Raw genomic sequence first — 144,179 nt, 5'->3', positions numbered from 1 at the left:
AGCATCCCCTCATCTTTTACCCCCACTTCCATCACTTCTGTAGCACCTGTACCCTGGAACATTAAGCTGCAAGTCCTGTCCCACCCATAGCCCAGGTTTGTGTGATGGCTATAACTAAGAATGTATCCAAAATGTTCCAATCAACCATGTTGAAGCACTGGCACTTAACAAATAATCTACACTTACTCTGTTGCTGTAACTCCATATTTTGCACTCTTGTTTATTTTCTCATTTGCACTACCTGCTGTACATGCATGCTATGCCGGGATAGTATGGAAAACAACGTTTTTCACTGCATACCCGTGCACATGACAATAGTAAATCAATGCTAACACAGGAAGGATATATTGGTCTTGGATTATACAAAGTGTGAATGCAACCAGGGTTCCAGGGGTTAAATTGAAAGGACAGATTACACAATATAGTTCTACATTTCTTGGAATATTGAAAGTTAATGTGTAATTTGATTGAAGTTTTTTAAGTATTATGGAGAACTGATAAGAGTATCTGCAGAATTACTAATTAGGGTGATATGGACTACTGTTAGGAGTGTTTAAAATGCTTTCATAAGCAGAAGGAGCCAAAATTCTCCTCTGAATTTAGCAATTAAAGGCCGTTAATTGTTAATCCTTTGTTAATTTGTAACCTGGCAGATTTACAAATCAGAGAAGGCAGGGAAAGGGTGGGTTTATGGAGTTGGGCCATAGATCAGCCAATGTTTTATTAAATGTCAGTACAGGTTTAAGGGGTTTTGTTGTCCATGTTCTCTTGTTCCTTCTGTGGAATCTGCCTCAGTATTCTTCTCCTGCCTCTTCTAAGGAAGTAGAGGCATTGATGAACATTTTTAGTGATTGCATCAATGTGCTGGGTCCAGGATAGATATTCTTGTCCAGGAAGTTGAAGTTGTAGATTTTCTCCACCACTGTCAATGTCCTGTCAGTGAATACAGTTTCATGGATCTCTGGCGTTCCGTTCTTGAAGTCAACAATCAATGCTTTCTGGCTGGAACACTGGAAAAAATACCGAAATAATTTTGTGAAGTCTAGGATCATTCTGGACTAACAAATTGAGATAGACCAATGTAGAGGTCACAGCTTCTCATTTCCCAGGTGCCAACCTGTCGACACACATACACTTTTCCCAAACAGAAAGCAAAAGTAGGATTTTTGTCATGCACCAATCTCCCTCTCTGCTTACCAGGCTAAAATCAGAGTGGAGACTCAACACTAGCAGTGAACAAACCTACTGACTTGTTTCTACACAGAAACTACCATGTAATTCATAGAGGAGAGAATAAAAAAGGAATCCTCTGTTTCATTTCCCATTGCATCAGATTGGGTGCAAAGAAAAAACTCCGCCTCTCTGCTTCATGTGGTTGTCATCATGGACAATCTAGGCAAGAGGTTGGGAGGGTGATGGGGTAGTGTACATCTTAATTGTTTGCAGTTTAACATTTCAACCATACTTCTGCTGGTAGCACTCTTCCCTCTGAATCAGAAGTTTGTGTGGTCAACACTAGAGTTTGAGGGAGTGCTTCAGCATTGGAGGTGTTGTCTTCCAACTGAGATGGCCCATCCTTCAGGCTGAGGTATGAGATCAAATTGTATTATTTGAGAAGGAAGATAGTTTTGACCAATTCAACCTACATCAACAAGATCTGAAGGTACCAGAAACACTCAGTAGGTCAGGCCGCATCCGTGGAGATAGAAACAGAACATTTTGGATCTTGGACTCTTCATCGGATTACCAGCATTTTCTGCTCTTATTTTAGATTTCCAGCATCTGCAGTTTTTTTTATTTTCATCAATAAAATCTGTTCAGCATCTCACTGGTATTTTTAGGACTTTGTTATGTGCAAGTTGGTTATCGCATTTTCTATCACTGTAGCAACTATGCACCACAACATGCTCCATTTTGCTGTAAAATACATCAGGTTTCCTGAAGTGGTAAAAGGTGCCAAAAGTTCTTGTTTTTCCAAAGGTCCCAGTACTCTGAATGAGGATTTATCATCAGTGAGTTAGCAGTGCTTTTCAAATTCTCAAAATCCAAGCAGTAATCAGCACCAATGGATCCTACTGTGGGAGCACCAGATTGAAGGGCTTCAACATGGCTTCTCAGAATCACTGTTTGAATATCCATTGAGGGAGTTTCCATTTATTCAGGAAATGTCCTAAGGGCAGAACAGTGTTGCAGTTACTAGATCTGCTGCCTCACAATACCAGTGACTAGGCTTCTCATTGTGTGCTATTACTGTGGTGTTAGTACGTTCTCCCAGTGACTATCTGGGCTTTTCCAGGTGCTCTGGTTTCTTCCCACATTACAATGAAGTTCGGGTTGGTTGGGTAATTGGCCGGCATAATTGTCCCTAGTGTGTAGGTGAGTGGTAGAATCTTGGGGGAGTTGATGAGAATGTGGGGAGAACAAAATGTGGGATTGCTGGGGGATTAGTGTAAATGGGTGGTTGGTGGTTGGCATGATTTCAGTGGGCTCAAGGGCCTGTTTATGTGCTGTATTTCTGACTCTGGAAACCAAATAACTTTACTGGTAATACCCAAACTGATCATTCTTAATTATTCTAGGTATTATCATAATTCTTGTGGTAGAATTGTTTTTGGTAATAATACATTTGGTTAATACGTTTGCTTCAACAATGACAATGCTTCTTTGACTAAGTTGCCTGTGAAAGATCTACAAGTAGCCATAGCACTTTCAACAATATGTTCAGTCACACCCTTCATGTTGTTACCAGAGCATGAAACAGTAAACCAAAAGGACAGGGCCCCTCGGTCCATGAAGTCTGTGCTGACCACAAACTCAAATTAAACTACTCCCCTTTGCGTGCACGCCATCCACATCCCATCATTCCCTTTATGTTCATGTCTGTCTTGATGCATCTTTAATGTCATTTTCATCTGCTTTCATCACTTTGCTTGGCAGCACATTCCAGGCACATGCTGGTGCACAAAGAAACGTGCCTCCTACATCGCTTTGAAACTTCCCACTTTAAAACTATGCCCTCAGTATTTGACACTTCCACCAAGGGAAAAATCTATGCTATCTATGCCTCTCGTAATTTTACATATTTTTATCAGGTTTCTCCAAAGAAAAGAATCCAAATGTATCCAATCTCTCCTTACTGCTAATATCCTCTAGTCCAGGCAACACCATGGTGAACTTCTACACACGCTTCAAAGCTACTGCATCCTTCCTATGGTGTGGTGATCAGAATGGCACAAAATACTCCAAATGGAGCCTCACCAAAGCTTTACACAGCTGCAACATGACTCCAGACTTTGATGGTCAATGCCCCCACCGCTGAAGACAAAAATGCAATACATCTTCTTAACCGCTCCATCTACTTGTGTTGCCACATTTGTTTGCAAATGTTTAGTTTGCCCTATGAAACTGCACCATCAGTTTCCCTCCCTTATCACCTTCTCAGGCATGAATGCTAGCAAAATCTCCTTTCAACTTCCTACTGAGCAGCACCCATAGCATATCCACCCTGGTAACTTGCTTGTTGGCTTTTCTGAAGCACTAACACAAGAGCCTCAATCTCTTTAGGTCAGCCATGTGCTGTGGTCTGAACACTTCTGCAACATTTATGATATCCCTTGCTCTGCTTGACATGCTCTCCTGCTGACCACCTCACTGGGCCTTCCATGTCGGCCTTCCTTACTGCCTTTTAAAATGACTGCTGCCTTGTAAACTTCTTCAGTATATCCGAGGCATAATAGAACTTTGATTCACCAGAATGTCAGCTTAACCTTCATTGGTTGTATGTTTCATTACCAGCCTGAACTTGTACATACTTGCAACATTCTCCTGTTTGGATTACCTCGCTCTTTCCAAATCCCTTGGCTTTCCTTCAAATTTCTTGTCACCATCACATCACCCAAGACAATCGCCTTACCAATGTCACCCTTGATTCCATGATTCACCCTCAGTAGCAATGTTACAAAATGTTGAGATTTAAAAAATCAAGTCTGCAATTTATCCCATCAGATAAAACATAAAAAGAAGTTTAATTTGACACTTTATTCACTTTCATATCTTCAGTATTAAAAAAGTTATGGCCATTTTCATACTCGGAAATTAGCATCTTGTTCCCTATTGCTTTTCCATTGACTTAACACAAAAGCTGTGATCGAGGACAGTCAAAAGCCCATAACTTTCTTAAAAATTAAGAGAACTGAAAGAAATTTTCAGTTATTATAGATTGAAGCATTCTGAAACAAATATGAAACAATCTTACTTGGATGACCTGAAATTAAAGCATATAATTAGTTAGTTACCTAATTGTAGCTAATTACAAAATTCAATTACTAGATCTAAACATCTATCCATTTCTTAAGAAAAGATTAACATTTTTAAATAGCCTGTGTCCAAATAACATTCACACAAGAATTCACAATATAACATAATTTTAAAATCTCATTGTCATGAATTTATAGGCCAAATGGAAGGAATTTAATGTTTAATTCCCGTAAATTAATGGGCATTTTAAACATCTTGCGAGTGGATTTTTGTGGAATGCGATCGATTGGAACGTTGCGGTGTGCGGTGAATTTGTACCCCATATCGGCAGGAAAAACACTGCCAGTTCGTATGGGGCCATAATCACATTTTCGCCAATGGAATTTTGATTAGTCATCCTAAGAAGCAAGTTTATATGTAAAATAAACGACTTACCTTATGTTTTGTCCCCTACGTGAGATCCGTCCCTTTGTCGGCGTTAGAAGTCGCTGTTTTATTTTACTCCAGCGATTAAATTGTCCCGCGCTTTTTTTAAAAAACTTCCGAGAACGCAAGTCGGAACAATTTTTCAGCATCAGCTAGCAGCCTGAGAAAGTATATCTCGGACAGGCAGGAGAAAACGGCATTTTAATCCCGCCCCCCCCCCCCCCAAAGGCGCCATAGTCGCGCACACGGCCAGTGGCAGAACTGCAGCGCCGCTGAAGGTAAGTATTGTAACATACCTACCCTCAGCAGCAAGTAACTCTTCATATTTAATTTTACTTCGGAGTCACGTGAGTGACTACGTGAAGAACCCGCTCAGTGCGCAGGCGCGGCATTACGCCAGCAGTGCAACAGCGGCTGCGGGAGCTAGGCACTCCCGCAACAGAGAAACGGACCGTCAGGTGAGTATCCTGAGGTCGGGTTTCTTTTACAGGGGAGCCCCTTTTTCTGCTTGTGTTTTACAGGCAGAGAAAAAGGCTCTGGAACAAAACTGTCCCCCGTTCGAGGAGGAACGTTTCCCGTCGGGGGGAAGGGGGGCAGCAACAGGCGGTAGGAGCGACCCGGTGTTCCTCTATTCCCCGACACCGTGCCGAGCCCAGCCCGATAGCGGGCTGGATGTATAGCCACCCGAAGAGGCATCCGGCAGGTGTTCCCGATTTGGGACGGGACGTCTCTCCACCCGCACGGGGGGAGAGAGAGCCGCCTGAGCCGCTGGAGCGGCTCTAGGTGCAGGTGCCTGCGAGACGCGCTGCTTGAGGGGCGCTCTCGCTTCTACAAGGCACAAAAGCTCCAGAAGAAGGCGGTAGGAACATTTTACCGGGCGTTCCGCTATCCCCACACCGCGCCGAAGCCAGTCCCGCTAGTGCCTGAGCTGCGGGCTGGATGTCTAGCCATCCGAAGAGGCATCCGGCCGGTGGCTTCCGACTTGTCGGAGGGGACGTCTCTCCACCCGCAGGGAGAGAGACAGCCGCCTGAGCCACTGGAGCGGCTCCTGGAGCAGGAGCTCCTGCGAGACACGCTACGTGAGGGGCAGTCTCGCTGGAGGGTTCAGGCATACCCTCCACAGTGCCTAGGCACTGCCCATCGCTTCCTCCTTAGTGTGGTTAGCTTTGGGGTGACCAGTGGCTGGGCTGGTCATGAAGAGGGGTCACTGGCTGAACAATATCGGGAGTATGCTTGAGGTACAGGATCAGGAAGAGCTGATGGGTGTGGCCGCTATGTGGCTCCACCACTAGCGAGATGGCTTTTCAGTCTCAACTGATGGCCAGCTTACTACCTGTCTTTTCCAAAAAACCTCTCCAAGACAGGTAGCCATGAGGCGTTGGTTTTATCACGCCTCCCCTAAATTGCATTTACTCAAAGTGCCCGCCATTATTGGGGGATACATTGAGCAGCGCATTTAACCTAAATATTTTAAAATGCATTTGGTACCCTGACGTCGGCTATCATGTCCACCTGCTCATTCCAGAAGGGCAGGGTAGTATGGCAAAACACCTGACCCTACTGTTCAACGGTATACCTCATAACTTCTGAAATGAACTCACAAACCTGCCCTCAATCTATGAAATTAACAGGACTATGAGAACGCCGACCTCATAAGCACAGATCCTGCTACCTGGCACTTACCAAACCAGTCCTAAAAAACTGGACGAAGTGTTCAAACTATTCGGCACAAGAGGGCAGAGTCTGGAATGAGCACCACACTAAACCAGACAGCAGTACCTCTACGTGTCCACCAGGGGCGTCTACCTCATGGTACTGGTGAAAGCTCGGGGCCTGCATGCCAAACCTGTAGCATTTTAGGCCACGGCCCAGAGCAGGCCCCAGGGGAAAATGTGCCACCCCCCAACAAACATCGTCCCTACAAGAACAAGGAACCAGAAACCGAAGAAAACAACAATGAAGACAGATAAGTATGGTTCCTACCATCACATAAAGGTTAAGGGTTGTACTAACAAGGGGTGGATGAATCACGCCTGGTTAGGAAGCTATCACTCTTGGTAGTTATATACCAAAAAATAAATACAAGGGGAATAGAATTAATATCTTGCCACCAATTCAGCAAGCACCCCAAGTGGTCTACCCTCCCACGATGGTGAATGTCGCACCATCGTTGATAAACCACTTGAGTATTTCACCAGGTATACCCATTCATGGGATTTGTAACTACTACCATGGATCCAAGGATACTTTATGGTAGACATCGACCTTGAAGATGCACACTATTCAGTACCTTCTCATATAAGTTTCGGATATACCGCAATTACCTGGATGGAGTAACCATGATGAGCGTTGCGGCATTTAAGTCAAAGTTATCCAGAATCAACTAGCCCTGACACTTAGAAACATTCCGTCATGGCATGTTTATATATTAACGACAAACTATCCTTGGATACAGCTTTAGCTGCATCGCTTCTCGGCCTTTTGGCTAAGATCAAGTGTAGTATCTGTTCTTATCAGTTTAATAATCTGATACGTCCCTTATCTAGGGACCATATATTAAATTGAATTTTGGAACAGGGAGATGGAATAGGGGCTTGCTCCGTCCACTCCACGCATCGACCCAGTATTGCAGTGCCTCTGGGAACGGTGCACAAAATATATATCCAGATATTTACGTTGACCATCCACAACGTTGTTATCTGGTATTCATTAAGACTATCAGTCATGGTGCATTAACCACCAATCAACTACGTGGCAAAGTAATTGGGATATAGCAGCATTACCAGCTACTGAACTTTGTACCTTTCCTATGAGCTGAGATACTAGTGTTCAAAACTATCTCTACCTGTAATATGGGGGCAAATGGATTAATCTGTAGTGTTATCATGGAATTTATCGGCAGGAAGGATTATGGTTGTACACTTCCACCTGTTTTGAGTAACATCTTATGTGTCCTGATGTGTTACTGACCTTGTAATACTTAATGCCAATATGAATTGACTTAAACATGTTATATATTAACTTACTTAATTCTAGTGAAGCATTTGCTCAGTAGTCCACCAAATTTGCATGTTCGTTTATAAGATAACAACATCAGTGGTGGCATATACCAAACCACTTGGGCGGAGAACATCGATATTAGGGGACAATTTATTAACAATTGGAAACCGTTTGTCGTCAAACATGTTTGACCATCAGTAACTCACCTATCAGGTGAGCTAAATACTGTAAACATACATTTAAACCAAAAATATTTGCTGAAATCACTAAGCAATATGGACACCAGATATCGATTCCTTATATCCAATTAAATCACCACGTACTAACTTACGTCACATGAAACCAATCTCAAGGCAGCGGCAATGGAGACATTCCCGCGTATTGAGGGGTGGGGGGAACCTAATCTCTATGTTTTCCTTTCCTTCTACCTCTTCAATAGGTACTACGGCTTCATCAGTCGGGTACTACGCAAATTACAGTGGACCAAGTCCACAAGCATGGTTCCCAGTGATCCTCGACATGGTCATTAAAAGAATTGCAGAATTGGGAAGACCATTGCTGTGCTTGGATCAGGAGCACTATCAACCTGATGACAGCATTCCGTCGCATATCCTAGGGAACATACCTGAGGAGCATCAAGAAATGGTACACTGTTTCCAAAACAGGAATTACACATTCAACTATAACAAAAAACTGTACTGGAGCTCCTGGCAGGTCTTCACCACAATGAAGGACATGTTCTGTTAGCCTACTCAACTTGGGTACCGCTCACTGGTGATCAGATACAGGAGAGGTATATCAATCCATTCCCCAGAAATAGGTACACCCAAATTGGGATGTCAGTGAAATCCTGACATACCTTAGGGGATGATCACCAGCCAGGTCACTCACCCTGGAACAGCCTACCCTGAAGATGGACATGCTGGTGGCCTTACATCAACACAAAGAGCCAGCTCTCCCATCTACTGCGATGGGACAACATGGTTATAACACCAGATAGTGTCACATGCCCATTCAAGGGTTGGCCAAACAGAACAGACCAGGAACATCAGGTCCAGTCATGAAATTCCGGGCATACCCACCTGAACCACGTTTTATGTGTCATGACCCACTTAGAGATCGACACAATAAGGAATACCGAGGGAGAGGAAAAAGCCTTATGGGTCAGCCACAGGAAACCTCATGGTCGGGTGACGAGCTAAACTATCTCTAGTGGCTCAAGCAGGTACTGGGAGTTGCTGGAGTAAATACTAACGTGTATAAAATCTTATTCCACCAGAACAGCTTCCACGTCAGTAACTAAGAGGATGGACGAGCCTATGGACCACATCCTGGCTACTGCAGGGTGGTCTAGGGAGTATACGTTCCAAACTTTTATAACAAACCACTGACAGAACCTGTATCGTTTGCAGAAAAAGAATCTGCAAAAAATATATAATTTAAGCCCGGGGGAGCAATTGGTCTTGTTGTTGTTAATAACACCATTATTGTTTTTACAAACAGATTCATGGTTGATTACGATAACATACTTCCTCCCTCGAATGACTTCGGCAGCGAGTGAAGTATGAACTGTTACACGGTTTGAAATCACAGAGCTTTGAAGTCTTCACGTAGTCACTCACGTGACTCCGAAGTAAAATAGTAAGATTAAACGAGAACTTACCAGTTTGAAGTTTGATCTGTATTTTATGAGGAGTTACGATGAGGGATTACGTGCCCTCCGCTCCCACCCTCATTATATGGATCAAACTAATAAATTGATGTCTCCTTATCTTTACTATGTTTACTTCAAATAACTGTGTCTATCTGTGATTCCACACCGCTGCTTGGAAGTATGCCGCGCCTGCGCACTGAGCGGGTTCTTCACGTAATCCCTCATCGTAACTCCTCATAAAATACAGATCAAACTTCAAACTGGTAAGTTCTCGTTTAATCTTACTATTTTACTCTACATCTAAGTTCCTTCCATTCTCCTGCGCTAATGTTTTTGTCTTTGCCTCCTCTACCCATCCTGCACATCCACTCTGTTATATATCTTCAATTCTGTTCTGCGGTCTCAAGATTTTAATTGCTGTTTCAGTTTATTCCAGGTCATTTCCTTGTTTCTCTGACAAATTTCTAGCATGCCTCCAAACAAATCACCATTGCCTACTCCAGAAACACTCCCACCCCAGCACCCACCGGACCCCTCAGTGGCATTCTTTCTCCTATTGTCCTGCTATGTTAATTTGGCAGCTCAATCGATCAAAGGTCTCCATAATTTGTGGCCTGACTGTCTTGTGTGAATATAGTCTACATATACTAGTTGTTAGTTTTTCTTATGCAGCCAAAGAACCTATTGATCTAGCTCACCCTGTCGGCAAAGCAAAAATGCTAACTAACTATAGGCCGTAATATGAGGATCTATTTTTATGATGGATCATGATGGACCTCATGAGATGGTACCCTGAGCAGACTGTCAAAGTTTGGTAAAATAGCTTATCGCCTACTCACCAACCTTGTTCCAAGACCTTGCTTGGTTGTAAGTGGGATGGGGATGACCCTATCAGGTCCTACCTCCATAGCTGGGAGACTCATTCCCAACCCATGCTGCCCTCAAGATGGTTGCTGGGCAGATGAGACAATTGTTTATCTCAGTCATACAGTGTGGAAACAGGCCTTTCAGCCCAACGTCCATGCCGACCAATATGCCCCATTTACACTAGTCCCACCAGCCTGTGTTTGGCCCATATCTCTCTAAACCTATCTCACCCATGTGCCTGTCATAATGTTTCTTAAACATTACAATAGTACCTGCTTCAACTACCTCCTCCGGCAGCTCGTTCCATACACCTACCACCCTATGTCATCCGGCTCTTGATTCCCCAACTCTAGGTAAAAAACTGCATTTACCCGATCTATTCCTCTCCTGATTTTATACACCTCCATAAGATCACTCGTCATCCTCCTGCGCTCCAAGGAAAAATGTCCTAGCTTGCTCAACCTCTCCCTATGGCTCAGGTCCTTGAGTCCTGTCAAAATCCTCAGAAATCTTCTCTGCACCCTTTCTGGCTTGACAACATCTTTCATAGAAACATAGAAACATAGAAAGTAGGTGCGAGAGTAGACCACCAGGTCCGTCGAGCCCGCACCGCCATTCGCTCATGGCTGAACACTAAACAGACACACTTACCCACAAACAGTAGACACAAGACACAGAACACAAGACACTACCCTCCCCTTCATACCGCTATCACCCCTCTCCACCCCAAGAACCGCGTGATCTCCTGGGGGAGGCAAAAAACCGGATAAAAACCCAGGTCCAATTCGGGAAAAAAAATCCGGGAAATTCCTCTCCGACCCCAATCCAGGCGATCGACACTTGTCCAGGAGATCACTCAGGTCTTACTATACTAACCATACCTAGGTCCATATCCCTGCCCTCTCCCCGTAGCCCCTTATCCCCTCGGCAGCTAAAAAACCATCTATTCTAGACTTAAATATATTTTTCGCATGGTGACCAACATTGAACATTACTCTAATTGTGGCCTCACCAATGTCTTATATAACTGTAACTTGACCTCCCAACTTCTATACTCAATACTCTGACTGATGAAGGCCAATGTGCCAAAAGTTGTTTTGACCACCCTATTTACCTATATTACTTTCAAGGAACTATGTACCTACACTCCTAGACCTCTCTGCTCTACAACACTCCCCAGAGTCCGACTATTCACACTGTCCTGCCCTTGTTAGATTTCCTAAAATGCAACACCACCCATTTATCTATATTGAATTTCATCAACCATTCCTCAGCTCACCTGCCCAATTAATCAAGATCCTGCTGCAATTTTTGACAAACATTTTCATTATCTACAATACCACTCATCTGCAAAGTTAAATCTCTTTGATTGAAACAGCATGGAAACAGGACTTTCGGCCCACTGAGTCTACGTTGATCATTGATCATACGTTCACACCAGTTCTGTTATCCCACTTTCGCATCCACTCCCAACACAACAGGGGAAATTTATACAGGCCAATTATCCTACCAACACTAGTCCCACCAGCCTGTGTTTGGCCCATATCTCTCTAAACCTATCTCACCCATGTGCCTGTTTTAGGGATGTGGGAAGAAACTGGAGCACCTGGGGAAACCCACGCAATCACTGGGAAAACGTGCAAACTCCTCACGGACAACATCCGAGTTCTTCCATCAACAGTACTCTGTATTTGTCAAGAAGGGCAGAAAGAAATGACCCTTGTTGAGGTTCATCCCATTAACTGCATGTCAAAGGACACTGATCTACTGTCATTCCTAGGGCCATGTATGGAGAGACATGTCAACTGTTCCTGGAAGATCATTAATCTGGTGAAAGTCAAGCTTCAGTGTTCCAGTGTAAGCAGATATCTGTCAGTGAATGCCAGTGACTGACACAATCCTATGTGCTGAGGGATACATTGAACTCAATGAAGTCTCAACAAAGACTATGTGGAAGCTAAGAATAACAATTAGTAAGCAGCCAGGAGAAAAGAGGCTCCCTCAGAAAGATAGGAAAATTATACCCACTTTGGAAGAAAGAAGAGGGACCTCAATATTCAAAATCAGCAGGTGTCCCTATGTATTCCAGATCTGTTCTTAAATGTACAGATTGTTCTAGGAACCGTAACTGTAGATATAATAAAGGCAGCTTGTTTACAAGGTGACTAAAATACAAGAATGGAGCTGGGAGAATATGAAAGCTCAGAACATTTTTACCATCAACAACCCTTTGCCTGATCGATCACTCTAGTGGCTCTGACAACTGTGGATTCATCCAATTTGAGCACAAAATGCTAGGGTAATCCAGTGTGCTAATGAGGGAATGTTGTACAATGGGGATAATACATCTTGTTTAAAGTTTTAAATCAAGTGTTTTTGCATTTGGATGAATGTAAAGATCTCATGAGTTTTTTCAACTAACTCGCAACCAATGTAACTACCTATCATTGAAGGACATTTAAAGTATTTCACAGCCAATAAAGTGTTTTTGTAGCTGTAAACACTGCTGTAATAGGCGAGACATATCAGCCGATTTGCACACAACAAGCTCCTGCAAATAGTAATGAGATAAACTACGAGATAATCTTTTCTGTGATGCTGGTTCTGGGGCAAACATTGGCCAAGGAATTGCTGAGAACCTCCGCGCTTTAGTTTAAATAGTGTCATGGGTTCTTTAATGCATGCTCTGTTTAATGTTCCATTTAAGCATTTAAAACTCATAATCTCCAAGTGTGCTGAAGTCCCTAAATCCTGTATAAGAGTGTCAGTCTGCGGTTTATGTTCAGGTCTCTAGTGCAACATGAACCCAAAGCATTTTTGACTCAGTTAAGAATGCTATTAGTGAGATAAGACTGAAAGTTAAAAATTAATTTGGTGTCTTCCACTCTGAATTTTTTTGTTGTAATGTTTCTGCTGAAGAAGGGTAAAATAAATTAATTGTAGAGATGTTGTTGCAGATACTTGTGTCATAAATCAAAAACCAAACTAGTAAGCATTTAAAGTTGCACAGGTCAACAAGCAGCCAGTATGGATTTATGAATGTCAAGTCATGCATGACAAATTTGAAACATATTTTTTGAAGTGACTGATTGTCTAGAAAAGAAAATATTGTGAGTGTACTATCCATAATTTAAGTTTACCAAAAAGGTTATGGTTAATAAGTATTCTTTGGTATGAATAAGGGTTAGAGGTGATGCACCCCGGGAATCAATGATGGGTATTTATTTATAGATGACATGGTTTAATGGCACATGCTGTGAACATACAGCAGGAAAACTGTGAAGGGATTGTAAAAGGCATCAGACAAATTAGATAGATGGACTAATGACTTGATGCAATTTAAAGCAGACATTAGTGAGGTCACATGTTTTGCAACATAAAATGAGGAATGGAAGGAGATTAAATAGAGATTCAATATGGATTAAAGAGTTGAGAGTGCGAGAAAGATCTAGGAGTTTCAAATAAATCATTCCTTGAAAGTAAAGACATAGGTAAAGTCATCAAAAGGGCAATTGCAATTCAGATTTTGCAAATAGGTTCACAGAATACAAGGGAAGGGATCATAATAAATTTGTACAATGTAATAGTGGTAGTACAGTTAGGATGCCTCACCTCTAAAAAAAACTATAACCTATATTCACTGGGGATGTGAAACTAGCTCTTTCAGAACCTGATAATGGTTTACAGATTCTGCTTGATTATCTCTACCAAAGAGTATCTCTCTCATTCCAAAGTATTTCACTAACAAAATGTAATCACTGTTATTGCAAACACAGTAAATAGATAATTTCATTTCATTTGATGGCATTAATTGACAAACACTCTTATCCAGGACACTGGCAAAATATCACGCACTTTTCAACAGCGCCAACAAATCTGCTGCAAGTGATTATACAGCTTGTTCAAAGGGACTGATTTAAAGAAATAAAGAGGGATAGAGTCAGGAAGATAGATGCTCAAAGACAGGGTTGGGGCAAGCGGGCCTCAGAACGGAGTATCAGAACTTGGGTCCTCTAAACTATCTTGCATTAAGCAACTAAAAGTGAAAGGTGGTGATCTAAATGGGATGGAGGCAACTTCAGAGATGAGATGCAAAGCTTTAGAGGAATTTAGACAATGGTGAGAATTTTGAAATTGAGGTACTGGCAAACATAGTAGTTACGAGGGTGTTGGAACTTGTAGTTAGCATGTGGCCTACAAATCTTTGGATGAGCTCAAGCTTGCATGGGAGGCAAGTCAGCATAGCATTGGAACAGTTGAATCTAAAGGAGGCAGGAGCTGAGCCAACTGATACTACACAGGTGGAAGAAGGAGCCTCGGTGATAAAAAAATGTTGTTTAAATACAATAGCCAGAATATGAAAGATCTAGTTTGGCCGCAGAATGCGGAGAATAATAGGAGCCCTTGACTATAGGAAGAATTGTGGTGGTGACATAAACCAACATGTTCTTTCAAATATTTTATTCGTACAATATTGGATGTTAGAAAAGTAAAGTGACAAATCGGAAGCTGTGGATAGATGAAAACAGTAGTGCGGGACTTTATGTATTGAAAATGTTGGGTGCTGGCCTGGGATCAATTGTCAGGTCATTGACCAAGCTTTGGGACACAAGGGCTGGTTCTGATCTAGGGCACGAGAACAAAACAGTAGAAGGAAAGTGAGTCAGAACTAAATATGAGAGGAATTTAGGCCAGATTGCTGGAATGGTGCTGAATGAAGAACTAAAGCCTTATATTTTCCCCTCTTCATCTGACAGCATCTAACATAGCTCCAGTCATCCAATTTGAAGCTCAATTTATTTTATAGCTACCATTCACCATTTTTGGGAACATTAACATGTTGCTTTGTGTTCTGCATAAAGAGGAAATGCAGTCTGGGCTGGAGAGACAAGGAAGAGGAAAATAACCAGGTCTGTTTCAGGAAAGAAGGAAGAAAACCTGGGACGGGGCCTGGCTATTGTGACATGAGAGAGGGACATAACTAGGGCTCAAGTGAAAGGCCACTTTATCCCCTACTCCCAATTCCTCTGTCTACACAGCATCTGTACCCAGGATGAGGTGTTCCAAACCAAGGCATTGGAGATGTCCTCATTCTTTAAGGAACGGGGTTCCCCTATTATTGATGAGGCTCTCACCAGGGTCTCCTCTATATCCCGCAGCTCCGCTTTCACTCCCCATCCCCCTACTCGTAACAAGGACAGAGTCCCCATTGTCCTCACCTTCCACCCTACCAGCCGTCACATACAACACATAATCCTAACATTTTTGCCACCTCCAACGGGATCCCACCATTAGCCATATCTTCCCATCTCCTCCCCTTTCTGCTTTCCGCAGAGCCCGTTCCCTCCGTAACTCCCTAGTCAATTTGTCCCTTCCCACCCAAACCACCCCCTCCCCTGGTACTTTCCCTTGCAACCGCAGGAAATGCTACACTTGTCGCTTTACCTCCCCCCTCTACTCCATCCAAGGACCTAAGCAGTCTTTCCAGGTGAGGCAGAGGTTCACCTGCACTTCCTCCAACCTCATCTACTGCATCCGCTGTTCCAGGTGTCAATTGCTCTACATTGGCGAGACCAAGCGCAGGCTTGGCGATCGTTTCGCCCAGCACCACCGCTCAGTTCGCAATAACCAACCTGATCTCCCGGTGGATCAGCATTTCAACTTCCCCTCCCATTCCGCTTCCGACCTTCCTGTTCTGGGCCTCCTCCATTGCCAGAGTGAGGCCCACCGCAAATTGGAGGAACAGCACCTCATATTTCGCTGAGGTAGTTTACACCCCAGCGGTATGACTTCTCCAATTTCAGGTAGTCCTTGCTTTCTCCCTCCTTCCCCTCCCCTTCCCATCTCTCCCACAAGCTTACTGTCTCCACCTCTTCCTTTCTTTTTCCCGCCCCCCCTCCCGACATCAGTCTGAAGAAGGATCTCGACCCAAAACATCGTCTATTCCTTCACTCCATAGATGCTGCCTCACCTGCTGTGTTTCTCCAGCTTTTTTGTCTACATGCCACGTGTAGTTTATGTAATTTATGGGCATCAAAATGTTAAAATAACAATAAAAGTTCAAAGATAATCTTATTGTTCAAAGGTGTTTCAAAGAGATTATATCAGTGCTTGGTTCAATGTACCTGTACTAACTTGATGACACTACAATGGTATAGACCCAATAACACTATGAATGTATTCATCAATAACACCATCAAGCTGTGATCAGACTAATAAACGGTCCTGTCATAAATTAAGATGGTAGTCCTGATCTCTATACCTACCTCACTGTGCCTCTTGCACTTTTTTTAACCTGCAGTTTCTCTGTAACTGATGCTATAACACTGTAACATTACATTCTGCACTCTGGTATTTTCTATTTGCACTACCAGTTGTACTTGTCAAAGGCTTGATTGTATTCATTATGGCAATGATCTGCCTGTAGGCCGTAAACAAAAAATTTCAATATCTCAGTACATGCAAAAATAACAAACCAATACCAAGATAAAGAAAACCGTGCACTGTTTTTATACTTCTTGTATATATTTTTTGTTAGTTTATTTTTAAAATAAAAAGCGTTCTTCTCCTTTGTCAGTGAGGTGTTAACCCACTCCTGAAGGAGCGATGCTGTGGTTGTTTTAAATGATCCTTCAGCTCTGGAGAGAGTGTGGCTTTCCCTGGATGTTCACACTTGGTCTCAGTATCTGATCGCCCCTCTTGAGGATATCTCACAAGCTGGGATGCCTGATCCCCTGGGGTGACTGTTAGTGGGATATCCAGTCACCACATAAATCCATGTCATGGCGCCACATATTACTGCCACACAGGATAAGGTAAAACAGAATAAACTTTCCTGATCTGCTCACGTAGATTCAATCGACATAATCACATGCAAGTTGAGGGGGTTTACTGGCCTGTGGGTCACTGGTCATTGTGGGTCGCTAGTCAGTGTGAATACTGGTCAGCATGGTTACTGGTCAGTATGGTCAGAGATCAGTGTGGCTCACTGGTCAGTGCAGATACTGGTCAGTGTGGGTTACTGGATGGTGTGGGTCAGCGGTCAATGTGGGTTACTGGTCATTGCAGTTACTGGTCGGTGTGGTTCACTGGTCGGTATGGGTCGCTGGTCGGTGTGGGTCACCGGTCGGTGTGGGTCGCTGTTCGATGTGGCTCATTGAAATCACTCCCATCGAATTGTTCTACTGCCCTTTGTTGCATTGACAAAGATTCATTCAGAGAAAATATTGCAGCTTCAAGATGCTGGTGTGAGGACAGGGGCAATAAACAGAACAGACATGTTCTGCTGACAAAAACAAGCCTATTTTACAATAAGCAGTTAAATGCAGAACAATATCTATTTATCTATGCTATTACTAAAACTCTCATCTTGTCCTATTCCGGTTTGCGTTGTTTTTAAATCTGCGCAAAAACGGTACCTTATATCGCTAGGATTTTTTCGCGACCTTACTCACCGTTCTCCTCTGCCCCAAGCGCACCAGGTTTTGTTTCGATCGGTGGAATATTACAAAAGTTATAAAGGTTTAAAAATCGTGAGATCAGCAGATTGTCAGTCACAGATCTCGCCTGTCAGTCACCATGAAGGTAACGCCCCTTCCGGCACCCACTTTCAATCACCGGGGCGAGGAGAATAAAGCCCCGGAGGCCGGGCTCGAGTCCAGATGTCGGGCGTGAGTCAGTCAGCCTGGAAGCCGTGAGTGGGAGTCGAGTCCAGCAGCCTTGAGTGTGTGAACTGTGAGTCCAGCAGCCGTGAGTGAGTGAACTGTGAGTCCAGAAGCCGTGAGTGAATGAACTGTGAGTCCAGAAGTCGTGAGTAAACTGTGTCTAGAAGCCTGAGTGAGTGAACTGTGAGTCCAGAAGCCGTGAGTGAGTGAAATGTGTCTCCAGAAGCCGTGTGAGTGAACTGTGAGTCCAGAAGCCGTTAGTGAGTGAACTGTGATTCCAGAAGCCGTGAGTGAGTGAACTGTAAGTCCAGAAGCCGTGAGTCAGTGAACTGTGAGTCCAGAAGCCGCGACTGAGTGAACTGTGAGTCCAGAAGCCGCGACTGAGTGAACTGTGAGCCCAGAAGCCGCGACTGAGTGAACTGTGATCCCAGAAGCCGCGACTGAGTGAACTGTGAGTCCAGAAGCCGTGACTGAGTGAACTGTGAGTCCAGAAGCCGCGAGTCAGTGAACTGTGAGTCCAAAGGCCGCGGGTCAGCGAACTGTGAGTCCAGAAGCGGGTCAGCGAACTGTGAGTCCAGAAGCCGCGGGTCAGCGAACTGTGAGTCCAGAAGCCGCGAGTCAGCGAACTGTGAGTCCAGAAGCCGCGAGTCAGCGAACTGTGAATCCAGGAGCCGCGAGTCAGCGAACTGTGAGTCCAGAAGCGCGAGTCAGCGAACTGTGAGTCCAGAAGCCGCGAGTCAGCGAACTGTGAGTCCAGAAGCCGCGAGTCAGCGAACTGTGAGTCCAGAGGCAGCGCGTCAGCGAACTGTGAGTCCAGAAGCCGCGAGTGAGCGAACAGTGAGTCAAGAAGCCGCGAGTGATCGAACCGTGAGTCCAGAAGCCGCGAGTGAGCGAACCGTGAGTCCAGAAGCCGCGAGTGAGCAAACTGTGAGTCCAGAAGCCGTGAGTCAGTGAATTGTGAGTCCAGAAGCCATGAGTCAGTGAACTGTGAGTCCAGAAGCCGCCCGGTGCGCGGAGGAGGCCCGGAGCGCGGAGCCTGCCCGATTGCTGCAAACTCTAGATCCTGGGGAAGTGAGGAGTGAGGGTGGGGGGATTGAGGGGGACGGGCTCTGGCGGAGGCTGGCGGGGCTCTCCACCACCGCCCACAACCCCCTCCCCTCGCATACCCCACCGCCCCAGCGGCAGGCCACGGCAGCGCAGGCCACGGCAGAGGTAGGCCACGGTAGCGCTCCCCCCTCCACCAGCCCCTGCCTGAAGTCGTCCCCCTCCCCCGGCTACATAACTCTCCCTCCGGCCCCCACCTGAAGCCTCCCCGTCCCCAGCTGCAGGACTAGGCCAAGAATCCATTTGGCCAACAATGCCCATACTAGCCCTCTGGAAACCAGTCCCTTCGGCCCACAACACCCATATTAGCCCTCGAGAAAGGCCCCCCCCCCCCACTGGCCACCGCCTGAAGCCATCCCCCCAATGGGACGTACCTGCGTGTTCTACGTCACAGATGACGCCTGCCTGCGGCTACTTTTGCGGAGCACCAGACCTAAAAGGCTTAAATACAACTTCAATGAACTCACCTGGATCAGGAAAACGGCAGAAGATGGTGCCGTTTCGGACAAGCTGCTTGAGCACCTCAAGGCTCTCACCCCGGACTTTAAAATTTCTCACGCTGGCTGTAAAACCCCCGACCCGACTGAGGAACACAGGTACTGTACCTGGAAAGCTCTGGATGACCTCCAGAGCCGACGGGCTGGATCTCCAAGGAACAATGAAGCTGGAGCTGCCGACTATGAGGGAACCCCCTTTCGTCACGTAGCTAGAGCTGCCGTCTGTGAAGGAATCCCCGTTCCAGCGCAGGTCCTCATAAACAGCAGGTACAGTAAGTACAGTACCTGGAAACAAAGGGGAAGCCTCCATTGTGTCCGGAAACATGGCCGACAGGCAGGACTTCAGGTCAGACTGAAGTACAGGGGACTTCAGCCCCCTCTCCCTACTATCTTACTGGCCAACGTACAGTCCCTTGAAAATAAAGTGGAGGACTTAAGGGTAAGACTGCTTTATCAAAGGGAGCTGAGGGAATGCTCTGTGTTCTGTTTTACAGAGACATGGCTCACATCCAGCTCCCCAGACTCAGCGGTCCAGCGTGAAGGGTTCTCCATCCACCGTATGGACTGTACACTGGCATCTGGGAAAGGAGGGGGCGTCTGCCTCATGGTCAACTCTGCGTGGTGCTCAGACGTGGAAGTCCTGTCCAACTCCTGCTCTCCACACCTCGAACATCTGACGGTGAAGTGCCGTCCCTTATACCGTCCGAGGGAATTCACCTCCATCATCCTGTCTACATCCCACCCCAGGCAGACGTCCGTCTGGCACTGGGGGAGCTGCACGCCGTGGTCAACAAACACCAGACGTCTTACCCCGAGGCATTTACCACCATTGCTGGGGACTTCAATAAAGCAAACATAAAGAATTCACTCCCTAACTTCCACCAACATATCTCCTGTTGTACCAGAGGACCAAACACCCTCGACCACTGCTACACCACCATCAAGAATGCCTATCGCTCTATCCCTCGCCCTCACTTCGGTAAATCCGCGGTGCTGCTGCAATTAAAGAGCGCACCCCCAGAGGTGAGGACAGTACAGAGCTGGTCGGGGGGGGGGGGGGGGGGGGGGGGGTAGAGGAACATCTACAGGACTGTTTGGAGTCTGTAGACTGGGCAATGTTCAAGGACTCGGCAACGGACTTGAACGAATGCGCCACAGTCGTAATACTTAAGGGCTTGGGGGTCTATGTAAGTAGCTGAAGTCAAGTATATAACTGGTAACATCACACCCACTGTGCACCGGTGGGGGAGGAATTAAATATCTGGAGTGATGTATGGGGGGCCAAATAAGTGGTTTCCTTTGTCTTGGACGATTCATAGCTTCTTGAGTGTTGTTGGAGCTTCACTCATCTGGGCAAGGGGACGGTATTCCATCACTTATACTTTATAGATGGTAGATGGAGTTTGGAGTCACTCGCTGCATGATACCCAGCCTCCGACCTGTGGCCAGAGTATTTACGTGGCTGGTCCAGCTACTGAGTAATCGTAACCACAGTGATGTTGACAGTGGAGATTCCAAAATGTTCATTCCCTTGTGCTTGCATCATTCCAGCATTACAAAGGACAAAGAGCATTTATTGTCACATACACCAATTCTGGTGCAGTGAAATTTGAGTTGCCATTTGCAGCACATCAATAAAAAATAAAACACAACATTAAAGAATTTAACATAAAACATCCCCCCACAAATGGTTCCCACTGTGAGGGAAGGCAGCAAAGTCAGTCCTCTCCCTCTATGTTCACCCCGTGGTCGGGGCCTATTTGAGGCCTCCGCAGTCGCCACAACGGCAGCCCAATATTACAGGCCCTCTCGCCGGATGATGGAGCTCCGACGTTGGGAAAACACTCTTCAGTGGCTTGGAATGTCTGGAACGGCCGCTTCTTCCCCGGAGACCGCGGCTCCCGAAGTCCACAGGCCGCGCTGGTCAGAGCTCCGACACTGGCGATCTCAGCGAGAGATCCCAGGCTCCGCGGTGTTGCAGCTGGACACTCCGCAGACCCCACAGCTCCGCGATGTTGGAGTCGGCGGTCTCAGCACTCCGGAGCTTACCACATGGCGACCCGGGTAAGGCATTGCCCGCTCTGCGATGGTGCTTCAGCGCTGTGCCGCCGCCGAAGCTGAAGCAGGAAACACCGCTCCAGTCCTGTTGGTAGGCCGCGAAGTGGGGGCGAAGATGCAGCTTGGAGAAAAGACGCATTTCCAACTGAGAAAAACAGTCCCCCCCCCCATCCCCCACATAAAAAAGATTAGACCTCCAAAACAAAACTTTTTAACATACTAAAATTTGTTTAGCACGCCCCACCACCCAGATGATCACCTTCGTGAAGGCCGGAGTGCAGCTGCCAAGAACCACAGCAGTCAGGAATCCATCAGGAATCCTGGTGACTGCGCAGGACTGGCAGCTTTCCGTAGACCTGGTGAAACAGCTGAAGTTCCCACAGCACGTTGCCACGACCACCCTGCGGCCAGATATCCTCCTGGTCTCAGAGGTGACCAAAAGGCAGCGGAGAAGGCCTCGAGATGGCTCTGGATCAGGAGAGAAGGTCCATGGGGAGGAGCGAATACCACCTGAACACAAGTCGTGATCTGATCAACCACGGCTGGGTCACCTGGGTGAGGGTGTCTGATGTTGAAAGACCTGAAACAGCCAATGACCCCAGGTTACATCACTGATGATGTGTTCAAGGGCATCTATCGATGTATTTGTATCAAACTGATCAAAATAACCAGGTCTGTTTCAGGAATGACGGTAGAAAGCCTGCGATGAGGCCATGGCTGTAGTGACAGTTTAGTTAAGTTTATTTTCACAAGTACCGAGGTACTATGAAAAGCTTTTTTGTTGCATGCTATCCAGTCAGCGGATAGACTAAACATGATTACAATCAAGTTGTCGACAGTGTACAGATATAGGATAAAAGGAATAACATTTAGTGGAAGATAAAGTCCAGTAAAGTCCGATTAAAGATAGTCCGAGGGTCTCCAATGATGTCGAGGTAGATCATGACCGCTCTCTAGTGATAAGATGGTTCAGTTGCCGGATAACAGCTGGGAAGAAACTGTCCCTGAATCTGGATGTATGTATTTTCACACTTCTGTACAATGTTGTCAGATAGATGAGGGGAGAAGAGGGAGTGACGGGGTGAGACTCATCTTTGATTATGCTGGTGTCTTTACCGAGGCAGTGAGATTTAGATGGAGTCAATGGAAGGGAGGCTGGTTTGCATGGATCTGGGCTGCGTCCACAATTCTCTGCAATTTCTTGCATTTTTGGATGGAGCTGTTCCCAAACCATGTTGTGATGCATCCCGATAAAATGCTTTCTACGACGCATCTGTAGAAGTTGGTGAGAATTGTTGGGAAAATGCCAAACATCTTATGACTTCTGAGGAAGTAGAGGGGTTGGTGCGCTTTTTTGACCATTGCTTCGATATGACTGGTCCAGTTCAAGTTGCTGGATATTTACTCCTAGGAACTTGACGCTTTCAACTATCTCTACATCGGTGCCATCAATGTATACTGGATATGTGCACTGCTTTGTTTCCTGAAGTCAATCATAATCCCCTTTGACATTGAAGGAAAGGTTGTTGTCTTGGCAACAGGTTATGAGATTCTCAATCTCCTTCCTGTACTGTCTCGTCATTATTTGATATCCGGCCCGCTACGATGGTATCGTCTGCAAATTTGTAAATTGGGTTGGATTTGTATTTGGGTGCACAATTGTGGGTGTATAAGAAGTAAAGGGGGATGAGAACGAATCCTTATTGGGCACCTGTGTTGAGAATTATTTGTTTACTCTGTCTATGCCTCTCATTATTTTATATACTTATATCTGTTCTCCCAACAATCTCAAACAGTCCAGAGAAAACAGTCTAAATCTGTCCTCTTCCTGTAGCTAATACCCTCTAATTCAGGCATGATTCTGGTAAATCCCCTCTGCGCCCTTTCCAAAGCCTCCACATCCATCCTGTAATGGGGTGACGAGAACTGCACACAATACTCCAAATGCCACCTGACCAAAGTCCAATAAAGCTGAAGAATGGGGGAAAACGAATCGTGTAGGAACTGCAGATGCTGATTTACACCGAAGATAGACATAAAATACTGGCGTAAAATCAGCAGGACAGGCAACATCTCTGGAGAAAAGGAATGAGTGACATTTTGGGTGAAGATGAAGACTTTTCTTCACTCTTCAGAAAGCGAATTGTTAGGCTTCAAGGCTTAACAATTGAAGACATGGCCACCAATGGTAGTGTGATTCAGCACAACCATGGTCAGCTTTGGAGATGCCTGGATATCTCGAAGGGCTCATTGGGCTGGAGGAGAATGCAGACTCATGATGGGGGTCAATCCATGGAGATGAACATTTTTTTGAAATGTTGTTTAGCCAGGAGTCACATTAGCCAACAGTTGGAGCGGGTTGCTGCAAGTAGACCCAGGGTGATGTAGATTAACTGGATTTCCAGGGTGCACCTGGACCTGCGGGCAGGACCGGCTGGGGCCTCCCCTTGAAGGCGCCAGCCACGAGCCGCGCGAGAGGACGGGCCGGGCTCTGATTGGCTGCTCGGTGCACCTGCAGCGGGGTGTCGTGTCGCTGATTGGCCAGCCCCCTTCGGAGGGCGGTGCCAATCCGCAAAGGCGATTGGCTGGTTAGCAATGACGTACAGTCTAGGGGCGGGGTTAAATGATGCTTCCGAGCTGCGATTGGCGTATCTGTTCTAACAGCTGATTGACTGCGCGGGGAGGGGGCGGTTGGATGGATGGCGTTACGATTGGTCAGCCCTCTCAGAGTGACGTATTGTGGAGGAAGCCGGCGGCTTGGATTGGCTGTGTGTCTGTGACTGACGGGTGGAGGGGCGGGATCGTTGGGCAGAGGCGGGCGGTGATTGGTGCAAACGGTTGCCCGGTCGAGGGCGGAGAGGGGGAGGGGGAGGGGGAGCGTGCTCGAGCCGCAGCTGCAGACGGCGCAGTCGCGGCTGCGAGTGGAATGGATGTAGTGGCGGGTTGGGAAACACTGCCTTCTCCCGGACACCGTCTCGCAGCCACAGGGGCAAGAAGCATTTGGTGCAGCACCGTGCAGGTAGGCGCAGAACGCGGGAAGCGGTCGGTTAGGGGGTGGGTGGGGACCGAGGTTTCCCTTTAAATCAGCGCCAGTTGTCACCCCCCTCCACCCCACCTCATCACATCCCTCCTCTCCCCACCACCTCCCCTCTGTCAGTCCCTGGACAGCGGCCAGACCACCGCTCGCGTCTCGCTCCCTTCAGCTGTCCTCTCGGCTTCGAGTTGCCTTCCGCTGCCGGGGGTAGGCCGCTGCCGCCGCTTCAAAGTGACCTCCAGCCGGCGAAGTTTCGCCAACTGCCCCACGATTGAAATGGGGCAGGCTTGGCCTGGCAGAGCTGTTCTCTTGCCTTGGCATCTAAACTGGATGCGTGTTCGCCCCTCGTCCACCGTTAATGCATACGGTGTAACTGGGCAGATCGCTCCTGGGATACATCTGGCGAGAGATAGTGTGTTTGGTGTGTTGGTAGTAGCTGCGTTTCAGCTGTGATTCGTGTCTAGTGCGGGATAGGACATTATCACTTGTTACTTGGCATGTTTGCTTGTATCTCCCATTGATATCAACGTGCTAAATAAGTCTAGTGACAACTGTGTTAGATAAGCAATAACTTGCAGCATAACTGACCCCTAAAGATTATTTGGTGAATTAATTATTGATCTATTTCTTTCTCTTTTTAAACGAACACTTGTGAAAATGTGAAACTTTTCAGAGTCTTGCGATCAGGGCAAGGTTTGTTTTGGAGACTACTGGAGACGGCTAAGATTAAATCAAGTATTGTATTGAGCTTTTGAAGCTCCGTAATTTCACTGGTTTACTACAATTTAACCACTTTGACCAATATGGAAAATGAAATTTATGGTAGATAGTTTGGTGTTGGTGGTATTGTGTGTAATTACAAGGTTATGTTAGAATGTCTTCCAAGGTAGTGAGGATTCTGTGGGGCTGCTTAAAGAGTTAATTCGTTTTTTAAAAAAAGATTATCAAAATCTGCCACTGCTGGAAAGATTATGGAAAAACTGGTATCTTTTTCCAATCTTTTGTGGATGTTTCAGCAGATTGTGTGGATCAACACATGAAAGATACCTGCTTATAGATGTTGACTGATCTGAAGTTTTCCTGAGTTTTTGAGCTTCATTTAATATTATTGATGAATCTGTTCTGTAGTCATGCCTACTATGCCTTCCGTTGTGCTGAAGCAAAGCAAGAATTTCATTGTCCTATCAGGGACACATGACAATAAACTCTCTTGAATCTTGAATGTGGTGCGGATGCCAGTGTAACGTTGGCTGCGTTTCTTTTTGGGGAGGGGTAGAAGAGCAAATGCTTTGTACAATTAAACTAAACTCAGTCTGATCAGCATTCTGATAAATATTAATTCAGAAGGGGTGAACTGATGAAACGATTTAAGTGGGTGTAACCTATTTTGAAACTTGCTCATATGACAACTGTCTCTGCAGTGGAATTTTGGCATTATGGAATTGTGCTCTAGTTTGGTGAATTTTGACTTGCATTTAGGTTACCCAGAGTAGCATTTGTGTAGATCAGAGTAAATGGTTGTGGTTTGGAGAGGAAGAAAAGACCAAGGCTTAAGAAAAGGCCAAAGTACTTTTGACTGTTGCAGCCCACCATAACCTTTTGCAAACAGCGATGTGATGGTGATTAAATAATCTGTTACCACTGTTGGATAGATTTTGGACGCAAGAGCAGCACTTCTGTTCTTGGTATAACTAGTGTGTGAGGATTTTTTTTTCAATCACCTGCTTGCCCAATTTGTGTCTGCATAATTGAATAAGCAGTCTTTGTGTAATCCCAAACCCATCAAGTTGAATGGTTAGCCCTTCCCTTTAGCTTTCACAGGCTTCACAGGCATGGAGTGGAGCTTGGCTATGTCAATGCTTGTGAAATGACTACAAGTGGAAGTTTTCTCATGAAATTGATGTGTATGTTCTGTTTGTCGGGCTTAATAATTACCAGTGTTTCATGTTAATCTTTGTTGTAGCTATGTGATAACAAATCAGTTAGGTTTCATTGTTGCTTTCCATTTATAGATGTTTGTTCCAATAGAAGTTTAGAATATTAGATATGGTATGTAAAATGTTGACACTGTCCTGTAGTACAGCTGTAAGGCATTTTTTTTAAACCAACACTGATCTCCATTTCTCGAGCCTTACAACCATCTGAGAATTCTGCATTCCTTCACTACATTGCCACCCCATACACTCGTGACATCCTTCCCTACTCCTTTCTTGGCCATGTTGTCAGCTGTCGCAAGCTTTCCATGTTTTACGATGCCCCTTAGAATCTAACTCTTAGACCAAACTTTGACCACCTGTTCAAATATCTGTATATTATGGCGGTGTCATTTTTTGTCTGGTTCTGTGAAGTGTATTGGGATGTTTGGTTAAAAGTACAAACCAGAACGTTTTCCTAGTTTCACAACTAAAAGAACCAAGTTCTACTTTTGTTATCTCCTTTTATTTTAGATTCTACATCATTGGGTGATAAATTCTTCATACCTATATCAATGAATCCCTTTTTAATTTTATTAAACTCCTAAACTTGGAAATAACAGCTTTATTTACGCAACCTGACCTCGTAACTTATCTCTTTGTCCTGATGCCAAAATGGCACATACTTTAGCTAAGTCTCTATTGAAGTCTTGGTTATGAGATAAGCTAATAGCCAATAGGTGCAGGAGTAGGCCATTCTGCCCTTCGAGCCATTCAGTGTGATCATGGCTGATCATCCCCAATCAGTACCCCATTCCTGCCTTCTCCCCATATCCCCGGACTCTGCTATCTTTAAGAGCCCTATCTAGTTCTCTCTTGAAAGTATCCAGAGAACCGGCCTCTTTTTAAAAAGCCCTTTTTAAAAATACAGCAGTTTTCTGTAATCTGGTATATCCAATGCTGTAATAAGCGCTCAGCAGATCAGGTTGCATAAATCTATGGTTTGAGTTGAAGTTTCAGGTGATGACATTGAATTCATAACTGGAAGGTGTTGACAAACAATAAGGGCAGAAAGTGGAGAGAGGAAAGAACAAAATCTGTAATAGAGTTGAGGGCAGCTGTGATTTAACATTAAAAGGGGAAGGTGAAGCAAACAAACGATGTGTGTATATATAACTGTTAACATCAGAGCCATTACCAGTCACTTCTGTTTGGAAAACCATGAATAGTAGTTATGAGCTGAGTTTTTATTTTGGAAGCCTCAATGAACTTTAGTCTTCTGCCTAACAAATGTTGTTGCTCGAGCTTCTGGTGCTTCTCTGGACCTTTGTGATTTGGAATGAAAATGAAACTAGTAGTGACCAGGAGCATATTTAAAGCTTGCAGACTAAATGCTAATCAGCTTTGCTATATGACAGTAGCCGATTTGTTTCGAGCAGAGTAAGAAGGCAGTCATAAAGTTGCTTTAGAAGATACGGCCATGCAAATGTGATGTTGTGGAGATAACAGCAGTATGCATTTTTAGATATGTATCACCAACTTAGCCAGCACCAGGAAGCATATGTGGGTGAAGATGGTCAGGGAGGTTCAGTAAACATGTGCTTTGAGGGCTACCATTATTTCCGACACCCCCCCCCCCCCCCCCCAATCCCCACCGCTTTTGGAAATTGGGGCTGATCTGCAGTCTTTGTTGGACAGTGAGAATTAGTAGGAACCTTTTGCTTCAATATACTGATACCTTTCTCCTCCCACATGCAAATGGTTTTCTATTAGAATTGCCACTGTTGGTATATTGTCATGGAAACTGGCCCTAATACAATTTCAAGGGAAAAAAACATAATGAAGGAATTAAGCCTTTTATCACTTCAATGTGTATATTTTTATTAAATTAAATCCAAGGCCTAATATATTGTACATTGGCAAAGATTTGAGCCTGTGCTCTCCACTTTACCCCAGTACAAAAAGTGGCCCTGGTTTTATCTCAGTAAGCCAGTGCAGTAAGATGCAGATAATGTGCCAAAGTAGGCAGTTCAGCGCATGATGATAATAATAGTATTTTTTGGTTGCATTTAATATTGTTTTATTTGTAGTTGTAGAATGTAGGCAGTTATCTCTCTGGAAGCTTGGGAGTTTGCGTTTTCCACTTTTGCTATCCAGAGCTCTAAGAATCTTGCTTGCATGCCTTAAAGTAAAATATAAAATGGATGTCAGGTGGAAGTTTTACTGCAGTGTCTTCCTTGGACCTTTTTCTCTTTCATGAGTGAGTCCTTAAGCTCCAGTGGTAGACTGTAAAGTGTTTATTATTTTGTTGCTGAAAGGGAATTTTCTTTCCCCTGAAGATAGCAGTTGTGTAGAACTGAGGGTGGGGTGACTACCAGTAGACTGCTGAATCTTGCCCGAATAACTATTTTCCATGGTGAGATTAGTCAACAACGTTCGAACAGAAACTCAGTCAGAGTCGTGCAATTTGGGGGTGTTGTGATTTCTTGGACTGTCAATGCTCATTCAATTCAAGCTTAGATCAAAGACCAAGGTGAATAGATTTTTGTAAGTAAAAATGGTGCAAAGAGTGTTGGGTAAACGAGTTCAAATAGCGGGGCAGACTTAATGGGCTGAAATACCTACTCCCATTTGCTTGTCTTGATATATTTGGTTATCATTGAACCCTGTTTAATTTATAACTTTAGGATCACCGTTGCACTGTTGTGTGTTTTACACGACAATATTTCACAATACATGAACTGCAATACATTAACACCATACAATACATTAACTGCATAGCTGGTGCGTTTCACTGACTTCTGTAAATAAATTGGCTAGATTAATGAAAGCAAGATGTGAAGGATGAACATCAGAGTTGTGTAGGATGAACATCAGAGTTGTGTCTGGTATGTTACCTCCACTAGCAAAGGTGGCTGGGATTTTCTTGGCAAGCATTGAGAGTGGACTGAAGAGCAGTTCATTCTGTCCTCTGGGTTGTTTATAGAGTTGCTTTCCCTATTCAAGCTCAATTGTATTTAAATTTAAGAATAGACTAAACTTAAAGCATGATGAAAACATTATTAAACATGGTAAAAAATATTAAAATTAAAAATAAGTTATGTAGTGATCTCGTGTGGCGCATGTATTTCTCGCATGCTCTACTGATGGTTTGAAAGTGAAGAAGTTGAATTGGTTGATGTCAAGGGTTTTTGCAAAATAAGGATTGAGACTCGTTCAGTTGGAGTGCAACAATGTGGCCGGTTGCAAGGAGATTTGATTACCACCTGGCAAGTTTACCAAGCGATTTCCAGTGTAAATTTAGGCATGGTCATTTTTTAATGGGAAAAAGTATAGTTTTGTAAAGAGGAAGTTCATGCAAACTTTAAAGTTTTTATTCTAGATTCTCGTACTAATGAGATTTCCTTTGATGTGCCAACAGAAGTTAAATTGTAACAACATGTTTAACTTCAGCCAATAGCAAGGCAGTGTGAAGTAGAACTATGTTCTCATCTGGGTTAGCAGAAGAAATGTTGGCATGTTTCTTGTGACTGAGTTGAGTGTGTGTTTGACATGGGTAATGTGTTGTTTACAGTAGACGTAATACAGATGCTGGAATTGTCTGAGAAACTAAAAGTCAGCATTGTTGGAATATCATTCCCCCACGCTAAAATGTCAGAATGCTATGGTTTGCGACATCTCTCAGAAAAGTTAAAAATGACAAGATTTATGACAATGCTCGTTTGTGAGATCATGCCGCACATATCTATGCTAAACGGAAGGCATTTGGCTTGCTAGCTCTTCAATTGGACTGTAAACCCATTGATCCCCATCCCATGTGTACCATTTCCTGGTCTTGAATGATTCCAGAGTTTTGGCCTCTAAGGAAGTAGTCCAGAGATTGCTTGTTTGAGGAGTGATCTTTTCTGGTTTCATACTGACCTCAAGAGTGATCTATGTGGAGTTTGTATGCTCTGCCTGTTAGTGAGATGATTTACTCCTGGTGGCAAGTAGTGTTCATTCATAGTTTAATTGGCTACTGTAACTTGCCCTTGGTGTAGGTAGTTAATGAAGAATTTGGGGGAGAGGCTTTGACAATACAAGAGAGAAAAGGTACGGTGTACATGATGCTTGATGGTCAGCCCAGATGCAATAGACTGAAGGGAGTTTTTCTGTGCTGGACAACACGAACTCTGGGTGCAATCCAGAACTTTTTCGTATTTGCAAATTCCTCAAGTTAATGCACAGAGCTAGTGTTTCACCTTCCACTCATACTCAGTGGTTCAAGCAGCATCCATGGAGGCAAAATATGTAACTTGATGTTTCTAGTTGAAATCCTGCATTGGGACTGGTGGGGAACAGGTAAGATTGCGTAGGTTCAAGGGTTGCAAGTTAGGGGTGGGACTAGATTCACCCGTGGTCGGGGCCTATTGAGGCCTCAGCAGTCACTGCAACGGCGGCCCGATGTTTCAAGCCCTCTCACCGGGATGATCAGAGCTCTGGCATTGGAATGGAAGAACACTCTCAGTGGCTTGGAGTTTCCGAATCATCCGCTTCCTACCCGAGACCGCGGCTTCCGAAGTCCACAGGCCGAGCTGGGTGGAGCTCCAACACTGGCGATCCTCGGTGAAAGATCCCAGGCCTCTGCGATGTTAAAGTCAGCGCCGCCTGCAGCGGGAAGCTGCGCAGACCACAGCTCTACAGTGTTAAAGTTGGCAAGCCCAACACTCCGGAGCTCCAACACGGCGATCACCCGCTCCGCGATGGTAATTCAGTGCTGCGCCGCCGCTGAAGCTCTGGCCGGTCTCTGGCAGGAAAGGCCGCACCAATCCAGATGGTAGGCCGCGAGGTGGGGGGGGGGGGCGGCGGCGAAGACGCGGCTCGGAGAATAGACGCTTCCTCGATCAGGTAGTGACTGGGAAAACGGTTTCCCCCTTTCCCCCCCTCCCCCGCATAAAAAGACTAAAAGGCCTCCAAAAACAAACTTTTAGACACTAAAAATAACAAAAAGGATGAAAGGACAGACAGCTGCTGGCGAGGCTGCCACACTCGATGGTGCCACCATTCGGAACAGTACGTGGTTTGTCAAAATCTTTCCTGTTGACTTCTGAGTTGCCCTGGTTGCAGGCAGCTTCAGCTATGATAGCTTTGTGCTCCTGCTGTTCATTTTGTAGGATTTTATCATCTTTAAAACTGTTATCATCATTGAAAACTTGAATCACCTGGGGCGGGTCAGTTGTGTGTGGCAAGCTTCGTGAGCAGGAGGTCTCCCAATGTTATTTTATTGTGGTTTTGTATTCACTTTTGATATAAATAAATTAAAGGCTGTTTTTTATATTAAAGCCTTTTTTTTTTTTTTTGCCCCAATTTTTAGTTGTTTATGCATTTTAATGGGAGAAAAATCTTTAAGCATGATGTTCCCAATGGGAGTACCTGGAGCAGGAAGGAAATTAGCAAGGCTTAAATTGTAGGCCTTTGATCAGTTGTGGCTTAAGGTTGGGTGCATCACAAACCAGGGAATAGGACTGGAACCTTCTTGTTTCACTGGTGTTGTTTTAGAAATTAATTACAGAAAGGTTCATTTCCACTGCCCCATCAACCTTTGGTTACCTTGTACCAAATCTGTAATGATTGAGATGCTGTTGTCATGTTCTCTGAATGTGTAGTTCAGTTTGTTTACCCTGAAAAACACCTTGGTCTGTATACACTATAACATTCTCTTTTCACTGAGCACAAAGGTAGTGCTCTGACAACTCATTGGCATGCCATTGAGTTGGAGTGCCATTCTAATAAATAGGAAAACTTGAACAGAGTAATTGTCCAAGTAAAGGATAACTATGTACTGCAGTTTTTGTGCCATCATTGTGCCAGCAATGTTGCATTGTGAATGATTGATATTGTATGTATGGGATAATTTGCATGCATTATAGAAATATACAGCATGGAAGTGTGCCCACCTCATGCATGCTAACCGTGACTGCTTCTGCACTAATCCCATTCACCTGCGTTGGGCCTGTATTCCTCTACCGTACTGTAGACTTTCTCCCCTTTTAAGTTCTTGGTTCTCCCTTGGGGTGACATTATCAATCTGACCTGGGTGTGGTGTGGAAACCTTGTGAGAAACATTGGTACTTTTCTTCCTTTAAAACAGTTCCCCCCCCCCCCCCCCCATTCTTTGTCTCTTGATTTTCTCCTCCAAATCAGCGCTGGTGCAGTTCCATTGGTACTGGCCATCCATTGTCACTTGTGAAATATCTATCTGAGAATCATGGATGCATACTGCACAGAAGTAGGCCCTTTGGCCCATTTCATCCATGCTATTATGACACCTATCAATGCCAACCCCATTTTCTTGCATTTGGTCCATTTCCCACCTTGTCTTTCACATCCAAGTACCTGTTCAAACACTTTGCAAGGAGGATAGCTGGATCCTTTTTGTTCTCTCTCTCTCTCTCGAGATTCTAGTTTCATATTTTGACTTCCACTGGGCATGTTTTGAAGGGTCACAGTACAGCCTGGTTCAGTACCCCCTCGGTTGTGGATGAATCAATAATGGGCTCGGCCCATATGTTCACAATTCATTTGCTCACTGAATAATGCTGGAAAGTAATCAGTGGCAGTCCACACTAGCCATTATAATGCTCCTGACATTTTTTTGAGGCTGGCTATTTGAACTATGGCATGAACCTGTAATTTTGCCACATGTTTAATGCTAGGAGGGAACATTACCACTCTTTGAATCTTTTCGATCAGGAGCGGTAAATACATGGAAGGAGAGGAACAACAGAATTGATTCTCCATAAATGTAATGGTTAATAGAACAATACTAACAGTATTGATTTAAGAAAAGGTGAGCAATGGAATCCGTTTGTAGGTGCTAGTAATTGAGTGTTGGTGGGAAAAGAGTGGGTTAAAGGAGCTGAGTGCATTCAGTGATTAAAAATATTCAGGGATATTCATAGCAGTGATATTTTTAGAAGAAGTGACTGCTTATAGTAAAGGAGTTGGTTTAAATTGCCTGATTGAAGCCACTAATTAATGTATAGTTTAAGCCTGTGGCTTTGGGTGGCTGATTTTTTTTGTGTGCGTGTGGTTCCTCATTTGTTTCCCTATTGATTGCCAAATATTGAATGAAGGAGAGAGCACTTATGCTTAATGTTGGGATTTTTAATATTTGCTTGCATTTGCTGTGAATGAAAGAATTGATCTATTAGAAAGATTTGGTCTATACTGTGGAGGTGAAGGTTCACACCAATGGAAAAGATGTTTGCACACAATTTGCTTTCAGGCAGCTTGCGTCTGATAGTGAAGCAGTCCCAACCCATCCACATCAAACTATAGAGGGCCAGCATCATTCCATATAGCTACTTTGTGCCCACTCTCCAAAGGCTGACGATACCATTCCTTGGCTGTGCAACTGTTATGCCAGAAAGCATGGAACTGCTCTTAGCCATGTTGCTCAGGAGACTCTGGGTTCATGCCATGATGTTTAAAATGTTTGTTGTTCTGTTCAAATATGGTGTTCTTGCTTCACCATGTTTTTTATTCTGAAAGATAGGTCATGCCTGACAGCTAATTTGAATGTTTTGCAAAGACAATGAATGCAATTGATATGGATTTGCAAAGGCACTTGTTAATATTCTGTTAAGAATATAGTTTAAACTTGAAGCTCTTGGAATTGAATGCAGTTTGATGTGGCTTGGTCAGGTGAAAGCGTAAGAGTAGGGTTAATGGGCTGGTACTCAAATGGCTTGATGGGACCAGTGGTGTATTTCAGGAATCTGGGATAGCAACTATTTATAAATGTCAAAGATAGGCACAAAGTGCTGGAGTAACTCAGGGAGTCAGGCAGCATCTCTGGAGAAAATGGATAGGTGATGTTTTGGGTCAGGTCAGAAGAAGGGCCCGACCGGAAACATTGCCTATCCATTTTCTTCAGAGATGCTGCGGGGTGGGAGATTGCAACCACGTGGTCAACCCTGTTTCAACGAATGCAATCAACCTGGCATGCACAAACAGAAGATCAAACGGAATAAAAGTTGTCTTACAACTTTAGGCTGTGCACGCCACACGCAAGAAGAAGAAGAAGTAAATGCTGCATGACCCCTTGAGTCATGCCAGTGGTTTGTCTATCTTTGGTGTAAACCAGCATCTGCAGTTTCAACTCAAGTCAAGTTTATTTGTCACATACACATTCGAGATGTGCAGTGAAATGAAAGTGGCAATGCTCGCGGCCTTTTGTGCAAAAGACAAACAACCAAACAAACTATAAACACAATCATAACACACATATTCTTTTACATAATAAATAATGGAAGGAAAAACGTTCAGTAGAGTTAGTCCCTGGTGAGATAGGCGTTTCCTTGTTATTATCTAAGACTTATCTAAGATTGACTAAGCCAACGTCGTGGAAATTAACGACTTAAGCATCTTTTGAAATTGGAAAAATCACCGGGCCTGGATGAAGTGGATCTTTGGTTGTCAAAAGAAACAAGGAGGGAACTGCACAGGCTTTGACTGGAGTCAAAGTGCGACAGGAGTTACATCAGTGGTAAAAGGGCATCGTCAAAAATATTTTATCCAGTTTAATAATTCACAGTTGCCCTTCGTAATTATAGAGATGACATTGTTTTATTTGTGAAAACATTGCACGGTAATCATCCCACTATGCATCACCTTGAATGCTAAAGGCCATAAAAGAACTCAAATTAAAGATGGGGCAAGTTATTACACAAACCCTGGACAAACAGATTAATCCATGGCAAAGCATGGTTCTGGAGTAGGTCAGACAAGATGTCCGTAGGGAATGGACAGGTGACGTTTTGGGTTAAGATCCTTCTTCAGACTGATTATAGGGGGTGGGGGGGTAAAAGCTGGAAAAGAGGTGGGGCTGTACAAAGTCTGGTAAGTGGTAGATGGAAAGGGTTTGCTTGGTAGATGGATGGACTAAAGCTAGAGATGAAAAGCCGACAAAGGGGGGTCTGGTAAGGAGTGAAGAGGAGTGAAATTTAAAGCCAGAGAGGAAAATGGTGGAAGGGAATTTGAGTGACTGGATATTGGGAGATATGTGGGGGTGGGGGGCAGGAAAGAGGGTTAAAATTGGAGAATATCAAATTCATACTGTTGGTTGTTGTAGATCAATCACTATTGCTGATTTGATCCATGTCTGGTTTTGCTATTGCTGACCCGATCTGTAATCCATGTTGGGACATCCATCTTGTGGAATGTGGGCAACCATGCTTTCTGTTTAAACTACAACTTTGAGCCTACAGCACCTGTGAAATGGTTCCTATATGTATTCTTATTAAAGTACTTATTATGAAGTTTAATTACTCAGTGTCAATAGTACTTTATTCAGTTCTAAGCTACCAAAATGCAATGGGATGCTGTTCCTCCACTTTGTGTGTGGCCTTGCTCCCACAATTGAGGACGCCAAGGGCAGGCTGATCGATGTGGGAAAGGGAATTAAAATGGTTAATCCAGTTTTAGCAAGTGATCGTGATAATACAGTACTTCTTGCATAATGATATGCTCAATGCATGTTATATCATAATAATCATAACCAAATTTGATTATTTTCGTCACCCATGTCTCATGCATTACTCCAATTTATTGACCATTTTGAGAGCCTAACTAAATGACTCCTCTCATTCTCCCTGTACACCCTCTTCCCCATTTGCCTCCCAACATCCAATTTTGCTCTCTGCCTGCTTCCGCCCTCTTCCAGAGACTACAATTTAACAGACCAAGAGGATGTAGCTTGGAACCATGGACAGTCCTACTACATAAAGCTAGTGGGTACAACTGAGATGGTTTGAGTGCCCATTGCTACCCCAACCCCTCCTTTCCCTGTTTATCCCTGGATTTTTGGTTTACTCTTGTTGAGGAACGCAGTGGTCTGAACAGCATTGAGTTACTAAAGCTGGGTCAGGGCGACTCTGCCTTTCATGTTGTCAGCTGGATAAATCTAATTTAAAAAAAGCATTCAATGGTTAATGAATAATCATATTGCGGTGAGGCCCAAGTTGGGGCAGGGCCCCGGTAATGTGAAACTTGTTTTCTGTGATGATATACCTCAGGCATGCTGTGATAGTAAAGATTACTTAGTGACTGTGTTGCACACTCCAATGGTGCATGTGCTGGGACCCTATATCTTGCATTCGCATTCTGTATATTTCCTTATCTTGTCCTGCTCATGATTAGAGCATACAAAGAAAAGACTTAAGTCGCACTATTGGAATTCCCCAGTTTGTCTTTTTCTCTCTTGACGCAAAGCAGGATAATTCCATCTTTTTGTTAGATAGCAATTCCTAGCATGGCAGCAATTCCACAGCAGGTCCGGACAGTGATAGAGAGGCCCTGGAGGCAGCAAGTTTAGGCAGCAGAGGGTGAAGTTGACTGTATTTAGAAAGCATCTCGTGTGTTCCCACGATTTGCCTGCAGTAATTTGTTTTAAAGTGCATTCTTGTATAATATGGGTGAATGGGATGCTTCAGGTGAAGAGACAGCTGCAAGTGGCCTCTGTCTAATCTGCTAGCCCTCTGTTTGTATAATAACCTTTCAAATCCTTACATTTGAGTCTTTGGAATTGATATTTCAACCATTGTTCAAGATCCTTTTAACATTGGTGTGATGTCATTATCTCTTTTATGGTGATCATTGTATTCTTGAGTTATTGGCATCATTACCACCTTAGGCCATCGCTAAGGATTGGAGATGACTTGCTTCTGCTCCAGTTCTGTGGTCTGATGGACTAGTGAGACCAGTGCGAGACCTGCAGACCCTGCCATGTGCAGCAGATGTTGCTTGACAGAGCTGGCCATGGATTGTTTTAGTGGAAATACACATTTTCTTTTTTTGTTGTTTCCCCACAGTTTGTACGTAATTATGAACTACAAATGCTGCCCTTGCTTGGTTCCCTTGACTTTGGTCTTCCCCTCACTTACTTAGAATTTGTTGATGTGTGAGAGAATGATGAAGCAATCAAATTAATGAAGCGATCAAATTATTCTTTCCTGAGTCAAGAAGGGTGTTGGAATTGGGTGGAGTGACTGGTGTTTAAATGTTTTAGCATCTTATTGGTCTTATCGAGTCCACACACAAGATTAGAAGTTGTTCAGACAGAGCTGAACACACTTCTAGGCATCTGCATACAATGGTGTCTGCCTTGCGCTTCTTGTGCGTGGTGTTGGAAAGATTGGTGAAAACAGGGGCGCGACGTGAACGTTCATTCCGTGACCCCATCTTATTGATATGGCCTGACTGTTTCCTGCCCAATGTATTAAGTGCTTGAAAGAGGTGGGTTGGAAAGAAGAGAAACAGAAAACCATGCTAATGGAAATTCTCGTGAGTGGTGGCATGGTGGTAAGATGTAGTCGTGGATTGTGATTTCCTTTGCATGGTTTGAGAACAACCAATGGACCTTTGCAGTGAACCTCTTTCATTCAATGGAATCTCTGAACATTTCTCTCATAGATTGTCTGTTAATCCTGCATCAATTTATGATACCATACAATAAACTTTATTTATCCCAGGAGGGAAATTGGTCTGCCAACAGTCATAAAACACAACAAGATACATGAAACATGAAATTAATGTGACGAGTGGGAAGTCCAGGGTTGGTGATGTGCAAAGATTGTGGAGGGGGGAGGAAGGGGAGTCAGTCTACCCCACAACAGAAGGGAGAGGGGATGTACAGTTCGATAGCCACAGGGGAAAAAGGATCTCCTTTGGTGTTCTGTGCTGCATTTTGTTGATGTTGAAGGTGCTCCTCAGGTTGACCAGTGTTTCATGGAGGGAGTGAGCTGTATTGTCCAAGATGCTCTGCAGTTTGAAGAGCATCCTCCTCTTCAAGACCACCTCCAATGAATCCAACCACTCACAGGACGGAGCCAGCCCTTCTGATGAGCTCGTTGATTCTGTTGATGCCCGTGGCCTCTGCTCGTCTGCCCAAGCACACGACAGCGAAGAAGATGGCTGATCACCACCAATTAATAGAACATCTGCAGCATCTTACTGCAGATGCTGAAAGAGCAGAGCCTCCTCAAAGTTCAGACAGCACTATCCCTTCTTATACAGTGCCTCAGCATTCCTGGACCAGTCCAGTTTACTGACTGGGTAAACTCTAAGGTACTTGTACTCCTTGGTAAACTGCACATCCACACCCTTGATGGGGACAGGGGTGTTCCTCTCCTCCTAAAGTCCAACACTAACTCTTTAGTCTTGTCGGTGTTGAGCTGCAGGTGATTCAGCCCACACCGCTCAACAAAGTCGTTGACTACACCTCTGTATTCGGCTTCCCTGAAAAGAAAATTTCTGTCAATTTGGCTGAACCTAATTCCACTACACCTTTCTCTCTTACTTCAAACTCTGTCCAACATGTCGCATTATTTACTGCGTGTTATACCTGCAGATTGCATCCTGGTATAAAGTCTCCACTCTGGTCTGAAGCTTCTGTTTTGACAGCATGTCAATCAGAGTTGTGTGGATCTCAGTGGGTCAGGTAGCGTCTGTGGTGGGAAAGGACATACAGAAGTTTCAGGTCAGGACCCTTCTTATGATTACCTGTCCTCGCGCGAATCTTTGTCCATTCCCTCCACAGATGCTAGCTGTTCTGCTGAGTTCCTCCAGCCTTTAGGTGTTTTGCTCAAGAATCTAGCATCTGCAGTCTCTTGTGTCTCCATCAGGCTAATGTATGTGCAGTGCGCCCTTGAAATCCTGTGAGGAAACAGTGAATCTTGCTGCCTGATTCCCTGGTAGGCTGTCTGGCATTTGACAAAACGCTACATAACCAAAGTTTTCGGATAAGTACCAAGACTTTCACAAGCAAATAGTGTGAAAGGTCAAGCCTGTCAAATTTTCCGTGCACAACCCAGTCATGGTTTCACTTCGTACTGGCCTTGAGGAAGAAACAAAATTAATAAACCATTTATTGAAATGCACGTTTTCCAAGAAAGTTGAGAAAAAGTAGTAGTCTTTGAGGTTCATCCTGAACAGTTGCTTAACACATAACACAGAAAACTGTTCTGCAGTTTGTTCCCAGGGATACACATTTGCTGCAGGAACTTGCTGCAGGAACATTATCAGCTAGCAGTAAGGCATACTTTGGTCCAATATCTATTGATCCCACAGTTCATGGAAAGGTCCGTGAATGAAAGTTGCAGATAACATATTCCATGGCGTGGGTCTACATGTTTAGGGACATGATGAAGCTAGGCACAGCCATTGCAAACACCTTATGTGGAAGGTCATGCTGCCATTGAACGTCTGAGGGGTTGGAATTATGATGTTGGAGGGGAGGAGGAGGGAGGGAGAACATGAACATTGCTTACGGAACATACATAAAGATAATTGATGTTGTGCTAAAATTTCAATTTTGTAAGTAAGCAATATCTTGTTCTCTGAGTTGTGAAATTAATTTTGAAATTTTATGAATAAAATATTTTTGTGAAGCAGATCTTGCTCAAGGTGTGAGGTTTAAAACTGAAAATATCTTCAGCCCTCAGTTTGTGCTGAATACTTTGATATTACTTTTAAGAAAGTTGGATTTTTGATCAAGGCTTTCAAAAAGGGGAATTAAGCACCATCACAAAACCCCAATCTCTGCGAGGGATTTGTGCTAATGGTACGCAAGTTTAATCCACATGCCCATCCTGAGAAGATGTGTGAATGGAAGAGGGAGCATATATATTGAAGAGAAGACAATGATGGAGAAAAATCATCCACTTTCCATGATGTATAGTTACCCTAGTACTGTGTGCTGAGCCTGTGGCAAACCCAAATACACAGGAGTCATCTACCAATAGCATAGGATGGAGGAGCAAACACTGGAATACCAGGAAACCAAATGCTACATCCTTTGGCAAGGAGAGAGAGAAAAATAACAACTGACCCAAAGGAGATCAATATGGCAATCTCCTTATTAGAAAATCATGGAGGAGGAGAAAGGGGGATGCAGGATATAGTAATAAACCCCTGTCTTCAGTTGGAAAATCTCCCATACCTGAAGTGAGTTTTGATAACATGAAGGGGGGAGAGAGAATGGGAATCCAGATGTGCCTGTGTTAAAAGGATCACAGGCCTGGATGCTTGGGCAGTGAATCTGTGGAATTCTTTGCCACAGAAGGCTGTGGAGGCCAAGTCAGTGGCTATATTTAAGGCAGAGATGGATAGATTCTTGGTTCAAGATTCAAGATAGTTTATTGTCATGTGTCCCAGATAAGACAATGAAATTCTTGCTTTGATATATATAATACACACACACACACACACACACACACACACACACACACACACACACACACACACACACACACACACACACACACACACACACACACACACACACACACTGCAATGGGCTGTTAATGATCAGAGTTTTATTTGAGTTGAGTTTAATAGCCTGATGGCTGTGGGGAGAAGCTATTCCTGACAAGTTGCCGAACCAAGCCACGATTACAACTGGTCAGCATGCTCTCTACTGTACACCTGTAGAATTTCGAGAGAATCCTCCATGACATACCGACTCCGTAATATTCTCAGGAAGTAGAGGCGCTGATGTGCTTTCTTTATAATTGCATCCGTGTTCTCGGACCAGGAGAGATCTTCAGAGATATGCACGCCCAGGAATTTGAAGTTCTTGACCCTCTCCACTATCGACCCTTTGATATAAACGGAACTGTGGGTCCCCATCCTACCCCTTCCAAAGTCCAGAATCAGTTCCTTGGTTTTGCTGGTGTTGAGAGCCAGGTTATTGTGCTGGCACCATTTGGTCAAACGGTCGATCTCACTTCTATACTCTGACTCATCTCCATCAGTGATACGTCCCACAACAGTGATGTCGTCAGCGAACTTGATGATGGAATTTGCACTATGACCGGCTACGCAGTCAAGAGTATAGAGCGAGTACAGCAGGGGGCTGAGCACTCAGCCTTGAGGTGCTCCCGTGCTAATTGTTATTGAGGCTGACACATTTCCACCAATACTGACAGACTGGGGTCTGTGAATGAGGACGTCGAGGATCCAATTGCAGAGGGATGCGCAGAGACTCAGTTCTGAGAGTTTGGTAACCAGATTGGAGGGGATGGTTGTGTTAAATGCTGAGCTGTAGTCAATGAATAACAGCCTGACATATGAGTTTTTGTTGTCCAAGTGGTTCAGAGCGGAGTGGAGAGCCTGCGAGATCGCATCCACCGTTGATCTGTTGAGGCGGTAAGCGAACTGCAGTGGGTCCAGGTTTTTGTCGAGGTAGGAGTTGATTTGCGCCATGATCAACCTCTCAAAGCACTTCATCACCACCGACGTTAGTGCCACTGGTCGATAGTCATTGAGGCACGTCACCTTGCTCTTCTTGGGCACTGGTATAATTGATGCCCTTTTAAAGCAGGTGGGAACCTCAGACCTCAGAAGTGAGAGGTTGAAAATGTCTGTAAAAACTCCAGCCAGTTGGTCCGCACAGGTTTTTATAACACGACCAGGTATGCCATCAAGTCCAGACACTTTCCGAGGGTTCACCCCTCTGAAGGATTTCCTGACGTCGACCTCAGTGACCGTGACCGAAATACCATCACAGCGAATGGGGGCTCGAGAAGGCACATCCGTGTTCTCGCTATCAAAGCGTGCGTAAAATGCATTGAGCTCGTCAGGGAGTGAAGTTTCACTGACATGTGTGCTGCCTCCTGATTTTGCCTTGTAGGAGGTGATTGCATTCAGGCCCGGCCACAGTTGCCGAACATCCTCCAGCTTGGAGCAGAAGTCCCTTTTGGCCTTTTTGATGGCCTTACTAAGGTCGTATCTGGTCTTCTTGTAGTTCTCGGTATCTTCAGAAATGAATGCCCGGTGTCTGGACTTCAGAAGAGTGCGGATCTCATAGTTCATCCAAGGCTTCTGATTGGGAAACACTTGGAAGGATTTTGTTGGGATGCAGTCCTCCACACATTTCTTTGTGAAGTCTAACGAGGTCATGATGATGGAGGTGAATTCCCTCAGAAGGTAGAAGGGGCGGCATTTCACCGCCAGATGTTCAAGGTGTGGAGAGCAGGAGTTGGACAGGACTGCCACGTCTTAGCACCAGGCAGAGTTGACCATGAGGCAGACGCTCCCTCTCCCTTTCCCAGATGCCAGTGTACGGTCTATACGGTGGATGGAGAAGTCTTCATAGAAACATAGAAGGCTGGACCGCTGACTCTGGGGAGCTGGGGGTGAGCCATGTTCTGTGAAAGGGAACAGAGCATTCCCTCAGCTCCCTTTGATAAAGCATCCTTGCCCTTAAGTCCTCCACTTTATTTTCTAGTGACTGTACGTTGGCCAGTAGGATAGTAGGGAGAGGGGGCCAAATTCCTCTCCACTTCAGTCAGAGTCTCAGTTAGTATGGGTGTCAGGTTATGGGGAGAAGGCAGGAGAATGGGGTTAGGAGACAGAGATAGATCAGCCATGATTGAATGGCGGAGTAGACTTGATGGGCCAAGTGACCTAATTCTACTCCTATCACATGATCCTATGATCTCACCATTCAATGACTTATCCTGTCATCAAGTAACATTGCAAAGCGAAGGAAGAGAAATTCTGATGTTGTCATATACTGCTGAGACAACAAATAAAATGTCAGGAGCAGCAGCACAGATCCTTCCCACCTCCAGGAAAACAGAAGTAGTAACTCCAGGTGCAAGGCACACAACTCCCATAAACCAGAAATGTCAGGGTCCAATGCATCCTCCTCTGGAAAACGGTATTGTGTAACATTCACTGCACCATGCCTCCAGGAACCTGGATTTTGAAAAGGAATTGAGAGGAGGAGGCGATCTGATCAAGAACAATGCTAATCTAGTTGCTAGCCTGTACTGCCTCCTTCACCGCAGTGGAACCAGCCCCTTGGAGAGGTCAAGACTTATTTCAGGTGGAAGCAATTGGAGCAGTTTGTGTTCCTTGGGTATGTTGGGGAAAAATAACCAAGCAATTGACTTTAGACATTTATTATACAAAGCTTTTGTTGACAATGCCTTGCTGTGCTTTATGCCCCAGCACTGAAGAGGAAATAATTGCTTTGCTCCAGCAGCTTCCATTGTTGCTGTCCATGACCCAGTTGGCAATTTCAGCTGTTAGAAAGGCAGCTGGATAATTCCACAATCAATGACAAAGTGAACTCTGCATCAAGACTTCACTGAAATAGTAAAATATGCTATGCTGTGCAATATCTTCAGCAACCCAGAAAATTGATCACCGCAACAATATACCTGGTTGAGATCATATGGACATTTTTACTAGAATGTTGCCTGGGTTTCAGCAACTAAGTTACAGAGAAAGGTTGAACAAGTTAGGGCTTTATTCTTTGGAGCGCAGAAGGTTAAGGGGGGACTTGATAGAGGTTTTTAAAATGATGAGAGGGATAGACAGAGTTGACGTGGAAAAGCTTTTCCCACTGAGAGTAGGGAAGATTCAAACAAGGGGACATGACTTGAGAATTAAGGGACTGAAGTTTAGGGGTAACATGAGGGGGAACTTCTTTACTCAGAGAGTGGTAGCTGTGTGGAATGAGCTTCCAGTGAAGGTGGTGGAGGCAGGTTCGTTTTTATCATTTAAAAATAAATTGGATAGTTATATGGATGGGAAAGGAATGGAGGGTTATGGTCTGAGCGCAGGTATATGGGACTAGGGGAGATTTTGTGTTCGGCACGGACTAGAGGGGTCGAGATGGCCTGTTTCCGTGCTGTAATTGTTATATGGTTATATGGGTTAATTGCAGTTTGTGGGGCTTGACGTTGAGGAAAAATTAGAATTATCTCCTAATCTAGAGCTTGCTCTAAGTAGTAGGATGAGATGTGATTCAGGTTCTTCTCCAAAAAAAATTGCACACAGCTCTGATCAGTAGCTCTTAAGAGAGGGGGTGACTCGACAACATCCTGGCAGTGATTTATTTAGGATTTGCAAGTCCTCCTATGCCAGGTTCTATAATTTGAAGGTCATCATTGCATAGTATCCCAGAATGTTGTGTTCTTGTACCCTGAGGTTTTAGGTGGCAGCAAACAGGAGTGTGTGGAGTCACCCATTAACTTATGATGTTTGAGACAAACTCCACAAAATCACTTTATGGGATTAGGCCAGACCTGTTGGATGTGCTATGCTTTTAACACATGGTAAATGAAAATCCAAGAGAAAAAGTATCTCTACCCTTGACTACATGCAAAGTAAGAGAAGTTGGCGATGTGAAATTGGCCACCTCATTGCGCTGCTTGATGTGGGAAGAGAGAATTGATAGGAATGTAAGAAGATTAAAATGGGTCAAGGAAGAATTAGTATAAATGGGTGCTTGAATGTTGGTAAGGATTTGGTGAATTGAAGGGTCTGTTTCCATCCTGCATCTTTCTATGGCTGCTTTGGGGCAGGTGATTCAGTTGAATCAGGCTTCGTAGCCAGCAGGAGGATCTATAATGTTACTCCGGCATTTTGAGTATCTTCTGTGATGGGAGATCGTGGGTCGTGTCAGGTTGTTCTTTCATGCATACTGTCTGTTGTTTGCACAATTGACTCATTACCAGAACATTCAAGCAAGCAACTAGGGTTAGTCTTGGGAGGAGGTGAGACCCCTCTTCCATAAGATCCTCCTACAATTGTTTTTATCACTGCCCATAGCTCTGGAGGTACACTGTCCTTATTTTCTGAAATGTACATTTGCAAGAAGATCTGGACAGGGAAGCATTGATCTCTTGTCAATTAAATGTGGGACCCTGTTCTATGCAGCATGGTGGCACAGCAGTAGAGTTGCTGCCTTACAGCGCCAGAGACCCGGGTTCAATCCCGACCACAGGTGCTGTCTGTACGGAGTTTGTAGGTTCTCCCCGTGACTACGTGGGTTTTCTCAGAGATCTTTGGTTTCCTCCCACACTCCGAAGACGTTCAGGTTTGTAGGTTAATTGGCTTGGTGTAAGTGTAAATTGTCCCTAGTGTGTGTAGGGTAGTGTTAATGTGCGGGGATTGCAGGTTGGTATGGACTTGGTGGGCCGAAGGGTCTGTTTCTGTACTATATCTCTAAACTAAACTATGGGCTATATCCAAGAGGAAACATCTAAGGTCAACTGCTATTAGAAGAATATCAATGTTGAAAGTTGTCCTCTGGTCTTCTGACATTGGCAGCTCTTACAATGTGAGGTTAGCTATGATCAAAAATCGCAAGACTGCATATTTCATGGTCCAAGACTACATGATAACGAAAAAGTCACAGTTTAAGGCCAGTCCACATTGCCTGCTGAAGGCTTGAAACCTCAGCTAATCATTCATAGAATGTATGCAAAAGAAAAATGTCATGCTGATTTAATGTAGATTTAAATGAATGGTACATCTTGTACTATGAATGAACTGTTGTATCTGTAAACTTTGTAGTCTTTTTGTTTCAAAAAATAAATTCTTGGTTAGAGCAGCTGGAGGAGAAGTTGAAGGGAGCTTGGCTTGTCTGGTTAAACTGAGAAGCCATTAATGAACATGTTTTTTGCAGTCCCGGATGCTTTGAGTAGATTTACTGACCGTATTTAAAATGCTATTAATGAGGGACAAAGGTGTGGAGCTGCGTGAACATCCTTGGAATCCTTTCACATTACTTCATCAGACCATGGAAACACAGGAAACTGCAAATACTGGAAGAACTCAATGGCCCGGGCCGCCTCTGTGGCGGGAATGGACAGTTGACATAGTGGCAGCATCCTTGAGTATTAGAAAGGCGCTATATAGCTATTTATATAGCTATTTATATAGCGCCTTGAGTATTAGAAAGGCGCTATATAAATCCCATCCATTATTATTCATTATTATTATCCTTTAATCTGATGGAGTGGAGGAGAAATGGTAGGAAGAAAGAGATAAGGAATGGGGCAAGAACTGCAACTCATAAGGTGGATTCAGGAAGGGAGTGATTGCTTAGCAAATGTATTAAGTGGGTAGATGGCAGACGAGTGTTCAGTCTGTAAGATCCAAAACGTCATCTGTACATTTCTCTCCATTGATACTGCCCAGCCTGCTGAGTTACACCAGCACCCGTTCCCGCTCAAGATTCCAGCATCTAACCCTATTCCCTGCTCAAATCAGTGCAATTTTGCTATATGCAGTGGTCCTTCATTGTTTGATTGGAAAGCACTTTGTGATGCCCTACAGTCTTGAAAGAAGTTGTTTCACATTAGAACAAAATTGGCTGTTTGGCGTACAAGCTTTACAAATACAGATGAACTCCAATAATCTGTTCTCCAACCACGGGGAAATCCCAATAGTTAAGCATCTGGCTCCCAACTGATGTTTGCAATTACTATTTGCCAGGGTCTCTGCTTTCTGCACTTGCAACTTGCCTCATTCTGTTGGTCTCACCTGCTTGAACCTTACCACATGCGTTTTCCCATGATCCTTTACCAGTGTCAAAGTTTGTTTCTTTAAAAGCAGAAAGCAACAAAAACTGTTAATGGTAAACCGTGGCAATCTTTAATTGATTCGTCAGACGAGAGTGGCAAAGATCTACAATGAGCACAAACGTTGCTCAGTGCTTCTCGGGCTCCCACTCACAGAACAAAGGAGAGTTAGCACAATTATACATTTTTCTTATCAGTAAAACACTCCTACCACGTCTGAATATGGCATGACTGAAAGATTCTGTAGCCTTTCACAATATATGAAAGCTGGGTCCAAATCAAGCTCATCCAATAACAAGTTATTACTTATCTCTGGAGCGTCAGCTATTTTTTCAACTTTGGCTTCTTTATGACCTTGAAGAAGCACATGTTATTACTACAGGCTGCCATCTTAATGTCTTTATTGAGACCTGTCCTCCATATTGTGTTCCATATAATTTACAAAGTCATTCAGACTTGGCAAGTAGCCATTCTTTTGTTCTACTAGTCCATGCTTTTGTAGAAGAACGACTCCATTTTAGATTTGACTATTAGCTCTTTCACCAGGTTAACTAAAATGTTACAACGTAACACTGTAAAGAAAATAAATTAGTGTATTGGAGTGAATTAAATCTAATCTGGCACCACAAGTCCTGTGTGATTTATCAATGGAGATTTGTTGTAGTTGTGTTTCATCCACACTTCAACTCCGATTCACCCATTTTTGACTCGTGCCCTTTGGTGGCCTGAACAAAAATATTGTTCAGCAATTAAATGTGTTGTGTGAGGGTTGGGATTGGCCAAATAGGAATAATCCTGTTCAATGATTTCAATGCTGCCGGAGTCGTCTCCGAATGAGGAACATGGCGTAAATCCTTCATGATTTTTGCTCTTATTAGTGAACATTGCCGTAATAAGAGCAAAAATCATGAAGGAGAGTGAGCTGCTTGGTGTTATTGTTGAAAGTATTTCTGCTATTGAGGTTTTTTTGTTACCACCACCTCTAGAGAATGTTTTGACAGATACGCTGACCTGTGGATTGCTGGTTAAATCCAAATAGTCACGAAACTTGGGTAGTCAAAAAAATGTCCAGAACACATCTCTTTTTGGCCAAAGACATGAATATTGAAAGTGATGTCTTTTTTTAGCTTTCAGTGATTAAGTATTTATTTTATCAAGTGTCTCACAATTCGGTGACTAAAGGGAGTAAAGTGCTCCCATTGGTCATAAAAACCTTGCATGTTCTGGTCTTCATTGTATAATTTTAACAGCAGGTTTGCAATAACATTAGTCTATGTGCATATGATTAAAATTATTGACATCACATGGCCAATAACGTCTATTGCTCATTTTAATTTACTAATTGGAATTTTCAATTAGCCACATCTGGATTTTCGAACAACCATGTTGGCTGTCTGATTGGATAGAGGATAATATTTATGTACTTGCGCCTGTTTCTGTGGCTAATTCTGTGCCATAATGTGATAATTTATTCTTTCCTGACCACGTTTGTGCTATTGAATCTGATCCTCTGGATAGCAACACATCCTAACATGGCTGTAGCTGGAACTTGGCAATCAGTTGCTGTTGAATAAAAGGCTGAAATCAGAAGATTAGGATTATTTTCCAATTCCTCCCTGCCAAGGTGGATTTAAACTGTATGCAGTGTGTAATTTCAGTGGTTGCATTGCTCACGATCAGATGAAAGCCAATCCATGGTTTCTTAATTGACAGAGTCAGCTGTATGGATCATTGCTCACAAGGGCAAGTCCACATGTGAGCATGGAATTTGTGATAAGGCAGGGCGAGTGTGGCTCCAGCACTATGAATGTCAGAGGAGCACGATCACAAGCAAATATCTGCAATTTTCATCCCTTTCCTTTTCCTAGGATAGGAATCTGTTCATTGAGTCAGGAGAATGGTTTCACTTCTCTGATTTCTCTTTTTTTCACTTCTGTATTACTGTTTACTGTGTATCTGTATCTAGAACTGACTGGCTGTGATCTCTGGCCCTAGGCTGGAGTTAATTGCAATCGAACTTCTGTGCTTCTCGGCAGATTTTAAGAGAAATGGGTGCCTCTATTCTTGCCTGCTTGGCTCTAACACCCAAGTCCAAGCCACAAGCACACTGTTAAAATATATATATAATTGTGAAAAGAAAAAAAAGATATTGAGAATTACAATTTTGATTTTTTTTGTGCACACATTTTAAAAGGTAGCTGGACCTCTGTTAAATCTCTGAAATGGTATTGGAGTCTATGCAATAATTTGTCTCAACTCCCATACAATGTTGAGAAAATGCTCTTCAAATGAGATTTAAAACAAAGGAATCACTTATTAGTCTTGGGGACCTTTTGCTTGGCTGCTTGTTTCATACATTTTAAGATATACTTATTGGGTATTTATGCCTTAGGTACATGAAAAGCAACATGCAAATAAATTATTGTTTTCCATTTGTTGCCTATTGATGTTCATTCCTGCTGGAGCATGGAGTCTGCACATTGCTTTGTCTTATCTATAATTTCTGGAGATTGGATGGGCATGGAGATGGATGAGACCCAATGTGTACAGTCAGGTCTCCAGTTGTGTTGGTGGCACTTGATACTCCATTGCACCTCTGGGACAAAGATCCTATAGCAAGCAAGATAGATTACTCAACGAAAAAGACGTAGTACGGTCATGGGCAGATTCATGGGTAATTTTCGGCCCCATTTCCGTAACCGGCTTCCATCTCCGCACCAAAGATCCCTTAACGGAGCGAGGATACTAGTGCGGAGACGGAAGCCGGTTACAGAAACATCCTCGTAAAAATAAAAGTTCTTTGGTAAAAATCTTCTCCTCATTTTCAGAATTATAATTTATTAACACAAACTGTTCCCTCGCAACGTTGATTACACTGCGAGTTGGGTCGGGTCGGGTTACTGAAATGGATGAAAAAAAGGCCCACGTTCCGCTCCGTTGCATACTACAAGTCAGCCCATTGCATTTAGCAGGAGTGGTCTATCTTGCTCTGCTATAAGATCTTTGCTCTGGGAGTCCCAGTGATGACTGGTTATACTGACTTGCTGCTGAATTGTTAGTTTTACGTTTGTGATAAATAGAGTAATGCAAAGCCTCATGATTTCACGATATCCCTAGACAATGCAGTGACCTTAAATGATTAGCAGGATTGAACTCTGGTCTCTGGCGCTGTAAGGTAGCAACTCTGCTGTAGCATCACTGTGCTGTCCCAAGGTGTGGATTTTGTCCTTTACTGATTATTATGAAGTGTATGATTATTAGCTGGTTTTCTAATAGTACTGTACATTACTTCACAGGTCAAGAGACCTGGTTCAATCCTGATCTTGGGTGCCATTATTCCTGATTGTCCTCTATAACCAAATAAGGGGATTGAACGGGCTCTTAACCTGGGAGGTAATGGCTCTTCTAGCTGTTCCACTGCACCACCTAGTTAGTGTGTGAGAAACCAGTAATCTAGCGTATGCATGAACAATATGTTATGCTAAAATTTTAGCCATTAATTTGGGCGGCACGGTGGTGCAGCGGCACAGCCACTGCCTTACAGTGCTTGCAGCACCAGAGACCCAGGTTCGATCCCAACTATGGGTGCTGTCTGCACGGAGTTTGTACATTCTACCGTGACCTGCGTGGATTTCTCTCCGTGATCTTCGGTTTCCTCCCACGCCCCAAAGACGCACAGATTTGTAGGTTAATTAGCTTGTTATCAATGCAAATTGTCCCTAGTATGTGTAGGATAGTGTTAATGTGCGGGGATGGCTGGTCGGCGAGGACTCGGTGCGCTGTATCTCTGAACTAAACTAAAATTAAAAGATCAGACGCAGCTCATGATACATCTGTCTCTAACTTTAAATAAAGCATCCCGAGGTGCTTCATTCAACTGCATGAGACAGCAATCAGTGGCTAAGCTATAACAAAAGATATAAGGTAACTGATGGTCTGGTCAGAGGCATGTTTTCTGGAAGAAAGGGACAGTGATTCGTGGAGCTTGGACCCTAGAGAGCTGAAGGCATAGCAACAAAAGTGAAAAGGAGAAAATGTGAATACACAAGAGGATGCAAAGTACTGGAGTAACTGAGCAGGTCAGGCAACATCTCTGGAGAACATTGATCAGTGTTTTTTCAGGTCGAGACCTTCAGACTGGTTGTAGCTTTGGAAAGGGGAAATGAAAAACTGGCTGGACAGTGGCCTGTAATAGGTAGACAAACGTGAGGGAGGGTTTGACAGGTAGATGATGGAAACAAAGGCCAGAGACAAGACCAGAAAGTGTGAGACTGTGAAGCCCGGGGGAGGAAAGTAAATGGGGGAGAAATAGGTGTGTCCAGGTGGGGCGGAGGGAAAAGGAGGCTGTAAGTTACTCTGGTGGAATATGAGGTGCTGTTTCTCCAGTTTGCATGTGGTTTCACTCTGGTAATGGAGGAAGCAGTCGCCGAGTCCACACTTGGCCTCACCATTGTACAGAAGGCAACATCGGGAACACCAGATGCAGTAGATGAGGTTAGAGGAGGTGTATGTGAACCTCCCCTGGGAGGACTAGGGTCCCTGCACAAGAGGGCAGAGGTGGAGGATTGCACAGTCCCTAGTGTGAGTGCTAGAAGAAGTTAGTTTCTCTTCTCTCAGGTAGACCCTCGGTATGAAGGAGTTTATATCCGCTTCAGTGGATAGGTTTTGGGTAGCTGAAGGTAGCTTTGCTGAATCTGCACACAACTGCAGGTGGGACTAGTGGTACAGCTGTTATTTGCAATGCTCATTATTCCAGCTGATATTTCCGGTACTTTATCTTGATACTACTTTCTATTTTTTGTATAATTGTGGGGCAGGGACGCAGTGAGTTGGAAAGATGTTGCTTATGGAGGTTCTGAATAGGTTTGAAGTGTTTTTGGTTCTCCTGGAAACCTTGCTATGACAGAGCACTGAGTGGAGATTTTATTTCAGGGCCCTGATGTTACTGATGTGAATGCAATAAAGGTTAGCAACACTGCTCAGCATTGATTTGATGCCTCATAACTCTTGAATGAGGCATCTGACACTTTTAACAGGGCTGAGGGGAGTAATGCAGCGTACGGTGTTGGATGACTCGGATCCAACATAGGATCTCTCCTTTTGTCATTATCAAGGTCACCTTCATTCCCCAAGGAACAATTTTTAAAACACTGTCTCACCCCCAGCCTAACCATCTTACTCAGAATTCTATCAAATTGAGCATCTCTATCTTTTGCTGGTACTACTTGAATTAACTTCAAAGTTCTTTGTTTTCTGATCCCCTTTAAGAATTTGTTCCATGGTTATTTAATAATCTAATTCCTGTAGCTCATTCTCTCGTGCTTTTGTACACACCTCCTGCCCGCTCTCTTCATCCCCATCTGAGTTGCTGCATGCCTTCTCAGTTTCACCATCAGATATTTCCCCTGTTTAAGTCCTGACCTTTGAACACTGCACCACTTTCAAAAGCCTACTTTGGGGAAGTTGCTTGAAACTATATTTACCTAAGAGGAAAGTTTCTCTAGTTATACAACCTCAATTGAATTAATAAAAAAACAAGATCTTTGAATTTACATGCCTTTCATGTCTCTCAGGACTTGCCAAAAAGTCTTGTAATTAATAATTTGAAAGTTGCAGATTTCAATTATATTTTTATAAGCCCTCTCAAACCAGAATGTAGTTGTGGTGGGGATTTCTGATTTTGAAGAGTTAAGAGGTGATAAATATTAGCAAAAACACTGGGGATACCTTTTAGAAAACGTAACATGGTGATTTATGTGGCTGCCAGAGCAGATGGGGTCTCGAACAGCACAGCACTTCCTCATAATCCACTGGATAGTCAACTAAGATTTGAGGGGCACTGTAAACATTTACAAGTTGCCTGTCATGGGAGCGGGTACAGCTGCAGTTAATTTATGTGGGTTCAAGGTGCTTGAAACTATCTTTTGTTCATGGAGAATATTTAATTTGGGGAGCACCCAATGCTTTTGGGTAGGTTTACCTTCAGATGGCCGTTTGCATGTCTGGGGGGGGGGGGTTATTATACTTGCATAAGTCCCTTGCATATGTGGGGTATATTCTCTGGGAATTTCTCAGGGCATTAATTACTGAAGGTTCCTGGAGGCTTAACAGCTAATTCTGATTTTATAAATATGTCATTTGTGTCACAGAGTAGGGAAATGGGCCCTCTGGGTTGCCATCAACCACCTGTTTGCACTAATCTTGCACTGATCCAGTTTAATTATCTCCACATTCCCCAGGTTGTTCTGCTCCCCAAATATCAGTGCCAATTTAGTGTGACCAATTAGCCTACCTTCAGGGTTAAGATTGAACCAGGATGACTGAAGCTGAGCCATCATTATGCTGCTTTTTGCCACCAGTGTGGTGAGCAATTCCCTTCCCCCTGGTACTCTGCTCTCTGAAAGGGGGATGAAGGAAGGAAGGAAGAGGATCGCCTATATTTCTCAACCCCTTCTGAACAACAAGGGTATTGATGGAGATTACTGTAGCAGTTTAGTTTTTATTAAACCATTCAAATTAATTGTGTGATTCTCTGGATGGGAAGAAAACAAAAATGCTGGTGGTTGAAACACCTTGTAGGCTTGCTGATCTAGGGCAGGTCATCAGAAAGGAATAAATATCTCTGTTGTGAATATGAAGGCACAAAGATTTGTTAAATTCATTGCACTGGAAAGTAAACTGTCTTCCCATGTTATTCTAAAAAAGCAATTCCCTTGCTATGAAAAAGTGAGTGCTTAATGTTGGTACAAGGAGCTGGTATTGGAGATAGCAGAAGTAACTTATCATTTGTCAATAGGATAATTATTTAAAAGTGATTTTATTCTGCATTAAGGATCTATGAAGGCTGTTTAGCTTTCTTGCCATTTACTGAATCATGGAGCTTCTAAGGCTGACTTTGTTAGTTGAGAAGAAAACGTGCTTGAGGATACCTTTGTAGCACATTTAACACTTGTTAATGAGTAGACAATATTTATTTCAAAGACCAATCGTTACAGTATAGAGAAACAATTGGTTATGGAGGATTTTTTTTTTCCAACTGCTCAATCTTTCCCACCACAATTGTACACTGCATGCTATTGTGGCCCAGCTATAAGATGGGCAACATTCTGCGGATGGAAAGGGTGTTTCCCCATCCACAGAATGAAGGATGGGAAGATTGTAGATCAGTGTCCCATCGTCAGACAGTGACCTGAAACATGAATCTATTTCTTGCACTGATGATTCATGCTTGATGATGAGTATTTCAAACACTCAGTTTTAATTGAGGTTCCCAGTGTCTGTATTATTTAATCTCCAAGATAAATAGTAAACTTCTTTATTTGTGTCACCTCCACTCCAGAACAAAGGTCACTATGATCTCAGTTGTCAAGCTGCTCTAAAAAGATATGTATTTCTGCATTAAGAATCTGAGTTGCCAGCCATTGACTTTTTCACAAAAACATGTCGGATATTGAGCAAAGCCCTATTGTCAGCTAACCTCCCTCCCTGTATAAAACAAATCTTTGTCTCTTAGTCAGCAGTGGCTCAAATCATCTGGATTCTTTCTGAGTGATGGATTTTCTACAGCGGGCACATCAAACTATTAGAGTATATCTCCAACAGTGCTTCTACCTAATCCTTCAAATCTACCGTCAAGATGAGGGAATCTGAGTGTTGCAGTAAAGTTCTGTTATTGGTGCTTAGTTGTCCACAATGGCATGACAAACAACCTCAACACTTTGCTCTTACAGTAAGGCTTTGAAATTCAAAGAGCAACCCATTGTTGCTCGCAGATGTCTGCCTTCTGATCCAAATCTCTCGAGCTTGATTAAGGACACAATTAAAGAACAAATTGAAAGGCATCACGTTAAATAGTCTTTCTTCGTCCTTTCAAAATGTAGAATGCAATGGAATGATCATAACGAGAAAGCGTGTTGCTGTGCAACAAATGATTCGGAGGCAGCTCAGTTATACGAAGCTACCAGAAAAAATTTCAATCATATTGGAAGTCATGTCGGTGAAAGTTGAAGAGACTCATTTTGCTTGGGTCTACCTTCTGACAAAAATCATGACCAATGTAATCAGATTCTACTCGGATGTTCATGTTCATTTTGTTCTGTAGAATGCAAGTTGGTATGTTCCCCGCTATATAGGCGGAGAAGAGAAATGTCACTATTCTCTGGTGACAACTTCCCCGTTCAGATTCAGATTCAGATTCAACTTTAATTGTCATTGTCAGTGTACAGTACAGAGACAACGAAATGCAGTTAGCATCTCCCTGGAAGAGCGACATAGAATATGATTTCAATAAATAAATCTATTTACATGTATACAGACATAGTGTTTTTCCTGTGGGAGGAGTGTCCGGAGGGGGGGGGGGGGGGGGGGGGGGGGGGGGGGGGGGGGGTGATTGGCAGTCACCGAGGTACACTGTTGTTTCATTTATTTTTGAGCAGTAAAAATTAATGGATGTGCTTGTTCTTGCCACATTTGTTCCAACAAAATGCGAGATATTATGGGATCTCTTAATAGCCTTTAACTGCAGTTTCGTCGGGATTTCATCCTTGCCAGAAGCCTTGCCAGTTTCAGTTTGTTTGGCCCTTCAATATGATCATGGCTGATCATCCAACTCAGTATCCTGTACCTGCCTTCTATCCATACCCCCTGATCCCTTTAGCCACAAGGGCCACATCTAACTCCCTCTTAAATATAGCCAATGAACTGGCCTCAACTACCTTCTGTGGCAGAGAATTCCAGAGATTCGCCACTCTCTGTCCTAAAAGATTTCCCCCTTATCCTTAAACTGTGACCCCTTGTTCGGGACTTCCCCAACATCGGGAACAATCTTCCTGCATCTAGCCTGTCCAACCCCTTAAGAATTTTGTAAGTTTCTATAAGATCCCCCCTCAATCTTCTAAATTCTAGCGAGTACAAGCCGAGTCTATCCAGTCTTTCTTCATATGAAAGGCCTGGCATCCCAGGAATCAGTCTGGTTACTTCAGATGATGAGGTCGTCTTTGGTTTCTTGGGTAGTTGATTAATGATCTGTCTGATCTATAGATGAGCAGTTGAATAGCCCATTGAAAATATTCGGCAAATCTTTGTAAAGTGTTCATTCTCAAACTTCCCTTGTGTTTAACATGGGTTGTGTCTTTTGCCAACTGCAGGAGAATGGTCAGTTCGCTGTATTAATGGAGCCAAAGAGCATTGTGGTATTGTTCACATCAAACTGATGTTGAACTTGACTACGGATTTTGTATTTTCTTCTGCCGATCAATCAATCGATTGGATTTTCTCCATAGGTGCTTGAATTTATCTTTGATGTGAAATTATTGAATCATGTAAACTGATGGTATAAGTGGAAGATTGGTCCTCTCCATTGTGTCCAGGCTAGACAAAAATGGACTTTGGATTAACCTCATTCCCATCTCTTAGTCCATAGCCCTACAAGTTATGCTTTTCATGTGCTTAGGAAATGTGACATGGGTTTCTGGCACCACCACTCTTGGTCACCAGGTTATGTGTTGGTTGATTTATTTTTTTCTCTCACTCGTGTCCCACCTAAACCCACTAACTTATTTAAATCTGTGCTGCCTAGTTAGTAACCCTTTGCTCCATACTGTCTATACAGCTCAATTAAATCTCCCTGCTTTATGTTGTCTTGAACAACTCCATCTTTGTTCTTAAATTACTGGAGGATCTGAGCAGAACAGGCAGCATCTGTATAGGGAAATGGGTAGACAATGTTTTGGGCCCGATCCATCCCAGGCAGTCTATCCTTATAACTGTAATTCTTCAACTCTGGTAACATTCTTGCAAATATCCTCTGTATTCTCACTGCTGTGATCTCCTGCTTCTTGTAACCAGAACAATGCACAATTCTGTTCCAGCATTACGTAATTGGTCTTGAGAGAGACAAAATGCTGGAGTAACTCAGCGGGACAGGCATCATCTCAAAATTCCTTCCCTCTCGAGATGCTGCCTGTCCCGTTAAGTTACTCCAGCATTTTGTGTCTATCTTTTGTTATTGGTCTTGCCTTTACTTGCCAAGGTGTGGAATGCAAGTATTCCATACGCCATCATCCCTAACTGTTTCTACCTGCAATGCATTGCAAGATGCCTCTAATTCACTGCATTTAGGATACTATCATTTATCATTTATTTATCCTACCTAAATGCATTAGCTTACTCTTCTCCAGACTGAATAGTATTTGCTACTGTCACAAGCTGTTGGATATCTTCCTGCCACATTAAACAGCCTTTCTCGCTAACAATCACACTGGCAATTTTGGTAACATCTCCTGTAAGATCGTGTTGATGTTCAACAATACCTTTTGTCTAACACCTAGGAGTTTGAATAACTCAAAAAAAAAAATAAAAAAAATTGGATCCTAACATTAATTTAGATGTATCGATGACTGGCTGTTTCTTTGAAAAAGAAAAATGTGAAATTCACTTAATATGAATATGTGGAAAGCTCATCAGTAAAGGGCAACTAACAGTGCCATTAGAGCCAGGGTGTCTGAATTTTATTTTGCCAGTGCCAGATTCATTCTTGCCATGTTCTGGTGAAGGCTCTTGCCAATCTGTCTATACAACACTCTGCGCCATTAGTCCCTTTTGTCATTCATTTTGCCCGCAGATGGACTTTGAGTTTGGCCTGTACATTTCAAATGTTATTTGCACTAAATGGTATCAATGTTATGCAAATTGTATTATGCATTCAATGAAGTGTAGCCATTCCTGTTATTCACTATAAGCATTGATCACATTTCCTGTCATCTCCTGCAGTGGAATGATGTTGATGACCTACCAGGTGAGGTGTCTGAGCCATTCTGCCAGGTATTTACAGTATTTCAGTAATGGGGACGCTCCATGTGAAAATAAAAAAAACTTCAGATGCTGGGAGTTTGAAACAAAATCAGAATATGCTAGAAGCAAGAGGATCAAGAGGCTTCGATGGAAAATGAAATAAGAGTTAATGTTTCAGATCTGAGAACATTAACTCCTTTCTTTTTCTACACATGCTGCCTGATCTGCCAAATGTTTCCAGTGATTTCAGTATTTCATTTTGATATTCTGTCCTTGATATAAATCTTACCGTTTAAACTACAACTACCAGTTGCTTCTGATCAGATACCAAAACTGTTAGATATTTGCTTTGGTGTAGATCAGGTTTAGAGGTGCTCATCTAGCCTCCTCCATTGCAATGAGTGGCAATACTTGGCTACCAATGAACAGTGAGCCTTGTAAAGTGAAGATATCCATCCTTATTCCAGGCAGTTGAAGTAAATGTGGAGATAATCTATTTGACTGTGGAATCTACATTTAAATGGTAATATTGTTGAGGCTTATTGGATTTGTTACAATTGCTTAGGCTGCTGCCTCAGTCAGTGTTGCATCACATTCAGAAGCTGATTTTTTTTTTTGTGTACGATTAAAGCATGCATGGAAATGTTTTTTTCCCCATCACCACCATGTTGCTGGTTGTCGTTATCTGCTCAGTGACCTTGCCGATTAAGTGACATTATTTTCCTTGAATGTGGGAAGTGTGGAGGAAAGAAATCTGGCCTCGGCTCAAAAACCGGCCTTGAGAAAAACAAAAGATTTAGATTTATGTAGCAGCTTTCATGATCAATGCATTTCTCAAAGCACTTACAATCAGCGAGGTAAAACAATGGGCTCACGATCAAATTTGAGGCAAGTTGACTCCACAAGATGTCATTGTAGGTTAAGGTATAAATATTGGCCAGCTCAACCCAAAGGCTCACCTGGTGCTCTTTAAGATCGCACTGTGGAGTCTGTTTATATGCACGAGAGATAAAATGCACGGCACGGTGGCGCAGCGGTGGAGTTGCTGCCTTAGAGCGCTTGCATCGCCAGACACCCGGGCTCGATCCCGACTATGGGTGTTGGTGTACCGAGTTTGTACGTTCTCCCCATGACCGCGTGGGTTTTCTCAGATCTATGGTTTCCTCCCACACTCAACGTTAATTGGGTTGGTATAAATGTAAATTGTCCCCAATGTGTGTGTGGTGTAGTGTTAATGTGCAAGGATCGCTGGTCGGCGCGGACTCGGTGGGCCGATGGGCCTGTTTCTGCGCTGTAACTCTAAACTAAACTAAAAGATGGACAGGGTCCCAATTTACTGTCAAGTTTGAAAGATGTGTGACTCCTGTACTTTTTTTGGGTAAACCAGCATCAGCAGTTACCTGTAATCCCTGCATTTATAGCTGTTCAGATAAACCTATGAATACTGGGGGGGAAAATCTGAATACGAATAGAATTTCTAAGAATTTGTCAATTTAAAAAAAATGTTTGGCTCTAGGCATGTGCAGAAGTAGTTTCACATTCCAGAAAATCTTTATGGACAGTTTTCTGAAAATGCCCCCCCCCCCCCCCCCCCCCCCCCCCCATAACGGGGGAGTAGCCTGTGATGGAATGGTGGGAAATAACCTTCTGTGCAGTAGTTATATCCCCGGAGTTCAGTAAAAACTTTTAAGTGGTTGTGATATTTTAATGCCATGTTTAGAGATGTTAAGGATTGTTAATTGGACTAAATAACATCTAGAATGTATTTTAACGTTTACACGGAGGCACAGTTCATATTTAGGGATTTATTTTTCCCTAGTTTTTAAAATATCTTTGAAAGAAGCTGCCTTTTAAGTAGGTGGGCCCTGGGTCCATGAGAAGTTGGGTCCCTCGTGAGAGAAGGTTCAAGGACTGGTGATTAAAGGCCCAAGCCGTTTCTGGGAATGAATTAAAATTATGGGATTATTCACACTACATCTCTCCTCACATTGCATTGTGTATTGGCATTTATTTTTGTAGCAATTATTTTTAAGATGTGATCCTAACAAAGATGGGACTTTTCCCTTGCCCACTTTCCTTCAAAACTTTGCTAGCTACCAGTCACTGAACTCTGATTATCCCATTATAAGTCATAGAAACATAGAAACATAGAAATTAGGTGCAGGAGTAGGCCATTCGGCCCTTCGAGCCTGCACCGCCATTCAATATGATCATGGCTGATCATCCAACTCAGTATCCCGTACCTGCCTTCTCTCCATACCCTCTGATCCCCTTAGCCACAAGGGCCACATCTAACTCCCTCTTAAATATAGCCAATGAACTGGCCTCGACTACCCTCTGTGGCAGGGAGTTCCAGAGATTCACCACTCTCTGTGTGAAAAAAGTTCTTCTCATCTCGGTTTTAAAGGATTTCCCCCTTATCCTTAAGCTGTGACCCCTTGTCCTGGAATCTTCCCCCCTCCTCACCCTGCTGTGCACATATTTCCCCCACCACCTCAGTCACCCTTTCATTTCTGTCGTCTCTCTCCATCCTGTCCCCTTCTACCCTCTGGCTTTACATTTCATTCCTCTCTTTTCCTATCTGACACCCCTTTGTCTCCTTTTCACCTCTAGCCTTTGCTACTGTCTCCACCCTCCTGCACCTCACCCCACACACCCATATTCATGTATCACTTGTCCGAACAAATTTAGCCTCCCTACTCCATACCATCTAAAGCTTCCTGTCCCGAAACTACTAATGTCAATTCTCTGCACAGATGCTGCCCGACTTGCTGAGATCCTCCCAGCACTTTTTTTGCTCAGTGTTTATAGCTCCGACATCTTTCCAGAAGTAGTATTGAAGACAAGAATGTGCAGGAATTTTAAATTTGTCTATACATTAAGGGGCTTGCTGTACATATCGGTATGTGACCGTAGTGAATTTAGTGATAGTTGAGGTGTGGGGTGCTGTGTTCCTGTGAAGACCTACTGTCCACAAGCTCAGCTCTTCCATAGCCAAGCTATTTTGATCTAGACACTGATATCCGCTCTCCTGTGTAAGATTGCTTGTGTTTGAAGAAAGTCTGTAATGGGGTGGAAACTAGAAACGATTGAATGATACAAGTGGTAATGCTGCTGGTTGAGAGGGACTGAAGGACATGAACAAAATCTGAAGTGATTGAAGAGAGAAGGGGTTGGGGAAGAGGCTGTGTAGTCGCAATATGAGATGCTGATTATCTAACATTGATTACAACTTTGGGTCCCCGTAGCTGTGATATCTTGCATCTGAAGCCGAGATAGACATGAGAAACTGCAGATGTTCATTTACAAAAAATACAAAGTGCTGGAATAACTCAGTTCGTCAGGCAGGATCACTGGAGAATATGGATAGGTGACATTTTGGGTTTGAACCCTTCAGACTGAAGTTGAGGTTCCGTTCCTCCAGCTTTGTTAGAATCGTTATGATATTCCAAGGCTTGGGGATGAGATTTCACCCGTGGAATGAGGATGGGTGCAATTTGAAAGATCTGTCAAGATTTGCTTTATCTGCATTATAGTGAAACCTATAATCCCGGTAATCATAGGATTTTGGTACTTGATTGGCAGATTTTCCAGGCTGCTGAATATTACTTTGACTAATACCCTAATGCACATTTAATTCACTTATGTTGTACAGTTGTATGACAATATAGTATAACGATATTTTACGGTAGTGTAATGGGCCTGTCCCACTTGGCGATTTAAAAAGAAAATTTTTTTAGGCAACTGCCAGTGACTATCAGTTGTAGCAGGTTGCCGAAATACCAGCGACAACCTACGTCACCCTAGCGACAACCTACGACAGCACCTACGTCAGAAGTCAAGCTACATCATTGGCATCAAACCCACAGTCGCCGAAAAATTTTCAACCCGTTGTAACTTTAGTGGCGACCAAAAAGACACTACGACTTTTTGCGCCCGGTGACCACTGACAAACTAGTCGCCTGTAATTGCCTAAAAAATCAACTAAGTGGGACAGGCCCATTACAGCGCATCCGATAGAGCACGGGGCAAACACCCAGTGAACCTGTAGTGATTTCCAAACAGATTGCAGATTACTCGTTTTATTTTAGTAACCAGCCTAACTCATGGAAATTTGCATCATCTCTTGGCACATTGAGTTGAGTGGAACTAATTTGTCATTCTGTTGCAATGTGGCCTTTGTGTGATTCCAAAAGGGTGGAGCTTTTGGAAAGTTTGCTATTCCTCAGTTTTTAATCCCCTTTAGGATATTGCTCTTTAATTCATGTTTTTTGCATGTGGACTACCCATTCTCTGAGCTTCTGGTTATTTGCTTTCAGGGACTCTGCCTAATAGCCCTGTCCCACTGTACGAGTTCATTCAAGTGCTCTCCCGAGTTTAAAAAAAAAATCTTGTGGTAAGCACGTAGAATGAACGTAGCGGGTACGTCGGAGCTCGGGGATGTCTCTTAGCGGCTCGTAACGCTAATGGCAGGTACTCAGGAAACACGGTAAGCTCGGGAAGACTTGTGAAGATTTTTCAACATGTTGAAAAATGTCCACGAGAGCCCCGAGTACCGACGAGCGGTCATTACTGTAAATCTCCGAGTTCGAATCAGGGCAATCTCGGGAGAACTCTTTGAATGAACTCGTACAGTGGGACAGGGCTTTTAGTTAGTCATCCCAACTGTGCAGTGGACTTCCAGAATCGAGTTAGCATTAGTCTTGGATGATTCCTCCAGCCTTGCCACCACTCCATCTCATCTTTTCATGAGGAAAATATGCCAATTATTTGTATTTTTGATGTATCTTGGTTACATGAATGGATATAGAAAGAATGTTTTATTTCCTTCATACTCTGTTCCATTGTCAGTCAATAGTCTGTATGCCAACATGGAGAGTCATAGAGTGATAGTGTGGACACAGGCCCTTTGGCCCAACTTGCCCACACTGGCCAACAATGTCCCACCCTAGTCAAAGTAACATGTTTATTGCATTTCCTAAACCAAAGGTTGGGGAGCACCACCAAAGGGAAACTTCAGCTTCCCAGTTTCCACCAAAAAGTGCTGATTTTTTTATAGTGCCCCTCCTAACTTCAATGTTCACCATCTCCTCACAGCCTATGAAAGATTTGAAATGTAGTCATTGTATTTAATGGTGCAGCAGCTGCAAACAGCACTCTCTGTATACAGTGAGGTTTACTGCCTAGGTAATCTGTTTTACTGTTATTGGTTAAAGTTAAGAATTGGCCAGGATACCAGAAAAATTATCTGCATTTAAATTGTGCAGTCAAGCTTTTTGAAAAACTTAAGAGGAAGTCGGCAACATAACTGGTAAAATAATGTGTTGGAGCAGAAATTGTGTAATATGACAGGAGTTGGCATTGGTTTATTATTGTCAAGTGTACCGAGACAGTGAAAACCTCTTGCATGCTATCCAGGCAAATCAAATCATAAGAGTAAAATCAAATGCATAAGTGCAGCAGGTAGTGTAAAAGGAGAAAGCAAACTGAGTACAAATATACTGTTGCATCTATAGAGAGTGCATTTTTTTTAAAAGTGGCCTTAAGTAGGTACAGTGCCCTCCATAATGTTTGGGACAAAGACCCATCATTTAGTTATTTTCCTCTGTCCTCCACAATTTGAGATTTGCAATAGAAAAAATCACATGTAGTTAAAGTGCACATTGTCAGATTTTATTAAAGGGTAATTTATACATTTTGGTTTCACCATGTAGAAATTGCAGCAGTGTTTATACATAATCTCTCACTCTGCCACCCGCTCTCTGGCCCACTCTACTCCCTCTCTAGCCGCACCTGCGCAGTTGGGGGCTATGTGTGCATGGATAGGGCGAAGATGGGGGGAAAAGGAGCGAATGAATAACATTAATACAATATCAAGGGGGGGGGGGGGGTTAGTGTGTGTGTGTGTGGGGGGTGGTTAATGTGTGTGTGCAGGCCGCCCTCCCCCGCAACCACGCATTGAGGGGACAGGACTCAACGGGTCCCCCTTGGTCACTATGACAATAAAAAACTCATGACTAGACTCTCTTGACTCTTGAGAGATGGCATGTCAATTATCATAACACTTTTACAACAGGTGAAGTCCCTGGCAGCTCCTGTTAGAACAATTCATTCTGTCCCACTCCCTTTCCCTCGTATTTTCTGAACTTTTTTCAAATGCTTACTTAATTCACTTTTGAAAGTCCTGGTTGAAACTGCTTATATAGACCTACATCAGCAAATCATTATGGCATGGAAAAATTGAGCGCATACTAGCTCCTCGTGCAATGTATTAAGTTCCCAATTGCCTACAAATTAGTTTCCTTCAAGTGCATATCCAATTTACTGTTGAAAGCCCTGACTGACTGTTTCCAACTCCCTTGCAGGTGATGAGTTTCATGTCATAAACACAATTATGGAGGAAAAATATTTTCCCCATATCTCTGTTTCTCCATTTACATTGAATCTGTGTCCTCTGCTCCTTAGAACCGCACGGAAACCTTGGGTGGGGCGCAAAGTCTCCAGAGGTTTCCGTTCAGGTTTCCTAAGTGGGACGGGCATTAGCCATTTGTTTATTGGCATAGTGTTTGCCTTTTCCAAATGTAACAATCTTATAGATCTATCTCTTCTAGAAATGTGGCATCCTTCCTAATGTGTAGTGACTCAATCCACCTGTTGTGGCCTAACTAGTGTTTGTAATAAAGGGCCTGTCCCACATGCTATTTTTAGGTGACTGCCGGCGCCTGTCATAGTCAGCAGGAAAACCGGCAACTTGCCCCCCCCCCCCTCCCCCCACGACAAGCTACAACAACCTACCACCTAGTCGATGCCAAGCTACGGCAAACTACCGGCGACCCATTAGGACGTTCACCTATGACAACCTACGACCACCCGCGACAACCGAAGTCAACCTATGTCCACCCACGACATGCTACGACCCTGTCGGCGACAACTGAAGACAATTCAGTCGCTGGTATCTATCGCAGGTTGACGTAGGTAGTTGCCAATGGAATTCACTGGCAACAACCTACGTCACCTGGCGACAACCTACGACAGCACCTACGTCAGGAGAAGTCAAGCTACGCTCATTGGCGTCGAACCCACTGTCTCCGACTGTCGGCGAAAATTTTTGAACGTGTTGAAAATCCAGTGGCGACTAGAAAGACACTACGACGCTTTGGGCGACCGAGGAGACTACTCACGACCATACAGGCGACACCCCAGCGACCATGTGGCGACAGCCTAGTCGCCTAAAAAATAGCCTATGTAGGACAGGCCCTTAAGGGTTCAACATTATATCCCCGCATGCTGTTTCTATTTATGAAGCCCGTGATCCCAGAAGGTGCCTGTCACTTACAAAAATAAGTGCAAGTATTCACCTCACTATTCATGCACACCCTTAAGAACAGTGCAGTGGTACAATATTGTCTTTTCCATGTTGTATATTCCAGTCTTTATCATTTCTCTCTGTTAAGTTTTTAAACTGATGTAATCTTCCAGCATAGGAAATACCTATCTTCTCTGCTTTCAGTTCTTGCTTTTATTATACACATTTGCACTTCAATCTTTGGTTCTCAGTTTTGCTAACAACTTTATGTAAGCTTTCTGGAAATCAATGCAGAGTGATATCTACTGCATTATCTTTATGAACTTTCAATGTTGTCTCGTTAAAAAAATTACTATTTGCCTTAAAACAATTTATGCTGGGTCTCCTTTATCAACTAACTTTTTCAACAGCTTATTTAAGGCACTATCTTGAACAAAGGTGTGCACATTTTTCTTCACAAGCTTTGTGTGTGGGATCCTTGAAATTCTGCACAGATGCTGAATGTCATAGCTGCTTTATTTTAGGGGCTACTTGCATTCAAATGGGTCAATCTTTAGATATCTATCCTGGTTCCATGTTTTGATTTGTGTTGGGGAAGAGCTAACGCTGCCACTAATACTGTCACTTGTCATCTCCACCCATCTCTGCCAATAGAAAAGAACAATATACTAATGTTGGAAGCAGACTCCATATTTATTCAGGTGAAGACGAGGGGCACGACAATTGACTTGGGCAAGCAGACAATGTATATATCACAAGTACATGATTAGTACACATCAGAATACCTCCAGATGTCATTGTAAACCAGTCTTTCTGATGCATGCTGTGAACATTGATTAATTTCCTTCAAGTTTGCTTTCTAATACAAAACTTTGCGCACCCTTCATTGTGATGCACATTTTATGGACGACGCATAATGTCTGCATAGGGAGTGGCATTGTGTGAATGCTGTTCTTTCAACAGTTAATTACAATTTTAAAAAGATGCTGTTTGTATGTGAGTTAATCCTTAATGGTCTGGTTACGTGCCAGCTACCATCCCCCTCCACCCCTCCCCTCCAACTGCTCCCTTCATCCCTCAGCTCCGTTCACCAGCCCCAGCAGTTACATGTGCATGCCACCTTAACTCAGACCACATTTTGGACAGTTTGAATCAAAGATCATAGTTTGAATAGCAAATGGTGCCTTTGGAGGGAAAAAATCCAGAGGCTTTTCACAGGAGTGCTTTATAGTAAAACTCAACTCTTAAGTTGCACCATGAGGCATTTGAGCTAGCAAGAGGGCTTGGATCATGGTTTCAGTAAGGGTTCAAAGAAGATTTATAAGAACCATATCTATGAAAGACAGTTATGTCAATAAAGGAGAGAAATGCAATTTTATCTAAGGCAAAGGAGATGGAGAAGAGATGATATTCAAAATCATGAAGGGTTTATATTATAGTCAATGAGTGCTAGAGAGTTTAATAATCTGAGCAGAGAAGTTTAAATTGACTGGCAAAGAAACCCATGAATCATAACTATGCACCGAGTCATAATGTGCAATATAATGTGAGCTGTGACTAGGTGGTTGGAATGGCTAGTGGTATATTAACCAGCCTTCTAATCCAGAGGCCTGAACCAATGCAGAGAATGGGAACAAAAAATAGCCGATGTTACAAGTCTGATTAATCGAAAGGGAAATTGCTATTTAAATGAGAAGGATTGCAGATGAGCATATTGCAGAGGGATTTGGGTGTTCTTGTGTATTAATCGCAGAACGTTAGCAAGAAAGTGGGGGGCAAGTGGCAGATTGGCTTTGTAGCATGATGACTGGTGTTTAAAAATGGAAAAGTATCAATACAATTCTTCATCGGTGGTCCCTCAAAACGAGTATGACTTTCCTCACCTCTCCATAGGGTCGTCTACTTGTGGGTCTGCGGATGTATGTAGAGGCCGATCCACGATCCACACAGCTTGGTGCAACGTGGGCAGTAGAGACTGGCGGTGATTGGTAGTCGTCGAGCCCCCTTCTCTCTCTCCTTACGGTGATGTTGTTTAGTCTCTGCGACACGGTGTAGTGCCGTTTCACGATGTGCAGCTCCTTCCTGCACGGACTTCCTCCAGGAGCGTGTGTCCAGTGCAATGTGCTCCCAGTTGCTCGATGTGATGTGGAATTTCTTCAGACTGTTCTTGATGTTGTCCTTGAAGGTTCAAAGGTTCAAATTTATTTGTTACATGTGCCATAAGGTGCAGTGAAATGAGTTTACCATGTAGCGTTACAATTAAAAAAGGACATAATACTTAGAGGGTCCAGCATTTTGTTTTTCTAGCAATGTAAAGACATCAGTTCAAATTCCACTTCATTCAGATTAATATTCGTATTGATTAACTTTTGTCATGTGCACTGAGATATGATGAAAAACTTTGTATTCTATCCAGTCATCATACTATACATGAGTAATCAATCCATAGACAACAGCGAGTGAGAGCATTGAGAAAAATACTAAAGTGCAGTGTTACAGCAATATGGTGTTACAATGACAGAGAAACTATAGTTGAAGAATGCATAGTAACACTTCTCTACACCTTTTAGCCTTTTGCTCATGTTTTGATTTGCTCTAGTGGTTACAGAGAAAAATGGATTGAGTGAGTTAGGGGGTGGGGGTGTGTGTGTATGTTGGGTTTGGTGATGTGGGAACAATGAGTTGCCGGAAATTAAAGTGGAAGCAGCAACTTTCCATCTTTTACACCACATGCTACCCAGGTTAATTAATGTATTCTGTTCCTCCACGATTTGTAGTTCAGGTATTGCACAGCATTTTATGTAAGCCCATGCTGTTTTAATTTGAAAATCTTTCCATTTAAAATTTAGTTCCTCTGTAATTCCAGCAAACTTGGTGTTTTACAATATAAAAACAACTCTTTTGTTTAGTTACCATAGAGACAGGATGTTGAGGAATTGTCTCCTTTACATGGAGGAAGCGGTCAGTGGTATTTTTTTAAAGCTGTTCTTTGTTCAGCTGTACAAGGGGCTTCTCTGTGGCCATGAAAGATCAGAAGGGCTGAGATCCCTGGCCTCTCCAATTGAATGGAAATTATCTCCTTTCAAGGAAATTCAAATAACCTGTTTTCAGAGGTAGAGTCGTGTGGAAACACACAAACGGCTACTAAGATCCAGCAAGAAGAGGTATGAAAAAGTATAGTTCCTAGAGTGAAAGGAAGCCTGATGCTCATGTGTAAGTGAGAATTCATCCAAAGATCAAGGGTGCATTTAAGTACATTTCTTAGTTTGCCATGTGTCTGTACACCTTGCTGTTTATTTGTGTTGTCCTAGCTCCAGAGCTGCCAACTCTCATGCATTGAGCGTGAGAATCACAAATTTTGCCCAATTCTTACGCTCTCACGCTGATCACAGAATTTCTCCCGCTCTGTCGTGAGAAATTCTGTGATCAACGTGAATTACAATAGACAATAGGTGCAGGAGTAGGCCATTTGGCCCTTCAAGCCAGCACCGCCATTCAATGTGATCATGGCTGATCATCCCCAATCAGTACCCCGTTCCTGCCTTCTCCCCATATCCCCTGACTCTGCTGTTTTTAAGAGCCCTGTCTAGAGGCAGAGAATTCCACAGACTCACCACTATCTGTGAGAAAAAGTGTTTCCTCGTCTCCGTTTTAAATGGCTTACTCCTTTTTCTTAAACTGTGGCCCCTGGTTCTGGACTCCCCCAACATCGGGAACATGTTTCCTGCCTCTAGTATGTCCAATTTCAAAACTAATATCAACTGCTTGTGTGCGTGTCTGTGGACAAGACAGCAGCATTCTTATTCTGTTATTCTAACTTGACCGAACCATCACACACCTTCAAAGCATGTCCCCATGCAAATTTACATTGAAAGACACGGACCTGGCAGTGAATTAGTATCACCCAGCGCAGCAAGTAAGGCCGTCCTGCTCCCAGCGGCAGTCAGAATTTAAGGAGTTGCAGGAAGCGGCTGACATGAGCGAGGCCGGCGAGCGGCAGGAGAGAGGTACATGGTCTGCGGAACCGGGGGTGCTGGGGGGAGCACATTTTTGGCTAGACATGTTTCAATGTCTCCGGCTTTGGACGAGGCGCTGCTGTGCTCTGAGAAACCTGGTCGTGGGTGTTGGAGAGCCTGGGTGGAGGGAGGGATGGAAGCAGAAGCAGCGGCGGCAGATGCGGACGGGGAGCCCGGGTTGGCGAGTGTTTGCCGGGCTGGCGAGTCGCTTGCTGCAGCTCCGGCCATGGAGCAGCCTCAGTGCAAGAGTCCCGGGCCGCCGGAGAGGTCGGAAGCATTGCGCCGCTGCCGTGAGAGTCTCTGCGCCGAATTCGACCTGGTGACCGGCATGGATCAGGCTGTCTCTCGGTACATCCTGGAAGACAACCAGTGGCTGCTGGAAGTAGGTACCAAGCAATGGGTAGAAGCAGTGGAAGATAGTGGCCTTCAAATGGGGGTGGTTGGAGAAAGCATCCTGCTTGCCTGCTAGATTTTCACTTACTGTAACTGCAGGAAAAATGTTCCTGATGTTGGGGGAGTTCAGAACCAGGGGTCACAGTTTAAGAATAAGGGGTAGGCCATTTAGGACTGAGATGAGGACAAACTTTTTTTCACCCAGAGAGTTGTGAATCTGTGGAATTCTCTGTTACAAAAGGCAGTGGAGGCCAATTCACTGGATGTTTTCAAGAGTTACAATTAGCTCGTGGGGCTAGCAAAATCAAGGGATATGGGGAAAAAACAGGAAAGAGGTACTGATTTTAGATGAACAGCCATGATCCAGCATCCCTGCCTCACTAGACTCCCATCAATTTGCATACAGGGTAAATAGATCGACAGAGGATGCCATCTCTCTGGCCCTTCACACTGTCCTGACTCACCTGGACAGACAGGGCACGTATGTGAGGATGCTCTTCATTGACTATAGCTCTGCATTCAATACGGTCATCCCCACCAAGCTCACCACCAAACTCCACCAGCTAGGCCTCAGCTCACCGATATGCGCTTGGATCCTGAACTTTCTCACGGAGCGACCGCAGGCAATGAGACTGGGCCCGCACCTGTCCTCCACCATCACCCTGAGCACCGGCACACCACAGGGTTGTGTACTAAGCCCCATGCTCTACTCCCTCTTCACTCACGACTGTGTCCCTGCATTCGACACCAACACCATCGTGAAGTTCGCAGACGACACAACAGTGATTGGGCTGATCACCAACGGTGATGAAACAAACTACAGAGCGGAGGTGCAGAACCTGGCGGACTGGTGCGCCAATAACAACTTGGCACTAAACACCTCCAAGACCAAGGAGCTGATTATTGACTTCAGGAGGTCCCATTCTGGAGAATACGCCCCAATCTCCATTTACGGGGAAAGTGTGGAGAGAGTGTCCAGCTTTAAGTTTCTGGGCACTCACATTTCAGAAGACCTCACATGGTCCACAAACACCGCCGCGCTGGTCAAGAAGGCACAGCAACGACTGTTCTTCCTGAGGACATTAAAAAAGACTGGTCTGCCCCAACAGCTGCTGACAACGTTCTACCGCTGCACCACAGAGAGCATACTAACGTATGGCATCTCAATGTGGTATCTCAGCTGCACGGAGGCGGAGAGGAGAGCTCTTCAGCATGTCGTCAACAGAGCGCAGCGGATCATCCAGAGCTACCAGCCTTGGAGGGCATCTACCACACGCGGTGCCTCAGGAAGGCCCTCAGCATCCATAAGGACTCATCACACCCCTGCCACGGTCTGTTTCAACTACTTCCCTCCGGCAGACTTTACAAGGCCTTCTACGCCCGAACCTCCAGACTCAGGAACAGTTTTATCCCAAGAGCTATAGCGGCTCTGAACCGGCCCTAATGAGTGCCCCCCCACCCACCCCCTTTGGACAGTCTCCCTCAGATGGTCACGTCAATCAATTCAGCTTGCTTATTTATGTATTGTATTTATTTACCTTTCTTGTACATCAGTGGAGCTGCACACTAAATCTCGTTGCACTGACGTGCAATTACAATAAAAGATATTATTATTATTATTATTATTATTATTATTATTATTATTATTATTATTATTATCATATTGAATGGCAGTGCTGGCTCAAAGGACCGAATGGCCTATTCCTGCACCTATTTTCTATGTTTCTATGCTTGAGTATATGGCAATAAAACTTGACCACGATTTTGAAGCATTCATGCATGGTGGCAGTATAATGTAGTCATAGAGTGATACAGTGTGAAAACAGGTCCTTCGGCCCAACTTGCCCACACCCGCCAACATGTCCCAGCTACACTACCTGCTTTTGGTCCATATCCCTCCAAACCTGTCATATCCATGTATCAGTCTAACTGTTTCTTAAATGTTGGGAAAGTCCCTGCCTCAACTACCTCCTCTGGCAGCTTGTTCCATACACCCACCACCCTTTGTGTGGAAAAAGTTACCCCTTAAAGTTACCTCCTAAAAATACTTCAAACAAAAACATTGAAATCATACTTCTACAATGCACATGATATACATCAAATTTCAAAAAGTCCCTACTGTGGGGACCCCCCCTCCCACACCCTCCCCCCACTCGGTCACTGCACTCCCTCGCCGGGTACCCCCAAGGCCAGTGATCGCTCAGCCCCTCCACTTTCACAAATGCTCCTCGGCCCCTGGTTCAGATGGAGAGCACTGCCAGATGTGAGCGTGGAACTGAGGCCAGTTGTCCGTGATGTCCGGATCCCAATGCTCAGCGCTTTGTGTTTCGGAGTTGGCTAATGTTATTGATTTGTAATTAGCCTGATTTGTAATTAGTTGACAAAACCTTAATTTGTTAATCCGGAATATCCAGGGGGATGGGATAAGTGTAATATTAAAATGACATGCAAGGTGTCAGGCTGTCAGTTATTTCCTTTGGTTAAATATTGGGAAGGTAGCACTATTGTCATTTGCCACTCAACTATTATGTTTGTTTACCTCACTGACCCCAAATTCCTTTGACAGGTTGAATAGAAATGTCCCCAATCTCGTTGTTTTATTAATTGGACATGTAGATGAACATCCTCAAGGAGTAATTGGATGGAAACTGATTCAGACGCGATGTTTAAGAGCTTGTTCAAAGAAGGGGCATATTTTAAAGGAGTGACAGAGATACTTGCAGGGGAATGTGTGAGGAGGTTATTATTTGTCTTTAGTTTTAGCTTGAACCAGGACATCTGAAGATTCAAAGGTTAATATAGTAATTGTGCTGATACTGACGCCAACCAACCACGTAATGTATATCATCCATTTCGGAGGTTTTATATTTCTGATGCTATTTAAACTTCATTTGGATTTCAATCACTTCAATGTAAAAGTAATTGGGAATGGGGAACATTGGAACAAAAATTTGCCCTCGGTACATATTAACTGTAATATAATAATGTATGCATGTTGGTAGGTGCAATCAAAACGAAGATGTTTTTTATCATTGTGTTTTGAATACCACAGAAAATATGATGTACTCTCAAGATCACATTGAATAGAATATTATTGCTTAAATATATATTGTATTGGACTTTACATTTCGGAAAAGTCCCAGCTGAGAGGAAGACAGAAAAATACTGAAAATATTGGGGGCGAAAATGACTTCAGGCTAGTGTTGGGAAAATTAAGGAAATGGTAACAGCTGAGTGAGTATAATTTTATGGATGAGAAATGTTGTTCAACCAATTGATGACTTCTTTGACAAAGTAACTAACATGTTAGATAGCATGAAGAAGACCACCAGGGACGCCGGGGAGATGCCCCCCCCCCTCACCACCCCTCGGTCGCTATGCTCCCTCAGGCTTGGTCTCTCACAATTTCTCACTCCCATAATTTTTTTTTTAATTCAGCACAATGGCACCGTGTAAAAATACCAATTTTCTCAGCAAAATACTGATTTTCAGGTACTAGAATACTGAAATGCTCTGACAAAACTTGGCAGCTCTGAGTAAGGTCGAGGGCTTTCTATGGGACAGGGAGGATAGATGTTGGCATCGTGCATTGTCTTTTGTTTGGTGGGATCTGGATATCAGAATGAGATGATGCCCAGTTAGGGATATTGAAAGGCCAGTTATTGTGCTCAGTGATTGGTTATTAAGGCAGTAATTAATTTCTTGTAAGGGGCAGATATGTATAATTATAGTTATAGAGTAATACTCAATATAATATAGTGTGGAAACAGATCCTGTGGCCCAACATGCCCATGTCGACCAACATGCCGCATCGGCACGGACTAGAAGGGCCGAGATGGGCTGTTTCCGTGCTATAATTGTTATATCTCTACTAATCCCACCTGCTTTGGGCCCATATCCCTCAAAACTTGTCGATGTAGCTGTCTAAATGTTTCTTAAACGTTGCGATAGTACCTGCCTCAATTATCTCCTCCGGGAGCTTGTTCCATGCACCATTTGTGTTTTAAAAAAAAAAAAACATTACCCCTCGGGTTTCCATTAATCTTCCCCCCTCACCGTAAACTTATCGTAGGGGGCGCCGTCGAGTATGGCTGCCCTGCCAGCAGCTGTTAGTCTTTTCACTATTTTTTAAGCGGCCGCTTCAGACATTTCCAGGCCGCTGAGAAGTGTCCACCCGACGTCGGAGTTCCAGCTTTCCGGCAAGAGGGCCTGAAAAACATCGGACTGGCTCCGGTGTCCACAATAGGCCTGACTATGGGTGAACAGGGGATGGGACTGGACTTTGCTGCCTTCCCCCACAGTGGGAACCATTGTGGGGGGATGTTTTTATGTTTATTGTTAAATTCTTTAATGTTGTGTCTTATCTTTATTCGTGTGCTGCATTGGCAAGTCAAATTTCACTACACCATTTGGTGTATGTGATAATAAATGTCCTTTGTATTCTTTGTAAACCTTTCCTCCACTACATTTACCCAATCTGTTCCTCTCATGATTTTATATACCTCTATAAGATCACCCCTCATCCTCCTGTGCTCCAAGGAATAAAACCCTAGCCTGCTCAACATCTCCCTATAGCTCAGCCCCTCGACTCCTGGCAACATCCTGGTAAATCTCTGAACACTATCAAGCTTGACAATATCTTTCCCATAACATGGTGACCAAAACTGAACACAATATTGTGGCATCACCAATGTCTTCTATAACTGTTGCATGACCTCCAAACTTCTATATTCCATTGTTTCTGTTTACCATGTGGTGAGGGTGATTTTAGGTGCCATCTATAAGATAAGTCATGTGCTTGGTGCAGAATGGAATTGATTGGTGCCATGTTTTAGATATTAATGTAATAGGGTGGGAGTGTTGGTGTTACTGTGGAAAATTGTGTTTACTTGTTGTGGGGAGAGGTTGCTGCCCAATGTGAGGGAATACTCAAATTGTGGGGAGTGAGCTGTTTTTATGTTAGAAAATGAATCATCAAAGGAATATGCCAAGACTGGGTTTGTGTGCAGGTTAGGTGATGGTGAAATTAGTTTGGCTCCGAATCCCTGAAAAATCACTTCAGTAAAAGAAGAGTTGGAAACTGAGATGGAAACTGGTGATTGCAGGAATGCGGTGCACGCTGATGTGATTTGCACGTCCTTTGCAAGTATTTGCATCCGCTTCATGTAGCTGGTGGGCCAATAAACTGACCTATTAACAAAGGCATTCTAGGTGCTAAATTTTCCATTTGTCAGTCCAGTTTTCTACTGATGCACATTGGAAGTGGCATTGTTATAAAGGAACACCCAGAACTGTGGAGCTTGATAAAGATCAAGCGTAGGAAGTAAGAACATTGCACAGTCTCTTTAATTTCCATCGCCGTTGAAGCAGTCTTTGTTGTGGCATTTCCAAGTAACAGGAGTCCATTGTAGTCCCAGCTCGAGGAAAAGTTGAACTTGATGGTGTGTTTATTACCATATTTGACAGTGTATAATCCAGCACTGTGCATGCATGAACAATAGAAGAGTGTCTTTTGGTTGTGGATTTTCATATTTTTTTGTAAATTTTAATTTGAGCTGTGGACTTCTTATTGAGGCTTCAGTGAAAAAGAATAGATTTTTCAGATCTCCTCACAGGGTCAGTGGGGAATTAGATCATTGACTAAGTTAACGTTGAATGTGCTCTCTGATCACAACCCCATCAATTTGGGATTCCCTGCTCTAGTCAACATGTACTAGCCTTGCCCTCTAGCAAACACTACTGTTTACTTTTTCTCGTGTCTGCTCTCTTTGTATGTGATATATGACAATGGGCCAATGGGCATTAGCTAAAGATTGTGGGAGCAAACCTTGTTTAATGCCGTTGGTGACTGGGAAAGAGTCTCATCTATTACTCTAGCTATCATACTGTCACAGAGTTATCGGACAATGATGATTAGCTTTGTGGGGCAGCCGTATTTTGCTGTGCCACCGAAGTGACCGTTTTGTGTTTTAAGCAAAACTAAATGTTAGAGTAACTTAACATCTGTGGAAGGCATGGATAAGTCACATTTTTGGTCGGACAAGAGTTCTGTGAGATCCCCTCTCACATGGGAGTTCTAAGCCTGGCCTCCATCCACTGGCCATTCAACCATGCAGACCATTGCAAATTAATTGTGCAGTGATCTTGTATGACGTGGTTGAGTTTCTCTCCCCATCACTAAAATCAAAGTACAACTGTAGCTCTTCAGCTCCTGTAAAAAATGATTCAAGTTATAAATTGGCTTGTTATAAAGGATCATTACTAGCTATGGAGCCCTCTCATTTCTTTTCTCCTTTCTGTATGGCCTAAAGAATTGTACCTCTTTGTACCATGGAATTTGTCCCACTGCCCCTTTACACATTACTCTAGTACAAATTAATGGCCTTGAGAATTGTGCAGACACTGCTTAAAATTGAATGTTGAGGATTGGGGGTAACTAATGCTTTGATTAGTGTCAACTTCAAGTACCTATTTCAATACCAAAGGCTGGATTATAATGTACACATCTCTACAGGCAACATTTTGGATTTTGGCCCAGTAAATTGCATGTCAGCATTGTTAAAACTGTTGCCTCCTATTGAAATGGAGTCACGAATTTTGTACTAATTTTAAGAAGACAAAAAATCAGCAGGGAGGTTTGCCAAGGTATTTTTCAGACCCCACCAAAAAGGAAAAATCTGGAAGAACTCACAAATCAAACAGCATCTATGGAGGGAAAATTGACTATTGGTGTATCAGGCTGAAACCTTTCACCTGGATTGTATCATCGACCTGAAAAACCAACTGTCCATTTTCCTACACAGATGCTGCCTGGCCCACTGAGATCTTCCAGCAGTGCTTGATCGTTTTCCTCCAAATTCCAACATCTGCAGCATATGCGTGTATATTTTTTTAGACCATCCTTACTCCAGGATGTTTGTTTCTAGACTTCATGAGGCCCACAAAGTTGGAGTGCAATCAGCTTAGATTTTGTGTTGGCGGACCCTGTCTTGGGATTTTCAAACACTTTTATGGGGCAAAAGACCGTGCATTCATAATGCCTTACAATTTTGGCCGTTTGACCTATTGAGTCAACACTGGCTGAGAGATCAATCCTGTCCTCTCACCAATTTTCCTGAGCCATTCTCCCCACATTCCCATAAACGTTACTATACTAGAGGCAATAGACAGTGGCAATTAATCTATTAACCCTTGGGACTTTGAGATTTGGAGGAAATCAGAACTGTCAGGGAATGTGCAAACTCCATTCAGCACCAAAGGTCAGGATAGAACACAGGTCACTAGACTGAGACAACCTCTTTAACTGGCTGTGTATCTCTATTGCCCAGAATAGTCAGCTATTAGTTCGAAATTTAAAATCTTAGAACTGGAGCATATTGCTATGAAATCATGCAGCTACTTGTTATTCTTCTCTCCGATGAAGGTCAGTGCTTGATAATCTTCACATAGAAATGTGAGCAAACCATAGTTTCAGGGATAGACACAAACAGCTGGGGTAACTGTGGGGCAGGCAGCATCTCTGGAGAGAAGGAATGGGTGACGTCTCAGGTCGAGACCCTTCTTCAGACCCAAAACGTCACCCATTCCTCTCCAGAGATGCTGCTTGGCCCGCTGAGTTCCTCCAACTTTTTGTATCTATCTTTGGTTTAAACCAGCATCCACAATTCATTCTTACACTATAGTTTCAGGGTATTATCAAGGCTGCGGGGTAATGTTCTGCTCTCAGCCATGTACTGTTCCTGCACAGGCAGTGTTTGGTATGTAGCCTTGCACCGCTGCCAGCAAACACAGTACTCTCTTACACTGGCAGACTTTTTCAAGACTGCTGCCGTTGAGCGGCTGTTGAAATGGCAGCACTATTGAGTGATTATACTGTAATCTCTGAACTTTTTCAACTATTGGAACTGATCAGAAATAAAATGCATATCTGGAAGGGAGCTCATCTTAGCTTCAAGCGACATGTATATTGGCAGGTTCTAACTATTCCCAGGGAAAGGAAAGTTTTTCAGCAAAATATCCCCTTTCTTCCCCCCCCCCCCCCCCCACCTCTTCCAGGTTTTATCTGAGTAATTATGTATGAAAGTTTAATGAACGTGGGCATTATTTTCAAGGAGAATCGGGGAGGCGGGAAATCTTATGTGGTGTACGTGCATACAGTGGTTTGAATGTTTGAGTGGACAACAATATGTGGCAGAAACATATGAATTGTGTGTGGAATGAAGTAGTATATTGTATGTTGACTGGTTAGCTGGAATGTTTACTCCATAAACTGTCATTCATTACATCAGCTTGCCTCAGTTGTTAACTTTCTCAACCAGCTCAGAAGATTGTTCAGAAGCAAAGTGACAAATGTACAGGGAGGAAGTAAAACAACTAGTGGACTGGTGCGGCAAAAATAATCTAGAATTAAATGTCGACAAAACGAAGGAGATGGTTGTCGACTTCAGGAGGGCGCAGCCAAAGCATACACCCCTCAACATCAGTGGCACTACAGTGGAGAGAGTGGAGAGCATAAAGTTCCTCGGTGTGCAAATTACAGACAGCCTCACCTGGGTCAAACGGGCCCATCAGCGACTGCACTTCCTGAGGAAACTAAAACAGGCCTCACTCCCCACCAACATCCTCAGGACTTTCTACAGGGGTACGGTGGAGTCTGTACTCACGTACTGCATAAATACACGGTACTCCACCTGCAACTGCTCGGACAGGAAGGCTCTGCAGAGGGTAGTGAGGGGAGCAGAGAGGATCATTGGCGTCTCCCTACCCTCGGTACAAGAACTGTTCCAGAGCCGCTGTCTGAAAAAAGCTCAGAATTGCTAAGGACAAACTGCACCCTCTCCACATACACCTGGATCTCCTGCCATCAGGCAAGAGATATCGAAGCATCAAAGCCCGGACTACAAGACTGCTAAACAGCTTCCTACCACAGGCTGTGAGGCTGCTAAACAGTCCCTCTGTACTCAGTCACTTGATTCTGCGGCTGGCACGGACACTTTAATAACTGGCACTGGCCACTTTAATAACTGGCACTGGCCACTCAAATCAGCTGCCCCGGACATTTTATGATTGGTTTATTGTATTTTAACGTTGTGTTTTACCTGCTTTTAACTATTTATACTGTTCCATCAGGGACTGGATTGTTTTTAGTATTATGTGTGAAATGTTTTAAATTTCATGTGCGATGCTCCGCTATTCCCTGGGAAACGTCTTTTCATTTTGCACTGTACAACTGTTGCTTGCAAGATGACAATAAAGGTTGATTGATTGATTGATGCACGGTGAACACGCTGCTGAGAGCACTGCACTTAGGATGACCTGTTTCAGGCGAGTCCCATGACACCAGTTTTGAAGTAGAGAAGAGGAGTTCACGCCAGTACCTTGGCCTACCCTTTATCCTTTAATGTAGGAAGGAACTGCAGATGCTCGTTTCAACGAAGACTGACACAATGCTGGAGTAACTCAGCGGGTCAGACAGCATCTTTGGAGAAAAGGAATAGTTGATGTTTCGGGTCGAGACCTGAATCTGAAGAAGGGTCTTGATCCAAAAAGGTCACTATTCCTTTTCTCTAGAGATGCTATCTGACCCACAAAGTTACTCCAACTTTTGGTGTCATTATCCCGTAGTAATAGTTTCACGATAAATTACGATTACTTTCAAGTTTCAAGTGCAGTTTACTGTTATTAGTGTAAGAAAGAACTGTAGCTGCTGGTTTAAGTCGAAGGTAGACACAAAATGCTGGAGTAACTCAGCGGGTGAGGCAGCATCTCTGGAGAGAAGGAATGGGCACAGTTTCGGGTCGAGACCCTTCAGTCTGAAGAAGGGCCTCGACCCTAAACTGTAGATGACATGTGCATGTACCTTTAATATAGTGACCTCACCACTACTAACCACTCCCCATATCAGAAGTATAATTGCAACCTCCCCACCCATTGATCGCTCTCTCTAGCTCCTGTGACAGACCACGTACAGCTAGGGCAGCAACGTTTGTGTATTATCAATAAATAGTAGTAAAGACAGTGTGTTTATGACTCCTCTTTACATGGTGTCACAATCGTACCTCTGCGCCTCCTGTTTGTCGGGTTTTATTTACTTTTGACCCAGTTCCCTATCCCTTGTTCTATCTCCCGTGCCATGGCTACCTCTTGCCGCAAGCCCGATGTGCTTGTCTTCGACTCAGACATTGCCCATCGGTGGGGTGTCTTTAGACGCGATTTCCAGCACTACGTGACGATCGCCCATCCTGCTGCCACCGCTGAAAAGCGGGCTTCTCTGCTCCTCAACCTGGCTGGTCCCGATGCCCTGGAACGATCTGAGTCGTTTGTCTATGGTGCCGAAGAAGATGCTTGAGACCCGGTATGTCTTATGTCTTATGTGCGACATCCCCACTAACTGCATCTTAGAGCGTTTTAAAATGTTCAGCCGGCGTCAGATCCCTGGAGAGTCGATCGACAACTATATCGCCGCGTTGCAACACATGGCCAGGCGTTGTCGCCTGAACGTACTGACCCCCGATCAAGTGACCGGGACATTCTAGTATATGGCCTTCTAGATGTAAAGCTAACGGCTGAACTTCTGCGGAAGCCCGACCTGTCTCTGGACGAGGCTCTGCACGCCTCCCGCATGGCTGAGGCTGTCGCCTCGGCACTGTCGCCTGCTGATCATGACATTAACTTTGCCAGTGCTGCTGGCCGCCGGCGGAACGCTGGCCCGCCACGGCAATGGGGTTCCCCTGCACCCGGGGGCGACAGCCCACGACGTTGCCCCAACTGCAATTTTGCCTCCCATCAGTTTAATGTGTGCCCTGCCTTGGGCAAAACATGTAATTTTTGCAGGAAGTTAAACCATTTCTCTGCAGCTTGCCGCTCCCGTGGGAAGCCAGTTCCCGCTCCACGGAGAATGTTAAACAACCTTGCTCAAGCTGATAGCGAGCTTGGTTCCCAGTACCAGCCTGACGAACTCCCTTTGTCTGATACCAGTTCATCCCAGGGGGAGACCAGCATTTTTTCACTCTTGGATGCACATGCCCTGATAACGGACCCTTCGGTTCGGGTTACTGTCAATGGTTCGACCTTCTCCGCAAAAATCGACACGAGGGCCGTGACAAATGTAATGTCAACAAGCCTTTTCAAAAAGATAAGAACTAATGAGTGACTGTTGACAACTCCCGTCTACATGCCTACGGGGGAGGCGTGCTCGTTCCTGTGGGAAAGGCAACCCTGCACTGCAAGGTCCTGAAGGCCTCTCGGCCCCTCACTTTTTACCTGCTAGACACTGACAACATTACCTTGCTGGGTGCCCAGGCGTGCCAAGACCTCGGCTTGGTCTCCTTTCACCGTGATATCCACCAGGTGCGGACCCTCATGGACCCCCTGCACGAATACCCCAACCGTTTCGACGATAAGCTGGGCAAGCTGCCCAGCTGCTACAAGATTGCTGTCGACCCCAGTGTTGAACCTGTGATCCGCCCGCCGCACCGCGTCTCCTTCGCCATGAAGGACAAGGTGGAATCGACGCTGCTCAACATGGTCACCATGGGCATCCTGAAAGAGGTGAGCGTGGTCGCTGCCGCAAAAAAGGACAAAAGTGAAATTCGCATTTGCATCAACCCCAAGGACCTGAACCTGGCCATCAAACGCCCGCACTACCCCATGCGAACAGTGGAGGACGTCGCTGCACAGGTTGGTCCGGCCACTGTCTTTTCGGTCCTCGATGCCAAGAGCTCTTTCTGGCAGATACCGCTGGACGAGCGGTCCTCCTACCTGACTACCTTCAGCACGCCTTTCGTGAAGGTTCCGATTCCTCCGCATGCCATTCGGGATCAACTCTGCCAGCGAGGTGTTCCAGCGAACGATGGAGCAGCTGTTTGCCGGTCTGCCGTGTGCTATCATCGTTGACGACATTCTGGTCTACGGTAAGGACGTGGCTGAGCACGACCTCCACCTCCGTCAAGTCCCGTGAAATCAACCTCAAGCTCAACCCAAAGAAGTGCCGCTTCCGCGTCCCGGAGGTCACTTACGTGGGCCACGTTTTTACTGCCTCGGGGCTGAAGCCCGACCCGCAAAAAACGGCTGCTGTCTCCAGGATGTCCTCACCCACCGACGTGCCCAGCCTGCAGCGTTTCCTGGGCATGGTCAATTACCTGTGGAAGTTCATCCCCGACCTCAGCGAGCTGAGTGCGCCCCTGAGGGAGCTAATCAAGAAGGACACTGCCTGGGCCTGGTTCCCGCATCACCAAAAAGCTTTTGACGTCCTGAAGTCTAGACTGGTCAGTACCCCCACTCTTAAATTCTTCGATCTACAGCGTCCCATCGTTCTCACCTGCGACGCTTCCAAATTCGGTCTTGGTGCCACCTGCCTTCAGCTCCACGATGGCCTGCAGCTGCCCGTCTCCTATGCGTCCCGCACCATGACCCCTGCCGAGCAGCGCTACGCTCAGATTGAGAAGGAACTGCTTGCCGTGGTATTTGCTTGCTCCAAGTTCAAGGACTACATTCTGGGCAACAACTTCACTATCGAGACCGACCACCAGCCGTTGGTCACCATCCTAAACAAGCCAATCCACGTTGCCTCTTCCCGGTTGCAGCGCATGATGCTGCAGCTCCAGCGCTTCACTTTTAAAATTGTGTATCGCAAGGGCAAGGACATGTTTGTGGCCGACACGCTGTCCCGTGCGCCACTATCGTCCACTGATCGCCACCCATACGAATCGTCTGACCTGATGGTGCTTAACGTTAACATTGTGCCTTCACAGCAGATGCAGTCCCTGGTCAAGCACACTGCCAAGGATCCTGCCCTGCAGCAGCTTGCCGACGTCATCCGGCAGGGCTGGCCAGACCGACGGTCATCCTTGCCGGCCGGTGCCGTGCCCTACTTCCTGGTCCATGACGAGCTCGTACTGCACGATGGCGTGGTGGTGAAAGGACACAAGGTGGTTGTGCCCGCTGCACTGCGGGACCACTATTTTCAGTCCGCCCACCACGGTCATCCTGGGGCCGAGGCCACTCTTTCCCACGCCCAGAGTCAGTTCTACTGGCCCGGCATGGCCCAAGACATCCGGGAGAGGGTCTCCGCCTGCTCTACCTGCAATAGCCTCGCTCCCCATCAGCAACGCCAGCCGCTTCTGCAACAGCCTGCCCCTGAACTGCCCTGGATGGCTGTCGCCACTGACATTTTTCGAGTGGCGTGGCAAGCACTTCCTGGTCCTCGTTGACTCTTATTCCAGCTGGTTCGAGGTCGACCAGCTGCAGTCCCTCACCTCTTCGGCCGTCATCGGGAAGCTGCGCCGCCACTTTCGGCTCCCCGGCGAGCCTCCAATCTGACAACGGCAGCCAGTTCACCAGTGCCGAGTTTCGGGGTTTCGCTGCCAGCTGGAACTTCCGACACTACACCAGCAGTCCAGAGTACCCGCAGAGCAACGGCCTGGCGGAGCGCGCTGTCCGCAGTGCTAAGGACTTGCTGGAGCATTGCAGACTGTCCAACTCTGACTTTTACCTGGCCCTCCTCAATCTTCTAAACATCTCCCGCGACCCTGCCTTGGGCTCGCCAGCACAGCGGCTGATGGCTCGCACTACGAGACCTCCACTCCCTGTGACCTTCAAGCCCTCTGTTCTCCAGCCCGCTGCTGTCCAGGAGCGCATTGCCCTCAAGCACGAAGTGCAAAAGCGCTACCACGACAAGTCCTGCCGTCCCCTACCGCGTCTGTTCCCCGGTCAAGTCGTCCGGATGCAGTCCCCCTCCGGTCACTCCAAGCTTGCCACCGTCGTCAGCAATGCTGGTTCGCCGCGGTCCTACCTGGTCGACCACGACGGTACCATCTACCGCCGGTCCCACCAACATCTGCGGCTTGTCAACGAGCCCCCACCACCGCCTGCCGACCCTTTCTCCCCTCTGTTGTCCGCCACACTGCCTGCCGCCCCACGCATGCCTCGGACCCTGCCATCTCAGCTCTTCCAGCCCCGCTCTCCACCACCCATTCTTTCTCTCCAGAGATGCTGCCTCACCCGCTGAGTTATTCCAGCATTTTGTGTCTACCTTGCTGTTATTAATGTTATGTTGTCCAACTCCATTGGCATATCAAGGCATTTTGATTGTAAAGTGATTTGTATTTTATCACCTACTGATCAAATGTTGTTCTTTTTTTTCATTAATATTTGCAGTTATGCTTTCTTAGCCCTTCTTTCCATTTTTTATCACCTGACAGTCAATCCTGCCAGTGTTGGGATTGAGGCAGATATGATATTGGCATTTAAAGAGCTTTTGGGTAGGCATATAAATATACAGGAAATGGAGGGATATGGATTATAAACAGGTAGATAAGAGATGGTCTTGCATTATGTTCAACACAGACATTGTAAGCCAAAAGGCCCATTCGTGTGCTGTACTGTTCAATGAATCGAATCCTCGTAACACATGCCCACATCCTAGTGAACATAAACAATGATCAGGATCTAACGTTAACCTTGGCCTAGATTGACTAATTCAGAGTTTGTCTGACATTGGGTGCTGTTGCCTGGAGCAGGACATTTGCCCAGTGAATTTTCATGGCAAACCTATGATAGCAACATCTCTAAGTCAACACGGCTTATCAGTGTGAATTCCAGAATGAGCACTGAACCCCTCATCCTCCTGCGCTCCCAGGAATAGAGCCCCAGCCTACTCAACCACTGCCTATATCGCAGACCCTCAAGTCTTGGCAACATCCTCATAAATCCTCTCTGAACCCTTTCAAGCCGAACAATATCTTTCCTATAACATGGTGCTCAGAACTGAGCACAATACTCTAAATGTGCTCTCACCAACGTCTTGTACAACTGCAACATGATCTCCAAACTTCTGTACTCAATACTCTGACTGATGAAGGCCAAAGTGCCAAAAACCTTTTTGACCACCTTATCTATCTGCGACTCGACCTTCAAGGAACCATGCACCTGCACTCCAAGATCCATCTGCCCAACAACACTCCCCAGAGGCCTACCATGTGTCGGACCTGCCCTTTTTAGACGTCCCAAAACGCAACACCTCACATTTCTCTGTATTAAATTCTATCAACCATTCTTCAGCCTACCTGGCCAATCGATTCAGATCCCGCTGCAATTTTTCACAACCATATACTCTATCTGCAAAACCATTCACTTTTGTATCATCAGCAAACTTGCTAATCTTGCCCTGTATGTTCTCATCCATATCATTGATGTAGATGGCAAACAGTAACTGGCCCTGCACCGAACCCTGAGGCACACCACTAATCACAGGACTCTAGTCTGAGAAGCAACCTTCCACCTTCACCCTCTGCGTCCTTCCATGAAGCTAATTTGCTATCCATTCAGCTATCTCTCCTTGGATCCCATGCGATCTAACCTTCCAGAGCACCTAAAGTTGGCTTATCCAATTTTACCTTGTGCTAAAAATGTTCCATTCTTCTCGGCATGCTTGTAAATTTCCTCTGCCGTCTCCTTTCCAACATAATCATATCTATCCTGTGGTGTGAGCAAAACTGTAAACTATACTCAAGCTGTAACATACCTATAAGTATAAATTTAAAAACTAACCTCACTAACCTTTTATTCCATGCCTGATTAAATAATGGAAAGCATCCCTTATTCCTTTTTTAACCGTACGATACGGTGGCGCAGCAGTAGTTGTTGCCTTCCAGTGCCAGGGACCCAGGTTCGATCCTGACAACGGATGCTGTGTGTACGGAGTTAGTATGTTCTCCCCGTGACCTGCATGGGTTTTCTCCGTGATATTTGGTTTCCTCCCATACTCCAAAGACATACAGGTTTGTAGGATAATTGGCTTGGTATTGTCCCTAGTGTATGTTGGACAATGTAATGTGCGGGGGTTCGCTGGTCGGGGTGGACACGTAGGGCCTGTTTCCGCACTGTACCACTAAACTAAACATCTGAATTGATCTGTCTGTAACCTTTAAGATTCTACAGATATATACTCCAGGAAACATTGACTCTTGCCATTGCTAAGACACTTGTGTTTTTATTGTGCATTGCCTTACCTGTTGCTCTCCACATGCATTATCTTGCATTTCTCAGGATTAAATTTACCCCCTTCATCTTCCTGTGGTCTAAAACTTTGCTCAACCACAGAACTAATTTTTCTGTTACCTATGAACTTGGAATCCTACAAGATTAGAAACAGGTCTTTCAACCCACCTCATCGATGCTGACTATCAAGTAAACAGCTGTGTAAATAGTGTTTACCAGCACGATCTTTTGCTTTCTGTATAGGCAATTCAAGTACTTATCTAGATACTAAAACGTTGAGAGAGCCTCTACCACCTCAGGCAGCACGTTCCAGATTCTAACTACCCAGTTGACGGGGTGGGGGATATTCTTCTTTAACTCCACTTTAAATGTTTTACTGCTGCTAAACCTCTGCCCTCAGATTACTGAAACCTCCGCTAAGGAGACAAATTTATTGTCTACTGTGTCTAGAGAACTGCTGTAGCTTTGGGAGCAACAGCAGCAGGAGTTTAGCAAGAGATACGACTGATTGGCTCTAGCCCGAGTGGGAGGAGAGAAGTGAGTCAGTGCCGGGAAACCAGTTGAAAACTGAGGGGTTTGTAAATTGGTAAATTAGGCAATTTATCAGTCAACATAAGCAAGACAGCCATTAGGGAGCGGCAGTGAGTGAGCGGCCTTGTGAGGGAAGTGCCCTGTGAGAAAAGTGTGAGTCTTTGGCTCGAGAGTCTTCGGAGAGGAGACCACGCAATACGCTTGAGAGGTAGAGACGAAAGAAGGAGATGTCAGGCAAGCTGATTCAGTGCGATGCTTGCAGTATGTGGGAGGTCAAGGACACCGCTGGTGCCTCTGGCTGCTACAAATGCGAGAAGTGCATCCAGGTAGAGCTCCTGAAGGGCCGTGTTGGGGAACTGGAGAAGCAAGTGGATGACCTCCGGTTCGTCCGAGAAACGGAGTCGTTCCTTGACAAGTCCTACAGTACGATTGTTACATCTAAGGTACTGGAAGAGAGAAGGTGGGAGGCAGTGAGAAAGGGAGGGAAGCATGGAATGCCAACGCCCCCGGGTGTTGTACCTCTTGTGAACAGGTTCACCCACTTAGAAGCTGTCGGGACAGAAGACGTGTTTACACTGAGTGGCGGACTGGCTTGCGATGCGAATAGGGCTGTTGAGCCAGAACCAAAAAGGCCTAAGGCAGGCAACGCCATTGTAGTGGGAGACTCCATTGTGAGAGGTACGGACAGGGGTTTCTGCGGCAACAGACGGGATGCGAGGATGGTGTGCTGCCTTCCTGGTGCCAGGATCCAGGATGTCACGGACAGAGTGCAGAAAATCCTCAAGGGCGAAGGTGAACATCCGGAAGTGGTAGTGCATGTCGGCACAAACGATGTCGGAAAGAAGGGGAGGAATATTCTGCAGCGTGACTTTAGAGAGCTCGGAAAAATGCTGAAAAGCAGGACCTCCAGGGTTGTTATCTCCGGTTTGCTTCCAGTTCCTCGTGCTGGCGAGAGCAGGAACAGGGAGATACGGGACCTGAACGTGTGGCTGAGGAACTGGTGCACGGGGCAGGGATTTAGATTCTTAGATCACTGGGATCTGTTTTGGGGTAAGGGGGAACTGTACAAAAGGGACGGATTGCATCTTAACAGGTGTGGGACCAGCATTCTGGCAGGCAGGTTTGCCACTGCTACACGGGTGGTTTTAAACTGAATAAGGGGGGTGGGGTGTCGAATGGGATAGTGGAGGATGGAGTTAAAGGGAAAGGGTTTCTTAAATGTGTGAGCGTAGAGACAGAGGGGTGTAAAATGAGGGAAGAAGCAATGGGTAGTAAGGTGAAAAGTAAAAAGTAAAAGTGGCAGGCCGGCAAATCCAGGGCAAAAATCAAAAAGGGCCACTTTTCAGCATAATAGTATAAGGGGTAAGAGTTGTAAAAACAAGCCTGAAGGCTTTGTGTCTCAATGCAAGGAGCATTCGTAATAAGGTGGATGAGTTGAATGTGCAGATAGCTATTAACGACTATGATATAGTTGGGATCACAGAGACATGGCTCCAGGGTGACCAAGGCTGGGAGCTCAACATCCAGGGATATTCAATATTCAGGAGGGATAGACAGAAAGGGAAAGGAGGTGGCGTAGCGTTGCTGGTTAGAGAGCAGATTAACGCAATAGAAAGGAAGGACATTAGCTTTGAGGATGTGGAATCGATATGGGTAGAGCTGCGAAACACTAAGGGGCAGAAAACGCTAGTGGGAGTTGTGTACAGGCCACCTAACAGTAGTAGTGGAGTTGGGGATGGCATCAAACAGGAAATTAGAAATGTGTGCAACAAAGGTAAAACCGTTATAATGGGTGACTTCAATCTACATATAAATTGGGTGAATCAAATTGGAAAGGGTGCTGAGGAAGAGGATTTCTTGGAATGTATGCGGGATAGTTTTCTAAACCAACATGTAGAGGAACCAACGAGAGAGCAGGCTATTCTAGACTGGGTATTGAGTAATGAGGAAGGGTTAGTTAGCAGTCTTGTTGTGCGTGGCCCCTTGGGCAAGAGTGACCATAATATGGTTGAGTTCTTCATTAGGATGGAGAGTGACATCGTTAATTCAGAAACAAGGGTCATGAACTTAAAGAAAGGTAACTTTGAGGGTATGAGACGTGAATTGGCCAAGATAGACTGGCGATTGATTCTTAATGGGTTGACGGTGGATATGCAATGGAAGGCATTTAAAGACTGCATGGATGAACTACAACAATTGTTCATCCCAGTTTGGCAAAAAAATAAATCAGGGAAGGTAGTGCATCCGTGGATAACAAGGGAAATCAGGGATAGTATCAAAACAAAAGATGAAGCGTACAAATTAGCCAGAAAAAGCAGCCTATCAGAGGACTGGGAGAAATTCAGAGACCAGCAGAGGAGGACAAAGGGCTTAATTAGGAAAGGGAAAATAGATTATGAAAGAAAACTGGCAGGGAACATAAAAACTGACTGCAAAAGCTTTTATAGATATGTGAAGAGAAAAAGATTAGTTAAAACAAATGTAGGTCCCTTGCAGTCAGAAACGGGTGAATTGATCATGGGGAACAAGGACATGGCAGACCAATTGAATAACTACTTTGGTTCTGTCTTCACTAAGGAAGACATAAATAATCTGCCGGAAATAGCAGGGGACCGGGGGTCAAATGAGATGGAGGAACTGAGTGAAATCCAGGTTAGCCGGGAAGTGGTGTTAGGTAAATTGAATGGATTAAAGGCCAATAAATCCCCAGGGCCAGATAGGCTGCATCCTAGAGTACTTAAGGAAGTAGCCCCAGAAATAGTGGATGCATTAGTGATAATTTTTCAAAACTCTTTAGATTCTGGAGTAGTTCCTGAGGATTGGAGGGTAGCTAATGTAACACCACTTTTTAAAAAGGGAGGGAGAGAGAAAACGGGGAATTACAGACCAGTTAGTCTAACGTCGGTAGTGGGGAAACTGCTAGAAGCAGTTATTAAAGTTGGGATAGCAGCACATTTGGAAAGTGGTGAAATCATTGGACAAAGTCAGCATGGATTTATGAAGGGTAAATCATGTCTGACGAATCTTATAGAATTTTTCGAGGATGTAACTAGTAGAGTGGATAAGGGAGAACCAGTGGATATGTTATATCTGGACTTTCAGAAGGCTTTCGACAAGGTCCCACATAAGAGATTAGTATACAAACTTAAAGCATACGGTATTGGGGGTTCAGTATTGATGTGGATAGAGAACTGGCTGGCAGACAGGAAGCAAAGAGTAGGAGTAAACGGGTCCTTTTCACAATAGCAGGCAGTGACTAGTGGGGTACCGCAAGGCTCAGTTCTGGGACCCCAGCTATTTACGATATATATTAATGATTTGGACGAGGGAATTGAATGCAACATCTCCAAGTTTGCGGATGACACGAAGCTGGGGGGCAGTGTTAGCTGTGAGGAGGATGCTAGGAGGCTGCAAGGTGACTTGGATAGGCTGGGTGAGTGGGCAAATGCATGGCAGATGCAGTATAATGTGGATAAATGTGAGGTTATCCACTTTGGTGGCAAAAACAGGAAAGTAGATTATTATCTGAATGGTGGCCGATTAGGAAAGGGGGAGATGCAACGAGACCTGGGTGTCATGGTACACCAGTCATTAAAAGTAGGCATGCAGGTGCAGCAGGCAGTGAAGAAGGCGAATGGTATGTTAGCATTCATAGCAAAAGGATTTGAGTATAGGAGCAGGGAGGTTCTACTGCAGTTGTACAGGGTCTTGGTGAGACCACACCTGGAGTATTGCGTACAGTTTTGGTCTCCTAATCTGAGGAAAGACATTCTTGCCATAGAGGGAGTACAGAGAAGGTTCAACAGACTGATTCTTGGGATGTCAGGACTTTCATATGAAGAAAGACTGGATAGACTCGGTTTGTACTCGCTAGAATTTAGAAGATTGAGGGGGGATCTTATAGAAACGTACAAAATTCTTAAGGGGTTGGACAGGCTAGATGCAGGTGATTGTTCCCGATGTTGGGGAAGTCCAGAACAAGGGGTCACAGTTTAAGAATAAAGGGGAAATCTTTTAGGACCGAGATGAGGAAAACGTTTTTCACACAGAGAGTGGTGAATCTGTGGAATTCTCTCCCGCAGAAGGTAGTTGAGGCCAGTTCATTGGCTATATTTAAGAGGGAGTTAGATGTGGCCCTTGTGGCTAAATGGATCAGGGGGTATGGAGAGAAGGCAGGTACAGGATACTGAGTTGGATGATCAGCCATGATCATATTGAATGGTGGTGCAGGCTCGAAGGGCCGAATGGCCTACTCCTGCACCTATTTTCTATGTTTCTATGCCAATTTACCACATCTATATTTTGGTCTAATTCATTAATATACACTACAAAAACTGAGTCCTATAGAACCCTGCTGGTAACAACAGTGTATTCTTCTACATACCCACCATTCATTACCCTTGGCTTCCTGCTACTGAGCCAATTTCAGATCTAATTTTCCACTCTCCTGTTATTCAGATGGGCTTTTGCTTTTGGGACTGCAATGTGGAAGTTTGTAAGAGCCTTGCCAGAGCCATGTGATGCACAAGGTTATCTTTCTTGTTAATCAAATTGTTAGTTGCTCAAGAGTCCACTCTTGACAAATGGCCCCTTAGTATAAATTACAATATATTTGCCCACTGTCTAAGTTGAACTAATGGGGTTGCAATTATTTGATTTAACCTTTCCTCCCATTTCAAAACAACAGCACATGGTTAGCAGTCTGCTAGTCACCTGGCACCGCTTCCACAACCAGGAGGTTTGGAAAAAGATGGTCAGGTCCTTTGCATTTTCCTTCCTCTGCACATACTGCAGTGCATGTTAAGACGATAAGTTATTCAGCATAGAGCAGAGTCGTACTGAGAAATTGCCATTGGGCCATGGACAACATCATGGAGCTGTATGTTTTTCATTAGTTTACCTTCACATCTCCCTTGCTCTGAGTTTCATCTATATTAATTGTTGACAAATATTATTGCTTGGTGGGAGGACACTGGGCCTTTGGCACATGTTCCAGAATTTGCCAAAAATCCCCCTCATCTGATCTTTTCCTTGTTACCCTGCAGATTGTTTGATATTTAGATGACACATATTCCTACTGTTGAATAAATGTGTAGGAATGGGAAGGTAAGGGTTATGGAGAAGAGTCACAGACTCTGCCAGCTGACACTTTGGAGTTGTGGTGTTATCCCAGTTGGAGCATAAAGATAAAAGAATTCTGCCTGTGGGAATCCTTGCCGGTTGCTTTGGGTTAAACTGTGGTTTGACCTTGTTTAATGGGAAGTGTTTTTTATAACTTAAAGCAATTGCAAGAGCCTGGGAAGTCTTATTAGGTCAACATGTATTCCTAGACATGTGCTGGTATAGTTCTGCCTCTGTAATATGGCGGCTGCTCCTCTTGGCCTGTTCCCAGCAGCTGTCAGGTGGGGCCCAGTTGGCCCAAGGACCAATTCCCCCCCCCCCCCCCCCCCCCCCCCCCCCCCCCACTTCCCACCCGTCAAATGCATTTGTGTGAAGCAGCCTTGGGAAAGTTGAGGAATTTTAGCTTCTGCTATTTTGGTTAGTTTCTGCCGAAACGAGTTCATGGATTTCAGACATATAGCTACATCTATCTCAATTCCTCTGAACTGGTGTATGCTTAATTTCTGAAACTGACACTGGTCTGAACTCGAAAGAGTGTACCTGTGTAATTATGTTTATTAATTACATATCTTAAACTAAATTTAAAGTACTTTTATTTTATTGTAGGCTCCTTACACCAGCCCGAAAGAAATAACACCACTGGGTAATGGCTGTATATATTTGGTGCTTTTGCCATTCTCGCATGTGATCAGTTTTTTAATCATTTTGATATATTACTGCCACCTTGGTGTCGGTGGGTAGCATTTTTATTTTTCGAAAGCTTGAGTTGTATCCTAAGCATGAGCATGTGACTGGAAGTGGACAGTGAGGATGCCCTATACCTTTTGAGCTTGCAGTTTTTCTTTTGGTGAAACCCCATTTAAAAAAAAAAAATGGGTGTTGAACTAGAGAGCATAGCTTCAGAAAAAGCATCACCCATTGAACACCTGATTTCTTTCCACAGATGGCCGTGCACTTTTGCCCCAGAAGTGCGCTGATTACAAACATGGAATGTATTTAAGGTGGACAGTAATTGAACTCCAAGGAAGTTGATGGGTGCAGTGAGATGGTGGGAAGTGATATTTTGTCCAGATGGATCATGTATGATCTTACTAGAAGGTTCAGGAGTTGGCTCCTGCTGCTCTTGTGCTCTTTATTGGGTTCACTGCCAAGGAGTAATTCCAGGCACCTAACATATGCCTATCATCCCTTAATATGCATACCCTGGTCCTTCCTCGCCTACGTAGCTGTTCCTCCAATTGCGGTGGGCCTCACTCTGCCCATGGAGGACGCCCAGGACAGAAAGGTTGGATTCGGAATGGGAGGGGGAGTTGAAGTGCTGAGCCATCGGGAGGTCAGGTTGGTTATAGCGAACTGAGTGGAGGTGTTGTGCGAAGCGATCGCCAAGCCTACGCTTGGTCTCACCGAGGTTGATCATACGCTGAATAACCCAACCAGATTTTTGTTTGGAAGAGTTAGTGAAGAGATAATAGAAATTCCATTCATTGCAACGTGTAAAAAGAGATGAGATACTGTATTGAAATTTTGCTGCAGGTCATTGTGGTATATATCATGTCTTGATTGGTGAATATGTTTAGTTTGCGACTTTATTTGAAGCAGAAATAATATGTGAATGCTTCATTGACCATAAAGCCGTCTTAAATGACCACCTAAACTGTCATTTGGCAACCTAACGAGGTTGCCCAGCTGGCAACAGGGGAAAAAAGTTGTGAGATCCCTGTAGTAGCTCTGGCACAATGCAGAGTTAAAATCAACAAGTAAAATCGTCGCAGAGGTCCCCTGGCCATCTAGGTGGTGGAGGATGAAGTCCAGGCCCAGGTTGAATATCATCCACAGATCTATTGGCCCTATATGCAAACTGCAGAGGGTCCAGCAGGGGGTTTGTGATATTTTTCAGCAAGGGTCTTCATGACTACAGAGGTCTGTGCGACAGGCCTTAAGACCAGGAATCCTTGCATTTTTGGCAACAGGGACAATAGTGGAGGCTTTGAAGCAGGCAAGGACATGTGGACTAGTTGAAAATATCTGTGTAGACAGTTGTTTGGCACGGAGCTTGAGAGTGTGGATGTATATCCACTTTTGCTCATTGGTTTTTTACAGATCTCCTTTCTTTATAATCAGTTTAGAAAATCATACAACCCAAACCAATTTAAGGGGGAAACGTTGTCTGGAAATTTCTGGATTTTCTGAACAGCCTCTCCACCACCTATTTTTATTGTTGATGAAGGAGAAGTGATGTTGTGCCGCATGGAGGGGGTGGGTAATTGGGTGTTAAGTGGTGATTAGAGAGGGATGAGTGGGCAAGAGTCCACAGTCTTTTCAGACTGGAGTCTTGCTGTAAGTAGGTGTGATGTGATTGGGGAGGAATGGGTGTAGAAGGGTCCAGTATTTGCAGACTGGGGTCTGGCTGTTTTGGTTGGGAAGGGGGGGAAGGGGGTACCAGGGTTACATTTCTGCTTGTCAAACCTGCAGTAGAACTCATACAGGTGAAAAGAACTAATGTTTTGGAGCTGATAAGCAAAATATACCTTTAAAACTATTTGTGGGGCCCACTCAACAAACTTTGGAATGTTAAAATGCTGATTGGGTATGCATTTGTGTCTTTTTACAATGCTGAAGAGATTTTGAGGTACAAGATTATTATTCCGTTTTTTTTTACACCAATACACTTTTCTTAACGAAAATCTACCCATCATGTAAAACCTTATAAATAACAGATATAAATTGGATAACTTCAAGAGCAAAAGTCAAACTTTTTTCATGACAGACACATTTTCATCGTTTTACTACCTATTTGGACACCAAAAATGTGACATTTAAAAACTCTGCCACATTTAGTCATGAATATTTAATTCATAAATAAACTCCATATGGCCCCTCATACATATACGTTTTGATAATGATCTAGGGAATGATCCAGGAGAAAAAGACGGTAACGTGTCTGGTATTCCGCCTCACAAGGATCCCGTAACGGTCGTTGTGGTTGGTGTCCATTGTCACAGCGGCGTTTATCGGAGTCAGTACCTCCGTAAGTTAAACCATGGGGGCTCCAAACCTCTAATGCTTTTCAAAAACCCAGCGAGGTAACGGTAGCGATTTTTGGACGAGTTAATTTTTTTCTTATTTTCCATTTTAACATATCAAAAACATCGTGGTGTCAAAAACACAACGACCGTTTGTGATATTTTTTCCGACTTTTTAAAATCAATTAAAAAAATTGATTATCAAAACTAAGAAACTGAGTCAATCTTCAATTTGGGAACACAGTCTCTTGTTTACCTTTCATACGGACCAAGTCGCCAACTTCATTCCTTCGTGTCAACTTCCGGAAGCTCCACAATGACCGTTACGGAGACATTTTACTTACTAAAAAATCATCCCAAATCAAACTTCTGACGAATCATCGGGCCATCGATATACCTCAAATCCATAAGGTAATGTACCGATTAGATCACATTGGTGAAAATGTTTGGTTTTCGCTAATAATGTAAGGTTCATTTTCTCGGACACCAAACCTTTTAGTGTCCACCGCAATGTACGTTTGTGTGTATGACGTGTGACGAGCGTTGCAGTGTCCACTCAGATGGATGCAGTATTCTACACGATCAGATGAATGAAGTGGAAACGGTGTTTGCAATTTTATTGTTCTATGTGGTATTCATTAACATAGAAAGGAATAAGAAATACGTGCACTTACTGTGCCAACCAGGTTCACTGGTGGACACCATGCGACAACCGTTACACAAAATGTATTTGTGTATTCTGATGCCATTTTGGAAATGTGCCATCAATATGCTATCTTTTCTTATATGTTTTGTTGATACTATGTTAGTCATGAACCCAATAAAGTGCCTGTCAATTTTGTTGAAGGAATTTGAAATGTAACCTCCCTTGTCACATTATTGTGTGCAGTATTGTAAGTAGACACACTTGGGTGGGAGGCCTTCAAGGAGTGAGATATGGTTTCTGTTTAATGATGGAAAGAGTTAACACCTACCCGTTTGCTTTCTTTCATTTTCTGAGGTTTAATAAAGAAATACTCTTTCTCATTCGTGCAACGGACTAAAATTATTGAGAAGTTATTTAAGATGCTATTCCTGCCCGAAGGTCACATTGTCGGCATGCCCAGTTGGGAGCGTAAATCACCACTTAAATAACTTGTGTATTCAGATCATTGGAGTTGTACTCCTAGGTTAATTAATAACCGCCATCTCTATGCAGGCGGTAACAAAAACAGTTCCAGCTGGTACCCAGTCATTCACTCAAATTGCTTTATCATCTCATTACTGAAAAATTCAAGTAGTTTTGGATAACATGTATAAATTGGTTTGGGTTGTATGATTTTCTAAACTGATTATAAAGAAAGGAGATTTGTATAAAACAAATGAGCGAAAGTGGATATACATCCATATCTTCTGAGATCTGCAGTTTGTTTTAAAGTTATGGGAACACATGGAGTTCTAAATATAAAGAAACTTATTATTTTAGCACAATATTTTAATAGGAGAATATATTTTTCGTGTCGTAGGCAGGTGAATATGTGAATGGCATAGAAGTAATGGATACTGCATGATGTACAATCAGGAGTTTGAACCCAGTAAAAGGAACAGTTAGCCAGTGACCTTTTATTGAAATTGCCAAGATTTTCCAGAATTAGCATTAAGATTTGTTCAAGTACAAGGTAACCACCTCAGTGAAACATGATCTGCACCATTACTAAAGTGTCCTTAACTTTGAGGGGATTGTGATGGTGTTAATTTTTTATATTGTCCTGAATAATAATTACAGATTTTGTTCCCAGTCTCGGATACCTCCAATGCCTGACAACATTATGACTGACTGACTGTAAAATATCTATCATTGCAGCATGTTGTTAAAAGATAGATGTTGTGCGAGAAGTGAACTTTGCAGTTATCCAGTCCTCCAACTCTCTCAAGCTCTTCTCTAGTATGGTATCTGGTTCCCTGTTGCTAATCTGTTATTTGCAGCTCTGTATTTTGCAGCTAGGCCTTTAGTTGATTTGTCACGAGCTCTGGAATATCCTCCTTCCACCTTGAAATGTAATAATTCATTTATAAAATGCTACTAATTTGACATTTATGGTTATTTATTATGATATTTTAGAAGCCTTTGCATTAAAGTTTGTTGGTGACAAACCTTTGTCGCAGCTCTAGTATAAGTTGCAAAATTATATTGTTGTTCACAATATCATTTTGAAAGGGCATCTCTCCACTATATTTGTACCAATAGGTAATATGTGCCCAGTAACTCACCTAGCATTCACAGCATGTGATGAAACTGTCACCTGGGAGATTTTAATCCTCAGACTGCCAGAAAACATGGTTTACAAGTAGTTATTTATCAGTAAAATGTTAATCCAAGTCCCCAACACTTTGGCTCTGTTTTTGTTCCTCCATGTCAGGATACAAAGTTCTCCAAGTCAGGAAAGTGCACCAATGCCACTACTTAGAAGTCGAAGAAAGCTCAACATGCCTCTAATGACATAACTTCTATAGTTCACTGTAGAATGCATCACAACTTGGTTTGAAAACAGCTCTGCCAGGAATGAAAGAAATTGCTGAGAGTTGTGGATCTAACGTAGTCTATGTTGACTAGCCTCCCCACTATCAACCGCATCAACATTTCACACTGCCTTGAGAAAGATGTCAGCATAATGTACCTTTTTCATCCCAGCCATTCTCACTTTGACTCTATCCCATCAGGCAGAAGATATAAAAGTTTAAAAGCATGTATCACCAGATTCAGGAACAGCTTCTTCCCTGCTGTTATCATACTATGGAATGGTCATCCCATAACCCAAGGTTTAGTAACAAGCTTCCAAACTACTTCATTGCTGACCTTGGTATTTTTCTCGTTACGATATCTGTTTTTATATATGGCTTGGTTTTAAGCATTAAAGTCTGAGTTGACTGGATTGCATACAAACAAAGCTCTTTATTGTATCTTGATAAACATGCCAATAATAAACCAATACCAAATTGCAAAGTATCAAAGCTGCAACTCGCAAATCAATTTATATCTCCATTTACTATTTGTGTAGTTAGTTGCCCTCTGAATTGATAAGGCTCAGTTAATGAGTTCAGCTCAAACTGACCTTTGGATTAAGCAACTTAGTGGTGGGCATCCTAAATGCTGAAAAGCTGACGTTAAGGCACCACAGGTTTTGTACTGACCATTGTTTTTTAAGCAAACTGAAGTAATGTTCCTTTGTGTCTATGTCAGGCCATTGTTTAAAACAAGGAAATAATCTTGTATGACTAGGTTTTATTGTGTTTGCAGTGATTTGTTTTATTATGGATATGGATGCAAGGCGATGCACGCGGTTTTTCAATGTTATATTGTGATCAGTATTTCTATTGGATTTGGAAACTAGTGGTGGCTTCTCTCCAGTGGTTTAGGTTGACTGCAGAAAGTAGTCTGTGACTCGGAGGTGTATTAGAATTATGATTGGATAAGTGAACCAATGTCACTGTCCTCTTGTCAATGTCTTAACGTCTCCAAATTTAAAGCTCCTACTCTGAAGCTCTGATTATACTCGTGTTCAGGCAGGCAACATCACGAGACATTACCAACTAGACAGCTGAAAAGATTCAGACTGGGGGAAAAAATGTGATATCTGTACTGATTTATGAGAATTCTTGACCCATGAACCTCAAAGTAGAGAAAGATAATTTGCAGGCCACTGAGTACATTCATCAGGAGTGCACAGAAGCTGAGTAAGTGGTGGAATGAGTGCACTCCCTCCCCATGCTAGCTCTTCACCAAGCACATTAATCACAACTTGCCCTCCCTGTGATCCACATGGTGCTCATCAGCCACCTTAGAACCCACAGAACTGGAATGGAATTGTGTCATCCACAATCTCGAAGATGTGTGCAAGTAGAATTGTGTCATTTCACTTGGCAGTGTCAGGTGATCTTAACTGCTCCCTGAAATTAGACTGTTTTCTTCCCATTTCGGAGACTTGAGCCTGTATGTGGTGAGATATTAAACAGGTCTCTGTCCTTTCAGCAGAAATGTAAAGATTCCATAGCACTAATCTGAAAGAGCAAAGGGATATTATTTAATATCCTGGCCAATATCTATCCTTCAATCTGCTAAACAGTTAATCTGGTCATTATCACACAATTGTTAGTGGTATCTTGCTGTGTGTGAATTTTTTTAGTTGCTGGGTTACCTGCATACCATACTTAATTGGCTGCAAAGTGCTTTGGGTGAAGTCTGATGCGAAAGGGGCTGACAATGCAAAACCTTTTCATTTGCAGTGTGATGTAAAATAACCAATTTCAGTATCATCACTTCAACAATGAAACTTTGCCAAATGTTCTTTGTTTCTGGCCAAATGTTCTTTAAGGCCAGATGTCTGATATCAACAGCTAAAGCCATTCATATCCAAGCAAGGTCAGTTATCAGATATTACTCTATAATGGAAATATGAAGTCAGGATTTATTATCACCATACTTGCTCCAGTTTACACGTACACTAAAATAAGGGTTCATGATCGCTGAGAACAAAGAAAAGCTTGCGTTTATATATGGAAATAGATGCAAAGTGCTGGAGTAACTCAGCGGGTGTTTTCACGAAAGAACTGGAGGGTCCTGAGATCTTCCTGGAGTGTGATGGAGATGTAAATTGCGTTTATATGGTTCCTTTCTGACCGTATAAGGAAATGATCATTAGGTAACCAGCTACCTGAATTCAATTCCGATTAGGACACCCAGAAGATTAAAGGATAGTTAGTCTGAAGAAGGGTCTCGACCTGAAACGTCACCCATTCCTCCTTTCCAGTGATGCTGCCTGTCCTGCTGAGTTATCTCCAGCTTTTTGTTTCTATCTTCGGTTTAAACCAGCATCTGCAGTTCCTTCTTATACAGATTAAAGGATGGTTGACATCTTAGTCAAGATCCTTCAGGCTTGATGCAGTGTCTCCACCCAAAATGTCAACCATACGTTTGCCTTCACAGGTGCTGCTTGACCTGCTGAGTTCTTTCTGCAATGTGTTTATGGCTCCATTTTCCAATGTTCTGTCGTATCTCCACCCAGGCCAAGACTAGGGCAGGAAGTGCAAGAAATGGGGGGGGGGGGGGTTTATGGAGAAATGTCCAACAGTGATCCATTGCACTCTTGATTTCAATGGATGATTCAAGAGAGATTACTGAGCAATGTAACTGGCTAATAGAATAATGTTAATACCATTATAAAGTCTCGTCCGTGGATTCTGGTAGAGAATGGTCTTGATACGTTGCCAAAAATATTCCTGTGCTGGTGGTTTTGACTTGTATCGAGCAGCAGTACTGATTTATGCTCAACCTACACAGTGTGTGTGGGAAAGGTCAGCCTGTCTCCTTTCTTGTCACTGAGTGAATTGGGGTGGGGATGTGGATATGAGAGTAATGCATTGGGATGTAGTATTTTTATTTTATTGTCGAGCAAATGGGAATTGCAGGGTTATACGTTTGCACTCCTGAAAGCTTCATTGCAGCCTGAAAAGATGTGAATGTTAGGGAAGGCTGGTAAAGATTTTATAAATGAGATGCACTATAAGGGCCCTGGACCTGAATCCCCAGTGGACGATGGAAAGGGCAATGTTGAAGAAATCATTTTAAAATATATATTATAAATTAAAATATCTTGCACACAAAGAAGGCTATGTCATACACTTGAACTGAAAGGTCAGCTAAAGGTCATGATGAATTTATGGCTTAGCTTTAAAAATTGGATATTTTTATTTTCCTCAGAAATAGTCCTTTCAAACCTTTTCATCTTTGGGGATCACAGGATAAGAACTGAAATCTTTCCAGCTAATTTGTGATTAAACCGAGCAAGTATGTGCTCGGCTATGTATCCTGTCCTAGGCATCAGGTTATTTAAGTTAAAGAAACATTTCAGGTACCTATAAATGGAACTCAATGTAGACTTGAAAGCTCTTTTGGGACAGTGGAAGTGAAAACTGTATTGGTTAACCCAGTGGTAGATGAGCATTATTTTGGAGCAATGAGACCCACTGCCTAAAAGATTGGTGAAACGTTCCAGAGTAACTTTCAAGGGGAATTAACTAATACTTGAAAATGAAACTGCTTGAGAATTGAGGGAGGGTGGTGCCCATTGGGTACTGTTTGGAAAGAATCAACACAAGCATGAATGGTCTCCTTTCATGTATGATTCATGATCCCTCCAATTGATTGGAGTATGGGAGGCCTTCTTTTAGCCCCCTTGATTCCACTGCAGTTGACAATCCTGCTTGATAAGAATATGGAGAAACAGATGATTTTTCATGTTGTTGTGTAACTTGTCTGCGGGTTTAGGGGATGGTGGGAGGGAAGTCTTTACCAGAGCTCCATTCAGGTGTCTTTTGTTTAGATTAATTTTTTGGTTTCATGGCTCATTTCACCATTGATTAGTTTGTGTACAATTTTTTGTCAACCTAGGCATTGTGTATGTTATATGGGGACTCCATGCAATGTTGTCGAGCATTCTTGCGTTCGGCTATGAAAATGTATTTAGACGCTTAATTCCAAGTCCCTGGGAGGATCTTGAATCAAATGCCTGTTCAGTGCCAAGTCGAGTGAAGGTTTACTGTTGAAGGTATAATGTGATTTAGTGTGCTGTTTTCACTTGCCAAAGTACTCGGCTTACAAAAATACAATGCCAAATAATTATTTTAGGGCTCTCCCTGGTGGTTCGATTAGTACAGCATTGTCCCCCAGGGTCATGCAGCGTTGAGGTTGACGTGATAGTTTGTATCTTCCAGCTAAAGCAATAATTAATCTGTTTCAGTTGGGTTTAGGATGGAAGTTAATAATGTGTTGTCCCTCCAAAATTCTATTTGTTTACTTCTGCTGAAAGCGAGTGAGGACGGACAGATGTATCAGCCTCCACACTCAAATGACCTCTCATTCCACACTGTCACTTGCGTAGGAAGTGCAGCTGTTCAATACAGTACTAATTCAGAAAATGTGCTCAAAGCTTCCTGGAAGACTCTCCATAAAATCCAGGAAATCTGGCCCATCATCACTAAGTGTGGAGAAGGAGCATTTGGGATGGTTTCTCAAATCACGTTAATGCATTGGGCACACACAGAAACCCAGTGGAACAAGCATACCATCTCAAACTGCCTGTCTGCCTGCCTCAAGGCACCTTGTGGAAGAACCTGCAATTCCCATATTTTGGTTCCATTATCCATTTTAGAACCCACAAAATGCGCAGATGCAAGTCATCCTCTATTCTAAGGAGCCGTGTCTGAAGCATGAGCTGCACGCAGGTAGATACAAAATGTTGGAGTAACTCAGCGGGTCAGATGACTTCTCTTGAGAAAAGGGATAGGTGATGTTTTGGGTTGGAACCCTTCAGAGTGAATTATGAAGTTCTGATCCATAATGTCTAAAGAAGGGTCTCGACCCGAAACGTCACCCATTCCGTCTCTCCAGCGATGCTGCCTGACCGGCTGAGTTACTTCAGCATTTGGTGTCTACCAAAATGTCATCCATTCCATTTCTGCAGAGATGCTGCTTGACCCACTGAGATACTCTCGCATTTTGTCTATCTTCAGTGTAAACCAGCATCTGCAGTTCCTTAAGCATGAGCAGTAACCAGCAGTACTACAAATAGAATCATTCTGTGTGCTGTGGAGCAGCAATGATTATTCCATTAGGCACAAGAGACTTTGATTTTTGCTCAAGATTCCGGCATTTGTAAAGTACGAAAGAAATCCAGAAGGTTGGGCAGCATCTGAAGGAATGGACAGATGAAATTTTGTATCAGGATCCATCCTTGCACGGATGGATCGGGAGGAGAAATCTGGAAAAGACAGAGGTGGAACAAAGCCTGACAAGTGATAGGTAAATACAGGTGAGAGATTTATTGGCAGATGAACAGATATGGAGACCATGACTAGAGATGAAATGTGTGTTAGATAAGGAAAGAAGAGTGAAATGTGAAGCCAGACGGATGAATCTGGAAAAGGATGAAGGGAAATGAAGGATTTGGAAATAGGAGTAGGGGATGAGCTATTATTGAGTGTAATATATGGCATTTCATGTTTAAACCCAATGATAACATTTAGGCTGAGCAAGAACTGCACCGGTAGAAGTGCCTTTTTTTAACTGAAGCATTAAAGCAAAGCCTTACCTGCCCTAAGCTACAAAGCTCCACAGTCTCAATACAGGCGGCAGCGGAGGCAGGCGTGGCTGAGGAAGCTGTGTGGACCAGGGGTGCCGTTGCCTGGCATGCCAAGGAACTGGCTCGTGGCTGGCATTGGCAGGCACGGCTGAGGAATGGGCCAGCGGCTGGCAAACGTGGCCTGCGGTGAAGTTTGGTAGTTCTGTCTGCAATAACAAAATCAGTTAGAGCTCTGTAAAAACGAGGGTTTTGTAGAGGCACAAATGTCGTGAATAAATTATTTCTTTATTCAGGCATTGTAGGTTAGATGTACATGCACGTTTAGCACTCTAACATAATAGTCATTGTTGTTGGTGAGAGGCTGTTGCCTCGTGGGCTCGGTTGAGCTCCTGCTGAGATGGCAGGACACTCTCAGGAAGAGCAAGAGAGCGAGAGAAGGAAGGTCGGTTCTTATATACTAGGGCACACCCCTATATCCCGTGACTCCTTCCCGTGACTGCCGAGGATTCGCATAGCAAGAGTGGCTTAACCACTAGGTGCCGCTACAGTTTACTGTATACATCCCAGAAATGAGCCCTCTGGCCAACCCTTCTATGCCAACTTTTATGTCCATTTATATTCTTTTTGTGGCCTGCATTCGGTCTGTTATAGAGGAGACCATATTGTGAGCAGCAAATGCAAAGCACTAGATTGGACAAATCCAAGTGAATTGCTGTTTCTCTTGGAAAGATTGTTTTGGGTCACCTTGTATTTTGGATTAAATTCCATCTGTCAATCCTCCCCACAACTTTCCGTCTAATCTATATTCAGTTGTAGATTTATACAATCTACCTCACTATCCACAGCACCACCAACCTTTGTGTCACCCACAAACATGCTAGTCATATCTCTGGAGGATCATCTGTTTATCTTTTTACAGAGATTCTATTGGGAGCTTTTGGGAAAGCTCTGAAGAATTTAGACTCGTTTCAGAACATGAGAGAAAATTTACAAAATCTCAATATGGGCAATCAGTATTGTAGCACCTTAAAATCTGTGTGATGTTCGCAGGTGTTTCAGAAGCGTGCGACTGAAGGTGTTCAATCCATTTTACTTGTTAAAAGGGCAGCAAACTAATCCCACCTCTGCACTGCCAGTCTGCCTGTCTCATGAGGTGTTGATTTTTATTTACCCCTAATAGACATAGTGGTACCTCGGTTATATATATCCTCTGTCCAAATATTTCAACACTCTCCGCATTAAGAATTTTTTCTTAAAACCTTTTTTTTCCAGCTCATTAAAACCTTCAACATGCTACATGCCTTTGATATTGAGGCAGAAAAGGCAGTGCATGAATTTACAGGCCATGGGGCTTGAAACATTTGGCAACTTCATTTTTAAGAATAATGAAGTTAAGAATAAGCTTTGAGAAACAGTTTTTAGCCTGCCAGGGAGAGGAGACCACTTATATAGGATGCATAAGGGGAAGAAATGTGTCCAATTGAATGTAGACAAGGAAATGCAGATACTGGGGTACCTTCGATGTGAGGGAGGTGGTGTCACATATACAATAGGTTCTAATGAATCTTGTACCTGGGTATGAAAATTGTGCACAAAAAAATTACCTTGTAAACTATTTAATATTTTTTCACCACATTGAAGATGGCCGTTTGGCCCATTGACTCAGTTCCATTCTCCCATTATTTCTCTAACCCATTCTCCTAACGCTTGCCAATACTGGGAGCAGCATGCACAGGCCAACAGAACCACTATCTTTGGAGTGTGGGAGGAAACTGGGGCACCTGAAGAAAGAGTGTGCATGCTCCACACAGCATTTGAAGTTAAGATTGAACCCAGGTCACCCCACTACATCGAGACAAGTTATGCATTGGAGGTTGCAAAAGGTGTCAGAATTTCCTTCAAGATGCTGGTGATGCTGGTGATGCTGGTCAATGAATTTTGACATACCAAAGCATAAATGATATCAATATTATCAATTTGATTTTGTTCTTTTCGAACCTATCAGTTTTTGTGGTTAAATTGAATGGTGCCATTCATTACCATAGTCTGTATATCTCATTCACACACTGTCACCCAAGTTTATTTGCTCAGTGTAAAATTGGTAGTTAATTGCCAGCAAAAAAAGTCATTTGCCAACTAATCAAATCCAAAAATAAACATATCATTGTGAAATATTGGGCTGATCTCTTAGTTGAGTCACTACTGTCTTGAACAGTTATTGGTGAGTCACCAAGTCTAAATAGTGGGTGGAAACCGATGACTTAGAATGTGCATGGAGCTTTGGAGCTGAAAAAGACAGCTCAAAAATTGAATACTTTCCCTTTCTGTATGCATGCCAAAACCTTGCCCAGTCCATGAAAATCACATTATTACATTTCATACTCTCCATTGATATCAGGCATCCAGAGTGTCATATGCACCAGGAATGGAACAATGACATTCTTACTTGCTGTAGATTTAAATGCTAATTAATGCAATAACACATCAAATCAATTTATAATAATGTTATCAGTACTCCTAGTAATCAGACGACAATAGTGCGACCAAAACACAGTCCATTGTAGATTTTGGTTGAGTAGGATTGTGGTCAGGGTTGTACAATATGATTCAGGAGCCTGATGGTGGTTGAGAAAATGCAGTGATTTTCTGGATTGAAAGATACAGCATGAAAACGGGCATCACGTGTTCATGATGGAGGTGCATTCTCTTGGGAGGAAAAAAGGAAGGCACTTCACTGCTAGATGTTCCAAGTGTGGGGGAACAGGAGTTGCTAAATCAGAGCACCCCAGAGGTTACCATGAAGCAGATGCTGTTGCCTCCCTTTTCCTGATGACGCTTATTGAGAAACCTTTGGGCTGGGGGGCTGAGTCTGGAGAGCTGTGAAACAGAGCACACAGCATTCCCACATGACCCTTTCAGGACTGAAGGGAAATGCCGTTTTACCAATGATATTTTCTAGGGACCATGTTGGTTGGCTTAGACGATGTTGGAGAGGATGATTGGGGTGGGGGGGTGTCATACTTCCCAGCACTTCAATCTTACTTGCAGGCTGACTGGCAACCACGATTATGGGCACCGTGGAGGCCTGTCCAGATAATGCACTCTCTGTTTATAAGCTCTAGGATTGGAAACACTGTTGCGTCCGGAGATCCGAATATCGCTAATATATTTAAACGGTCCAGTAGCTGGTCTGTTATACCGCTGGTTTGTGCTGTTTCTCTTAACATGCATAGTTTAAAACTGTTATCTAATCTTGACCTGCTGAGTTGATGAAAAAATGTCACTACACTCTAGTATCATCTCAACCCTTCCAAAGAATGCATTACTTGCTTAATTCAAAATGCATATTCTCCCCAGTAGCTTAATCTTTTTACATTTAATATGGGCAATATGGATGGTAACAATGAGGTTTATTACTACAGTTTTATTTGTTGGACATATGATGTGGATTGTGACCTGGCAATGTTTAAAGATGCTAGTTGCTGGTGGAGTTGAGATGTGTTGACGCTCATTATTGGGGTTTAACGCAAATGGCCGTTCAAATGTAAGCTTTGGAGACAAGAGAAGATGTTGTTACAGCTAAATTCAATTATGACTTCCAAACTTCCTAGGGTCATGTATACAGCAGGATGCTGAGTTCCTTTACCTGTGGGAGCATATCATTATTAGTTTGGAGTGCATTTAAATTAGGATCACTGGTCATACAGTGAGACCAAGTCCATTCTGGTAATCATATGATACAATGGTAATGGAGTTGTTGACTAATCTGACAATCAATAGATTTGACTAATGCTGGCTCAGTATGAGACACGGAAGCAGCCTGTGTTGGAGGACTTTGCCAATGACAGACCCAGTGACCTGATCACTTAAGCATTCACAGTTCACTTGTTACTTGGCTGAAATAGTTGTTTGAAGCTTTCACAAGAAGACTGGAAATGAAAGCTTGCTTTGATGCAGTCACTTCAGATCTAATCTAATGTAGAAATGTCAGAGAAGAAGTGGGAATAATGGGAATCACTGTAGCAAGTCATATTTTCAATATTCATCAAAAGTTGTCAGTTGGCTAGAAAAAATGGCACAGTGAGTGTTTTCCATACTCTGCACAGCAATAGGTTAACATGCTACAGTTCACAAAAGGATTACTGCTTTAAGAAATATTCTCACAATGAGAAACTGAGGACAATTGGGGCTTGGGATGAGGAAGCGATCAGTTTGAGTAGGTATGTAGAACTTGGGGTTTCATTGCATGTCAGAAAATGGTACCTTAATCGAAAGCAATCACCTGTTGGGAAATGTGAGAAGGCAACAGAAAAGTACATTGCCAATTGAGTGCCGTTCACATCAAAGGTTCAATTGGGAAAAAAAGCTTATTCTGAATTAGAGTACTAGTCCATTCCCTTGAAAGAAATTCCATATCCAGGCATTCCTTTCCCACTTCAAATCTGTTTTGCTATAATAACAGAACAAAATGGTGAGCTTTACAAGGGCAGTGAGGCCTCTTTCTTTGCTGGCTCGCAGTGAGCAGATCAACTTCACCCTACCCACGAGTAAAGATTTACTGAGACCAGCAAGCAATCAGGCATTGGGGTATTATTTTTCCATTAATCAACCCATGTGACCACGAGTGTTCTTTTGCCAAAACGAATCCAGTAAACATATCTCAATCCTCCTCGAGTGGAACCTTCAAGTTACAACTTGTCGCTGAATTTGAAGCTGCACTTTGTGAATTGTACATGCTGGTCCATTACGGCAATGCAAGGCTGCACCAGTGCAAAGGTATGACAGAGATTTATCATTGGGCTGTATCATTGGAGCGTAAACGGGTGGCGTGATGGCTGATCTTCCACTAAATGGCACATGGGGGCTGCAGGTAGTTTGTGCCCCAGGTGGCATATTTAGCATGAAATAAGTGAATGAGGTTTGAATTCAGGTTTGTTTTTTAAAGTCCTGTGCTTCAAACGAGATGTATTTCTTTTCTCCTATTGAAGCAAATTAGAACAGGAATAAGCAGTTAATAGAATACATTTCCCTCCAAGCCTACTCCACCAGCCAGTTGGATCATGACTGTTCTGTGGTTCAAACCAACCGTTCTACCTGAATTCAACCCCTGATATCGCTGCTTCAATAACAGTTCTTAAAATTTTAATTGTCCCTCCTCCCCCTTTCTCCTTCCCCACCATCCAGTCTTTTGTGGGAGAATGTTCTGAGCTTACTGTACACTACAAACAAGTGCATCTTGGCATCAGCCCTAAACTGTCTAGTTGTAATGTTTAGAAATGTCCTTGTTCAGGATTCTACCACAAGGTTAAATAGTTTTCATCTAACAATAATGAATTTATTCTCTTGCAGGTTATTATCATATGTCAGCTGCCCAGGATAAGTGACAGGATTGTGGCCAGCGTGAATCTGAATTAGGAGTATCACCGCAGTGGCTGTGAAGTTTTATTTTCTCTCTCCTTCGTGATCAACCCGGTTTCTACGTTTTTTGAAGAAGTTTGGCTATTGTGGATTTGGAAATGTTTCTTCTGCACGGACTGGGGAGGACTCTGTTGATTCTAGAGTTACTTGAGACCATGACATTGGCACACTGGCAGAATGAGCCATTGCAGATCATCAGAGACTTGGACAGCCAGATTGAGGCTTCCATGCATTCTGTATTGGGGCAGGACACGCCTGCCGTGACCTTCAGTGTCCCTGATGGCTCTGCATACATCAGCCGGGCCTTTGCAATGAGAATCCCAACTGAAGGACTACCTGCCCATGCTGTGTTGAAGGTAAATCTCTCATTTTGTATAATAATATTTGAAAAATAATTAAACTGTAATTTCTTTCCTGTCTTCAGTCAATGAGAATCCCCTACCTTCCCTCAATATGCACACATCTTGAATGTTTTTGCCTTTTCCTTGTTGCTTGTGTTAACGTTAAGTTCAGCTCACTGCACCACCCATATTTTGAAGGTGCTCCCACATTGCTGTTATGTCGAAAATGCCAAGATTGTGACATTGAAGGAATGGAGATGTAGGTCCAAGGAAGGATGATGTGTGACTTGGAAAAGGAGTTCTTTGACACCTTTTCACTGATTTTGGAAATTGACTTCCACTTTTCTTTCTTTGGAATTTACCAATCAGAAACAAAAATCTTTAGTGGTCATACCAATCCCAAATAGAGGTTTTAATACACTCTTCACACAAGATGCCAGCTCTGAACCGATTGAATTCTTGGTCATAGGGCTTTTTACAGAGTGCTGAACAGATTGCTCCCTCTGATGGTTCAAATCAAACACTGCACATACTACAAATGTACAGTTTTAATGTACTCCTGTTAATTGGAGCAAGTTGTTTCTTCTGATTTCAGGTCGGCATCTTTAGCAGAGTTCAGTCCAAGCAGATGTTTACAAAAAGTTGCACAGCTACTGCCTGTCTCAAAAAATGTTAATTTACTGAAATTATTTGTAGGTTACAAGAAAAGAGATATGATGAATATTAACAGTTTTATTCATGCAGAGGAGATCAGGATGCAAGAAAAGAGAGCAGGTGTAATCTGTGACCCTCAAATCTAATTTACCATTTACCGTGGGGAGAACAAAGGAGGACCCAGAATGGGATGACTGCCGAGAGGGAGAATAAAGGAGGACCCAGTGTGGGGGAACCACTGAGAACTAAGGGGGACTATAATGGAATGTATTAAAAATGGTTTGTGTCAAAATTCATTATTCATCGTTGAAAACATTAGCGCCGCAGTGGTGCTGCTTTCCAACTGGAATGGTGAAGGGCGCACCACGCATCTCTGTCCTCCAGTTCCTGCGGACTTCAGCTGCTGGAAGTGTAGGATTTTGGTGTGTGTGCATTATCATCATTCCTTACAATGCTATGTACGACGGTGATCGCAATTTCTACTGAAGTGTGGATGGCCGTTGGCTCGCTGGAAGCTCATCTGCGGTTTGATAGGTCTTGTTTTTGGTCCTGCTGGAGGTCCACAGCCACCTCCTCACCCGGCAAACCAGGTGGGGAATATGGTTTAGTCGCCGACTATCCGACCAAATTGACTATCTGTCAAAATAGGATACTTGTTTCTCAGCATTCTCCCTAAGCATAGGAGCACCGCAAGGCTGCGTACTCTCCCCTCTCCTCTACTCTCTCTACACCAATGACTGCACCTCCACTGACTCCTCTGTCAAGCTTCTCAAGTTTGTGGACGACACAACCCCGATTGGACTGATCCAGGATGGGGAGGAATCTGCCTACAGACAGGAAGTGACGCAGCTGGCGTCCTGGTGCCATCGCAACAACCTGGAGCTCAATGCTGTTAAGTCAGTGGAATTGATTGTAGACTTTAGAAGAACTCCCCCTACCCTCACCCCATTCACCATCACCAGTCACATCTGTGGAGTCTAAGTTCCTGGGAACCATCATCCCCCCCCCCCCCCCCCCCCCCCTCCCCACTCACTCCATCTTTATCCCTCTCTACCCTCTGCCCCCTCCCTCCCTGCCCCCTCCCGCTCTGCCACCCCCGCCCCTCCCTCTCCTGCCTCCCCCCCCCCCCCTCTCCCTCCCTCCCGCCCCCCTCCCTCCCCCGCCCCCCCTCCTCTCTCCGCCCTCTCCGACCGCCACTCCCTCCCTCTCAGCCCCCTCCTCTCCGCCCCCTCCCTCCCTCTCAGCCCCCTCTACCTTTCCCTCCGCCTTCCCTCTCTGCCCCCCCTCCCTCCCTCTCTAGGGATTGAAGTGGGAGAGTGAAAAGGAGGAGGAGGGAGTGCTGGGGATGAGGAGAAATGAGCCGCGCTTGCGCAGTTGGGGGCTATGTGTGAATGGTGCTATATTGCGTTGGGGGAACGGGTGAGTGGTGGAATCTTGCGTTGGGGGAGCAGACGTAATGCCAATGGGTCTGCACTTGGTCTACTATTTTCATAAAATTGTATTGACTCTGTGTGCTAATGTGTTAGCTTTCTTGGTACTATGTTATCACTTCATTAATAATGAATTTCAGCATTAACCAGACAACTGAAATTAAATAAAATGGTCTGTCATTCCCTGTTTCTGCCCCTTCTAATTTTTGTATGCTTTCAGAGTATTTAGTGCAAAGAGTAAACCTTAAATACCTCTGCCATTCTCAATTCCCATTGTTAATTCTGCTATCTCATCTTCTAAAATACCATCTTTTGGTTTTGCTACTCTCCTTTTTACGTAGGAACTTTTGTTTTGAGTCTTGCCAATTTGTATTAATTCTATTTTCTCCCTCCCCATGACATTTTGATAATTCTTTACTGCTTCTCCGAGTCTTTAGCTTTATGGACACTTTCTTTTAATCTAATATAGTCTACAATTTTAGTTACAGAAAGATCTTTGTTGCCCCATAGCGGCTTTCTTTCTAAATTAAGTTTGTATTCAACGAGAATCCTTTTTTGTTGTTGTTTCATGTCACTGCTTATCTACTATCAATCCCTTAACTTTATTTCCCAATCTGCCTAGCCAACACATTCTCGTACCTCTGAAAGTTTCTTTATTTAAAACTATAATTTTAGACTTAAGGTTGTCACTCCCAAACTGAAAGAAAAATTCTGTCACATTATAATTATTCTTACCTCAGGGGTCCATTACTTTTAGATTAATCCTGTTTCATTGCAATAGCCTTTTGCTTGGTTGGGCTCATAATTCAATTCTGAAAGGACCCTGTGAGATTTTGGCAATTTATAAGAGCAAGGGTATAAAAATAATTGAACTAGAAATGCAAAATTTGTCTGCACTCACTCTTTGAAGGAATGGGCGGTTGAGTTTGGCTTCCTGCATTTGCACCATAGCTTTCTTTCTCCCCACCCATGTACTGATCCAGTTGCCAATTTCCCAACAAGAGGATGGGCTAATTGGAGACGGTCAACATGGCTTTGTCTAAAGCGTCTCATGTCTTACAAACTTGATTACGTTTTTTCAGGAGGTAACAAAAGGTGAAGTGTAGGGCAGTGGATGTTGTCTGCACGCACATTAGTAAAGCATTTGATTAGGTCCCTCGTAGGCTGATCCACAAGATTAAGATCCATGGGATCCACTGACTTGTTGGTTTGGACTCGGAACTGGGTTGCCCACTCAAGTCACGGGTTAGTGGAGGAAGGGTGTTATTGATGGAAAGTAACCAATGTTTCAGAGGGATTAATGGTGGGACCATATGACACACATTGGTAGAATTGTGGCCAGCGGAGGATGCTGTCAAAGGATACAGCAGGAAATGGATATGGGCAGAGAAAATGACAGGTGGAGTTTAATCTAGGCAAATACTAGGTGTTGTATTTTGGAAGATCAAATAAGAGGAATGTATGCTTGTAATGGAAGAACTCTTGATATTACTGATGTGCAGAGGAATCTTGGGGTCCAAGAGAACGTCCCTGAAAGTAGCAACAAGTAGAACAATTCCATTGCCCTACCAATGATGGCAATGTTGTTTGCCAATGATGGCAAACATACCATACACCTTCTTTAAAGATGATAGACTAATTAGGACCCGTTGGGCCCCTGTCACACTGGAGGCCTGGTCCCCCAACGCAACCCGTTCCCCCAACGCAATATTCCACCACAGCCCCCAACTGCGTTGGCACGGCTCATTTCCCCTCATCTCCAGCACTCTCTCCCCCTCCTCTTCACCCTCCCTCTTCTTTCCCCTCCCCTCCCCAATCCCTCCCTCCCTCCCTCCCTCACCTCTCCCTCCCTCTTCTTTCCCAACCCTGTCACTCCCTCCCTCCATAATTCCTCTCCCCTCCCTACCCCTCCTCTCTCACTATCTCCTCCCCCACTCTCCCTCCTCACCTCCCCCACTTTCCCCTCCCTCTCTACTCCCTCCTCTCCCTCAATCCCCCCCAGTCTCCCTCCTCGCCTCCCCCACTTCCCTCCCCCCCCCCCCTCTCCCTACCCCCTCCTCTCCCCCAATCCTCCCTTTCTCCCTCCTCACCTCCCCAGGATCTCGAGGTTGCCTTGACCGGAGGTTGCCTTAACAGGAAGCAGAGACAGGCGCCACCGGTGACTGACAGTTGACGCAGCCAATCAGTGTGGCGATGGTGCAGGAAGGGGCATTGTCGTCTCGGCAGTGACTGACAGGAGAGACCAATATGCGCATGAGCGTTTTAAAAGATTTTTAAACCTTAACTTTTAAAATATACCACCGATCGGAACAAAACTTGTTGCACTTGCAGCACAGGAGAATGGTGAGTAAGGTGGCGAAAAATCGTAGTACCGTTTTTACGCAAATGTAAAAATAACACAAACCGGAAGGTAACAAGATGAGAGTTTTAGTTATGGATAGAAGATAGATGTATAGTATTTTTGCCTTAATTGATTGGGGCATTGAATTTGAGTCAAAGGTGCTGTGCAGCTTTATAACGTTTTGGTTGGGCCACATTTGGAATAATGTGTACTTCTGATAGCTCCATTGCAGGAAGAATGTAGAAATTTAGGAGACAGGGCAGATGGGGTTTACCACAATTCTATTTGGATTAAAGGCTATTAACTATAAGGAGACATTGAACAAACTTGGCTTGTTTTTTTCTGGGGCATTGGAAACTGAGGTGCGACCTGGTAGATATAAAATTGCAAGAGGCATAAATGTGGACAGTCATAATCTTTTTTTCAAGGGCGGTAATGTCCAATACTAGAGGGCATAGCTAAGGTGAAGAGGGGATAAGCTTAAAAGGAGATGTGCGGGGCGAGTTTTCTTTTTACACAATGGTGAGTGCCTGGAATGCACTGCTTTGTGACTGTGGAAGTGGATATGTTTGTGACATTTAAGAGACCCTGAGATAGGCACATGGCTATGCCGCGAATGGAGTGATGATGGATCATGTGCAGGCAGGAAGAATTTGTTTAATTTGCCATAAGTTCAGCACAGACATTGTGATCTCAAGAACTTGTTCCTGTTCTGCACTGTTTTTCAATTATGGCAGTAACATTTGTATAGTTGGATTCCAACCAGTTGACTATAACTTTAGTATTAATTTCAGGAAATTCTTCACATGGTATCCAACGTAATCTAATTCAGTGTCAATCAGATATAATAAAAAGCTATCAGAGCCTATGTTCTCAGCGATCAAATGTGAAATTATCTGAACACTCGCAATATAATGAATGCCAACACTGTAATCATGATTTCATTTGGACCTTTGAGATTTTGTTTGGGCCAATAAGCCTGCTCTTTCAACATGAATTGAACTTGTTGCCCAAACATGGGGTTACTAGTAAGTGATTCTGTAGTAGGCTAAGTGGCCCTTTATATAAACAATGTGAGCGAAAGTTTGCCTATAAATGATAGGTGTCCATGCCTCAGTGATTTAAGACAGTAGGCCATAAATTCCAGCTGCACGTGCACCGTATGATGTTTTGGTGCTTGAGTGTGTTTCAGATAAGACCTAAAGCTTATCTGCTTCCTCAAGTAGAGAAAAACATTGCACTGTACTAATAGGGACGAGTAGGAGATTGATACTCTGTTGCCTGGGTATTATTTTCCCCTCGTGCTCAGGTCCTATATTTTAGCCAGGCCAGCAATGAGAATAGCTCTTTCGTGCATTCAAGAAAACTGCTAAAATGCTTTGGATTTAAAGTCTTGTGCATAGATTTGTTTTAGTTAAGCTGAGAACTACACTTAAATGAGACTAGGTGTCTCACATCTCCAACGGTTAGTTTTGAACTTATCCTCTTTCAGGCCACTATGTATCCTGCTTCCAGCCAGGGTAAAAATGTATAAAACTGAGCTACAAGGAGAATCGGGTTCCAAAAACTTCTGAGAACTTGTACAGAAAGGCGTAGAACTTTTTTTGTTGTACTGCACAAAGAGCCTTTATGTTGCATTTATACACACATGGGAAATTCAGACTCCAGGCTTGTTCTCAAGTAGACAGCACTATTTAATAGTTTAAAAAAGAAAAACCTTTTGCAAACAATTCAGATCAAAATTCAGGACCCAATGTACACCAATTATATATACTAACCAACCAGAATGAGGGGCTTACTTCAAGAGAAATTTGCAAACTTCCCATTTTAGTAAAATAATTGTACAAGGATTCTTTTTTTAGAACCAATTCATCTTCTGTCAGCCAGTTGCTTATTATTCAGTTTTCTGTCGTTTGCCACAAACTGTGGGCAAATGGACTTGGTGTGTACGGGCAAAATGGGCAGCATGTATGTGATGGGTCGAAGTGCCTGTGTCATTGCTGTACTCAATTTGCTCACTTAAAGAAAAGCTTGTACTTTTGGAGTTTTTTTAATGACGTTGGGACATCCAAAAGCGTATTGTAGCCAATAAGTCATTATTGTCTAATGATCCAGACACCAGTGTAAAGGTCCCACCACAACATCTGGGGAATTTGCATATATTTACCTAAATCAATAAAGCTAGAATAAGAGCCAATGTTAAATTAGCTATCAGATTAGAGTTAAACCTGTTTGGTTTATTGATAGCCCTTGGGGAAGAAAACTTTGTGTCGCAAGACACTTCCTTCTAAAGTAGCAAGCTGCTACAAAATTCTGAGTAAAATTGGATGCAGCACCAAACTGAACTAAGCACAAAATTAAAACAACAAAGGTACATCTATTTCATTGACCATGATGACTTCCCAGTGTTGACATTTTTGGATTCTTGCTGAACTCGGAAAAGCTGTACATGGGACTTGGCCTTTGTCAGCATGATGTTGTATGGCACCAGATGACACAACAGAAAGGAAACTTCCACTAATTTATACTTTCATTTCTCAACTTGATAAATCAGAATGTTCCTATTTGACATAGCTAGGTAAAGAACTAAGGAATCCAAGAGCATAATGTATTCTGGATTTGGTGCTTCACCGTTCATTACCAAGGTTGACCTGACGGCATCAGGTGGTGTGTTTTTGACAACCACTAAGCCAGCCACAATCAAAAGGATAGGTAGTGTGACCCAATGTGAGGAAAATAATCCTACCTGACCTTTTTCTTGCCAATCTGGCAGATAACTTTTATTATTTGGATCAATCCCTTACTAACTGGGATTGATCCAAATCAATCTAGCGGCACGAAAACTGGCTTCCGCGGGCCATTGTACGTCAGTAGCAGCAGAATTGTATTCTACCACAGCCTGTACCACCACATCACAGTAAACTTAGCAATATGTTTAAGAAGGAACTGCAGATGCTGGAAAATCGAAGGTAGACTAAAATGCTAGAGAAACTCAGCAGGTGAGGCAGCATCTATGGAACGAAGGAAATGGCAACGTTTCGGGCCGAAACCCTTCTTCAAACTGATGTGAGGGTGGGGGGGGAGGGCGGGAAGAAGAAAGGAAGAGGTGGAGCCAGTGGGCTGAGGGAGAGCTGAGAAGGAGAGGAGAAAGCAGGGACTACCTAAAATTAGAGAAGTCAGTGTTCATACCGCTGGGGTGCAAACTGCCCAAGCAAAATATGAGGTGCCACTCCTCCAATTTGTGTTGTGCTTGGTCTCACCGAGGTTGATCATACGCTGAATAACCCAACCAGATTTTTGTTTGGAAGAGTTAAGAGATAATAGAAATTGCATTCATTGCAACGTGTAAAAAGAGATGAGATACTGTATTGTAATTTTGCTGCAGGTCATTGTGGTATATATCATGTCTTGATTGGTGAATATCAATGCTGCCGCCGACCTTCACCTGCCCACCGGTAACTGACTATCGCCCCCTCACTGATTACACCGACCCTCGCTACCTACCCGATTCCACCGACTATCGCCACCAAAACGGGACCGCCGAACCTCGCTGCCCCACCGGGGCCTACTCACCGAGACTGCCGAACCTCGCTGCCCCACCGGGGCCTACTCACCTCGCCGCCTCACCTGGACCGCCGAACCTCGCCGCCTCACCAGGACAGCCGAACCTCGCCGCCTCACCGGACCGGCCGAACCTCGCCGCCTCACCGGACCGGCCGAACCTCGCCGTCTCACCAGACCGGCCGAACCTCGCCGCCTCACCGGACCGGCCGAACCTCGCCGCCTCACCGGACCGGCCGAACCTCGCCGCCTCACCGGGCTCGCCGCCTCACTGACAATCCGCCCACCGGGACCTCCCACGATACGCCCGCTGACCTGGCCTCCACCATCGACTCCACCGACCCTCGCCACTCCGCCGCTCTCCAGCACACTGCAGCCATCGCCTTACCCGAGTCCTAGGCTCAGCACCGGGCCTGAAATCTCCACGCTGCAGACTCCAACTCCTCGGGGGTTGACTGCACCGGGTCCTAGTGCTAGTCCCCCTAACCCATGGAACCTCAGTGGTTGTTCCACTGGGTCTTCCCCTCCAACCATGTGACCCCAGCTCTTCCCCCTAATGGTCCTCATACCCCCTCCCTCCCTGGCGCGCTGATCTCTACAAGGCTGAGGCCACGCACCAACTCTCAGACCTCCTCCTACTTATCCTTGGACTATGACCCCACAGACGAGCACCAGGCCACTATCTCTAGCACCATCACTGACTTCATCAACTCCGGCTCCCTGGCCTCCCAAGCCTCCAACCTCATCGTTCCCCAGCCCCGCACAGCCCGTTTTTACCTATATTCAGGAAGAAGGGTTTCGGCCCGAAACGTTGCCTATTTCCTTCGCTCCATAGATGCTGCTTTACCCGCTGAGTTTCTCCAGGACTTTTGTCTACCATTAATGAAGAGCATTCCAGTAGCAACCCTATGTGTACTTGAAAATGAACAATTAATCTTTACCTATAGATGTGTTATAGACGACTAACAGACTGATCATAGCTTTGCAATCCTAACCCATTCAGATGTGAATAATGATGGACTATTTAAACAAACAAAGGGAAGAAGAGACCTGTGAATATTCCTATTGTCACTGAAGGCAGAAGCCATCATGTGAGTGCCCAAAATTAGTGTTTGTAACCATCTTCAAAACTGCTAAGTCATTATTCCAATCATGATGTTCTCCTGAAGCCCCCACTATTGCAAAAAGATATCCAATCGATTTGCATGGGAAGCTCCAATAAAACTGGAGCTGCACAGTGGTGAGAGGAGTGCTGTGGTTGAAGTTGTAAATTGCTCTATGTAAGATCGGTGAGGATGTTGTAAGGCAATCATCACAGCACCAGAACTTCCCCATGAGAGTGTCTTGGGCTTTTAGTTTCACTTTAATTTTAGAGATACAGCGCAGAAACATGCTCTTCGTCCTACAGTCTGTGCCGCCCAGCGATTACCCCGTAAGCACTATCCCACACAATAGGGACAATTTACTATTTTTACCAGCCAATTAACCTACAAACCTATACGCCTTTGTGTGAGAGAGGAAACCGGAGCACGCGGAGAACATCCATGCGGTCACAGGGAGAACATACAAACTCCGTACAGTCCGGATTAAACCCGGGTCTCTGGTGCTGTTAGGCAGCCACTCTACTGCTGCGCTACTGTGCTGCTGCCTTTAGTCATCAATGACCCCCTCCCTGGAGGTCTGGACATTTTCTGATGATCGTGTTCATATCTATTTGCATTTCCTTGGAAAATTAAGCAGTCCATACTGTGTCGTCTAGTTGTTGGATGACCGGAAATATTAGTACCAATGTACAACCAAATATCATCCATGTCCTGTGAGGCCTTGACATTCATTGTGAGTCTACTGAATTGTCCTACCATGATCATCCTTGGAATCACCTTTGTCAGAAACTTAACTAGAACAGCCACATACATTGACTGCAATTCTTAAGTCAGCGACTTGGTATTCAGTGGTGAACAGCATGCCTCCTGACTGTCAAGTCTTTCTATTATCTATGAGTCAGGCTGTTAGGTGTTGAATGGATGGATTTTAAATTTTAATTGTAATTAATTTATAGTTTATTAGCCATGATCACAATGAATGGCTAGAAGGGCCGAATGGCCGCCTCCTGCACCTATTTTCTATGTTTTTCTATGTTAGACAAGTATGTAAAAACATACAAAGCAATAATGTAATCTTTTCTGCTTTTCTCTCGCGGTCGGGACAGTCGAACCATCCGCGGTCGGGGCAGCCGAACCATCCGCAGTCGGGGCGGCTGTAGCTCCCGAGTTGGGGCAGTCGAAGCTCCCGAGTTGGGACAGTTGAAGCTCCCGTGGTTGGAGCTCCCGAAGTCGATCCTTAACCAAGGGACCACGAGATCCACGATGTTAAGTCCGCAGGCTCCCGCAGTTGGAGCTCCAGAAGTCCTTCCCCAGGAAAGGGACCGCCAGCTCCACGATGAGTGCAGTATTAATAACCATCAAATCTGAACACCATCCAGGTCCAAGTAGTCCCTTTGACAAGCCATCCATCACAGTAAATATTCACTACATCCATCTCAGACAGCCTTGAGTGAAGTCGCAGCTAATGTTGTAAATTTGCAAAGCTCTTCACATCTCTCAAACCTCCAGTGATGGCTGCCTTGCAAGATTAAGAGCACTTTCTCTAAAAGGCTTTAACAGTTAGGGAAGGACGCTCAATTGAGTATTTTGGGGTGGGCATTAAATGCTGGCTTCACCAGCAATGTTCGCATCATATAATTGATGTTTTTAAACAGGGTTTGTACAATATGCTTCCATAAATGGTTGCGTGGGATAACCAGTTGATCTGTTTCCATGATTTTGACTGATGAAAAAAATATTAGCTTGGATGCGAGGGAAAGTTCCTTGATACATATGACCCTTCATGTCCAGTCAAAATGGCTTCAGTTTAACATCTCATTCAAATGTTGGCACCATTGACAATGTGGTGTTCCATGAGCACCAGACTGAAGTATCATGGCAGTTATTTTTTTTTAAATCTCTGGAACTTTTCATTATCAATGGAAACAACTCATTATTTTCCCCCATCCCATTTGAAGTGCTCCATCCTTGGACCTCATTCCCCACAACATTCCAGGACCTTGACCATAGAATTGACATTCCTTTTTAGAGTGCACTTCCTGGCTCACTTTTTTAAAACTACTACATTGACCAAACTCGGGGTTTCACCTGACGTTCAGTGCTGAATTCTGCTTAACTATTACTGTGTGATGTTTTGCACCCGAGTGTTTTATTACGATGGGCCTTGATCCACAACCTGCTGATTCAGGTGGCTGGACTGCCCAGTGGGTCATGGGTGACATTCAGTACACACTACAAATTGAAGGTGACACCCGTAACATGTGGGTAAAGTATATTTAACCTTGGAGCTATTTTGTGCTGGTGTTAAATGTGACTTGCCTGTTGGAATTTGCAGTACTGCTGATTAGTAAATACCTGGCAGTGGGTCACATTTTTTCTGTGAGGACTACTATAACTTCCTTATAAGGCCTTCCACTTGTAGCACTGCTGCAGTATAGGTCTGGCAGGTGGAGGATGGATGGCCAGTGCATAGTGTATTGAAGATAGCTTTAATTATGAGAATTTTAAATTCAAACTTGGTCTAATATAACAAATTATTTGCGACACTAATGATTGCAGATGCTGTAGTCGATATATCTCTATATACTGGCTATCTGCCTTAATGTCGATTATCCATTTCCCAACTCAGATGCTGCTCGACTCACTGATCCCCACAACACAACAATGCTTCAACAGCGGTGATTTCCTGCACATACAGCTTTGCAAGTCAGAAAAGTTCCTGGCCTGATCACTAGAATGGGGAACTAGAGAGCTGCAATTCCTGTGCTCCAGCAGGAAATGATGAGTGGCAAAGATTGTAAAAGGAATACTGCCACTTGGAGATAGGAAGCACACCTGGTAGTGAGTTTGTGAATTGTTGAAGGCCAGACTTGTCTTGGTGAGGTTCGATGAGTAATATGGGACAACTGTACCTGTAATCGCCACGTTAATTAGAATGATGAATTAGCAAACTAGAGAAAACTAAATTAGGCTAGGGAGTGTTGTGGCTGGAGTATACTACATTATAAAATAAACATGTCAGATTGGATAATGTTCTGATTGGATTACACTTTCCTACTGATGCAAACTGCTCAGAGCAGTTCAGGCCGCAAGGGAGCTGGGGAAAAAACTAAAAGGCTCATAGTCCCCAGCATCAGAGGACTAAGCATGTAAGAGTAGGATGTTCAACCTGACCATGTGAGTGACAGACATCCTTATCAAAGTAAACATGATGGTAGGGGAATGGGGAAGGTAGGTTCAGAGTTTTTTCTCACTTTCAAAGTTGTACATGATGTAGGACCGCCATTACAACGCTGGAATGGGTTTCCAATTAAGGAAGCCTCAGAACATTGAAGAAGCATTGGATGATTGGACAGAGACATAAAATGGACCTTCTGCATCTCATTTGCCTTTTGACCATCATCTTGTTCTCAATCTAGCAATGGCTACAAACAGTCAGTGTGCCTTATTTGTTGATCACCTCGTCTCTGAAGATGGGATGTGTTCATAACATTTTACCAACTGTAATGGTCTCATGAGTCAGAGAGGGGTAACAGGATATTACTTGGCCTGTTATATTGTGCTGAGCCTTTGAATTGACTTCTGAATTAGTCTCGCTGATTGTATTCTACTCTTTTAAGGCTTACATTCTTTCCTAAGGAAATAACCAATTCCTTTTCAAACATTACTGTTGAATCTACTTCCACACATAACAATGAGCAACAAATGGCAGTAAGTGCCTAGACTACCAAAAGAATCTAAAAGCAAAACTAGTGCAAATCAAAGGTAGTTCCTGGTTCCTTTGAATTGCATTTACAATTGCAGTTGACTGCTTTCTGACCTTTTTCTAACGTCTAATTTTTCAACATGCAGGCATCACCTTAGGCATTTGCATAAAGTGAGGTGAGTTGAAGTTTATAAAAGAGTGATTATCTTCAATAATGTTCCCATTTATCTCATCACAGAATTTCATCTGAAAGAAAGAGCTTACATGTGTGTAGTTCTTTTCAGGTCTCTGACTTATCAAGTATCAATTCATTAAAAAAAAAAAAAAGTTTTTAGAATGTTGGTGCCTAGTAAGTTGATCTGATTAAGATAAATGTATTTAATGAGAAGCTAGTTTAGCAAAGAAAAAGGGATATTAAAAAAAAACATAGCTGTGGTTGGGTGAAGACGGTTGTGAGCAAGCTTTTATTGTACAAATACCTGTGTGGACCTTTCAATACTAATAGTGAATTCCATCTCTTGACTCGTGGCCTCATCATATGAGAAACATAACAGAACATTGTGTAATTTCCCCCACATTACCGTCTGGTCGGTATGACCATTTGCCCTGTTGAGTGTTGACATACTAATGGGGTTTCTGGATGTTTCATATGCCAACAGTTAGCTGCTGCCCTCAACCTCATGGCAGTCTGTCTCCACAGGCTTGCATATCGGATGGAAGAAGCCAGCTTCTGTCAGAGACCATCACATAGAGTGATGATCATTATTGGAGGAGGGAAATGAGGGAGAATGACAATACAGAAGAGAAATGTTAACAGTAGTGTTTGTCTCATAACTCGGATGTGCAAAGAACATGGTATCATGATTATTGTAGATTGGTTAGCAATGACTTTATGTGGAAAATCCTGGACTATGCCTATCTGTCTTGCCAGTTTGGCAAATGCAATCTGAGATGCTTTGAAGGATAGACTGGCATTGATATACTCAAATGTTGGAGCAGGTTCAGGGGATGCATAGTCTACTCCTGTAAGGGTTGCATAAGATGTAAAGTAAACTGATGCAGTTCACAGTTGGACTGGAGCATTCATGGTTTGGAGCATTCAAGGTTAATTCACTCCAATAGTTCCACAACTGTATTTAATACATTTGGGTCCAAATAGTAAAGTGTCGGAAATATTCGACATGTCTAATGTTTAAATTTGTTTTTGAATTTTTTTTGAACATTTTTTAATCTGTCCATCCTGGCAGAGTTGTAAATCTCCATCTCCCAACTGCTCTCCACACCACATGTTTGTGAGTACATAAAATTGGCTCTGCAGCACAACAGAGCATGCAGTTACATTCATTCACGTACTCAAACTAAACAAAGCTTGTTTGTGCCGTGTTTTTTTGGTTGGATCCAGTATTTGTAGCACTCAAGTGGTGCACCACCGACTGTTAATATTGGAACATGGGACTAGCGCAACCTGATATAGCCCAGGCCTCTAACTATTCATTGATGTTTCCCTATGAAGGGAAATATTGCACAGTGACACTTGAGAATGTAAAGTAGCAATAATCAAAGAAGCTGCTTGACACTTTCCACTCTCCTCATTGTGACAGTCTGTGTTCCAGTGGACTTCAGCCAACAGTCGTGGGAGTAACCTTGAGTACTAGTTCTATGAAGGTGAATCAAGTGCCAATTGTTCATCAACAAAATCCATCGATTTCTAATGTGCATTTCAATTTATACTACAAGTGCTACTCTTTACAAATAACACTTTAATAATTCCAGCAGTTCAGTGACCATATCCCAGCTTGATTTGGTTGATAGTATAGTAAACTCCAGTGTTCTCTCAACTTCAGACAAACATCAGTGCAGTAATGAAGGTGAGCGCTCTGTGTTGCACTCAGACAAAATTAATCTGAGATCCAATTTAATCCCCTGGATGGAAATAAAATACACCATGTCATGATTCGTATAAGGACACGGGTTTACCTGGACCTGGCCAACATTAAACTCCAAGTTAAGCCTCCAAGTTAAGCATGACCTGGTTATTATCTCAGCATTGGTGTAACTGTGATGCATTATTTATGGAGCATCCTCCATTTCCTTTCCATAGATAATACTAGCATCAAATCCTGCAGTCTTCACCTATGGCAACACATCACTGCCATCCTCCACCAGGTTACACAATCTCAATCGTGACGTGCTTTTAAATATAACACTAACTGTAGCTGCCTCAAGTTTACATGCTGATGTGGAGCATACATTCTGCAGCACTGTGATGGAATATGAAACACTAACGAAATTTAAAGATTTTTGCTGGGATTATAATGGTAAGTTTAGCCTCAATAAAAGACTTGTACCAGCTATACTCATTTAAAAAAAATAAAAAATAAAGTTTTGGTCACCATGTTTAGGAAATATGTTGTCAAGCTGGAAAGGATGCAGCGAAGATTTACGATGATGTTGCCAGGATTCAAGAGCCTGAGCGATAGGGACAGGTTGAGCAGGCTAAGACTCTATTCCTTGGAGTGCAGGAGGATGAGGGGTGATTTTATAGAGGTCCACAAAATCATGAGGATTAGATTGAGTAAATGCACAGTCTATTGCCCAGAGTAGGGGAATCAAGAACCAGAGGACAAAGGTTTAAGGCGAGTGTGGGGAAAAATGTAATAGGAGCCCAAGGGATCACTTTTTTACCCAATGGGATGTAGGTGTATGGAACGAGCTACTTTAGGAGGTAGTTGAGGCAGGTACTATCGCAACGTTTGAGAAACCCTTAGGTACAAGGATAGGATTGGTTTAGAGCAATATGGGCCAAATGCAAGATGGGACTAGAGTAAATGCGACATATTTGTCGGTGTGGGCGGGTTGGGCCGAAGGGCCTGTTTCCATGCTATATGTCTAAATGGTTCTTTCTTAATCCAAGTGGTTCTTCCTTAATTCCCTGCAGTGTAAACACAAGATATTGGAGAAACTCTGCAAGTTGTGGAAATTTCAGGGAGGACAAACAGAACCTTCATATTTGATTACGTTTTGGGGATCAGGGCATCACTGGCATTGCCAAGATTTATTGCTCATGCCTTATTGCCTGTTGTGAAGGTGGAGGACCAGATTCTTGAATGGTTACAGTTCTTCTATTATATTTTTCCCCTCTTATGATGTTACTGAACAGCTTGGTATACGACTTCCGAGATCAGTTAAGGTTCAACCACATGCCTGTGGGTCAGGGCATGCACTTAAGCCTGACTGGGTGAAAGTGGTAGATTTTCCCCTGTGGAGAACATTACCAGTATTTTACCTGTACAGTTGACCCACTGTTATTTACTTGAAGGGCATTTTAGAATTGTAAATAAATTTGTCTGTATTGCTGATGTTTCCAAAATAGGCCATTTATTAAAGAAAGGGATCTATCTATAGTTCGGGTTTCTCAGAAAAGCAATGCTGAGGTAAAATGTTAAAATAAACTGCGGATTAGATTAGCAGGCTCCTTGACATGTTTTATCCCACTCCCAAGCTGAGGAGACAGAAGTGCTAAAACCTAATGTCCACAATAAGTCTCCAGATGATATTAGAGAGGGTATTGATCACATTTTCTTCTTGCTAGCTTCAGAAACACAGCAGATTTGTTTGAATTAACTGCACCAAGTTTTCACCTCTTTATCATTCCAATAAACACCAGTCCTATTCTGGTGGCTTTTCTTCATAATCTATTATTTTAGACACTGAATCAATCATGTTATATTGGTCTGAACTTGTGCCAATAATCTCAAAGTCCTTCAGAAAAGAAACTCGTCTAAGCTCCACAATATTCTACATCTGCCCTTGACAATGACATGGAAAAAATGCACTAAATTTTGATCTAAACAAGTTCTTAAGGTTCTTACCATAATTTGATCAGACTATTGGTAACAGCGCAGCTTCAGATTCGTTCAGAGGTCAATTGCTAGCCAACTTGTTTATATTACAAGATGGCCCAAATGGCACACACTTGTGTTATGTTTCTTTTTGGGTTTTAGGATCTTTCTTCATTCCCTTGGGGGTTGATTGGGGTAAAAGCTCAGGCTTGATTGCTACTGACCCACACACACTAGGGGATCCAATGCTCAACTGCTATCTATGCTGGTTAACTGATCTCATTAGGGCATTAACCCAGCATGCTGCCATTAATCTTCATTGAGTAATAAGAAAAGGGACAAATTTAGCTGGAATTTCTACTGCTGATTCACTCTTTACTTCCCTTATTCTGTAATTTCCTGCTCTCTGTTAAGATATGAGGAATACCATTTTTTTCCTTATTTGCACCACCACTAGTTATCTGTACCTCACCGGATTACAGTCTGGTACTCATGGTTCCACTCACTGGGATCTTCAACATATTTGAATTAGTGCCACTGCCTACTGCTGATTATTGCTCATGATGACCCTGCTGGAAGTTTGGATTATGTTTAAAGAAATGCACCTGACATTGGCAACAAGAAACTCGACAGTCCAGTGCTGTGATATTCAATCTGTAGCTCAAACACATTGAAACTACAATCATTTAATGAGGAAAGCAATATTGAGTAATGGTGATCCAACCTCTTTCATCTGGATGGTGTTATGCTGCTCGACTCAATCTGTTATCATCCAAGAGTATGGAACTTGCTCCATTGGCTGTGAAAGGAACATCTAAATTGCTTCTGGCAGTGCTCTGATAATATTCAGTGCCACAATTATAATACTATTCATACAGCTAATGCCAGGAGTGCATAACTTCCATTTATTTTCCATCTTTGTTAGATATTTCAGGAAATCAATGAGCCTCAAGCAACTTTGGGGAGTGAAAGGATTGTTGAAGTGGCTTTTGAAGCTAAAGAAAATGAATGAAGAATTAGTTTGGAGAGAGCTATGATCAAAAGACGGGCTTGCAATAGGAGGAGGTGATGGTGGTTTCAAGAGGGATAAGGTACAAAACATGGGGATTGAGTTGTGAGCAGGAACTCCTAAGTGTGGATATGTGTCTTTTTACAATGCTGGAGAGATTTTGAGGAACAAGATTATTATTCAGTTTTTTACACCAATACACTGTTCTTAACAAAAATCTGCCCATCATGTGAAACATAAATAACAGATAACTTCAAGACTGAAAGTCAAAAACTTTTTTCATGACAGACAAATCTTCATCGTTTTACCACCAATTTGGGCACCAAAAATGTGACATTAAAAACGCTGCCACATTTAGTCATGAATATTTAATTTATAAATAAACTTCATATGACCCCTCATACATATATGTTTTGATAATGGTCTAGGGAAATATCTTCATCAATACCAGGTGAAAAATACAGTAACATGTCTGGTATTCTGCCTCACAAAGATCCCGTAACGGCCGTTGTGCTTGGTGTCCATTGTCACAATGACGGTTTTCTGGATCGGTACCTCCTTAAGTTAAACCACGGAGGTTCCAAACCTCTAATACTTTTCAAAAACCCAACGAGGTATCCTATGGTAGTAGCGATTTTTGGGCGAGTTAATTATTTTTTTCTTATTTTCCAATTTAATACATCAAAAACATCGTGGTGTCAAAAACGCAACGACCATTTACGATATTTTCCAACCTTTTAAAAATCAATTAAAAAAAATTTTTGAACATAAATTGGTCATCAAATCTAAGAAACAGAGCCAATCTTCAATTTGACAACACACTGTCTCTTGTTTACCTTTCGTACAGACCAAGTCGCTGACTTCATTCCTTCGTGTCAAGTTCCGGAAGCTCCACCGTTACGGAGACATTTTACTTACTAAAATATCATCCCAAATCAAACCTTCTGACGAATCATCGGCCATCGATATAGCTCAAATCCATAAGGGAATGTACTGTTTAGATCACATTGGTGAAAATGTTTGGTTTTCACTAATAATGTGACGATCGTTTTCTGTATATGACGTGTAACGAGCGTGTAATGTGTAATAATGCAATGTACATTGGTGTGTATGATGTGTAACAAGCGTTGCGGTGTTCACTCAGATGGATGCAGCATTCCTTTACAAAATCAGGTAAATGAAGTGGAAACATGTTTGTGATATTATTGTTCTATGTGGTATTCATAAACATAGAAAGGAATAGGAAATACGTGCACTTACTGTGTCAACCAGGTCACTGGAGGACATGACGCGCCAACCGTTACACAAAATTTATTTGTGTATTCTGATGCCATTATCAGAAACTTGCCATCAATATGCTACCTTTTCTTTTCTTTTTTTGTTGATACTATGTTAGTCATGAACCCAATAAGGTGTTTGTCAACTTTGTTGAAGGAATTTGAAATTTGACATCCCTTGTCACATTTTTGTGTGCAGTATTGTGAAAAGACACATATGCATCTTGGAGCCAGTAAGGACTGCACGACCAAGATTAAGGATTTGGGGACAAGAATGAAAGGTCTTACACAATAATGGAACTTTGTAGAGTTATGGGTTGAGTAACCTTGTGGGTAAGACCAGTGTGGAGTTTGTTTTAAGCTGAAATTCCAGCAGTCTAGAGTTCCAAGGTATGATGAAAGTACAGGTAAGGATAGGACTGCTGAAAATGAGGTAGAGGGTATCTGAACACAAATCCCAGCAGTGGGCCAGGATCAAGTTTCAACCAACATATGAGTTTGTTGGGGAGCATGGCAAGTTGATGATCTTGAAGAATGGCTATTTTCAATCCTGTGCTCATTGGCTTCTTAAACTTGTCCAGATATGAATATTGCAAAGTGTTCCTGCCAGCCTTCGATTGTCTTCCCTATGTCTGTGTGGAGTTTGCACATTCTCCCTGTGACCGTATGGATTTGATCCGAGTGCTCCGATTTCCTTCCACATCCCAAAGACGTGCGGGTTTGTAGGTTAACTGACCTCTGCAAATTGCCCCCTGGAGTGTATGAGAACAGAGGTAATGTGAACTGGTGATTGATGGTTGACGTGGACTTGGTGAGCTGAAAGGCCTGTTTCCATGCTGTATCTCTAAACAAAATTCACCTTGTTCAAAACTCTGCTGTACATATCCTAACACAGCAAGTCTCATTCACCTGATATTTATATGTTGAATGCTTAAGTAATTCCCAGGCTATCAATGCATTGAATTAAAAATTGAGTGTTTATGCCTCCCTACCTCTGTAAACTGCAGTCTCCAAATCTGTTTCTTGAATAATAGCCACTGACACAACCAGTGGCAGACAGCTCTTCAGCCATTTAGACTGCTCTCTGGAATTCTCTGCCTAAACCACTCCACCTCTCTGCCTTCACTTATCTTTGAAACCTATTTCAAATAGAACATTTGCGCATGTGTTCTATTGTTTAATCTTTTGGCCCCATATTAGCTTTTTCTGATAATGCAGTGTAATACCTTGATGTTTCACTTCATTAAAAATGCTGTGTAAATGCAAATTGTCATTAATCACAATGACCTTCGTTCTTGTCAATATTGAGCTGTGAAAAATTAAGTTCCTTTCCATTTTTCATTGGAACGTCAGAACATTAAAATTAGGTGCAGGAGCTGGCCATCTGGCCCTTTGTGCTTGCTGTGCCATTCATCATGATCATGTCTGACCTTCCATCCTAGTGCAATTTTCATTGCACTATTCCCATATCCTTTGATTCCCTCAATATCCAGAAGTTTATTGATCTGTTTTGAATTAACAACGACAGGTCTTCCACTGCCCTCTGGGCTCAATACTTGGAAGATTGACCACCCTCTGCCTGAAGAAATCTCTCCTCAAGTCAATGCTATTTAACAAATCTTATTCTGCAACTGTAACCCTTGATTCCAGGTTCCTCACAGGGAACCATCCTTTCTTCAACCACCCTGTCAGCTACTGAAAATGTTTAAGTTTTGGTTTGGTTGTTTCTCAAGCTTCTGAACTCTTAAGAGAACGCAGGCTTGGTGTACTCAATCTATCTGCAAATGGCACCCTTGTCATTCCTGCATCTAGTGTGGTAAATCTTCATTACACTCCCTCTATGACTAATATTTTTGAATAAAATACATAATTTTTCAAGTTCACTTTCAACAACACAATTTGTCATTTCAGCGAGGCATCTTTATTCCAATCCTTAAACCCACATGATATACATTTCAGTTCTGCTTTCTGTATGAACTAGTTTACTATTTCAGTATTAGCTTCAATTCCATGAGCTTTAGCCATCTTAACCAACCTCCAGTGTGAGAACTTACTGAAGGTTCTAAAACTACATAAAATTTCCTGGTCTCTCTCATCTATTCCATGAGACATCATTTCAAAGACTTCCAATAGGTTAGATGTGATTGAAAATTTAAAGAGAACTGTGCCTTGGAAATGCTGGAAAACAAATAAAAACAATATTACGAAAACTCAACAGGGTCAGCATCTGAAGAATTGTCTTCGACCTGGAATATTGTTTTCTTTCCACAATCTAGCTGACCTGAGTGTTTCCAGCACAGTTTTTATTTCCTGAAATTATGCAGACTGTTCAATTCTACCATTCTTTATTAAATGTTCTATAAGGAGTGAGAAAGTCTAGTTGGCATGACTAAAGGCTAATCAGCATTTATTTTAACGTGAAAAGCATGACTGGTAAGAAGCTCTGTTTATAGCTGTAACAGAAACATGGTTGAAGGAGGTGCACGATTGACAGTTCAGTCGCCTTGGCTTTGATGCTACAAATGTGATGGAGGTAAGATAAAATAAGAGGGGAGTTGCCATTTTGATTATGGGAAACATAACAGTTCTTGGGTATGATATTCCTTGAGGAATGTCCAGAATGGTTATATGGTTAGAACTTAGAAATAAAAAACGCATCATTACTGTAGGCCTCCAAAATAGTCAACAGGTTGAGAGGATCAAATATGTATGGAGATTGCAGATAGCTGTAGGAATAATAGGATTGTAATAGGACATGATTTTAACTTTCCTAGTATTGACTGGAACTGCCATAGTGCTAGGGGCGTGGATTGGGTAGAATTTGATGAATGTATCCAGGAAAGCTTTCTCAAACAAAATTTAGATGGCCTTACTAGAGAGGGGGCAATACTTGACCACCTATTGGGAATGACTGAACTAGTGACTGGAGTGCCAATTGTGGTGTATAATGGGGCCAGTGACTGAAAATAATTATGGGGAATAAGTTCAACTCTTAAATTGGGGCAATTTTTATGGCATTAGACTTTTATAGATAAAAGCGATGCCCATCAAGTGGAAAGCTTTTAAAAGTAAGTTAGCCAATTGGATACAATATTTGGCTTGGTGATAGGAGTCAGTGGATGGTAGTGGAGAGTGTTTTTTTTGATTGGAGACCTGTGACCAGTGGTGTGCTACAGGGATTGGTGCTGCGTACTCTCCTGTGATGCAAGTCATTGATAAGACTGGAGTTGCCATATTGTGCAGTGTTGGTCATCCAGCTATATGTGGTAAAACTAGAGAGGGTACAGATACGGTTCACAAGGTACCTTGCCTTGAAATATAAGGAGAAACTGGGTAGGCTGGAGTTGTTTTCACTTGAGTGAACGAGACTGAGAGGTGACTTTATAGAAGTTTATAAATCAATGAGGAGCATAGATAAGGTGAATAGTCAGTCTTTTTACCAGGGTTGGGGAATTTAAAACTAGAAGACATAGGTTTAAGGTGAGAGGAAAGGTTTAAAGGGGTCCTGAGGAACAGGTTTTTCCAGAGGGTTATGGGTACATGGAAGGTGCTACCAGAGGAAATGGTCGATGAAGGTACAATAATGTATAGGATAGAAAAGATGTAGATGGATATGAGCCACAAACTGTCAAATCTAGCTCTAGAAGGCTAGTTGGCATGGACGAGTTGGCCCAAAGATCATTTTCTGTGCTGGTTCTATTTATTTGAGATTCCAGCATTTTCCCTATTATTGATGTTGGGCTAACAGGTGTGGTGAATCTCTGGAACTCCCTGCCACAGAGGGTAGTCGAGGCCAGTTCATTGGCTATATTTAAGAGGGAGTTAGATGTGGCCCTTGTGGCTAAGGGGATCAGAGGGTATGGAGAGAAGGCAGGTACGGGATACTGAGTTGGATGATCAGCCATGATCATATTGAATGGCGGTGCAGGCTCGAAGGGCCGAATGGCCTACTCCTGCACCTAATTTCTATGTTTCTATGTTTCTATGTAATTCACTCTGTCCATTTTCTTTCTGAAATACTGGAGTCACATTTGCAATCGCTCACATGGCAAGTGCCATTTTGGAAGATGATAACCAGAGTACCCTCAGAATTCCACAGCCTTGGATGTTTTGCCTTTGTCTTGGGCCTGTGTTCCAACATTGCAGTTTATAATGCCATCCCTGATGAATTTTTGCAACTCTCATCTCAGAATCAGAAGGTCATGGGTTCAAAACCCCTCCAGAGACCTGAGCACAAAATGCAGGTTTTATTCATTCTGGCAGAGTGAATGGAATTCATACTGGACAGGATGGCCATGTTTAATCTTTCTTTTGTGTGTATATTCTGATAGAATGTACATCTTCAAATTAAAAAAAAAACAAGTTCACAATGGAGCCCTGCATTTTCCAGGTGTTTCAGAGCATTGCTTAACCTGCCTTACCAAACAAAAAATAAAAACTAATTGTTAATCCTGCTGATCCTGAACTAAAAGAGGTCTGTAGAAGATAGTGACGGGAGGGCCAGAAGTGCTGCTGTCAGCAGGTTGGATGGTTACTGGCAGTATTCCTAGCAGACGTTAAATACTTTATTAGCTGGCTTCTTTGCATAGTCCTTGTGGAATTAAACTAGACCTAAATGCTATGAAAAGTGGGTCATTCCTCCCTTGTCCCCTTGTACACAAAGGACCATTTGTAAAAGATGCAAAGCCTGCTGCCAGAATCAAATTTGGTTCCTGTGGTCCAGCACGATTTTGTATTTTGTGGCCGAACTATGCAGACCTGGTGCTGTGTTGTTCTCCTGATTGCAAAATTCATATTTTCTTTTTCATTTGAGATAACTCGGTGAATGACTAATTTTGCATCCTCTTTCAAATGCATCCCAAATTAAAGGGTGGAAGTCCTGCAGGAGGCTGTAAGGAGTGAAATATGTTTGTTGTGTCTTGAGCTTGCTCCTAGCAAGAACAAGCCTGCAGCATGAAGCTACCCGAACATGTCACTCCGTCAATCTCGTACTGAGAGACCATAGTGTATTTGTTACCAGAAATGAAATAAAACCCAGCTGATGCAATTGAGCCTGCAATAACCAACTTTTCTTTGCATCCTTTAATTACCTGGGCTGCAAGTTAATACTGAGAAACAGTTCAACTTGATGAGCAGCAGGAAGTAAATAAAAGATGAAATTGAATACTTATTCCTTTCACAAAAATGTTGTGGAATAAAAAGTATCTTGCACTTATACCACCGGGTGGCGCCGTCAGCGATGGCATCCTCGTCAACAGTCTGTCTGTCTTTTCGTCTTTTTTGTTATTTTGAGTACGTTTTTAAAAGTTTGTGTTAATGTTCTCTGGTTTGTTTTATGTGGGGGGTGGGGTAAGGGGGTCGGGGGAAACTTTTTCAATTCCTTACCTTGCCGGAGATGCGATTGGTTTCCGGATCGTATCTCCAGTTGCTCTGCGGTCTAACATCATGAAGCTGGCGGCCTTGCTCAAGACTGACTTTGAGCCCCACCGCGGGGCTGTGGACTTACCATCGGAGCCTGCGATCCCTTGCCTGGGATCGACGCTCCAACTGTGGCCTGCGGATTCCAACATTAAAGAGCTCGCAGTTTCGGGTAGAGGCTGATGTCGGGAGGCTCAAGTCGCAGACGTTTCGACCAGTTCCTACCCGGGGTCCGATCGCCCGGCGTGGGGGAGCTGAGACCCCCCTCTTCCCACTCACCCCCCCCCCCTCCCAATGCGGGAGCTTGATCGCCCCGACGTGGAGGCTTGACCGCCGGCTATGGGATCCAAGATCGCCAGGTCAACGGAAGGCTCGAGGCCCCTGACCGCAGGAGAACAATGAAGGGATGACATTGAACTTTTTTTGCTTTCCATCACAGTGAGGTATGTGGAGGAGTCACTGTGGTGGATGTTTATGTTAAAATGTATTTTATGCGTCTTGTTGCTTTTTATTGGTTTCCTCATATGTTGCAAAACATACTTAGCTAATAAAGTATGATTATGATTATGAAGTGCCTGTCACTGCTACAGATCCTAAAATTTGTCAAGTTAATTTGAGTTTATCATATGTACAAGTACATTGAGGTACAGGTGCAATGGAAAAACATGAAAACATGCAGTAGAATCACAGGCACATAGTCATGGACAATGCACAAAAACATAAATTATACATAAATTAATAACTAAACAAGACTATAAAAAGGAAAATAGTTAAATAAAGACGTTCATGCAAAGCACAATTAGAAAGTTTAGTCCATGCTCAAGTAAGAGGCCAGAGTTAATTGCGGGGAGGGCAGGAGCATTGAGAAGGAGGTGGTCGGGGATCATGCCAGAAACTCACTCACCGCTGCTGCTGCGCTCCAGGCGCGGAGCGACCGCATTGTGGCCGGGGAGGGAGGTATCTCGGGTGGCTGCGTGCCGCCGCCAGGACTGGACAGCAGAACCGACCACCACCTCAGCGCCTTCTGCCAGCCGGCCCGCAAGCCAGCCACAGTGTCCTTTGGCACAGGCGCAACCGGTGGAGGTGGTGGTTGACAGGTAGCTACTGGGCGGAAGGCTGGCTGCTCCATCCCGGGGTGTGGCTGTGTGTCTCTCTCTCTCCCTCCACCTCTCTTCCCCCCCCCCCCCCCCCCCTCTCTCCCCCCCCCTCTCTCTCCCCCCCCCTCTCTCTCCTCCCCCCCCTCTCTCCCCCCCCTCTCTCTCCCCCCCCCCTCTCTCCTCTCCCCCCCCCTCCCTCCCCCTCCCCCCCCCTCTCTCCCCCTCCCCCCCCCTCTCTCCCCCTCCCTCTCTCTCCCCCCCCCCCCTCTCCCCCCTCCCCCCTCTCTCCCCCTCCCCCCCCCCTCTCCCCCTCCCTCTCTCCCTCTCCCACTCCCCCCCCCCCCTCTCTCTCTCCCTCTCCCCCTCCCTCCCCTCTCCCCTACAGCCAGTCCCGGGGCAGGAGTAATTGGGAACTGCAGCTAGTCCCTGGGACGCCAGGGATCTGGGAACTGCAGCCAGTCCCCGGGCACACAGGCAATGTTGCCGACCCCTGGACTAAACCAAACCCTTGATCCTGTTCCACCATTCTTTTCTCAAAATTTAGCAACTTAAGTTGGGGGTGCGTCTTCGACGCAGGTGCGTCTTCATTGCCAGGAAATACGGTAACTTACTCTTTTTGCCTGTCGTCATGTTGGCTGTCTTTTTCGTATTCCATTTATATAATGTAGCCTGCTAAGCATAACCCCCAGCCTCACCATTAGCAAACATTAATTATTTTACGGTACACAAAATTGCTGGAGAAACTCAGCAGGTGCAGCAGCATCTATGGAGCGAAGGAAATAGGTGACGTTTCGGGCCGAAACCCTTCTTCAGACTGAACTTCAGATTAATTATTTTACATTTAGTTACCGAGTATTAGTCATGTATAATGGGAAATGTAGTATAATTACTTTCATCCTGGTATACGTCATTTTTGACCATGAAAAACAGACAGAACTGTTGGTTACACGTCAGAAGACTGCATGCAGATAGAGAGTGGAAACCTGAGTGACACTAGTTTAGGAAGTGAATTATAGTCCTTAAAGACCCAGGCACAAGGTGTTAGATCAATTAAAATGGAAACTACACAAGAGGCCAGAAGTGAAAGAATAAAATAATATTTTTGAGGATTGTTCGACTGGATGAGAAAGAGGTGCCATCATGGAGGGATTTGAAAGATTGTTTCATTTTGTGGCCAATTATAACTCTCCACTATAGTAATCTTAAATGTCCTTAATTTATTCAGCTGCACTCTTGAATATAGTTCAATAGATACGAGTTGCATTTCCCAGACAGTAGGTTCTCCTCCTGTTCCAAATGCTACCAGGACTATGCGCTTCCAAAAGTGAAGTTCTCCGACATATGTTGCCTCCACATCCACCTCTGATGTGCTCCAGCATCTTCCATGCAATGCCTATTAAGCTTTGCCTGCTCTTTTCCTGCCTTTTCTTTGAGAGAAGTTCAAAGATGTCCCTTGCGACTATTTTTGTTCACATGCTCCTCTTCAGCCCTTGCCTTCATTGTTGTCCATGCTCACCATGCAGACAGAGTCCACCACTTCAAAGAGCAATATTATCAGACACGCTTTCTGTCCAACTTTTTTGTCAAGGATACTGGTGAGTCTGACTGAAGGTTATCTTTTATGCTCGAAACCTAAGCTTCTGTATTTTGGATTATTCACACAGTGCTTGCTGTCTCAGTGAATAGCTATTTCCCCAGCTTGGGCAATGTGTCAAAGATAGAATTTCTTTCTTCTGAACTTTTGTTTCTACATTTCTCCCATGGGTTTTCTGAATGATTATAAGCAAGAGCACAAGCCGCTCAGTGCTGGAGAACTGTGTTCAATCCTGAACTTGGGTGCTGATTGCATGGAGTTTGCTTGTTCTCCATGACTTTGTTTCCACCAGATGCTCAGATTTTCTCCCATAGACATGTGGATTGGAAAGTTAATGGCCATTGTAAATTGTCCCTGATATATAGGGGAGCTGATGGGAATGTGGAAAGAATAAGAATTAAATATAGGATTAACATAAATGGGTAGTTGATGGTCGGCATGGACTCAGTGGGCTGAAGGGCTTCTTTCTATGATGTATGCCTCTGACTCTAACAATATAACTAATAGTCTAGATATACCAAAGCATATTACAGCAAATTAAGTACTTTTGAAGTGTGAACAGTTGTTGGAAACCTGGCAGCAATTTGCACACAACAGGATTACTACTGATGCTCCCTGACTTGCATAAGGATTACGTCCCGCGGACCCTCTCGCAAGTCAGATGTTATGCAAGTCGGAAACGGAAGTGCTACTGCACACACGTAAATTTACTATTTGATGCGGACACCACTTGGGAGCTCCGGCGTGGAGTCAGCGTGGCAGCTCCAGCGCAATTATCTGACTGGTTTGTGGGAATGGCCGCATGCGAGGTAGCATACTGCTACCTAAACCGAAATTTGAAAATACAGCAGTGGGCTTAAAGAATTGCTCACACTTAGGTAACTTACTTAAACTCACACCTATTACGTAAGTTGGGGAGTGCCTGTATTGCGATGACCAAGTAGTCCTTCGTTGATTGAGCAATAAATATTATCATAATTTGATGATTTCCTCTTTTTGAAATAGTGCAATGAAATATTTTATGGTCACCTCTGAGGATAGATTTTTACTCTGCCCTATCTTCTAAAAAATCTTACTTTTCAACATTACTGATTTTCCTAAGTATTCTGCTGAAGTGCAAGTCTTGTCTGTAACCTTTGGCTCTCAGCCATAGGTGATTCGTAATGATACTCTATATATTTGCAGTAAGTAATATTGGGAAAGGAAAATAATAATTATAATCTTGATACCAAGTTGTTTTACATCCAGTTGTTTTTGTTTTATCGTCTGGCTGACTGCAGGATTCAAATGATCGTTGACATTTCAAAATTAAATACTCTTCTATAAAGATTGTGTTTGCATAACTCCAGGCTAAACTCAAAAGATTACATAAACAACAAAGATATGATTATTTTATTCACTGAATATGGCTTCAATCTCTTTTTGGAATTAGAGGAAGAAACACGGAACTGCAGATGCTGGTTTACACAAAAAGACACTAAGTACTGGTGTAACTCAGCACATCAAGCAGCATCTCTGGAGGAGAAAGAGAGGTGACGTTTCGAGTCTGGACCCTTCTTCAGACTTAATTCACCAAGTCCACACCGATCATTGATCATCTGTTTGCAGTGATTTTGTGTCCCACTTTCTCATCCATTCCTTTCACACTATGGACAATTTAGAGGCTAATGAACTTGCAAACCTGCACATCTTTGGTATGTAGGAGGAAATCGGAGCACCCAGAGGAAACCTGCGACTTTTTTTAAAGCATGGTATTGCTGCAGATTTGAAGGTGCTACCACTAAGCACACACCAGATGAGTGTGCTTTATTCCTGTTAGTGCTCATGAAATGCAGTTGAGTGGTAATTCCCATTGAGCCAGATGCATTATATCCTAGGATTCAGAAAGACAAAGGAGAAGATTTGCAAGGTTGTAGCTATTGTAACTAATTAATAGGCTTTGCTGAGTTCCAGAGAATTTGGCAGAAAAAAATAGGTCCACATTCTAAATACGATAGCTAGTTTAGCTCTGGCAGTCATAAACCCATTAGTTCCGAGTAAGTAATGGATCCTATAATAGGCAGCAGAGCAGGAAAATCTTTATAGTAATAATTTCTGAAAAAAAGTACAATGTTGATTTGGAGAATATGACCGACCAACAAATCTGCTACATTTTCTGTATGTTACTGACTATGGAATGGATTTATGATGTACAGTTAATATTTCAGTGTTTTTGGCAAGGTTAAACAAAGTAAATATATGGAAAGTAAAATGGACAGCAGCATGACAAAACTTGTCTTATTTACAGATCCTGTCTAACTTCTGGGCAGGTCAATCAAAGATCCTAAATGAAAACAGCTGGTTTTGAGTTGCAGGTAGATTCTGCTTTGAGTGTACAGTATTTTTATGCAACCTGGTTTATGTGAAGACTGCACAGTGCATCTCTGCAGGTATGCTGCGTTTATGGAAGGGTCATCTTTTTGATGTTCTCTTGGCCCTCTTGGGTGGCATTTCAAAAAAGTTGAGTCCTCTACCGGGTCCTGGTCTATACTTGTTTTTTTCTTCATTTTCCTCTACACCTCCACTGGAAATAATTGAATTTTCCTACATCACCTCTGAATGAAACCTAAAAGAAATATAGAAGTTTTAATTTTGTAAATTGTAGTAGTAAATAGTACAAAGGCGAAGGAGGTACTTGTGCTTCCAAACTCTCTCTCTAAAATCCATGTTTGGAATGTGAAGAAGTTTGCATGTACGTACACTGTCAAACTGGGGGAGGGGTGGAAAGGATGGAACATTGACCTGTGCCAGCAGGATTTGTCATCCATTTTATGGAGCAACTTTATGTCACAAAATGTCCAACTACACTAAAACTAAGCAATTTATCGCAATCTTGTTGTGTCTGTGAAAGAAATGCCATATAAATTTTTAGGCATCGAAAACTTTATTAAAGAAAAAAATCATCTTCCAAGTTGATGAGCTAGAATCAAATGTGTAAGGGGCAGGCAGCAGATTAGGTGAGAATGAGGGGCAGATATCACTCTCGATGTGACAATTGAACTTTGGGTTTGTTACAATGCGTGAGGTAGGGCATCCAAGGGCTTCAGTCTGGACACGGCATATCAGAAGAATGGGTTTTAAGGTGATAGAATATCAGTTTGACTTTGGGAGTAGAGGTACTCTGGATGTGCTTTGGAGAGGTGACATCTAGGGAATTAACTTTGGTAGGGGTGGCATACCTGAGGGATGGGTGTGAATGGCAGAGCAAAATAATGTTGGGTTGGTGTATTCTGTTGCAAGTACAGCCGGTCTGAACATGATACATCATCTCTGAAAATGATATTTAAAATAACAGTATTTGTTGCCTTCTGAACAAAAGTAATATGGCTGTTTTATGATGTCTTGTGGCACAATAATGGTACATGCCAAATTGGAGAGAGGGAAGAAATGAATCGGGCTGATTTGACAGGAAACATTGAGGAAATAATAATTGAGTTCTTAAATTCTGTCGGGTGAAATCAAAATCTTGTACTGCAGACAAACTGATATCTCTTCTTTTTTTTTAGGTGACAGAGTCTGGGAAGGATACTCTGCCCTCCTGGCTGCACTGGGATTCTGCAAGTCATTCTCTACAGGGGCTCCCGCTGGACACGGACAGGGGTGTGCACTACATCTTGGCCGTTGCCATGGAACCAGCTGCTAATGGAAGCCTGGTGCCTTTTGCTGAAGACGTTTTCTCTGTCGAGGTGCTGCCTGATGACACATTGGAAAGTACACCCCTTGGTGTGTCGTCACAACTGGTCAATGAGGTCACACCACTGGTCTGTGCACATGAGGAGCCACTTACCATTCTGACAGTGATCCTGGATGCTGACCTAACTAAGATGACAGCTAAGCAACGCATCGGATTGTTGGACAGAATGCGCAAGTTTGCCGAGGTGGGTCTCAATCAAATGAAGCTTGTTCCGGTGGTCAACAATCGTTTGTTTGACATGTCTGCCTTCATGGCAGGGCCTGGGAATGCCAAGAAGGTTGTGGAGAATGGAGCTCTACTATCCTGGAAGATTGGGTGTTTCTTAAACCAGAACAATGTCCCGAACATCAGCAACGTTGAGGTCCCTGCCAAGGAGGGTACCATGTCAGCACAGCTTGGCTATCCTGTTGTGGGGTGGCATATTGCCAACAAGAAACTGCAGGTGACCAAGAGAGTGCGACGGCAGATAAATCCCACGCCAACCCCCATCATTGTGCCCTTGCCACCGACAACTGCTGTGAAGGAACCTCCAACCCGCATAGTCCCAACACCCACCTCTCCAGTTATTGCTCCCACTACAGACAGAGTGGCACCGCCCATCAGGAAACCATTGATCAGCAGGCCCATTAAAACGGTCAGACCAAAAGATACAATAACGCACACACCCACTCTTGGCCCAGTGCAGCCGACAAGAGCACTGGAAAAATCAAGCACAACTGTGCCCGGTCAGATCGAGCCGACTGGAACGAGACCAGGTTATGTGGAGCCCACAGCTGTGCCATTCCCACGTGGGACCAAAAGGCCACGGGTCACCACTTTGAAGCCCCAGATTACAACTCCAACCACCATGACCACAAGCACTAAGAAAACAAAGATGCGGACCAAGGCACCACGTGTGACTGCCATACCACCCATCACCGGGCTTCAACCGACCACGCCACCTACCAGGCGCCCTGTCTATGCCACCAGGCCTGGCCGGGTGACGATTCCTGGCAACCGACCACCCAAACGCATGAATCACATTGACCGCGTGGACTCGTGGGTGGGCACCTACTTCGAGGTCAAGATCCCATCTGATACCTTCTACGACTATGAAGATGGCACCACTGATCAGCTCCAGCTGACCCTCAAGCTCAAGGAACAACAACCGCTGAGTGAGAACTCATGGGTGAAGTTCAACAGCACCAGCCAGCTGTTGTACGGCTTACCGGAAGCTCACCACGAAGGCAAGCACGAGTACTTCATGCATGCTGCAGACAAGGGCGGCCGCACTGCGGTGGACGCCTTCGAGGTCCACGTGCACAACCGCCCTCACGATGGCAAGTCGAGCGTCAAATTTGCTGCTCGTTTCCACGGTGACCACCAGAAGGTGACCAACGATGTCAACAAGAAAATCCAACTGATCAAGAAGCTGGCCTCCGCCTTCAATGACCGCAACAGCAGCACAGTGACTTTGCACAGCATCTCCAAGGGCTCCATTGTGGTTGAGTGGAGCAACAACACTCTGCCACTTGACCCCTGTCCGGAGGAGCAGATCCGCTTGCTCAGCAGCCGCATTGGGGATGACGGCGGCAGACCTACGCCAGAGTTCGTGAATACCATGGAACCAGAGTTCTCGCCCATCAACGTCTCAGTAACCGGGACGGGGAGCTGCAAGAACATCCAGTTTTTGCCAGTGGTTCAGCCGAGGGAGGTCCCCATCTCCCCATCAGTCGCTGTGGTTGAAGGCGAGGTGCCATCCAGGACCAGCAATGATGATGTCTACCTGCACACAGTCATCCCTGCTGTGGTGGTGGCTGCCATCCTCCTCATCGCTGGGATCATCGCCATGATCTGTTATCGCAAGAAACGGAAAGGGAAACTCACCATTGAGGACCAAGCCACCTTCATCAAGAAGGGCGTCCCCATTATTTTTGCAGACGAACTTGATGACTCCAAACCCCCTCCTTCATCGAGTGTCCCACTCATCCTCCAGGAGGAGAAGCCCCCTCTCCCTCCCCCCGAGTATCCCAGCCAGTCTGGTCATGAGTCTATCCCTCTCGGCCAGGATCTGATTGGTGAATACACACCTCTGAGAGAAGAGGATCCCAATGCACCACCTTACCAGCCCCCACCGCCCTTCACAGCACCAATGGAAGGAAAAGGCTGCCGTCCAAAGAACATGACCCCTTACAGATCCCCACCTCCCTACGTCCCACCCTAATAGTTGGAGGACCTTGGGTTCCAGACTCCCCCTTCTTCCCCTATCCCCATCCCAACCTTCCCCACCCCTCCCCTCCCCCACCTGTCCTGCCCCACTTCACCACCACTCAGTGCTGTCTGTAGGAATGGAAGCCTGCTGCAATTTTTAATTTTTTGGAGCACTGGGTTTGTTAGTTCGGAAGCAAAGTATTGTTGGAGTTTCACTGCAGCTCCTAACACTGAGCACCTCCCCCATTTGTTGGGATGATCTCCACCAATGAGCATTGTTTCCTTGATCTCTTACATACGTTGTAACTGCAGGCTTCGGAACATTTGTTTTAAAATGCTAAAGAGACCACGGTCAGCACTGGGGGACGTTTGATACAGTTTGCCTTTAACACTAATTGTACTGTTTTCTATTCACACGTGTCTAGCAACGGAAGTATAACAAAATGATAGCCTAATGTAAATGTCAGAGACTGTACTGAAATCGGTTTGTTTTACATTTAATCCACTGTACCTAAACTTATACTTCTAGTTTGGCCATGGTTAATTGTTTTAAGATACAATTTTACTCTGCTCTGGCTTTTGGGACACCTTGTCGACTTCAGTTCTGCTTGTCAATCATTTCTTGCTGCAAGACCTTTGTTTACAGTTCTCCAATTCCTTCCTTTACTGTCACCAGTTCCTCAGTGCATCTGGTGTTGGTTGCAAAGCCGGCCAGCACCCTGCACGGCAGCACTGCCCATCTTTTGCGCTGTATGCTCAGATTTGGTGTGCCCTTCACCTCCTGCCTCCTCTCTGCCTTGCATGCTGTCTATCTCCCCAAGCTCTCCATTCATTTCTCGCCTGCACTGCATTTCATGCTCTGTTGTGCCCTCTCCCTCTCCAGTCTGTACAGTTAGTATAAAGTTGCTCATTTGTCGAGTCCTGCTACTCCTCTCTCAGCTGCTTGGCTGCAGACAGACAGGGGTCTTATGATAGATTATATTCTAGTCAGCCGGAAATGATTAAAATAAATTCAATCTAATTTTTTTACTAAATTTTTGATACAGCCTCAATCCTTTTATTAAAAGCATACTGCAATTTGTAAACGCTTGGCTTCTTAGGAATTATTAAAAATGAAATTGGTTTTGATTTTTTTCTTCTTGCTCTCTATCTATCTTCTCTTTTCATAGATCACCATATAAATTTTAATTTAGAAGGTTTTTAAAAAGAAATTACTGCTTTTATTTTTAAAGATGATTATTCTCACAGGATATCATATAGGTGTGATGCCTGTCACATTTTACTGGACTGAACTACAAGGAGATGGTATTTGAAACTTGGACTCACAAAAAAAAATCATTGCAATAATTGTGTGCTGCGCTAGCTTGGGTGGTCCATCTTTAGGACTGGCTTAATGCGCACACCATGGGATCTTGAAGCCATAATAGAACATGGCGCGCATGCCCCTATGTGAGCGCTTGGATCTGCATTGGCCAGGAGAGATCTGATTCATCCATCGTCATGATGATTGGTGGGCAAATCAAAACAGAATAATGCATTGTTAGCCATTTTACTTTTTACAGTTATTAGTGAACATTTTATTTATGCCACTAGGCACTGTATGTTGGAAGTCTTGTATTAAAATGTGTTTTCACCAAACTGATTACATTTCTGTTTCTTGCAAGGAAGGATTGAGCGATGAGGGACTTGCCTTGATGTCCAGACCAATGGGACCTAACACTTAAGTTAGAGTGGCCATCAAAATGTTAATCTGAGGACAGGCCAGAACTTGCAACTGAGTATTTTTAGCAAATGGAAAGCAGTCCTTTGAAACCCCACAGAAGGCAAAAATCCTAAATTATACACTACAACCCAGTTAAAAATAAACTTGGTTATTTTTACAGCAAATGCAAAGGGTAGTTACAATGTAAAAGTCATGCGCAATGTCAGTACCAAACACATGAAGCAATATGACTCCACCAGTGGTTAATGGGGGAATTACCCAATTATCTTTATTATGGTAGAGTACAGCAGTGTAATAGTATGCAGTCTTGTGAAACTAGATAATCCCACGAAAAAATAAATTCAGCAGTCTCTTAATAAAAGTCAGTTTTTCATCCACTTTACATCTATCCCTTCTTAAATTACTTGACCTCAAACATTTCATTAAGGCTAAGCATACTGATTAGCATGCATTATGCTAATTTAGATAATAGCAATTGGTATCTCATATTTGTTTGTCATTGCCTGTAGAAGACTTAGCAACTAATCCATCCTGAATTTTTTGGTTATAATTGGGTTTTGGAATATTTATCAGATATAAAAATAACTAGCAATGTTATTGTCTCTCATTTATTTTTAATGTTTTACAATTAACCTTTTCAAAGTTCCCTTTGTTCTCCTGTCCTTTATAATTAACATGAACATTTTCCTTGTTTCACCTTTGCTCTTTTTCATCCATAATGCATCTTTGCAGTCTATGTATTTGTGTGTTATGTTACATCCTGCTGTTCTCGTCATTGTTCTTTACACCTCCTTATTCTTTATACCATCTCAATATTTGCTTCGGTATCCAGAGATGCTGCCTGACCCACGAGTTACTCCAGCACTGCTTTCCCCACAGATTTTTTTTGTTCCTTAGCATTTACAAAATAGACTGATCCACCTTAGTTGAAGTAGATGATCTCACACTCCCAAAGTTAAATGATCTGCTAGAATTTTTTCCCCTTAATCTGTCAATGCCCTTTTTCAACCTTTAGTTTCCACTGTGATGCTTCGTTTTGGTCGTCAGCAAAACTGGGCCTTTCCCAGCCTGTTGGCTTGTAGCGGAGAGAAGTACATTTCCTAATAAATTCTGCTCTTTAAATAGATGCAGGTCTACCTCCAAAACTCTAAATCATTGTGCCAAACCAAGTAAAAAGAACCTAAGTTTTAAAATGGAGATTGAATAACTTCTGTGCATCCTGATCCAAATATTCCACGCCCTCTAACTCTGATTCACTGGAACACTGCAGTTGATCTCGCCTCCGTGTGCGATGAAATAGAAGCTGGATTAATCTATAAATAAAAACTGGCATGTGCTTTTAATCCAAAAGCAATAAACATACCCACAATGTTCTGATGTTTTAAGATCTCTTTTATCTTAAATCTAGTTTTGGAGCCCTACGTATATGACTGTGGAATGTTGTGCTGTTTAGGCGAGGTTAATATGGGAGCTGTGACATAATCGCTCATGGAATTGCTCCAGTACCAATGAAGTCATCCATGGTTATTCCTGGGAGCTTTGTTGCTGTCAAAATCAAATATCCCTAGTTGGAAAAAAATAGGCCAAAGTAACCCCAGTTATTAACAA

General features: G+C 43.7%; 1 protein-coding gene and 1 non-coding gene across 2 annotated transcripts; both read left to right on the top strand.

Moving 5' to 3' along the window:
- The first annotated feature begins 7,148 nt into the window (after positions 1-7,148).
- On the top strand, positions 7,149-7,340 carry LOC116983596. The gene has a single exon (XR_004414752.1). It is a non-coding gene; the product is annotated as a U2 spliceosomal RNA (small nuclear RNA).
- A 17,066-nt stretch (positions 7,341-24,406) lies between these two features.
- On the top strand, positions 24,407-142,486 carry dag1 (dystroglycan 1). Its single transcript, XM_033036808.1, has 3 exons — positions 24,407-24,546; positions 107,484-107,908; positions 138,471-142,486. Exons 2-3 carry the CDS (start codon positions 107,651-107,653, stop codon positions 140,859-140,861), a joined length of 2,649 nt encoding a protein of 882 aa, XP_032892699.1. The 5' UTR covers positions 24,407-24,546; positions 107,484-107,650; the 3' UTR covers positions 140,862-142,486.
- Positions 142,487-144,179: the final 1,693 nt, after the last annotated feature.

Source organism: Amblyraja radiata, chromosome 18 (genome assembly GCF_010909765.2).
Source record: "Amblyraja radiata isolate CabotCenter1 chromosome 18, sAmbRad1.1.pri, whole genome shotgun sequence".
In the NCBI taxonomy this organism is placed as follows: Eukaryota; Metazoa; Chordata; class Chondrichthyes; order Rajiformes; family Rajidae; genus Amblyraja; species Amblyraja radiata.
This window is presented reverse-complemented; position numbering and strand designations above follow the sequence as displayed.

Bases quoted from the DNA above. Each gene is read 5' to 3' on its own strand.
- dag1 (XM_033036808.1), top strand. From the start codon at position 107,651: ATGTTTCTTCTGCACGGACTGGGGAGGACTCTGTTGATTCTAGAGTTA. The intron at 107,909-138,470 runs GTAAATCTCTCA...CTTTTTTTTTAG, and splicing joins CTGCCCATGCTGTGTTGAAG to GTGACAGAGTCTGGGAAGGA.